The 106,213-nt window shown below is 45.2% G+C and overlaps 4 protein-coding genes and 1 non-coding gene across 10 annotated transcripts in view; 4 read left to right on the top strand and 1 right to left on the bottom strand.

Moving 5' to 3' along the window:
• The window catches only part of GARIN1B (golgi associated RAB2 interactor 1B), a 16,818-nt gene extending 9,086 nt beyond the window's left edge, over positions 1–7,732 (top strand). The window contains exons 5-7 of one of the 2 annotated variants that reach the window (XM_011729343.3): positions 2,826–2,863; positions 5,900–6,067; positions 7,079–7,732. In XM_011729343.3, the coding sequence (XP_011727645.1) occupies positions 2,826–2,863; positions 5,900–6,067; positions 7,079–7,092 (220 nt within the window). In that variant the 3' untranslated portion in view covers positions 7,093–7,732. Of the gene's footprint in view, positions 1–2,807; positions 2,864–5,899; positions 6,068–7,078 lie in introns of both variants that reach the window. The other variant, XM_071094533.1, reaches the window with a different exon arrangement.
• A 7,639-nt stretch (positions 7,733–15,371) lies between these two features.
• On the top strand, positions 15,372–48,932 carry LOC105474532 (calumenin). 2 transcript variants are annotated; one of them, XM_011729303.3, is made up of 7 exons: positions 15,372–15,467; positions 24,524–24,755; positions 30,880–31,073; positions 35,521–35,687; positions 36,411–36,471; positions 44,933–45,132; positions 46,534–48,932. In XM_011729303.3, the coding sequence occupies exons 2-7, from the start codon at positions 24,535–24,537 to the stop codon at positions 46,636–46,638; spliced, it is 948 nt and encodes a 315-aa protein (XP_011727605.1). In that variant the 5' UTR covers positions 15,372–15,467; positions 24,524–24,534; the 3' UTR covers positions 46,639–48,932. The 2 variants fall into 2 exon arrangements, with proteins under 2 accessions (XP_011727605.1, XP_011727596.1); XM_011729294.3 differs by lacking the exon at positions 30,880–31,073 and adding an exon at positions 30,613–30,806.
• A 783-nt stretch (positions 48,933–49,715) lies between these two features.
• On the bottom strand, positions 49,716–53,830 carry LOC105474539 (opsin 1, short wave sensitive). Of its 2 annotated transcripts, XM_071094532.1 has the most exons (6): positions 53,693–53,830; positions 52,937–53,146; positions 52,485–52,653; positions 51,995–52,160; positions 51,128–51,367; positions 49,716–50,149 (listed from the first exon to the last, which is right to left on the bottom strand). In XM_071094532.1, exons 2-6 carry the CDS (start codon positions 53,127–53,129, stop codon positions 50,030–50,032), a joined length of 888 nt encoding a protein of 295 aa, XP_070950633.1. In that variant the 5' UTR covers positions 53,130–53,146; positions 53,693–53,830; the 3' UTR covers positions 49,716–50,029. The 2 variants fall into 2 exon arrangements, with proteins under 2 accessions (XP_070950633.1, XP_011727617.1); XM_011729315.3 differs by lacking the exon at positions 53,693–53,830 and having other exon boundaries at positions 52,937–53,291.
• A 9,726-nt stretch (positions 53,831–63,556) lies between these two features.
• On the top strand, positions 63,557–63,628 carry TRNAP-AGG (transfer RNA proline (anticodon AGG)). Its single transcript has one exon. It is a non-coding gene; the product is annotated as a tRNA-Pro (tRNA).
• A 7,967-nt stretch (positions 63,629–71,595) lies between these two features.
• Positions 71,596–102,868, top strand: LOC105474517 (coiled-coil domain containing 136). Of its 3 annotated transcripts, XM_011729263.3 has the most exons (19): positions 71,603–71,734; positions 72,514–72,621; positions 74,556–74,810; positions 74,902–74,976; positions 82,141–82,464; positions 85,518–85,629; positions 86,228–86,393; positions 86,630–86,770; positions 87,106–87,264; positions 87,557–87,727; positions 88,217–88,402; positions 90,155–90,349; positions 90,849–91,076; positions 92,523–93,035; positions 93,432–93,653; positions 95,350–95,631; positions 96,354–96,674; positions 98,516–98,622; positions 102,539–102,868. In XM_011729263.3, the coding sequence occupies exons 1-18, from the start codon at positions 71,677–71,679 to the stop codon at positions 98,615–98,617; spliced, it is 3,618 nt and encodes a 1,205-aa protein (XP_011727565.1). In that variant the 5' UTR covers positions 71,603–71,676; the 3' UTR covers positions 98,618–98,622; positions 102,539–102,868. The 3 variants fall into 3 exon arrangements, with proteins under 3 accessions (XP_011727581.1, XP_011727565.1, XP_024646449.1); XM_024790681.2 differs by lacking the exon at positions 98,516–98,622 and having other exon boundaries at positions 71,605–71,734; XM_011729279.3 differs by lacking the exons at positions 87,106–87,264; positions 87,557–87,727; positions 88,217–88,402; ... (4 more) ...; positions 95,350–95,631; positions 96,354–96,674 and having other exon boundaries at positions 71,596–71,734.
• The last annotated feature ends 3,345 nt before the right edge of the window (positions 102,869–106,213 follow it).

Below are 106,213 nucleotides of genomic sequence, written 5' to 3'. Positions count from 1 at the left end.
TCTCACTCTGTCACCCAGGCTGGAGTGCAGTGGCACAGTCTCAGCTCACTGCAACCTCTGCCTCCTGGGTTGATGCGATTCTCCTGCCTCAGCCTCCCAAGTAGCTGGGATTACAGACGCATATCACCACACCTGGCTAATTATTGTATTTTTAGTAGAGACAGGGTTTCACCGTGCTGGCCAGGCTGATCTCGAATTCCTGACCTCAAGTGATCCACCTGCCTCGGCCTCCCAAAGTGTCGGGACTACAGGTGTGAGCCACCATGCCCAGTCACGTAAAACCTTATTTCTAATCCAGTTTCTAGTCCTACAGGGAAATAACCAAAACCATAGTTCAAAACATTGTCAACTTATTGGATTTACTTACCTACTCACCCAAGGTCTCTGGTTGGACTTTATGGCGCTTCTGTGGTCGTTTTCTTAATATAGAGTCTGTTCTGGAAAGCTCCATGCTACAGATCTGTCTTCTTCATGGCTGAGGCAATGCTGCTGTATGTACGGATGACTTAGCATTAAGTCTTGGTATAAAACCGGTTGGTTTAAAAGAAACATGAGTTGAGCGTACTTAGACCAGAGGGTACCACAGAATATTCAGTCCCAGATAAAGTGGGATCCAGGGTCCTAGTGCCTGTTACTTATGGTTTAATAGAAAGGGGAGGACAGAAATAAATTAGTAAATGTTACCAGGAGAGAAAAATGAGGTATTAGAGAGGAGAATTTTGTCACAACAGGAACCAGTTGGACCAGCAGTTCAGAGGCAGAACAAATTCCCTTTCTTTCTGAGCACTGGTAATAAACTGAAAACCAGTACAGCTCAGAGGAGGCAAGCACTTATAGCAGCAAAGAGCTCACATAGACGTGGGCCCAAGTCACTGCTCTGACTGCACCCTTGAGCATATCGAAACTTGGGGGCTCAGTTTTCAGATCTGTAATATGGAAATGAAAATAGTGCCAACCTCATCCAGATGTCAGGATCAAATGAGCTCATATGCATCAAGCACTTAGAATGCTCCTCAGCATATTTAGAGGCAAATTGTAAGAAAGTTCTCAATAAGTATTAACTTGTATTATTAATTCTAACTTGGCTGGAGGTAGAAAACTATTAACACAAGAGAAAGACTGATCTGTTTCCCAGTATAAAGAATATATCCTAGAGATTGTCACTCCATATATCATACAGAGCTCTGTAATGAAGGAACTGCTCGATGAGATGTTATATTGCTGAGCTAGAGGGCACTGGACTCTAATAGAGCAAGGTAGTTTGAAACTACTTTTTGGCTGTCTCAAAATATCAAATCGCTGACTCTTTCTTCCTTCCTTCCTTCCTTCCTTCCTTCCTTTCTTTCTTTCTCTCCTTCCTTTTTCCTTCCTTCCTTCCTTCCTTCTTTTTTGAGACAGTCTCACTCTGTCTCCCAGGCTGGAGTGCAATGGCACAATCTCAGCTCACTGCAACCTCTGCCTCTTGGGTTCAAGTGATTCTTATGCCTTAACCTCCAGTGTAGCTGGAGTTATAGGCACTCACTATCATGCCTGGCTAATTTTTGTATTTTTATTAGAGATGGGGTTTCTTCATGTTGGCCAGGCTGGTCTTGAACTCCTGGCCTCATGTGTCCACTCACCTCCCAAAGTGCTGGTATTATGGGATTGAGCCACTGTGCCTGGCCAAATCACTGATTTTTAAATTACTATTTAAAGAACAGCTTCTGTTTATACCTCATTGGTCACACTCAGTCACATGACCTCACTCAGCTGCAAGGGAGGCTGGGAAATGCATTCCTCATTTTGCGTAGCCACGTACACAACACAAAATTAGGTACTGTGCCCCCCAGGGAGAAGGCAAAAAGGGTCACTGGGGGCCTACTGGCACTCTCTGGCACAGACAGCTTTTAATATTTCTAGAAGTTGAGAGGAGGCTAAGATCTGAAGTAGAAAATAGGCAATAGACAGCTAAAGAAAGGGTGAAGAAGGGCCAGGCAGATTAAGGGAATGGGCAGGTGCAAGGCTGAGGCTTCCGCAAAGAAAGAAGCTTGGTGGAAGGCCAGTGTGGAAGAGCAGGTAGTGGTGGAAGAGAATAAGTAGAAGAGGGCAGGGACTGAGCCAGGCAGGGCCTGGGAAGCCATGCGAAGAAATTTAGAATTCCAGTGTCATGGAAGCCTTAGCAGCATTTTAAACAGGGAAGTGACGTGATCCAATTTACATTTTGAAAAGGTCATGCTAGCTGTTGCCTGACAGTTAATTTGAAGGGAAGGAGAGATGTGGAAAAACGAGTTAGGGAGCTATGGCAACCTAGTCTGGGCAGATCAGAAGGGTGTAAGAAACGAGGGGAGGAAGGGATTCGTTTTTGCTTCACTGCTATCTTGATAATTGCTTTGTACAGACATTTAGCGCCTTCTCTTCAGTTTCCCAGAATGGAGTCCCTGAGTGATGATTTTTCTCTCATTTGGGCTGGTTCTAGTCTGGTTGCAATTATTACCAGTTTTTGCATACTGGCAACAACATGCAACTTAACAGCAAATAAAATAAATGGCTGAGATGCAGAACTGAACAGATGGCGTCACCCCCTCCTCCTCAGCAAAATCAGCATCATGGGCTCTGCTCCCCACCTCCCACCCCATTCCACCTCCCCCTTCCTGATTTTTTTTTCTGGAACTTTAATATGCGTCACACCCATCCAATATAGCCACAGCTGGCCTTTTTCATATTTATATCTGTCTCTAAAGCTTTGCATCAGGAACTTTTGAACAAGATCTGAAATACAAATTTAATGTTCTTTTCCTTTACTTTCAACTTTCATTTCCTTGATCCTGAAATGGCTCGAGTTTCAGGAGCAGCAAAAAGGTGGAGACCAACAAGAACAGCTCAGGTAAGGGAGGGCACAGGGTACCATACCTCAAAGAGCTTTCTACTCTGGATATAAGAATAAGATCCCCTCCAGCCCCCATCCTGGTTGTCCTGGTGCTGTCAGTATTGACATTGTATTTCCATGCCTTAGTTTGAATTCCTTTAGGCTCTCTGGCCACCACAATCAAGTTGGCACCAAGTCCTAACCAACTTCTTTCTTTGCAATTTGTCTTCTATTCTTTACTTCATTTCTACACCCACAGACCCTACACTAGCCCAGCCCTTCTCATCTCAAGCCTGCAGCACTCTTCCACAAGTTCATTTATCCATTTATTCATTCAAAACCATGCACTGAATACTGTGTAAGTCCCAATTACTGTGATGGGCTTTAGGGTCACCATGTAGAAAGACCCCATGGTCCCTCAAGAAGTTTATAATTTGGTAGTGTCAGATGGGGAAATCCCCGAATTACAAAACATCTCCTTCCAGGCAACATTCAAAGCTTATGCCTAGGGTGCCAAAGGAGCACAAAGACGGGGGTCCCTCATTCCTGCCAGGAAGTTGGCCTGGGAGGCATGGTTTCTGAACTGAGTCATAGACAATGAGTGCAAGTGAGCTGGCTGAAACAGATAAGGCAGGGCATTCCAGGAAGAAGAAACAGAGTCTGCATGAGGCAGCATGACACATTCTGGAAAAAGCAGCCAGTTCCCTATTTCCAGCTTCTATTCACCCCAAATCCACTCAGTTTGCCATGCATGGCCCTGCACAATCTTCCCCCATCTCACCCATCTCACCTGCTCACTCACTGTTCCTCTAATAGCAGCCCTCTGCCTAATCATCTTCTCCAGCCCAAATCTTTTGCTCCAGCAAACCTTAGCTATCCCATGCCTCCTTCATCCCCCATCCACTTCCTTTCCCCAATGCTTCACTCTAAATCCTGCCTATCCTACTAAATCCTACCCTTCACACAACACCTTCCTGCCAGGCTAATCCTTCCTTGGTCATAACATCTCTTTCGTTATTCCCTAGTTGTTTTATAGGTTTGAGGGATATTTCTTTAGTGAATACTAAATTGTTTTCATGCTTCTCAGTTGTCCACAGCATGAAGCAGAGGGCTGAGAACACAATGGGAGGCAATAAATACCCATATACCATGCCACTAATAAATTATTCCTTCACGTTGGTTCAGTGGGCAACCAGAATATCATAACATATTTATAAATTTAGAGAAGACTGTAGGTCCCAGGGGAACTCTGCTAACTTTCATCTAAATCAGGGATTACAAATGTATAGGTCTGCAGGTGATATAAATGGGTAAAAGGGGCCAGGTACAGTAGCTCATGCCTGTAATCCCAGCACTTTGGGAGGCCAAGGCGGGCAGATCATGACGTCAGGAGTTCGCGACCAGCCTAGCCAACATGGTGAAACCCCATCTCTACTAAAAATACAAAAATTAGCTGGGTATGGTGGTGTGTACCTGTAGTCCCAGCTACTCGGGGGGCTGAGGCGGGAGAATCGCTTGAACCTGGGGAAGTGGAGGTTGAGGTAAGCCAAGATCGCGCCACTGCACTCCAGCCTGGTGACAGAGTGAGACTCAGACTTAAAAAAAAAAGTGGATAAAGGGCTGGGTGACATGGATGTAAGAAAAGGTTAACTTTTCTCTAAATTCTATTATAAGTAAAACAACTGCTGGCAGCTGACACTTGGTGTCAAAACTGAGAAGACAGCAGAGAGCGGTGGGGATAGTGGCAATGAGAAAGTGAAAGCTTCAATTAAGACTTCCATTAATTGTTGCCATGCTGGAATCCAGGCCAAATATTCTAGTTTTTCAAGAGAAGCCAAAAGATCTGGACATACGTGGCATACTACCTTCCTATAAAATATTAAAGCATAGTATTGGCTAATACTTAGTGGGCAAACAAAACATATCTGCAGACCACATTCAGCCTGGAGGCTGCCAGCTCACAGCCCCTGTTCTAAATGGTGAGCACAGCTGTGGCTGCCTCACATTTTGTCCAAGTCTAAGAATGTTTTCTCATGTTATGCGACTAATGACATGATGGTGATTAATTTCTCTGCATTTAAACATACATTCAAACACACATATGTATAAACATACACACTCAAAACATACCCCATGGCATTAGGCTTGAAAAAAACAGACGTGAGGATTATTCCAAACATTTCTGGGACTTGAGAAAACAGAATTTTAGGGTCACAGGGTATCTGGCATCATGGGGCCTACCATGCCCAAGATGTTCCTAGGCTGAAATTGAATTGAAATTAACCATCCCATGTGGCCTCCAGGCCATCTTTTCTCATTGGGCGAGGTAGCATACTCTCTCAGTTTAAAGACTGTTATACCCCAGCCTCTTGGAACTTTTGGATAAATAAGAGAGACTTACAATTGGAAAAACCAGAGGCCCAACAGCACCTGTGTGGCTGACTCTTTGCACTCCCCACCAGCAGGTGGTGTGGCCTATTATGGCAGTGCTTCTCAAAGTTTAATGTCCAAACAGTCCCCCATAGATCTTGTTAAAAGGCAGATTTGAATTTCTTGGGTCTAGCGGGCTTGAGACTGCGATTCTAACATGCTTCCAGGTAATGCCCAAGGTGCTGGGCTGCGGGCCATCCTTTGAAAAGCCGGGCCCAAGTGGATCAAGAAAAGGCTCTGGCTTAAGGTCTGCTGAGGTTCGAGGCCATTGCTAGTTCAGCTAGATGAATCTCCTGGGGGAAATTCACTCAGTTAACCCATCTGAATCATATTAGGTCTCTCCTTTTACTGGTGCTTCTTGTTCGTGTGATATAGTGGTAAGAACGTGGACTCTGGAGCCAGGCTGCCCAGCTTGGAATTCTGACTCTGCCTCTCCTTGTGTGACCATTGGTAAATTACTCATCCTCTCTGTCCTTACAGAGGTGAGGATTAAAGGACCATGAAGGCATGTAATTGTTTGGAATGGTGCCTGGCACATCATAAGCACCCCCCAAATGTCGACTGTTACCTGTGAGTGCTCTGTGAACCAGCATACAAACAAATGCATTTCTTTACTTGATCTAGGGAGAGATTCTTCCCGTGAAGACAGCATCCCTTGCACCCGTGACCTACGTTGGAGAGCTTCATTCACGTATGGAGAGTGGGAAAGAGAGAACCCCTCCGGCCTGCAGCCCCTGTCACTCCTCAGCACTCTGGCAGCCTCCACTGGGCCACAGCTGGCCCCACCAATAGGTACAGCAATGGGAGGAATCCCCTGCCATTGTGGGGCAGCCCTGGTATTCAGCCTCAGGGCTGGGTCAGGTCCTGGGGTCCTGAGAGTGATTCCAGAAAGCTGTGTGGTATGGTCGAGGGATGCTAGCCACAGAGACCTCAGCCCTCTTTTCCCAACTGGGCTGAGCAAAACCCTGATGTGTGGCACCTCCAGGGCCCCCAGAGTTCCCCCAGATGCTGTTGATGCTACAGCTGCTTTCTCTTGCTGTGTGGGAGGCGTAAGGGGTCTCCTCTGCAGAGTCCCCATGTGGTCTTTCCTCTCTTTTCCTTTCCTGGAGCTCTTGAAGAGCCTTCTTACTGCTTGGGTTGGGGTGCAGAGAGTGAAAAGGAAGTAGGCTAAGGGGTCTGGGATGGGGTCAGACCTCCCTAACGTCCCAGTCCTTCTCTCTCCATGCTCAAGGCCCATTTGTCTATCCACACATTCATTTAATAAACATTTGTGAAGTACTTCCTACGTGCCTCTGTCTGACCAGAGATAGATTTCCTTAAAAGGGAGGGGTGATTTCTGTTTTCTAAAGTAAAATATCATTAATAAACCACCAACTTTTTTTTTCTGAGACAGAGTCTCACTCTGTCACCCAGGCTGGAGTGCAAAGGCATGATCTCAGCTCACTGCAACCTCTGCCTCCCAGGTTCAAGTGATCCTCCTGCCTCAGTCTCCTGAGTAGCTGGAATTAAAGGCATGCACCACCACACCCAGCTAATTTTTGTACTTTTAGTAGAGACAGAGTTTCACCATGTTGGCCAGCCTTGTCTTGAATTCCCGACCTCAGGTGATCTGCTCGCCTTGGCCTCCCAAAGTGCTAGGATTACAGGTGTGAGCCACTGGGCCCAGCCACCACCAACTCTTACAAGATACTATTATAGATAGTTGACCATTTTTTAAAATTAGCATAAGTATCTATGTGCTCACAAAAGAGCTTTTTAGGTAATTTATATCCTATCAAACACTTTTCTCTCCTACGCTCACAGGAAATTCTATTTGAGCCATCCTTCCACAATGGGGAGAATCTATGCAAGCCTCATCAATACCACTTTGCAGCATTCAGCTTCTGAGGGATTATCAGGATGGAGAGGAGGAGAAAACTGCAACTAAGGAAAAATAGTCACCTCACAGTGACAGCAGAGCCTTTCCAGCTGTACATAACCACGTCCTCACCACTGCACCTCGGCATACGCTACCTCCATGCCACTGCCAGAGCTGGCCTAGCAAGATGTGCTCTCAGAATGGCCGGGTCCAAGAGATGGAGGAAAGGAGTGAAAGCGAAGTAGGACCAGAGAAGTGGAAGAAAGCAAAATGGAGGTGACGAGAAAGGTGGCGGGAGAAAGTCAAAGCAGATGACAGACACAAAGAGAAGCAGTAACAAGAAACAGAAGAGACTTGGCAGACGAGATAAGGAGGACAAGAGAAGGGACACACCCCTGAGAGATGCTCACCAAGCTTCTATTTATCTAATTTAAAACTTGAAAGTAAAGCCATAAACAAACAAACAAAAAAAGAAATATGTTTTCTTCCCTGCTCAGACCATTCTGGACAAATATGAACTGCCAGACACCTTCCATCTCCCTTTCTGTCTGTTTTTCTTGCTAGTTCCTCTCTTCTGATTAAAGCTTTATTCCTTCATCGTTGGTCTGTTCCCTAACTTGGACTTGCTAGCCCTATTGTTCTGAATAGAGGTTTGGGTTTGAGGTGCAGAAAGGTTCTTACGGGAGGTAGTAAGACAAGGTGTGTAAGGAAGGGTGAATTTCTCTTTTGTGTTCAAATTCCCTAAGTTTGCTATTATCTCCGTGCCGCAAACACTGGCTCAACTTCTTTTTTGTATAACACTCCCTTGAAATGTCGACATAGCTTGTTAGTACTTTTTAAATTAGAGATTCCAGAGATAGGAGATATAGGCTCAACATATAGGTTAATCAGAGGTTTACCAATTATAGATGAAGGGAGTCATGAAGGAGTGTTTGTCAGATGGTCTATGGACTGGCCTCTTTGTTTAAAATGTGCAATACTGTCAGAAGCAGTAGCTCATGCCTGTCATCTCAACACTTTGGGAGGCTGAGGCAGGTGAACCTACTTGAGCCCAGAAGTTTGAGACCAGCCTGCAAAACATGGCAAAAACCCATCTCTGCCAAAAATACAAAAAAAATTAGCTGGGAGTGGTGGTGTGTGCCTGTGGTCCCAGCTACTAGGGAGGCTAAGATGGGAGTATTGCTTGAGCCCAGGAGGTCGAGGCTGCAGTGAGCAGTGAGGGTGCCACTGCCTTCAGCCTGGGTGACAGAGTGAGATCCTGTCTTAAAAAAAGAAAAATTTCACATTTAATGAGAAACAGACTTTGAGTACTTCAGGAAAGCTGTCCATCCCCCAACTGGGGTGGGTATTTTGATTTGACTTAAGATATGCTAGCAGTGTCTTTTTCCTCACTGAAGTAGTTTTCAGGCTGAAATGGTTGGAGGGCTAAAAACATAAGCTCCTGGATCACCATTACTCAAAGACTGAGTTATGTCCTAATTCTTAGTAATTTCAACATCCACATAGATGATCCTTCCCATACTTTGATCTCTGTTCCCTGAACTCCTGCCTTCCAATAATACTTTTTCCACCCTCCTCAACCACTGTCTCCCTTGATTTTACCCTAGTGCTTGTCATTAATAACTGCACCTAACCCCATTATTTCCACTCCCTAGCTATACCATCTCCTGTGTTTTCCTGAGTCCAATAATCCATTGACCCACCAATCCTACAATCTATTGCTTCTACCATGTTTTCACTGTCCCTCCCTCTCTTCATGTTCTCATTTCCTTGCCCTGTAACCTAGATTACCTGTGATCAGTCATTATTATTATCACTTCCTGGCATGCATTCTCAACATCTTTGTGTCTCTCTCACTTCCTTCCTTGGCTAAATCCAGTTCTCTACCAGCTCCATGCCTGTGTGATGCTGCTAAGCTTGCCACTGCACCCCTCTGGAGAAGATCACATGACATACCAACCAGTCTCACTGCAAAGTCATCATCATGGGCTCAAGGAGGTCCTTGATGTTGCCTGGAAATCATCATACATTCCCCTAAATCTGTTCACTCTGCTGAATGACTATTTCACACCTTCTCTCTCCTCTAACTGCCGATGCCTCCTGATGACCCCGCTTCCTATTTCACTGAGAACGTAGTAACAATTGAAAGAGAATTTCAGGCTCTCACCACCGAATCTACCAATTACCTAGATCCAGACCCACTGACTCTAGCTTCTCTCCTTGTTACTATGGAGGAACTGTGTCTCCAAGCAAAGTCCAGCTCTTTCCCTTTTGTAGTAGATCCTATCCCATCTCACCCAAAGATGTCACACCAGCAACTTTTCCTTTTTCCTACATCATCAGTTTGATCTCTACTTCTAGATCCTTCCCATCAGCAAGGAATATACTAGTATGCCTCCTAAACATACTTATTTCTTACATTAAAAAAAGAACAAAATAAAACAAAACCTCTCTTGGCCCCTCTGCCACCTTGCTCCAGTTTTCTCCACCCCTTTAAGCAAACTCCGTGAAAGGGATCCAACTTTTAAAAATCTCCATTGTCTCTTGAAGCCCTTCAATCAGGTTTTTGCATCCACTACCTCAACAAACCTGTCAAAGATCCCCACATTGCTAAAGCCCATGGCCAACCAGGCCCCACCTCACTGTCAGCAGAATGCTTTCTCCCTGAACCTTTTCTCCACTTGGCTTCCAGGACACTCTCTTGGCTTTCCTCCTCCCTCATTGGCCTTTTTCTCAGTTCCTTTGCTGATTCATTCTCATCAACACCCCCCAATCATGTCTGAATATCAGAAATTCCCAGGATTCAGTCCTTAAATCTCTTGTAATCAAAACACATGGATTTCATGCTACAAATATACTCTTAAACTTATATCTTTAGTCCAGACCACTATGTACTCCAGAGATACATATCCAACTGCCTAGTCGATATCTCTACTTGAATGTCTAATATGCCCAAAACAAATCTCTCAATATTATCCCTCAAATTAGCTGGGTGTGGTGGTGCATGCCTGTAATCCCAGCTACTCAGGAGGCTGAGGCAGGAGAATCACTTGAACCCAGGAGGTGGAAGTTGCAGTGAGCTGAGATCACACTACTGCACTCCAGCCTGGGTGACAGAGCGAGACTCTGTCTCGGAAAAAAAAAAAATTATCCCTCAAAACTTTGATCTCTCTAAAGTCTTCTCCAACCTAATAAGTGGAAGCCTCATTTTTCTACTTGCTTAAAACCTTGGAGTCATCCTTAACTCCTCTCTTTCTCTCCACCCTATTTCCAACCCATTAGGAAATCCTTTCAAACTACTTTCAAAATATATTCAGAATTTGATATTCTCACTACTTCCACTGCTACCAATCTGGATGAAACCATCATTATCATCACTCACCTGGATTGTTGCAAACACTTCCTAAATGCACTTGGTTCCTAATCTTACTCCCTTTCAGTCTAATGTGATCCTTTTAAAATACTAGATCATGTTACTTCTCTGCTCAAAACCTTCCAGTAGCTTCCCTTCTGTATTAGTTAAGGCAATGCTAGCTCTGAAAGAGATAAATCCTAATATATCAATGGCATAAAATAGCTAATAGAAGTTCTACTTCTCATTCACAAAGAGTCCAAAAATGGTGTTCCTGGTTCAAAAACTGAGTGGCAGTTTCACAGGATCCTTCCATCTTGTGGCTCTGCCATCTGCAACACACAGCTTCTAGCCACAGAAAGAGAATGAGCTCGGAGAATTACACATGGCAGGTCTGTATGGCCAGTACTGGAAGTAGTGTACAACATCTCCACCCTCCTTCCTTCCATCAAAGCTCAGTCATATGGCCACACTGCAAGGGAGGCTGGGAAATGTAGTCTAGCTGGGTTCACAGAAAGAAGAAGAAACAATTTAGCAAATAGTCAGTCTTCCATATCCTCTCACTCATCATAGCGAAAGCTAAAGTCCTTGCAATAGCCTAAAGGCCCTGCATGATGTCCCTCTCTCCCTCCCCCATTCCTGTTGCTCCCTCTCTGACCTCATGTCCTCTACTCTCCTTGCTACTGTACTCCAGTCCCACTGGCTTCCAGTTGCTCCTCAAACATTTCAAACATACTCCCAACTCAGGGCCTTGCCTTGGTGTTCCCTTTTCCTGGAATGTTCACCACCATCAGATGTTCACTCATATGTCACCGTCTCATGAGCTTCCCTGGCCACCTTTTCTGAGATGGCAACACCACTCCTGCTAGTCCCAACACTCACTGTTCTCCTTTCCTGCCTTATTTTTCTCCTTATGTAAGCAAACAGAGAGGGTCTGTATTAGTCCATTCTTGTATTGCTATAAAGAAATACCTGAGACTGGGTAATTTATAAAGAAAAGAGATTTAATTGGCTCACAGTTCTGCAGCTGTACAGGAAGCATAGCCGCTTCTGCTTCTTGGGAGGCCTCAGGGAAATTATGGTGGAAGGCAAAGGGGAAGCAGATATGTCTTGCATGGCTGGAGCAGGAGGAAGGGGCAGGGCAGGTGCCACAGACTTTAAATGAACACATGTCATGAGAAATCATTCACTATACAGTACCAAGCGAGGATGGCGCTAAACCATTCATGAGAACTCCACCCCATGATCCAATCACCCCCCACCAGGCCCTTCCTCCAATACTGGGGTTTACAATTTGACATGAAATTAGGGCAGGGACACAGATCCAACCCATATCAGGGTCTCCAGGGATAAAAGGAATTCAGTCAACTTGAGCAATCAGCCTGTTTCACAGCCTTCTGCCCTGTGGCCTGTTCTTCCCCAAACCCTGCATGGAATGTGGTCACCCTGTTGGTTTGAACCAGCTCCTTGCAGGCCCTGGCAATTTATAGATGAACTGTGTCAACTTTTCTCTTGACCATGTCAAAGTCTCCACCTTAGGAGGAGCTATAGCTTCATTGCCATAACATGCCACCTATGTGCTGGCATAATGGCTCAGTCGTCTGTGCCACTGGGACCCCTCCTCTACGTGTGATTTTACACCTTCTCCCCTCTCCATCACCCCGTAAAACCCTCCTGTCACTTTCCCTTGGGGAGACATTGCTTTAGAGAACATTCCCAGTATCCTTCTTACATATGCCAAGTAATAAAACTCCTATTCATCAAAAACTGAGTTTTGCATTGTTTGTTACTAAGAGAACAAACCCTGGTTTTTCAGGTAACAGCACCTGTCACCACCTCTCATTCTATGTATGTTGCTTTTTTCTTGTTTTTGGGCTGTCTCACTTACCTCTACACACCAGAATATAAGCACCACGACAGACTTAATTTTGCTCACTGCTGTATCCCCAGTCCTAGAACAGTGTCTGCACACAGGAAACACTGAAGGTTCAGTAGCACCCATGAGCAGAGATGGGATGCTTGGAGACGAATGTCAGCCTTTTGTGGTGACACCATCATGTGGCCACAAGCAGTCCTTCAGTGCTGCTCTCACTCGATGGCCTTGGGTGCAGCTATTGGTGGCATTTCTAATATGTGTTGTCCCTCAGGTCCTTTTCTTCCTTCCTCCACCCACTTTCTAACTCTGGGGCTCCCATGAAGTCTAATCTGCTTTCATCTCTTCAAAAAGTTTATCTGTTCTCATGGCTCCACCAGCCATCTCCTGGCCAACAACCCCTCCCCAGTATCTCCTCCAGGCTCTTGGGTCTTTCTCTTTAGATGTTCTGCCATCACATAGACTTCCTATGTCTTGAATTCAATTGACTTCCCTCATTCCATGCATCTAGCTCATTCTCCCAGTCTCCCATGATTAAAACCTTTTAATTTTTGAGTGCTCCTTCTTCATTTCATTCATTCAAGTGGTCACTAAGCTCAGGACTTATTTCCACTTTTAAAATCTGTCTTGTGGCTGGGCACGGTGGCTCATGCCTATAATCCCAGCACTTTGGGAGGCCGAGGCAGGCGGATCACTAGAGGTCAGGAGTTCGACACTGGCCTGATCAACATGGTGAAACCTTATCTCTACTAAAAATACAAAAATTAGCCGGGCATGGTGGCACATGCCTGTAATCCCAGCTACTTGGGAGGCTGAGGCAGGAGAATCGCTTGAACCTAGGAGGTGGAGGTTGCAGTGAGCCAAGTTCGCACCATTGCACTCCAGTCTGGGTAACAAAAGCAAAGCTCCATCTCAGAAACAAACAAACAAACAAGCAAACAAAAAACCTCTTGTATATAAGGGTTCGTTTCTATTTCCCTTGCCCTTGCTAGGCCAGGCCCTTCTCCATTAGGGAACCTCAGGGTTGGAGGGCCCCATCTCTGGCACTCTCACTATCTGTTTAGCCTTTACTAGGACAATTCCAGGATGGATGGCTCACCACTAGGCTGAGTTTGTTTAGGACAGGGACAATGTCCTATTTATTTTTGGTTCACCAGCACCTAACACAGTGCCTGACTTTAAGGAGTTGTTATTTTTATTTTTTAAAAGAAAGGGTCTTGCTCTGTTGCCCAGGCTGGAGTGAAATGGCACAATCACAGCTCATTGTAGCCTCAACTTCCCAGGCTCAAGCAACTAGCTTGAACTACATGTGTGTGCCACCATGCCCAGCTAATTTTTAATTTTTTTTTTTTTTTTGTAGAGAGGAGGGGAGGAAGGGTCTCATTATGTTGCCCATGCTGGTCTCGAACTCCTGGCCTCAAGTGATCCTTAAGGAGGTATTTTTAAAACTGTTTTTGAAATAATGCCTCCTGAGGCAGCCTGTTTTATTGTTAATGCCCATTAGATGTGTTTCCCTGTAGGCACAAGCTCAGAAACCTTCCCAAGAAGACCCACGATTCCCACTGCCTTCAGTTCAGGCTCCTCAAATTGGCAAGATCTTCCATTACCTCTCCAAACTTACCATCCATGCTTTCCTTTCATTGCTTCCCCCTCACTCCTTTTTTTTTTTTACCTTCCTCATTTGCTACCTGGTCTGAGAATTTACCCTCCACTCTGCCCTCCACTTGTCCTTATTCCTATTACTCTTCTTGCTGAATAGTCCATTTGGGACTTCCTTAGTTCAGCCTTAGTCATATCTTCCTCTGAAGCCTTCTCTGACTACCACCAAGGGTCAGTGACACTCCTTTGTCTGAACGCCATAAGCATTAGTTGTAAAACTTTCACATTGACAGTAACTAGCTTGCTTTCATGAGCTTAACTGTTTCATGAGCTTACTACTTGTCTCAATTTGATTTTAAACTATAGAGGCTTTATGTGCTAAGAACGCCACAGGTTTACATTCCATTTGTGTTGAAGCTATAGAATCCTTTATTTGATACTTGTTTTAATTTTATGACATGAAATGGATGATTTACTAAGTTCCTCTTAAACCAGGGACATGCAACGGGTTCGTCCCATTCCCTTCACTTAACATTACTGAGCTGGGCAGTAAGCTCAGAGCTGCAGATATAAAGATGAATAGACAGATACCTACCCAGGAGCTTACTCTAGAAGAGGACAGATGGATAAGCTACATTTTATAGCAGAATTTGGCAAAGTGTACTGAAGCTATAAACAGCTATGATGGTAAATAAGGTAAGAATTATGCTTAGTGGGGTCAGGGAAAGCTTCTAGAGCTAACATCTGAACTGGGACTTCTATCGGCAAGGCAGAAAATCAGGAAAACGCACTTAATCCTGGCAGAGGAAGCCTCTTGATCAAAAATCTTAAAGATGAAAAAGGACCGGCTGTTAGGAAACACAGATGATGGTGCCCAGAACGCAAGATGAGGGAGAGTGTTGGGAGATGGAGCTGAAAGATACGCTGGTGCCAAAGACTGAAGAGCCTCCTGTAGATAGCACAGGGCGCAGCGCTGAAGGGAAAGAAAAAGTTGGGATTGTTCAATAAAGTTGGTGACTGATTCAGTCGGATTAATTCCGCCCTGGTGGCCTTGTGGGAATAAAGATAACCAGCAGGATAGTCTAAGAAGCCCTGTGGAAGCAGAGTCAAGAGCTGTGAATGGGGACGTGGCAGCCAAACGGCCGCGCCCACGCCACCCACAGTACGGGGCTGAGGCTGGGGCTGGGGCTGGGGCTGGGGCTGGGGCCCGCGGTCCCAACAAGCCCAGGGACTTGAGTTGGGCGGGAATCCGGTCCACGCAACTCGGCGCGGTCCCGGGGACGTGGCGCTTTCCAGCCAATCCCGGCTATGCGATTGTTAGACCAATGGCTGCTCGGGGAAGCTATGCGTCAGCGGCGAATTTGCTGATGATTGGTCGGGAGGCCGCCGGCGAGGCGGATGAGGGCGGGTCGGGGAGCCGCTTCCGGTTGGGCGGTGCTTGCGCGCGTGAGCTGAGCCAGTGGGTGAGCGGCGGCCTCGGCGTCCTGTGTTGTGGGGGCTACGAGGAAAGGTAAGTACGGTGATGCCCAGCCTCTTCACCACTGCCTCATCTTTATTCGCTTTCTTTCTGTCCCCGGTCTTGTTCTTGGCGAGGCAGGGGACTGCTTCACTCGGGGCCCCTGTGTCTGCTGGCGCCGGGGTCCCAGGCCTGAGCCTGCTGGATATCCCAGGGCCCTCGGTGTGCAGCCTGGGATGGAGGCCGCCGCCCGTCTTCCCGCGCGCTCTGGGAAGGGGGCTGGTCCGGTCGAACTCCGTCCCATTGGGTACTGTTCTGTGCCTGGTTTGCTGCGTCCTGGTCCTCCGTCTCTGGGTCACGCCACTCACTGAGTCCCTGGCACCGGAGGGTCACTTTTTGCCTCCGGAAGGTCGGAGGGCATTTGGATAGTGTTATTGTAACAGCTCCTTGCTGCCTCCCACTCACCAGCCTGCTTGTATGTGCCAGCCCCGCCCCAAGGCCACATCCTGAGAGTAGGGTGCATCTGCCAAGGTCGTGTTCACTCACCTAAAGGGTGCAGAAACGGGGGAAAGAACGAGTGAAGACTATAGGTGGTATCTGTAATTTTAAAGAAAAGCCGAATGTTTAGAGCTTCCATGTTTGGCTACGTATTTCAGTTAGCGACAGAAAATAGTTTTTAAAGCTTTGTTGGGGAATTAATCTTCCTTTTTACGTTTTTTGTTGCTTCTAGCCCCATATCCTACTGATCTTTAGCATGCTGCGGTCAGAAATAAACTTAATTCCCTATAGCTGCCGTGATTAAGCGTATAGTAGAGTGGCTTGCAGTTTCGAAAGCTGCTTTTGCATCAAGGTAAAAGCTCCCTGGGTCTCCTGCTAAAACTTTTGAGCCTGTGATCTGAATTCCTAAGTGTATAAAATTCTACAATAGTGTCTTTGAGAATTGAATTGCGTTCATTTTCTGGCATGGACCATGAAGTCAACGTAAGTGAATTGGGAATAAGGTGGCTTCTAGTTGTTTTTTGTTCTAGTAGCTTATTCAGCTTGGAGGCAGAGAACCTTGGAATCTCTATAAAATTAGTCTTTGCCATAAAATGGAACTTGACACAAGACAAATGCAAGTTTGGCCTCACTCAGTAGATTTAATTAACCAAATACCAAACGACAGTCATCACTGAAGAATTTATATGTATAATCCAAACGAGGAACCAGATATAACCTCTAAATTTAAGATCCTAGAAGACCTACCTACTAACACTTGTCAGGGGTTGACAAGTATTTGTCAAGAAAATGAGTTTGCCAAGGCCTAATCTGAGGTTTTACGGTGATTGGGGGTTGGGGACGGAGGTTCCAATAGGATTCTTTTGAGAATCACAAGCTCACAAAAATATATTGAGTATGCCTGAGTGAATAGTACTCAATATAGCTTTGAAACCAACTCATTGTCACTCTCAATATAATCATTGTTTGCTTTCATTCATCCAGTGATGTGTCAAGAAATACTTATTGATAGCACTTTATATCCATTAGAGCAGTATTGGGATCTATATATTGGTGTTATTTTTTAAAATTTATTTATTTTAGAGTTGAGGGTCTCACTATGTTTCCCAGGTGGAGCCCTGAACTCGCATGCTCAAGCTGTCCTCCTGCCTCAGCCTCCCACGTGGCTGAGACTGCAACACCACACCCTAGTACATTGGTGTTAACACAGATTTTCTGTAATGTAGTTGTACCGGCGATATTGGAAGGACAGAGGTGTAGCCAGGGATAGCCATGGGAAATGCTAGCTAGACCATAAGGCCCTAGATTGTCACTGTCTGAACTCTTAAGTATGGATGTTGCTGATGCTGTAATTTATGTATTAGAGTTAAGACAGCTGAAATAACACTTGCCTGTTCCTGGCTGATTGCCAGATCCAGTAAACGGAATTGGAGCTTGGAAAACACAGGCAGGCAGGAACCACATTGCTGCCAAGTACCGCCCAATTAATTCAGTAAGATGTATTAATCCAGTAAAATGTGCAAGACACTGTATTAGGGACAATATAGGGATAATAATTTGTACTAGCTGATATGTAGACATTCTTCCAGAAGTGCAGATTCTAAAGGGGAGCTAAGGAGACAACTTAAAGTAGCCTGTGGTCATTGTTATTGAGTGGTTCAAATGAGTTTTATAGAAGTTTATATTGGATCATACCCTTTTTGTCCAAAAAGAAAAAAATAACAGATCACTTCCAGCTAGAGTGATCATAGTAGGTAGGTCTTCTAGGATCTTAAATTTATTTGTAGACATCTGGCACTGAAGGAAGGTTGAGTTAAATTAACTACCAAATTCTCAGCAATGTCACGCTTGTTACACATGCACAGCAAAATTACAGCTAGAAACTAAGGCTCCTGTCCTTCTTTAAAAAGTGTTTTATTCTCTAGCCAGAAAAATTTAGTTTGTGCTGGTTGCTTTGGTTATAGAACTAATGAAGCTTGAGTAATAGTTTGAGACATTCTCAGGGTTTTTCTTCTGCAGCCAGATTTTATACTTTTATTATCTCAGCTGTCTTGTAAATGTATTCCCTCCATTACACAATATAATTAGAATATATTGATGAACCGATGTAACTTCATCACTAGAGAGACGTTAAATAAATTATGTTTTGGTGTCATGACTTTTATCAAATCATAAAGTATGCCATCACTTTTATGTGATGGTCCATTGGTATAGTACTAAAGTTTTTAAGTAAAGAATGTCAGATAGATAACAAGATAACTTCATTTTCTAGATCTCATAACCTGGGCCTTAGTATAGTTAAATTGCTATCAGGCTGTTCCCTGTAATCTCCAATTGAAGTAGACAGTTAAACAATGAGCTCCTGCTTTTGCTACGTTATGGAGAAGTAAATGCCTTTTCTGGTGAATATCCATCCAGCTCAGAGAACTGGAATTTTGCTACCACACCCATTTCTCCCAATTGTTAACATTGAGCAATGGGTCTTTGGTCAACCAGAATAACTGTTGGATCACTCAGTGTTAACATTCTTGTGAAGTTGAATTTAAACGTCTAAATGTCCCTGAAACAATTTAAGTATTCTGTGACCAATGGCACTTTACCAAAATTGAAAGCTTGGGCCATATATCGATTGCAGTACTGGTCCAATGGATACCCACTATGGACACTAAGGACAAAAATTTCCTTGAAAGCTCTTAAGTTCTTACCTGAAGGGTGGGGCAGGGAGGAGTGGTAAGAATTTAGAGCTTTTAAGGACATTTTTGGATGGATCGAAGAAACCAATTCTTAAGACTCGTTATTATTAAAATCACACTTAACCCTGTTAATCTTTTCTTTTTAAAAATTACTGGAACGATTCATGAAAACTTTATAGAAGATCATTATTAGTGACATTAATACTACAAAAGGATGATAGCTACTGGATATCTTTTCTAATCTTTTGGTTTGTGCCTAACATGCTGTCCAATAAAAATATAATACTAGTCATATATGTAATTTTAAATTTTCAGGTGAAAATCTAAAACAGGGAAAGTAATTTTAATAATATTTAATCTAATACATATAAAATACCATTCTTTTGATATGAAATGTAACACTTATACCAATCTCAGTTCACACTAGCCACATTTCAAGTGCTTAGTAATCATATGTGGCTAGTGGCTACTGTACTGGGCAGTACAGGTCTAGATTTTTTTTTTCCCCAAGAAAAAAATATTAGATGTTGCCTTTCGTGGAAGAGACACAAAATTTTAGAAGGAGAGACTCATTTGAGAAATGGGGGGTGGGGAGATTCAGTTTTCACAAGCATTGGTTTACTTTCTAGATCGCATGATAAAAGCTCATACAGCTAAGTCTTTCATTTATGTGTATCATATTTTTCCTAATATTATGTTGTCCATTATGTCCGTAGTATATCCATTGGACCAGTATTGTGATCAATATATATGGCCCAATGGATGCACAAAGATCTTTCCAGCTGGAAGTGATCTGTGATCTGTACCTATTCCTCTAAACTTTTTTCACTTTTTAGATGAAAGTATCCAACTTAAACTTTTTTCTTTTTTTTTTTTTTTTTTTTTTTTGAGACAGGGTCTTGTTTCCTCACCAAGGCTGGAGTGTGGTGGCATGATCATGGCTCACTGCAACCTCGTGTCTCCGGGGCTCAGGGGATCCTCCCACCTCAGCTTCCCGAGTAGCTGGGACTATAGCTGCACCACCACACCCAGCTAGTTTTTTGTATTTTTGGTGGAGATGGGGTTGCCTAGGCTGGTCTTGAACTCCAGCATTCCATCCACCTCGGCCCCCCAAAGTGCTGGGATTACAGGTGTGAGCCACTGCCAGATAGCTGGCCCAATCTAAACTTTTATAAAGTGTTGAAGTGGGTGAGGAAAATGGTGAGAAGGGCCATTAACTTTGTATCATTTGGTTTCAATTTGGTTGAAAAGACAAAGATGCTTCAGAAATGAAGTACGCTGTCTGGTAGTGGTCCCAACACTTTGGGAGGCCGAGACCAAGACGGGAGGATCACTTGAGGTTAGGAGTTCGAGATCTACCTGGACAACATGGTGAAACCCTGTATCTACTAAAAATACAAAAATTATTCGGGCATGGTGGAGCATGCCTGTAATCCCAGCTATTCAGGAGGCTGAGGCAGGAGAATCACTTGAACCCAGGAGGTGGAGGTTGCAGTGAGCCAGGATCACACTGCTGCACTCCATCCTGGGCAACAGAGACAGACTCAGTCTCAACAAAAGAAAATGAAGTGCACTAATGTAGTTTTTCAAATGCTGTATATGAAGTTATTTTTTTACTGTTCCTTTTCACATCTTCCCACATAATATATCCTTTGTCTTAGATGTCCTTTGTTTCTGCTTGAACATACACACACGCTCCATACCAAAAACCATATGGTTTTAGATAAATCTAGTACAGTTTTTGGTATGGATGGTGTTTTTTGTTTTTAGTGTCTGTATTCATAAAACAAGAGGCCTTTTGTTAAAGTTTCTAATAGCCAGGAGTTGGTATATGTGGGCACAAAGGACGTTTTGTTTTTTTTAAGTAGAACTTACTTAAAGTGCAGATTTTTCATTCCTCCCTGCAGAAAGATGAAGTTAAAGATGGACCATTGACTTTGTCCATCTGGTGGTCCTTGATGACGTTTGTAGGCTGTTTCATCAATAAATAGTAAGGAAGCCAGATTTCAGGGTAGCATTGGATGGTGAGGAAGCAGAGGCAGCAGGGTAGAAACTGTGTGGGTGAGGGAAAGGGAATCGCAGGCTTGAAGGAATAGCACAGTCTGGGAAAGACTGTGGGTAGTGGAGACCTGAGAAGCATTGATTGACAGAATGGAGGAGCCTGTTTAAGGGTGCGATTGGAAGTTTAATCGAGAGAGGGGAAGAAAGGAGAAATGGGTGAGTGATAAAGCGAAATCGCTTGGCTTTTCCTCTTTGGAATTCTGGTATCCTGGTATCAAGATATTAAGCCTGAAACATAAATGTAGTTTTCCCTCTAAATCACAAAGTGAATCAGTATATTACATTTCTGTATGCTGCATGTCTTAAAATTTGGTATAGTATCCTTTCCAGGCCCTGATAATGTTAGAGTGCATAAGCATTTATTCATATTGTAATATTTGGGGTTGGCAAGAATTGTTAGGGTATTGTGCTATATTTTATTTTGAGAATGTAATCATTTGTAAAATTTTCCTAAAGTCCCCTTAGGCATAAGGAAAATCCTTTGTTGCAGTGACTCTTGATTTTACTTGATTCTGCAAGCCTCTGTCATACATATTGTTGGGATATATCCCAAAACATCAACAACATATAATTCTGTTTTTTGTTTCCAAAGTTTTGTTTATCTGCAGCATTATTTGTTTATAGGCTGGGTATGGTAGCTCACGACTGTAATCCCAGCACTTTGGGAGGCCAGGGCGGGAGGATCACTTGAGACCAGCCTGGGCAACATAGTGAGACTCTACAACATTTTTTTTTTTTTAATTAGCTGGGCATGGTGGTGCACACTTGTATTCCCAGCTACTTGAGAGGCTGAAGTGGGAGGATGGTCTGAGCCCCGGAGGTCCAGACTGCAGTGAACTATCATCACACCACTCCAAGTAGCCTGGGTGACAGAGTAAGACCCTCTCTCAAAATAAGATTTGTTTATAGTTTGAGATAGAAGTTTCATTTTGCCCTGAAGTAAAGGCATGCTCACTTTAATGTTGTATTTATAGAGCCACTAAATCTCGAATTTTCTGTTTACTCTGATTTGATTGATCAGTTGAATTATTGGAGGGTCAGCCAGAGTGGTGTTATTCACCCAGAGCAATATTTTACAAGTAATACACACAGAAAGCTAATAAACCTGAGAGTGTGCTGTTCATACAAATTAGACAATACAGCGGATACAGTCTTAAAGTTCACCTTCACACCAGTCTTACCAACCCACCCCATTCGTGTCTCTTCCATGAACCTTGAGGTTACCACTGTTTGCACATGGGTGTTTATCTTTCCACACCATTTATGTGCGTGTTGTATTTTATACAAATAAAAACGAGCTGGGGAGATTGTTTAATTTTGTTTTGCTTTTTATGTAAATGAGATCTTCACATTGTTTTGCACCTTGCTTTTTTTTATTCACTTGACATATCGTGGTGAGTTCTCCATATCACTGTGGATAGATGCGTCTCGTTCTTTTTTTTTTTTTTTTTGCACTCTTTTTTTTTTGAGAAAGAGTCTCGCTCTGTCACCCAGGCTGAAGTGCAGTGGTGCGATCTCAGCTCACTGCAGCCTCCGCCTCCTGGGTTCCAGCACTTCTCATGCCTCAGCCTTCTGAGTAGCTGGGACTACAGGCGTGTGCCACCACACCCAGCTAAGTTTTGTATTTTTAGTAGAGACAGGGTTTCACCGTATTTCCCAGGCTGGTCTCGAACTCCTAACCTCAAGTGATCTTCCCGTATCGGCCTCCCAAAGTGCTGGGATTACAGGCATGAGCCACCACGCCTGGCTTCTTTTTTTTTTTTTTTTTTTTTTCCAGACACAGACAGGATCTCTGTCACCCAGGCTGGAGTTCTGTGGCACAATCTCAGCTCACTGCAACCTCCACCTGGTGGTTTCAAGCTATCCTCCCACCTCAGCCTCCTGAGTAGCTGGGACTACAGGTGCGTGCCACCATGCCCGGCTAATTTTTGTATTTCTAGTAGAGACAGGGTTTCGCTATGTCGCCCAGGCTTGTCTTAAACTCCTGGATGCAAGTGATCCACCTGCATCAGCCTCCCAAAGTGTTGGGATTACAGGCATGAGCCATCATGCCCAGCCTCATGTCGTTCTTTTTTTTGAGACTGAGTCTCGCTCTGTAGCCCAGGCTGGAGTGCAGTGGCACGATCTCGGCTCACTGCAAGCTCCGCCTCGCGGCTTCACACCATTCTCCTGCCTCAGCCTCCAAGTAGCTGGGACTACAGGCACCCGCCACCATGCCTGGCTAATATTTTGTATTTTTAGTAGACGGGGTTTCAGCATCCCATTAGCCAGGATGGTCTCTATCTCCTGACCTTGTGATCCGCCCACCTTGGCCTCCCAATGTGCTGGGATTACAAGCGTGAGCCACTGCGCCCGGCCCATTCTTTTTAACCTTTGTGTATTTTTCCATAATAAAGATTTAATATATTTTGCCAATTCTCTCTTTGTATTTGTTTTCCGATTTTTTAATCGTTATGAACTGTCATCATTGAACATCTTACTTAATACAAGTATCTTTGTCTGTAAATGTGGGTATTTTGATGGGATTGAATGAAACAATGTTGAGAAACATAGCCAAGTTCTAACATTGATAGGAATAGAATAAGATAAGTACCATCTTCGACCCCTTTTTCTGTGGGTTTCATGGTCTTGCTTTCACATTGCTTCTTCTGATGGATTTTCATAAGTCTTAACCTTCACATCATCAGTAACAGTACCTTTTTTGAGACTGGGGCACTTGGGAATGACTGCCCGCCTGCCCCCCGCCACTCCCATTATCTCCTTAGGTACATTTCTATTTGTCTTACTGCGTTGTATTTATTCTAGAACACTTTCCACTCTCCACTGATACGTCCTCTGCCATTTCAGGACCTCCCACCCACTCCCACTGAGCTGCTTTCCCAGTGATGAAAGAAAATGTAAAATCCTGAAAACCCTTCTTCTTGATTTTTAATTTTATTTTTTCCTCTAAGACTTTAACCACTCTGGATAGTACTGTGGGGAATCAGTAGAGTGTACTAAACAGATTTCTACTCTGCAGCTTCTTTGCAGGTTTTTTGTCACATTTTTTCAGTGAAGTGTTCCAGCTTTGTGCTTGTTCATTAGAGTCTCCTGTGACTACAGAGATTCTGAAAGTTTGAATCAGGGCCTGGAAATCTGTACTTTGAACAGTACTACAGGTGGTATTTATGCCTAGGCAAGTATCGGAAACAACTGTGCAGAAGGATAAAGAAGTTCTTATCTGTGGCCAGACCATTTTAATGATTTGGCCTTTGAAGGTGACTCAAGGTTGAGCCTGGATGTTGGAGACTTGGTGCTATAGACCAAGGAAGCTGCCAAGTGTTTCACTGGTTCCTAATCTCATGAACATCAGAATCACCTAAAAAACATTTAAAGCTGCAAATGTCTGAATTCAGCTTCAGAGAATCTAAATCAATAGGGGAAACTTAAAGCTTCCTAAATGATTCTAATAATCAGCCATATTTGAAGACCAGACCATTGATGCGTACAAAAAGTAAAGGATTTAGAATCAGCATTTAAATCTTGGTTCTTTTACTTTTAATTCTTACGAACTTAGGCAAAAGGATTAAAGTTCTACTTTCGTATCTTTTGAAAGAAAACAGAAAGTGGACATTTTAACTATAAGTTTCTTATCAGCCTACAATCAGATGAAGGAAACTGGTAAAAATTTCTCACCATAATAATTGAAGAGTCCGATATTCCACCATACTTATTTTATGGATTAAGTAATTGGGATAATATAAAAGACTTGCATAGATGTGTGTATCACATTAATAATTTGGGATGTGAGCTTTTAATTTCTTATTTAATTATTAAGCATACTGCCTCCTGAATTAACTGCTTTTCATTTTCTTTAAGATCTAATTATCATGGACCTGCGACAGTTTCTTATGTGCCTGTCCCTGTGCACAGCCTTTGCCTTGAGCAAGCCTACAGAAAAGAAGGACCGTGTACATCATGAGCCTCAGCTCAGTGACAAGGTTCACAATGATGCTCAGAGTTTTGATTATGACCATGATGCCTTCTTGGGTGCTGAAGAAGCAAAGACCTTTGATCAGCTGACACCAGAAGAGAGCAAGGAAAGGCTTGGGTAAGGTGCCAGCTGTCAGGGGTCTAGTGTGGGTAATGACATTCTTTATAAAGGCTAATTCTTTTCTTCTTTTCTGGCTCAGTTATGAGTAAAGTTGTATTGAACTATTAATATATCTTCTGAAAGCTAATCATGGAATTACTACCTCTAAAATTTCATTAAGTGCCTGATTTCATACATTTTTAATTGAATAACAGTTTGTACCTTGTTCTGCAAAGCATTGTTTTTGCATAAAAGTACCAAGTACTGCAGGACCCAACTTGAACTGCATTATCTTGCTCCCAGAAGAATATAGCATGGGGGGATTTCTCATCTCTTCTCATCTCTGCTGCTTTTAATTTTTAAAAACTGTGCCCTATTGACCTGGCACACACCAAGTCTTTGATGGGCTAATAAACTGCACATTGGATCCCTATGAAGTTTATGGTTTCCCGGGGTGTCCTTCACCCTCTTTATTTTCATTCTCAGATATTTGCTTCAGTAGAAAACAAAAATCAAACCAACTTTGTCTTTTAGAAAATTGTAACTTAATGTCTGAGTATGAGTTACTGTTTCAGTAACAGCGGGGCCATAGTCAGGTTCTTTGGCTCTCTTGGTAGACAGCTTTTGACCTGAAAAATTGATTTTGTAGAATCCCAGTTGAGTATTTCTAATTGGGGATCTGACAGTGTGTTTTTTGGTCCTTCCAAAGCCTTCCTTTTGAAGAAAATGCAGGTCAACTTTGTAAAAATATTATTCTCAGTGAGCACTATTGGTGCAACTTTCTGAACTGTATTCGAGAGATTTGTGTGGAAAGTTGTGCCACACATAGCAATTTCTAAAAATATTTTGCCTTGATGGGTAGCATTTTGATCATAAGACATTGTTACAGGATTTGCTTTGGAAGATGCTGCAGAATGAATGTATTTTTTCATTGGGTTATCTACTGACTGAAGGATACAGTGTTTTATTCTTCAACGTTGACAGAAATAATAAAAATATTTTGCTATGTAGAATGAGTACTATCACATAACATTTGAAAGTAGATATAGATAGAAATGCATCACAGAGTTAGTGTTCTATTAGGTTGCTTTCCTTTGAGAGACCATCCTCACTTTCAGTTTTAATCTAATAACCGTACTAACATTCCAGGTTGAAAATAGAAATGCAGGTCGGGCATGGTGGCTCACGCCTGTAATCCCAGCACTTTGGGAGGCCAAGGCGGGTGGATCACAAGGTCAGGAGATCGAGACCATCCTGGGTGACACGGTGAAACCCCATCACTACTATTAATACAAAAAAATTTAGCCCGGGGGGGCTGGGCGCGGTTGCTCAAGCCTGTAATCCCAGCACTTTGGGAGGCCAAGACGGGCGGATCATGAGGTCAGGAGATCAAGACCATCCTGTCTAACACGGTGAAACGCCGTCTCTACTAAAAAATATTTTAAAAAAAACTAGCCAGGCGAGGTGGCGGGCACCTGTAGAACCAGCTACTTGGGAGGCTGAGGTAGAAGAATGGCGTAAACCCGAGAGGCAGAGCTTGCAGTGAACTGAGATCCCACCACTGCACTCCAGCCTGGGCAACAGAGTGAGACTCCGTCTCAAAAAAAAAAATTTAGCCGGGCGTGGTGGCGGTTGCCTGTAGTCCCAGCTACTCGGGAGGCTGAGGCAGGAGAATGGCATGAACCCGGGAGGTGGAGCTTGCGGTGAGCTGAGATCGTGCCACTGCACTCCAGCCTGGGCAACAGAGCGAGACTCCATCTCAAAAAAAAGAAAAGAAAATAGAAATGCAGAGGGTATTCTAATTCTTTATGTTACGCCCATTAATTTTGTGCATGTCCAACCCACATTTTGTTCTGCACATATTTTTTCACAGAATTACTCTTAAATAATGAAAGGCCCTTAGGTTTGGTGTCATTTAGTGTAGATGGTACTTTAATGAGGATATTCTGATCCCTTGCAGGTAGGGATAAAGCTCTGCTGGCAGTTTTCAGTAGAAAGTACTCGTTTTTGTGATCATTGAATATTAAAAGTTCGTCACATATGCAGATTCTGTATTTGATTAGAACAAGATGATAAAGTCATGTTTTTTATGGAATGTGCGAATAGACTGTTTGCTTCTCCCAAATTTTGTTGGTAGTGACAAATATCCCTACTTTATATAGTAACATGCTGTTGGGAGCAAGAATCCCACATGAACCTTTTAAAAAACTTGTTTACTATGGCATTTCCAGACATTGTTTTGGTAGGGTAATGTATACCAGAACTGGGAACAACAGGTTCCCCCTTTTTTCCATCTGTCTATAAGACACATAATTATTAAGAGGTAAGTCATTGTTTATGCCTTATTTGCAATAATAGCTAAAAGAACACAGGAAGCATTTTAAAACAATTCAATATACAAGTTTCAGGTATTTTTTCTTATTAAGAATGTTGACAGGCCATTTTATGTATCCTTAAAATGAAGATTTGTTTTGAGGTAGTGGTTCTTAATATTTAGAAAGTTTTCTGGCTGGGCACAATGGCTCACGCCTGTAATCCCAACACTTTGGGAGGCTGAGGCAGGCAGGTCATGAGGTCAAGAGATTGAGACCATCCTGGCCCATATGGTGAAATCCCGTCTCTACTAAAAATACAAACGTTAGCTGGGCGTGGTGGCGCGTGCCTGTAGTACCAGCTTCTCAGTAGACTGAGGCAGGAGAATTGCTTGAACCCAGGAGGCAGAGGTTACAGTGAGCCGAGATCACGCCACTGCACTCCAGCCTGGCAACTAAGAGAGACTGTCTCAAAAAAAAAAAAAAAAAATCCTTGATATATTTATTATAGGAGTGAACTAGAGCAGTTCATTATCCTTTTGGGGATCACAGGCCCAGGCCCTTTGGGAGTCTAATGAAAGCTAAGGACTTTTCCTCAGAAAAGTGCGTGCTTATATATACAATTTTGGGCCAGGCACAATGGCTCATGGCTGTAATCCCAGTACTTTGAGAGGCTGAAGCAGGAGGACTGCTTGAGCTCAGGAGTTTGAGACCATGTAGTCCCAGCCACTGAGGAGGTTAAGATGAGAGGATCCTTTCAGCCTGGGAGGTCAAGGCTACAGTGAGCTGTGATTGTACCACTGCCCTCCAGCCTGGGTGACAGAGCAAGACCCTATCTCAAAAAATAATAATAACAATAAAAATAAGAAAATTTTGTGTACTGAAAATTTCAGGAATATTGGTCACCCTTCTGGAGCCCATTTATTGATCCAAATTCTTAAACAACTGAAGGGTTTGCTTTATGCTCCTTGAAATGTAGAGGTATGTGCTACCTCCTAAAATAAATAACATGAGGTGCACTAATGCATTGTGTCTGTCCTAGAATAAAGGTTTATTTAGTGGCATCCATAGGGTTCTCCGCTGTCACAGGACTATGACACCATTAGCTTTATAAATTTACACAGGCATTTAAAGATGATGGTTTAGAGCCTTATGCCTAAAATAGGATGTGCCCACTTCCTGCGTACTTACACAACTGCCTGCGGGCTTGATGATCAGCAAGAATGGCTTTTACATTTTTAGAGGCTTGTTTAAAAAGAAAAAAATACACACACACACACCATACCATATGTTGCCCACAAAGTCAAAAATATTTACTATCTGTCCCTTTTTTAAAAAAGAAGTTTGCCTTGTAAACTGTTTTTCTGTTTAAGTAAAAAAATATATATATTATTTTTTTCTTAAGTTTGCCAACCCCTAGGTTAAACCATTTGAGATGTTTGTATTGAATAGAATGCTCTTTAGCCAGCTTCATTAAGAAAAGCCCGTCTTGAACAGTCATGTCTTTTTTAATCTGGGCGATCCTTCTCTTAGGCTATTTATAATAGTTTAAAAATACCTTTTGGGGATAGGAGGGGTTCTGGTTGCCCTTTTTCCTTGCCCTTTATTTATGAACTGTACAGTGGCACTATTAGTAACCAGTATGATTTGAGCACAAACTGCATCCCATTATAAATAATGTTGAACTGTTCAATGTTGGTATAGCTTCATCTGTGAACAGTGTTAAAATTCTACAGGACTAAAGTTACAACAACAAAAATTGTCCTTATGTCTATGTAGATAGAAGAGGATATTTATAAGAGATAACTTTTTTTTTTTTTAATTGAGACGGGGTCTCGCTCTGTCTCCCAGGCTGGAATGCAGTGGTGCAATCTCAGCTTATTGCAACGACGGCCTCCCAGGTTCAAGAGATTCTCCTGCCTCAGTCTCCTGAATAGCTGAGATTATAGGCATGCGCCACCATGCCCAGCTAATTTTTGTGTTTTTAGTAGAGACTGGGTTTCACCATGTTGGCCAGGCTGGTCTCAAATTCCTCACCTCCCGCCAGGTGATCTGCCCATCTTGGCCTCCCAAAGTGCTGAGATTACAGGCGTGAGTACCAGGCCAGAGATAACTTCTTACTGGTTTACCTTTCCTGTTAACATTTTGGAGCAAGATTACACATTCTCTGAAGGAAAATGCTAGTTACTTATAGGATTTAAGTAATAGTTGTATCTAACCCCCTATCTGTATCAAGATGAGTCTTTTTTCATAGTGTCACTAGTGCTCTTCAGTTCTGATCACTCTCCTATGTTTTTTCATGAAATGAACACAAACTGGGGAAAGACATTATTTGCTACCAAGTGACAATCTTTTCAATCCTTATAGGTGGTTACTTATAGGATTTAAGTAATAGTTGTATCTAACACCCTATCTGCATCAAGATGAGTCTCTTTTCATAGTGTCACTAGTGCTCTTCAATTCTGATCACTTTCCTATGTTGTATTCATGAAATGAACACAAACTGGGGAAAGACATTATTTGCTACCAACTGACGATCTTTTCAGTCCTGCAAATAATAGAGCATAGGAGTGTACCAAGATTTCGCTTCTGTTGGAAGTTTTGACTTCAACTTCATATTCCAAACTGAGCTGCTTACTTGGGTAACATTACATAGGATGATTTTGCCTCTGTAGTTAAGTGATTGCACCTTTAAACAGAAGTTTTCATATCATGCCCATATTTTTAAATCCATAGAGATGACAGATCTGGAAGAAGGACACTTACAGAGCTTCATAAAGCTACTGATCCTTTAGCTTTGTGGTTTTGCTTTATGATCTACATACTAACCCTCTCAGCTTATTAACATTCTCATAATCAGATATACATTCTTACCACATCATTTCATCAGAGTTCTCTGTTTTCATGTAAAAATCCAGTTCAACATAGTATTTAAAAGCTGCTAGCCATTTTTTAGATACGCATCTTCCTGTCTTTTTATGTTTTTTAAAAATAATCTTGCCTTGAGATATAAATGATCCCAGAACTTTTTTGATATCTTCTTATTTTTATCAAAAATGTTACTTTTTCTAAAAGCAGCTAAATTTTTAAAGTCTGATGTAAATATTATGAATTTTTAGAAAACCATGATTATTTACCAAGAATTGGAGTTTCTCTTCTGTAAGCAATAAAGAAAAATAAAGTTCAGCCACATCTTCACTAGAAAAAATACAAGTGAAAAAAAGGAAAAACATAGTTTTACATGTTGTTTGATACAAAGAGTGGAGAACTTGGATAGGAGTGGATATTCACTCCTGAATTCTAACCATAGGCTGAAATCTACCTCTAAACAGATAGGCTGAGTTTGCTTTTGGATCCAAGTGCACCAGCCTTGACTGTGTTGACCTTATTCACATGGCTTGTTACAGACCAGTAATGGACCATTTTTTTCAGTTGCTGGCCTGGCAGTTTTGTTTTGGAGACAATTTTTTATTTCTGTGCATTAGCCCTGGGCACACACCTGGCTAAGTCCAGAGTTCTGTGTCTTTTTAACCTTTTGCTGGATTTCTCTGCATTTTCTACAGAAAGATTGTAAGTAAAATAGATGGCGACAAGGACGGGTTTGTCACTGTGGATGAGCTCAAAGACTGGATTAAATTTGCACAAAAGCGCTGGATTTACGAGGATGTAGAGCGACAGTGGAAGGGGCATGACCTCAATGAGGACGGCCTCGTTTCCTGGGAGGAGTATAAAAATGCCACCTACGGCTACGTTTTAGGTAGGTCCCTACTATCTGGGGGAAAAAGCCTTGTGGAGCTGGCACCTTGAAACGTAACTGTTTTGTCTTGTAGAATGATTGTAGATAAAATAGACGCGGATAAAGATGGGTTTGTGACGGAGGGGGAGCTGAAATCCTGGATTAAGCACGCCCAGAAGAAATACATATATGACAATGTTGAAAACCAGTGGCAGGAGTTTGATATGAACCAAGACGGCTTAATCTCCTGGGATGAGTACAGAAACGTGACTTATGGCACTTACCTGGGTAAGGGGCAAGATGTCAGCCTGGCAGAGACCATGGTCTTGAGTCAAAGAAACAAATGGGTCACACAGTAAAGGAAGCTTATCTTAAATACTTTAATTCAGTGCTAAGCTGATTCCCTTTATTAATTTTAAATTTGTATATTATGTATTTTTACATATGTTTAATTGTCGTTTTCTGAAGTCTGGTATCTTCTACATTTTTAGCATTTTACATATATTTTACCATTTTTTCTTTATGTCATCCCTCATAGAGACAATTTTTGGAGTAGATTCATTTAAAAGAATACGTTGGGCCGGGTGCCGATAGCTCACGCCTATAAGCACTTTGGGATGCTGAGGCGAGACAATTGCCTGGGCCCAGGAGTTTGAGATCAGTCTGGGCAACATAGGGAGACCCTGTGTCTACCAAAAAAAAAAAAATTAAATTTAAGTTAGCCAAGCATGGTGGCACATGCCTGTCCTAGATACTCAGGAGGCTGAGGTGGGAGGATCACTTAAGCCCAGGAGGTTGAGGCAGCTGCAAGCCATGATTGCACTGCTGCGCTCCAGCCTTGGGGACAGAGCAAGACCTGTCAAAAAAAGAAAAAAGACACTATAAGGCTACATAGTTCCAACAGTGCAAAGCAAGGGGCTTTGAGATGTCTCTTGACATGGTCCCAATAAAGTGTTGTACCTAAAATTCAAACCAAATTAGATTTCTTTATGACTGGTGAGAAGTCTTTCCTTAATAAAATAGCTTTCCTTGATAAAATTCAACTATTTCAGTATGTCTGCTTACTGAAGTTTGGAAATGAAAATTTCCCATTTGTTTTCTCTGGCACATGAGTTTATCAGCCTGCTTTGCAAATGCTTTAAGGCAAATAAATGTTAATTTGATTGCTTTTTGTTGATTTGATAGCTTGTATGCTTGGGCCACCTGTTAGTAATTTTCTTTTACTTGTAACACTTGCCTGCTGCTGAATACTAGGCAGTGAGTCTTACTGAGTTGATGACCCAGGGTGTTTTTATTCGTGAAATTCCTCTGTTGTACATGGTTACAGTTTAAGACCAGAACGTATTAATATAAATGGTACTTTCTCCATTTTAATCCTGGAAATTAGGCAACCTTCTGGGTTAAAGCAAGCGTTCTCTGCCACTGACTAACAGTGAGTGTATAATGGATCTGTTTCCCCACAGATAGCCAGCTGTCTGCATTAATTACAGGACTGCATGCATTTCTGGTGAAGAGACTTTTATTTCTGTGTCATGCTTGTTCTCTTTCCTAAGACTAAAGTGGCACTCTCTCTCAATGCTTGACACTTAGCCAAGAACCAAACATATCCTTCACCCAATTAAGAACACATGTATTAAACAGTACAGATGGAGAGGCATCCTGCTTCTTGCTCTGGCTGAGACCCAACACCTTCCTGATTTATTTGGAATTAATGATAAATATAAAGCAAAGAGTAGGCTATTGGTGATCTAAACAAAATGTTGTGTAAATAAATCTCAGCTCTGACCTAGACACTCACTCGCTGCCCAGAATGATTCTTCAGGCTGTGTATGATTATGTGCATAAAAATCTGTTGAGAGCTCTGTTGCCTCACAGGGCAGATGATTCAACGTAATGGGTATTTCTGCTGCCTGAGACTGCATAAGCTGAAGCACTGTCTGGAGAAGCAATGTCTTTATAAGGCATCTTTCCCCAGAGGCATGAGGGTGGACAGCACTGAGGGGGTCATGAGTTGGCTTAGAGAAGTGAGGAGGAGTATTTGTTACTGGGTGTTCTTGATTCAATTTGGAGTTCAGGTATAAATCATCGTAGCTCTTAGTTAAAATCTGTCTCAATGAATCCAATATCCATGAGAGAAAGGTTAACACTGTCCCTGCCACAAGTAAAATATGAAATACTGAGATCTACCCTGCCTATAGCAAAACTAGATCAAGAGCCTACCTAAAGCTGTATACAGGCCAGCTAGGGCCAGAACTGGTGCTTAGGATAAATATGGCATTCCAAGCAGAGCTATAGGAATATAGGTTTTGTCATTAAAAATAAAGTTTTGGCCAGGCACAGCAGCTTCTGCCTATAATCCTAGCACTTTGGGAGGCCAAGGCAGAAAGGTTGCTTGAGTCCAGGAATTCAAGACCAGCCAGGGCAACAAAGCTAGGCCCCATCTTTACAAAAAATATATATATATCAAAAAGTAGCCAGGAGTAGTAGTACTTGTCAGTAGTCCTAGCTACTTAGGAGGCCGAAGCAGGAGGATTGCTTGAGCCCAGGAGTCCAAGACTGCATTGAGCTATGACTGCACTGCACTCCAGCCTGGGCCACAGAACAAGGTCCTGACTATAAATTTAAAAAAAAAAATGTATCTTCCTATTTCCATCCTTATGTATGTATGTGCATGTTGCTATTAGGCTATTTAAGTCCAGTCAACATGTTTTACCCCAAGGGAAGAGAGCACTTATGTAAGAATTTAGTCTTAAAGTATGTTGTCTTGTTATGTTTCTTATTTATGTTACATCGTACTGAAACTGTTTAGAAGAGACACCTTAGTATCTGAGAAAGGCTTGTTTGCCTTATGTTCTCCATCTCAACCTATTATGGCTTTGAGAGAGAGAGAGAGAGAGAGTGTGTGTGTGTGTGTGTGTGTGTACGTACGTACAGGATCCCAAAGCCTTATGATTCATTAAGCTGTCTTACTGAATTTTTGATACTCAGTAAAGAATGAAGCTTCAAAATGCTCAACTCTCAAAATAGTACAGTAGTTTTGTCTTTGTTGCTTTAAACTGTGCTTACAGTGTGGAAAGATTGAACAGTCTCAAAGGTCAGCAGTAATGATGTTATTCTTAAAGGGGCCCTGTGGGTCTTTTTTATAAAACCAGTGTCATATCCTTGTTATGTAATCAATGTTGCAGGAACAACAATTTCTTAACATTAATGTGGTGTCTTTTACTTTTTAAAATATCTTCACCAAAAAATTTTCATGTCTGTTATCTTAATTCGGTTTATACAGGAACTCAGATTGGAAAAAAATTTTATTTTCTGCAGTTAACTCCACATCTTTTCAGCTTAAAAAGCTTAATTTCGGCCAGGCGCAGTGGCTCACGCCTGTAATCCCAGCACTTTGGGAGGTTGAGGCGGGTGGATCACGAGGCCAGGAGATTGAGACCATCCTGGCTAGCACAGTGAAACCCCGTCTCTACTAAAAATACAAAAGAATTGCCAGGCGTGGTGGTGGGCGCCTGTAATCCCAGCTACTCAGGAGGCTCAGGCAGGAGAATGGCGTGAACCCTGAAGGCGGGGCTTACAGTGAGCCGAGTTTGCACCACTGCTCTCCAGCCTGGGCGACAGAGTAAGACTCCATCTCAAAAAACAAAACAAAACAAAACAAAAAACTAAATTTCACTTTTCTATATTCTTATATAGAGACTAGGTAACTGCTGCTTGTGTAGCTCGATGTCATAACAGATGGGTAATTCCAAGTTCAGTTTGGTTGTAATCTAAGGGTTTTTTTTTTTTTTGTATGCCTTTGTCAAGTCATTATTGGCATAAAGTGAACTGTATGTATTTAAGTGCACAATTGATGGGTGTTGACGTATGTATTTACCAGTGAAACCACCACTGCAATCACGATAATGAGCATATCCATTATCCCCCCAACATTTCCTCATGTCCTTTGGTAATCCTCATCCTCCCCATTCCCCTGTCCATAGGCAATCACTCATCTATTTTCTGTGACTTTAAATTCGTTTGCATTTTCTGGAATTTCACTTAAATGGGGGTGAACAATACCTGTAACTCTTGGTAGATTTCTACGTTGACTGAAAAAAAAAGAACATGACCTTCAAAGCGGTGGCATTCTATTGCTTGAATCCAAGTGTCCATTATATGAAGTAGAAGGCCTTTGGTTTCTATCTTCTTAATGGGATCCTAATGTTTAATAAAAATAGCAATAACTGACATTTATTGAAAGCCAACTATGTGCCAGGCATTGTTTCTAAGCACTTAGATATATTTTCTCATTTAAACCTTATAACAATCCTGTGAAGCTGGCACCATTGCTATCTCCATTTTACAGATAAAAGAGACAAAGGCACAGGCCAAACAGCTAGAAAATGGTAGAGTTAAAACTCAGACAGTGTGGGACTTGAGAGCCACCACTGCCTTCCAGATGTAACTAGAAAATTCAAGCCTTCTAGCAGCCTTAATACCAATAGTGAAGCATAACAGTGAGTTACATAGTTCAGGAGCCAGAGTTCCATGTGAACTTGGAGCTGACTCTGACATCCCAATACTGGAGCTGTAGCCCAAGACTAAGTGTCTTTGTACTGCTGCAGTTTTACCTGTGTAATCAGTTATTTCTTCATTGCATGGTTTATCTTTATTGGAAGTTGATTTCCCACCTCACACATTTTCATGTTTTCTGAAAGCCTTTTAAGATTTGACCTAAATTTTTGTTTTCTAGATGATCCAGACCCTGATGATGGATTTAACTATAAACAGATGATGGTTAGAGATGAGCGGAGGTTTAAAATGGCAGACAAGGATGGAGACCTCATTGCCACAAAGGAGGAGTTCACAGCTTTCCTGCACCCTGAGGAGTATGACTACATGAAAGATATAGTAGTGCAGGTGGGTGAGAACAAGGATTCTGAACAGGGACTCAGTTCCTCTTTTTGTGGCTTATTCTACCTTTCCCCTTTAGCCTTTCCTGTGTATTTGGCAGAGTGATATGCTATATAAGTACTGGCCAAATTCAGAATCCAAGGTCTGTCACTGTTTTTCTGTGACCTTGATCAAGGTGCCTTGGGCATTCTGTTAAGTATGCTAATACCTCTATCATATAATATATTTTGCCATTTCATTGGCAGCTCCATATTGTAAGAATGGGGGAAATCCTATTATTTAAAATATCCCATGACCAATAGTCAGACATCGAGTAATAACAGTGATACTAAAGAACTCTCACAGAAGGCAGTTACTAATAACATAGACTATCTATAGCTGTACACATAATCACTGGTCACATCTCCTGTTAGTGTGACTTTCGCATGACTAAGGCTACCAGGTAGATCATCATGGGCGGGATGGGATAGTTTGTCATTAAGCAGTGTCAATGTTCTGCCAGGAAGACTCAGTTGTTCTAGATTGAAGCATAAGAAATTGCTCATGTTTTACCATTTCCTGGCTAGAAATGGTTTTAACCATACAGACATACATACGTACCTACATACATACATATATGTATGTGTATGTTTAATGAATAATAAATGTTTGCCTAAACTAGATACTTTACTTTCTTCTGGCAAATTCAGAGACTAACTTAATAGTCTCTTCTTCTTCTTTCCTGTTTAGGAAACAATGGAAGATATAGATAAGAATGCTGATGGTTTCATTGATCTAGAAGAGTATATTGGTAAGTCTCTGCTTCTAATGTTTTTCTTAGAAAAACTGAGAAGCTTTGGAAGATGTATTTGCTGGCCAGGCGCAGTCGCTCACGCCTGTAATCCCAACACTTTGGGAGGCTGAGGCGAGTGGATCACCTGAGGTCTGGAGTTCAAGTCCAGCCTGGTCAACATGGTGAAACCCTGTCTCTACTAAAAATACAAAAAAATTAGCTGGGTGTGGTGGCGGGCGCCTGTAATTCCAGCTACTCAGGAGGCTGAGGCAGAAGAATTGCTTGAACCCAAGAGGCAGAGGTTGTAGTGAGCCGAGAACACACCATTGCACTCAACCTGGGCGACAAGAGTGAAACTCTGTCTCAAAAAAAAAGAAAGATGTATTTGCCCATAGAAACAATTTACCCCAAGGGTCAATTCTCACTAGCTCATTAGCTGTCACCAGATCATTAACCAGACCAGTGTGATAGTGGGTTGTGATAAAGTGTCCATAGCCATACTGCCTAATCAACATATAAATGTGAGCCCCATATGTAATTTTAACTTTTCTAATAGCCACATCAAAAAGTAAAAAGAAACAGATGAAATTTCAACAGTGTGTTGAAATTCTAATACTGTAATTTCCACTTAATATAAATTATTGAGGGTTTTTTAAATACTTATAGCACATCCCAGCCACATTTCAAGTGCTCAGTAAGCACCTGTGGCTACCATCCTCAACAGCACAGATATAGCATATCCTGCATGCTCAATGGAACTGATGGTAAAGAGTTGCAGGGAGCCCAGACTGACATAGGGAAACCCAGGGAAAGGAGATAGAGAATGGATTAAGAGATGGATAAATAAATGACGGGGAGGTGCTAATCCCTCTCGTAGCCATTCCTTTTTACTGTGTTCTGTTCATATTTTCTGTCTGATTCTCTGACTACTTTACTTTTGTTTTTTAAGTTTCTCCCTTTTGACATTTCCCTTTTTAGTGTCTAATTTTTCTTAAAAAAATTGTTTTGGATGTCACACCTTCAAGGCTAATTTCTCCCAAGTAAAGCTCTGTTTTATTATCATCAGACTAATTTTAAGATATTCTCATTGCTTAAAAAGAAAAAAAAAAGCTGTCTTTCTTACCAAGTAGTTGAGCAAATTGTTTCCCAATTACTGTGACAGAAATTAAAATGAGTAAAGGAGCTGAGTGTGGTGGCATACCCAGTTACTTGGGAGGCTGAGGCAGGAGGATCACTTGAGTCCAACAGTTCTGGACTGTAGTCACAAGTTCATCATCAATATGGTGACCTCCTGGGAGCAGGGGATCACCAGGTTGCCTAAGGACGGGTGAACCAGCCTAGGACAGAATCAGAGCAGGTCAGAACTGTGCTAATTAGTAATGAGGTTGTGCCTGTGGATAGCAACTGTACTCCAGCCTGAGCAACATAGCGAGACTCCATCTCTTTAAAAAAGTGAGTAAAGATGGAAAGTATAAGACTGTTACTACAAATGTCATTGTTACAAATACTTTGTTTAGAAAGATATTAGATATTTTAATATTTCACATACTTATCGGGAATAACTTATTCTAGCACACCATGGGTTTTGTGTTTCAGATAAACCCGTTTGTTTTTAGACCTCTGAGAGTTATCTGAAATGTTTATTTTAAGCCTGAAAGGAAGACTTAATCCTTACCTCTGTCACCTGTCATTAAACTGTGTGGAGCAAGTCAGTTACTCCAATTGAATTACTCCTTGACTGTTCACCTTTCTTTTCTTAGGTTCAGTGACGTACTTTGAACTTTTCTTAAAGAAGGATGAGCAACAGAAGATAGGATAGGGTGTTTCCCTAAACGTTTTTTTTGTTTTGTTGTTTTTTTTGGAGAAGTTTATCAGGACAGTGGATAAATGCCTAGGTGCATTTACTGAGCCCAGGTTGATGTTTATAGGGTTTTCTGCTTTTAAATGATTTATCTTTTTATTCTTGGCTTTTGCCATTTCATTGCCATTGCTAAAACTGAGGAACTCTTTTGAACCTCCCAAGGAGAGGAATTTGTATAACTGTTAACTACGTCACTTATCAAGCATTGAGGCCAAATAAGGAGATATTTCTGTCTCCCTGTGTGTCATATAGATTCATGGACAGAGGAGTTATATTTTGAAGCTACCAAAGCTACCTTGTGCATGTATGCTTTTTTTTTTTGTACAAGTCAGTAACTAATGCAAATACTTTTAGATCTGGGGTGCTGGGCTTTGTAAACCTAAAATTCTCCCAAACAGTTATCTTTCAACTTCTAGTGCCCTGTTGAAGGAGATCATGAAGAAACAAAGTTCTTCGCCTCATAAATTTAGCATTGAAAAGAGGCCCCCATCAGTGCCTGTGGAAACATAGGGAAAGAAGAAAAGAAAAAAAAACACCCAAAGTTATGCTGATAATTATTTTTATTTTTATTTATTTATTTTATTTATTTTATTATTTTTTTTTGAGACGGAGTCTCGCTCTGCCGCCCAGGCTGGAGTGCAGTGGCCGGATCTCAGCTCACTGCAAGCTCCGCCTCCCGGGTTCACGCCATTCTCCTGCCTCAGCCTCCCGAGTAGCTGGGACTACAGGCGCCGCCACCTCGCCCGGCTAGTTTTTTGTATTTTTTAAAGTAGAGACGGGGTTTCACCGTGTCAGCCAGGATGGTCTCGATCTCCTGACCTCGTGATCCGCCCGTCTCGGCCTCCCAAAGTGCTGGGATTACAGGCTTGAGCCACCGCGCCCGGCCTATTTTTATTTTTAAAATCTATTATAGAGCATTGCAGACATACACGATTTTTTTTTTTTTTTTTTGAGACAGTCTTGCTGTGTCGCCCAGGCTGGAGTGCAGTGGTGTGGCGTGATCTCCACTCACTACAACCTCTGCCTCCCAGGTTCAGGTGATTCTTGTGCCTCAGCCTCCTGAGTAGTTGGGATTACAGGCATGCACCAGCATACCTGGCTAATTTTTGTATTTTTAATAGAGGTGGGGTTTCACCACGTTGGCCAGGGTGATCTTGAACTCCTGACTTCAAGTAATCTGACCGCCTCAGCCTCCCAAAGTGCTGGGATTACAAATGTGAGCCACCGCACCTGCCCCAAAATTAGAATAGTATAATGAATCCCCATGTACCCATGCCTAACCTCAACAACAATCAACTTACAGCCAGTTTTTTTCTCAGCCACATCCACTTCCTTGCTTCCTTCTTACTTTGAAGTAAATCCCAATCATTATCTCATTTCATCTGTAAACATTTAGGTATATATGTCTAAAATGTATATGTGTTTCTAAAAACATTTTTTTAAAGGTAATATCAACCCAAGAAAATTAATAATCCCTTCAAATCATCAAATAGACTGAATCTTTTAAAAATAGAAATTCGGCCAAGCATGGTGGCTCATGCCTGTAATCCTAACACTTTGAGAAGCTGAGGTGGGCAGATCACAAGGTCAGGAGTTAGAGACCAGCCTGACCAACATGGTGAAACCCTGTCTCTACTAATAATATAAAAATTAGCCAGGTGTGGTGGCATGTGCCTGTAATCCCAGCTACTCAGGAGGCTGAGGTAGGAGAATGGCTTGAACCCGGGAGGCGGAGGTTGCGGTGAGCCAAGATCGCGCCAGTGCACTCCAGCCTAGGCCACAGAGCAAGACTCTGTCTCAAAATATAAAATAAAATAAATAAAAATAGAAATTAAAATAGTTTGTCATCTTTAGTCACCTAGCTTTAAAATGCACTTACATTGTAGTGTATTGTGTATTCTAACTTCCTTTAAAACCATATCTTTTAAGCATGTATCTATTTCCTAATTCAGAACTTTCTAATCCGTATCCTGTGAGTAAGTCTTCTTGGCCTTCAGGACAGCTCGGGCAGGGACCTGGTCCAGTAGACCATACAAATACTACATTTTCTGAATGTGCTGTAGCATGGGAAAAAATTGGCAAGTCCCGCTTTGAGGAACTTCTCTTGTGAGGTTAAGACAGAGGAGTACTTCTACCCTTAACACTCAAGGTCAGGAAAGTGGCAGCACTGACTAAATACCTTTGCTTAGAACTTGCAGGAACTATTTAGACTTCTCTTTAGGTGTTTTCCCATACCTTACATGCAATGCAGTTACACTTAACTTAGATGTCATATAACTCAAGCATTTTCAGACTTGTTCACTTACATAACTCCTGAAAGAATTTGACCAACAGCTTTCCCTTTGTGTTTTAAAGCTGGCATCTGGAATATTTAATTAAGAAATTTAAACAGTTATAAAGAATAGCCTCTGTTGGGCCGGATGCTGTAGCTCATTCCTGTAATCCGAGAACTTTGGGAAGCTAAGGCAGGTGAATCACCTGAGCCCAGGAGTTTGAGACCAGCCTGGACAACATGGCGCAACCCTGTCTCTACAAAAAATACAAAAAAAAAAAAAAAATAGCCGGACGTGGTGGCGTGTGCCTGTAGTCCCAGCAACTCAGGAGGATCACTTGAGCCTGAGGGTTTGAGGTTGCAGTGCACCGTTATTGCACCAGTGCACTCCAACCTGGGCAACAGAGCAAGACCCTGTCTCAAAAGAGAAAAAGAATAATCTCTGTTGGTGATAAGCGTTGATATTTTGAAAGTAATTCTGAAAGAAATCTATAAAATTTAAATACAAAATACCGTAGCAACTTCTATAATTTGAACATGCCAACTTTAAAAAGATAATCAGGAAATTTAAATTCAGTCTGGGTATTAGATGATACCAAGGAATTGATTTTGTAAAATATGAAAGTGGCATTGTGGGTATATAAGAAAATATCCATAATTTTTTACATTTCTTTTCTTTTTTTTTTTTTTTTTTTTTTTTTTTGAGATGGAGTCTCGCTCTGTCGCCCAGGCTGGAGTGGTGCAGTCGCCGGATCTCAGCTCACTGCAAGCTCCACCTCCCGAGTTTACGCCATTCTCCTGCCTCAGCCTCCCGAGTAGCTGGGACTATAGGCACACGCCACCACGCCCAGCTAGTTTTTTGTATTTTTTAGTAGAGACAGGGTTTCACCGTGTTAGCCAGGATGGTCTTGATCTCCTGACCTCGTGGTCTGCCCGTCTCGACCTCCTAAAGTGCTAATTTTTTACATTTCTTAATAGTTAAAAAGGAAATGTTTCTTTGGTACTGTATTTTTTTTTTAAAGTTATGGTGTTTGGTAAGCAGCAATGTGACCATCACTTAATTGCCCTTTTTTTTTTTTTTTTTTTTGAGACGGAGTCTCACTCTGTGGCCCAGGCTGGAGTGCAGTGGCCAGATCTCCGCTCACTGCAAGCTCTGCCTCCCGGGTTTACGCCATTCTCCTGCCTCAGCCTCCCGAGTAGCTGGGACTACAGGCGCCACCTCGCCCGGCTAGTTTTTTGTATTTTTTTTAGTAGAGACGGGGTTTCACTGTGTTAACCAGGATGGTCTCGATCTCCTGACCTCGTGTTCCGCCCGTCTTGGCCTCCCAAAGTGCTGGGATTACAGGCTTGAGCCACCGCGCCTGGCCAATTGCCCTTTTTTTTTGTTTAAATTTATAGGGATTTGGGGATATTTATACTACTTATCAGTCACCACATGGTATTGTCTTGAAAAAATAAATGAATAAACTGTTCACCAACTTGGACATTTTACACTCTTCCTATTTCTTCTTCTTTTTTAAAGACAAGAGTCTCATTCTTTTGCCCATGTTGGTGTGCAGTGGCCCAATCACAGCAGCCTTGATTTCCAAGGTGGGGAGATCGAGTGATCCTCTCACCTCAGTTGGGACCACAGAAGAGCATCACCACACCCAGCTAATTTTTGTTATTATTATTATTGTAGACATGGGTCTCCCTACGTTGCCCAGCCTGGTCTGGAAATCCTGGGCTCAAGAGCTCTACCTGCCTTGGCCTCCCAAAGTGCAGGGATTATACATGTCAGCCACCTGGCCTCCTACTTCTTTTTTTTCTTTTTCTTTTTGAGACAGGGTCTTGCTCTGTCGCCTAGGCTGGAATGCAGTGGCGTGATCATGGTTCACTGCAGCCTCGACCTCCCAGGCTCAAGCCATCCTCCTGCCTCAGCCTCCCAAGTAGCTGGGACTGTAGGTGTGCGCTACCATGCCTGGCTAATTTTTGTATTTCTTTTTTTTTTTTGAGACGGAGTCTCGCTCTGTCACCCAGGCTGGAGTGCAGTGGCCGGATCTCAGCTCACTGCAAGCTCCGCCTCCCGGGTTCACGCCATTCTCCTGCCTCAGCCTCCCGAGTAGCTGGGACTACAGGCGCCTGCCACCTCGCCCGGCTATTTTTTTGTATTTTTAGTAGAGACGGGGTTTCACTGTGTTACCCAGGATGGTCTCGATCTCCTGACCTCGTGATCCACCCGTCTCGGCCTCCCAAAGTGCTGGGATTACAGGCTTGAGCCACCGCGCCCGGCCATTTTTGTATTTCTTGTAGGTGTTTTGCCATGTTGCCCAGGCTGATCTCAGGCTCACGAGTCAGCCTTCTATTAGATACATTTGCAGTTTACTTCCTCAACAGAATTATATTCTGACATATTTTGTCTTGAAAGCCTTAGTCATTTTGACATTCTTATTTGCAAGAATATTGTGTATGTAAGTTGAAATATGGAAAATGGTTTTCTGAGATTTGGCTCTTAAGTGTTTTTAGAGTCTTCTGGGTTAAGTTACTATTACAATTATTAATACACAATTGAACAAAATAACATGTATTGCAAATGTTTTATGTTTACATATTTTTTAAATGCATTTCTTTGACACTTTTTTTTTCCAAATAGTTTCATATCCACGGGTGACAATTACTTATCGCTAGAGTGAAACGGGATTCAGCATCAATTCCTAATTTTTATTTTTAGAGGAAGTACTAACAGACCTTGTTTACATTAGTAAATAAGTTGATGGAAATGGAAGTTTTGTCATAGCAATGTCGCTTAGTTCTTGGAACTCCTTTTGAGTTACATGCCAGAAATCATGTAATCTATCATCAAAAATTATGGGGTTTTTTTGTTTGTTTTAAGGTGGAGTCTCGCTCCGTCACCCAGGCTGGAGTGCAGAGGCATGATCTTGGCTCACTGCAACCTCTGCCTCCCAGGTTCAAACTATTCTCCTGCCTCAGCCTCCCCAGTAGCTGGGGATTACAGGCATGGGCCACCACACCCAGCTAATTTTATTTTTTATTTTTAGTATGGATGGGGTTTCACCATGTTGGCCATGCTGGTCTCAAACTCCTGATCTCAAGTGATCCACCTGCCTCAGCCTCCCGAAGTGCTGGGATTACAGGCGTGAGCCACTGCATCCGGCCCAAAAATTATGTTTAATGATCCCTTAGCTAAAACTCAGGCCATTTTTCAAGGGTTTTTTTTGTTTGTTTTTTTTGTGTTTTTTTTAAGCAAATAATTTAAAACCTTTTGACATGCAGAAGAATTTATTCATTTTTTTCAGACATTTGCATTCTGAAGACTGACACTAGTATTTCTTTTTCTTTTTCTTTTCTTTTTTCTTTTTTTTTGAGACAGAGTCATGCTGTGTCGCCCAGGCTAGAATGCAGTGATATGATCTTGACTCTCTGTAACCTCTGCCTCTTGGGTTCAAGTGATTCTCCTGCCTCAGCTTCTCGAGTAGCTGGGACTACAGGCATGCACCATCATGCTCAGCTAATTTTTGTGTTTTTAGTAGAGATGGGGTTTTTGCCGTTTTGGCCAGGCTGGTCTCAAACTCCTGACCTCAGGTGATCTGCCTGCCTCGGCCTCCCAAAATGCTGGGATTACAGGTGTGAGCCACCATGCCCGGCAAGACACTGGTATTTCTAATTGTTTCTTTTTCATTATCTTGGAGCTTTTTACGCTGTAGTTTCAAAATGGATGAAAATATGCCTTTCTTTTATAAAGTGGGACAAGGGCAGTTGTGAAAGGGGGGAGATGGGGAAAAAACCATGATGGCCAGAGGTACATTCTTATGAAGATCAATTTTTGGAAAAAACTATATGTGGAACTGAGTATCTGGAATTTGATTCTCTCTTGACTGACCTTTCTCAATGTACTCCTTGACAGTGTTCCTGTTTCCCCAGGGGCATGCTTGTCCCAACTGAAGGCCACTGGTATAATGGACTCTTTGTAGTAATTGGGCTACACCTTTCTAAAACAAGTGGTCTAGTTTAATTAGCTACCTTAGGGTGAAATGAAATGTAGGGAACGAGTCTAAATCTTTCTTGATGGTAGTTCTCTCCTCTTATTTCTGCATTTATTAAGGTATAAGGACTCCTTGCTCTCATGTGACTTAAAATCAGCAGCTGGAAATATTCTTGTTGCAAGATAAGTAATTAAGCCTCAGGAAAATACCTTGCTTTCTAAAGTCTCTCTGGCCTAAAATACCCTCGCAGCTGCCGTTGGGTTCCAAACAAATGGATGAGGAAAAAGGGTTAGGCCAGATTAGCATGAGGCAGTTTTTGGGAAAAGACAAACCCTTCTTTTGTATGTATGTCTGTGTGCCCAGGTGACATGTACAGCCATGATGGGAATACTGATGAGCCAGAATGGGTAAAGACAGAGCGAGAGCAGTTTGTTGAGTTTCGGGATAAGAACCGTGATGGAAAGATGGACAAGGAAGAGACCAAAGACTGGATCCTTCCCTCAGACTATGATCATGCAGAGGCAGAAGCCAGGCACCTGGTCTATGAATCAGACCAAAACAAGGTAAGTCTGGCCAGGCCCACACAATCTATCCTTGATTGAAGTATGCTTCTAGGGGATCACCTAAACAGTTTATGTTAAGGTGCAAAGAGCATTTAGGGTCTTAATTAGTCTTAAGTCAGCCAACTATCTGAATCTGGTGATTAAAACCTTTCAGGGTAGCACTAGCTATCTGATCTCATTTTAGAAATCCCTTTGCCCAGTGCTGATAGCATTGTAGGAAATCTGACTTCAGAAAAGAGCCTTTGTGTGTAGCCTGTGCCCAGCATGCATCATCACGTATTTTTAGATCCCCAGGAATTTTTTTTTTTTTTTTTTTTTTTTTTTTTGCTTTGTTACTTCATTTGTTCCTTTACCTGTCACAGGCCCATTCTTTCTACTCAAAGCTGGTTGTTTCCTTCTTAAATCAAATATGCTTTTTTTTTTTTAATTGGGTCCTTTGTGTAGGCTATAAATCAGCTTTTCTTTGGAGCCTGTTCAAATTGTCCTTGATCAATTAGTTATCTGAGGTATTTTGTTCAAAGTAGTGTCCCTAAGCCCAGTCACCTGTGTCGGAGATTTGAATGCCCTGCTTGGAGTAAGCTGAAAATCAGTCTAAAAATGGAGATTTTTAGTGTTCTGAGTATACTTTTGTCTAGGCTAGTCTTCAATTTCAAATTCAGTTTTTTATCTTAGAGCCTTTTTAAGTGTTGATCTGCTTTAAGTTCTTGCTCAAAGTCACTTTAGTAGCCAGGTGTTGTGTCCTGAGATGTATGAGAAAAGGAAATGCATGTAGTCATCCCCGTCTAGGAGATGTTCCATATTTTTCTCTAAAGGGAGAGTTTTCTCCTCATGAAGGCTTTATTTCTAGCATTGAGTTGTTGTGTTATATTCTTTCCACCCTTTCACTTTTAACTTTCTTGATAAAAGAAATGTTTAATGGGCCTGGCACGATGGCTCACGCCTGTAATCCCAGCACTTTGGGAGGCTGAAGCAGGCAGATCACCTGAGGTTGGGAGTTCGAGACCAGTCTGACAAACATGGAGAAACCCCATCTCTACTAAAAATACAAAATTAGCTGGGCATGGTGGTGCATGCCTGTAATCCCAGCTACTCGGGAGGCTGAGGCAGGAAAATCACTTGAACGCGGGAGGTGGAGGTTCCGGTGAGCTGAGATTGCGCCATTGCACTCCAGCCTGGGCAACAAGAGTGAGACTCAGTCTCAAAAAAAGAAAAAGGGGATGTGTAATTGCTCTTTTCTTCCCTCTTTGTATGTATGTGGGGGGAATGAGGGCTGAGTTCACACTTAATTTAGTAGAAGTGAGAATCTTAACTCCTGATTAACCCCGATTCTTCTATAACAGTGTTTCTGAATTTTTAATGGGAAATATGTCTGCTTCAATTCATTGCTATCTCTAATTTCAGGATGGCAAGCTTACCAAGGAGGAGATCGTTGACAAGTATGACTTATTTGTTGGCAGCCAGGCCACAGATTTTGGGGAGGCCTTAGTACGGCATGATGAGTTCTGAGCTGCGGAGGAACCCTCATTTCCTCAAAAGTAATTTATTTTTACAGCTTCTGGTTTCACATGAAATTGTTTGCGCTACTGAGACTGTTATTACAAACTTTTTAAGACATGAAAAGGCGTAATGAAAACCATCCCGTCCCCATTCCTCCTCCTCTCTGAGGGACTGGAGGGAAGCCGTGCTTCTGAGGAACAACTCTTACTAGTACACTTGTGTTTGTAGATTTACACTTTGTATTATGTATAACATGGCGTGTTTATTTTTGTATTTGTTCTCTGGTTGGGAGTATGATATGAAGGATCAAGATCCTCAACTCACACATGTAGACAAACATTAGCTCTTTACTCTTTCTCAACCCCTTATATGATTTTAATAATTCTCACTTAACTAATTTTGTAAGCCTGAGATCAATCAGAAATGTGCAGAAGAGAGGAAAGGAAAAAAATATATACTCCACAATTTATATTTAGAGAGAGAACACTTAGTTTTGCCTATCAAAAAGTCCAACATTTCATAGGTAGTAGGGGCCACATACTACATTCAGTTGCTACACGTCCAGCAACTGAACCTGCCATTACCTGGGCAAGGAAAGATCCCTTTGCTCTAAGAAAGCTTGGCCCAAATTGATTTTCTTTTTCCCCTTGTAGTACTGACTGTTGGCTAATTTTGTCAAGCACAGCTGTAGTGGGAAGAGTTAGGGCCAGTGTCTTGAAAATCAATCAAGTAGTGAATGTGATCTCTTTACAGAGCTATAGATAGAAACAGCTGTAAAACTAAAGGAAAAATACAAGTGTTTTCAGGGCAAACATTTTTTTCTCGGTATGCATCTGTTGAAATGCTCACGACTTAATTATTTGCCTGTTGAAATCACTGTAAATGCCCCAATCCAGTTCCTCTTCTTCCCGGGTGTGCCAAGGAATTAATCTTGGTTTCACCACAATTAAAATTCACTCCGTTCCAATCATGTCATTGAAAGTGCCTTTAACGAAAGAAATGGTCACTGAATGGGAATTCTCTTAAGAAACCCTAAGATTAAAAAAAGACTATTTGGATAACTTATAGGAAAGCCTAGAACCTCCCAATATAGTGGGGATTTTTTTCTTCTTTCCTTTCTCTTTTGGACAATAGTTAAATTAGCAGTATTAGTTATGAATTTGGTTGCAGTGTTCTTATCTTGTGGGCTGATTTCCAAAAACCACATGCTGCTGAATTTACCAGGGATCCTCATACCTCACAATGCAAACCACTTACTACCAGGCCTCTTCCTGTGTCCGCTGGAGAGCTTGAGCTCACACTCAAAGATGAGAGGACCTACAGAGAGGGCTCTTTGGTTTGAGGACCATGGCTCACCCTTCCTGCCTTTGACCCATCATACCCCATTTCTTCCTCTGTCCTTCTCCCCACTGCCAAAAAAAAAAAAAAAAGGAAAAGTTTATCATGAATCAACAGGTTTTCAGTCCTTATCAGAGAGAGAGATGCGGAAAGAGCTAAAGAAACCACCCTCTGTTCCCGACTCTACTTCACCCATATTTTATGCAACACACACACTGTCCTTTTGGGTCCCTTTCTTACAGATGGACCTCTTGAGAAGAATTATCGTATTCCACGTTTTTAGCCCTCAGGTTACCAAGATAAATATATGTATATATAACCTTTATTATTGCTATATCTTTGTGGATAATACATTCAGGTGGTGCTGGGTGATTTATTATAATCTGAACCTAGGTATATCCTTTGGTCTTCCACAGTCATGTTGAGGTGGGCTCCCTGGTATGGTTAAAAAGCCAGGTATCATGCAACTTCACCCCAGCCTTTGTACTGAGCTCTTGATAATGGATATACTCTTTTCAGTTTAGCCCCAATATAGGGTAATGGAAATTTCCTGCCCTCTGGATTCCCCATTTTTACTGTTAAGAAGACCAGTGATAATTTAATAACCTACCAACTCTGGCTTAGTTAAGTGAGTGTGAACTGTGTGGCAAGAGAGCCTCACACCTCACTAGGTGCAGAGAGCCCAGACTTTATGTTAAAATCACGCACTTGAAAAGCAAACCTTAATCTGCTAAGACAGCAGGAGGCATTGTACGGTAATCTTGAATGATCCCTTTGGATTTTTTTTTTGGTTTAAATCAAGCCTGAGGCTGGTGAACAGTAGCTACACACCCATATTGTGTGTTCTGTGAATGCTAGCTCTCTTGAATTTGGATATTGGTTATTTTTTATAGTGTAAACCAAGTTTTATATTCTGCAATGCAAACAGGTACCTATCTGTTTCTAAATAAAACTGTTTACATTCATTATGGGGTATGTATGACCTTCATTTTCTAAGAAATAGAACTCTAGCTTAGGAGTATGGATGCTGTAAAATGTCATAAAGGGAACTCTCCTTGAAGTTCTCCCAAACTCAGAGACAGCACTGCCTTCTCCTAAATGGTTATTCTTTTCTCCCTGTTTTCTGGTATTTTCTAGCATCCTTCTCACCAGAGCCATGACCTTTCTTTACTTCCAGTAGGCTGTATAACTGGAGAGACCTGCTGCTCGTTATATAATTATCTCATACCAAACACAAGCGATTCTGAATGTACACACACGTTTATCTTGATTTTTATTTCAAAAAGGCTCTTTTTGGGGGGCCTGGAGGGAGAGTATAGAGCATAAGGTAAAACAATTTTATTTAACATTATGGTATTGTTTACAAATGGTACTAAGACATGCAAATTCATTTTGAGAACCTCAAGAGAATTAAACTATTAACTTTAGTAAACACACAGTTTAAGACAAATACAAAGGTTTAGCCAAATGCAATGGGGAGGAAGCACCTGGAATAATTTGTGCTTGCTCAGGGGCTTGTGGACATGGCTGTTCCTGCCAAAGCTGTAGCAGTTATCCAGAAGTTCTTTCAAACATATTTGGGACCACTAAGGTTTTTTGTTTTTGGGGGGTTTTTTTCTTTATGTCTTTCCCATTTCTAAGGTGTTTTCTTAAGTTTGTTCTAATTCAGTATATATCATCTCAGAATGGGTCCCCAGCAGGAAAAAAAAAAAAAAGTTACTAAAAAGGAAAGTATCCATACACTGAAAACTTAAAGCCATATTCCTTTTTAGTTGCCTTGTATGTAAAAATCAGTTCTCCAAGTGCTGTGAATGGTGCCACTTAGGAGTAGAAACTGATGGTTGTTGAAATGGCCTTTTTGTGGTCTGAAATAGACCCAGTGGAAACAGTAGCTTTGTAGGCAAGAAGGCAATAGTAAGAAAATGAAAAATTGACTCCCCAAACTGCCATCACTCCTCTTACCATCTTTTTTGTGTTTTTAGTAGTTTGGTTTCTGACAGAGACAATAGAAACTTACTTAAAATTTAATTCTAGTTGTTGCAAACAGGCCAATATTGGGTCCTCAGTTGGGGCCAACTTGGCTAGACGAGACAGTAGAAACTTCTGTTTTCTGGGAGCTGCTTATGTCGGATTCGTCTGTCATGGCCTTCCCACACACCATCTTCATGATGTGAGCTTGGAACTGGAGAGAAAGGCACAATTGGAGATAGCCTTGGCAGACAAGGAAGTATGGGAAAAAAGACCTCATTCTGTGTATCACCAAAGCGTTGCACAATGCTTTGTACCAGAATGCCCTTACATGGTTCTGAATCTATCTTCCCCGTCGTCAAAACTATCTAGATTCCAGTCTAGAACAACTCCAGGGTCTATGGTAATCCTAAATACTCTGGTCAAGTCTGAGACCTCACTGTTCGTAAATTCACAAACCATCCTGCTTCATAAAAGCACTGCCAACAGAGGCCCCTCCATTACTAGCAGGTGCTCCCAGCTGGAAAGGACTGCCAATTCTGTTCTATCCAGGGAGGTTTCAAATTATTTTTGAGTCTACCTCTGGGATTGAGGAAACAATACCGTCTCAAAGTAGGGTTTTTGCCACTTAGGGTTTGGTGTTTGGTGTTTATTACCTCAGATTTCAGGATAGGGGATAGGCAATCCCCCAGTACCTTCAGATGATAAGATATTTTAGAGATTTATGCATGTGGTACGATTTCTGTGCTTCACACATGCTCATGCAGGCTAAAAGTTGGAAGGGAAATGATTAAGAACTTATTAAATGACAGGACTGGAAATTCAGAGGAATCTTTTTTTTTTTTTAAGTTCCAGGATATATGTGCAGGATGTGCAGGTTTGTTACATAGGTAAACATGTGCCATAGTGGTTTGCTGCACGAGTTTTTCAATAAAGTGCTTTCGCTCATCCTGTTCTTTGGAGCAGCTTCGTTTTCCTGACTCAAGTTCTTTTCCTCTGGGGTTCTATTTTCTCATCTTAATAACCATGCCTTCCTCCCTGTGCTTACCAAGGGCTTCCCAACCTCCTCAGGGGTTTTGTGGCTTCCCTCGTCTACTCCTAGAAACCTGAGTAGAGTCCAGGGTGCTCCGAGTTAAAAGTCAAGAAGAACCAGGGTCTTCTGGACCACAGGAATGTGAATAGAGAGCTTTACCTGCTTATTCATGAAGCAGTAGATGATGGGATTGTAGATGCAAGCACTCTTGGAGAAGAATGCAGGAATGGTGACAAGCCGTAAGTCCAGCCCATGGTTACGGTTGTTGACCATGTACATGGCAAAGGCTGCATAGGGCACGTAGCAGACACAGAAGGATCCTACCATCACAACCACCATGCGGCTCACCTCCCGTTCAGCCTTCTGGGTCGTAGCTGACTCCTGCTGCTGAGCTGCAACCTGGGGTGAAGACAGAGAGCATCACATCCCTCTTTTTCCTGGCCCTCTGGATGCTTTTTTTAAAAAATTTTTTTTAATTTTTTATTTTATTATTTTATTTATTTTTTTTTTTTTGAGACTGGAGTCTCGCTCTGTTGCCCAGGCTGGAGTTGCAGTGGTACGATCTCAGCTCACTGAACCTCCACCTCCCGGGTTCAAGTGATTCTTTTGTCTGAGCCTCCTGAGTAGCTGGGGTTAAAAGCGCATGCCACTGCACCCAGCTAATTTTTGCATTTTAGCGTTTTACGATGTAGGCCAGGCTGGTCTGGAACTACTGACCTCAGGTGACCCGCCTGCCTCGGCCTCCCAAAGTGCTGGGATGATAGGTGTTAAGTCACTGTGCCCGGCCTCTGGATACTTTTCTATGGGATGGGGGAGGGGACGTCCACTCTGAATGCCTCTTTTCTGCCCCATCTCCTGGCCTAGTTCCTTTGGATCTCCATCATTCTCCCTCCTCCCACTTCCTTTGCTGCTTTTAGATACCCTCTCTGGCTATGGACATTTCTAGGCATCTTATGTTCCAGAGCACTCTTCCTTCTCATGTGGAGCCCCAAACCCATTCCTCCCTGACTATCAAATGCCACTCACAGCTTTCAGGGCCCTCAGCAGCTGAGTGTAGGAGAAGCAGATGAGGGAGAGAGGCACAATGAAGCAGAAGATGAAGAGGAACCACGTATAGGACTCGCTGCGGTATTTGGTGCCCACGGTGTACCAGTCAGGGCCACAGGAACACTGCAAGCCCTCAGGGATGAACCTGCAAAGGACCAAACACTTGCTCACTGGACTCTCCACAAGAGTTAGTGCAGTGGGAGCTGAGATGCCTGGATTGTGTTCTCCACTTAGAACCCAGAGACTGCCCAAAGGTTTCAAGCAGTGGGGTTTTCTGTCCTGACTGGGAGAAGCTACAGCAATTCCAACTGCAGAGTAAACGCTAGCACTCGTCTCCCACTGCCCTTTCACCTCATACTACAACTCTTTAAAAAGTAGAGGTCAAAGATTAAATAGTTATACCCAAGCTCTCTTTCCACCCACATCAACCTGAGCTAATTAAGTCAGCATCGCTGCCCTGCACTCTCACCGGCTCCAGCCAAAGAAGGGTGGGATGGAGACGCCAATACCAATGGTCCAGGTAGCCAGGACCACCGTCAGTGCATGCTTGGAGCTGAAGCGGAAGTTGCCGAAGGGCTTACAGATGACAATGTAGCGCTCAAAGGCCAGGAAGGCCAGTGACCAGCCTGTCACCAGACCTGTGGTGAAATGTGAGGATAATGGGGTAGACAGGGCCCCACCCAGCCTGGCTGGCAGAGTGGCAGACAGATTGGGTGGAGCAAGCACAGAGAGACAGGACTGGACTGACATTTGGAGTGAAGACACAAACATCCTATTTTGGCCAAACTTGTAGTCTGGGTTGCTTTGTACCCCAGTATTTTAAAAAGCACCAGACTCATTTCCCCCAGACTCCTCTTTAAGGACCCCCTCCAGTGGAGTAGCAACCTTTGCCTTCCCGTAACCCCTTTTCCCCTGCAGTACCTGCTACAGTGCCCAGGAAGGCCTCGAAAGCACAAACATGGCGACCAAAGACGAAGTATCCTTTACAGCTGTTGACAAAGACAGGGAAGACAGAGAAGATGCAGAGGAGGAAGCCTCCAAAGGACACGTTGACCAGAATGTAATTGAGGGGCTGCCGCAACTTTTTGTAGCGCACTGTGGCCACCAGCACCATGGCATTGAGTGGAAACCCTGCAAGGAAGACAGTGCCCATGAAAGCTGCCTGGAGGTAGAAGGCCCAGACAGGGGCAATGTGGTACTGAGGCCCATCCCACGGCTTCACTGAAGAGATATTTTTGAACAGAAAAAACTCCTCTTCCTCTGACATCTTTCTCATGGATGCCCCACACCCCCCTCTGAGTCCTCTTATAGGTGATCCTCCTACCCCAGAAAACCCCTCCTCTGAAAACACTTGGGCTCTGTGAATGATCAATACTAATCCTAAACCTCCCAAGGACAAAGTTTGGGATTAGAAATCGCTAAACCACTACCTAAACCTTTTGTGGCCCCAAAGCTGATTGTGTTCTTCAGAGGATAAAAGATTGGGCTCAAATAATCTGGATATGCAATGCTGGGTGCTGGAATGAATAGAAGTGAACTCCCTGAGGTCTGGGAGGTGCTGACCCATATTCACTGAAGATGCTTCCACCTTTTTGCTGTTCTTTTAATGGGGCTATAGAAAGGGCACGCCTTTTGTTTTGGCTTCTGGCACAACTGTATCGGTTAAGTTTTCCTCACCTCATCTGCCCCTTTGTGGAAGGTGCCCATTTTAATTCTCCTGAGAGGCTGGGAACCAGCCTCGGGCTGGAGGAAAGGGCTGGGAGTGGGGAGTGCCCTGGAAGCACATCAGTAAACAGCCTTGATGGAACAGGACTTAGGCAACTTGACAATGCCTAGAGGTCTAGGGCATCCCTGAGCCAGGCTGCCTCCATTTCTTTGTGTTGAATCTACTCAAAGAGTGTGCCTTTCCTACTCAGACCTCCAGCCAGGGAGGCGGGTCTGTTCACTGTCCTCACGCCATGTTCATGCCCACCCCTACCTTCAGCTCAACAAGTCACCACAGTCTTCCTCCTGTCTGTTCACTGAAGTCTTACCTAGCCCTCACAGCCTACCTCACAAAGACCTCTTCTGTGCAGCCCACCCCAGTGACAGGTTCCGCCTGCACTTGTACTCAGTACTACACTTTAGGCTTTATGAATGAATCTTTTCCACCTCAGCAGATCATAAATATATAGATGAGTTAAATGTGACACGCTTTAGGTATAAATAAGTTAAAAAGTGAAAGGACGGTCCAGTAATGGCAGAAAGGTTTATTAGATGAATGCACCCTTAGGCATTGTAAACTGGACACAATATGAAAACAACTTTTTGAAAACACCTAAAGTATCCAAAGCAGGCAGAAACTGAAAGGAACTCAACTCTTCAATGAAAAGAAACGTCTACTGTAATCCCAGCACTTTGGGAGGCCGAGACGGGCGGATCACGAGGTCAGGAGATCGAGACCATCCTGGCGAACACGGTGAAACCCCGTCTCTACTAAAAAATACAAAAAACTAGCCGGGCGAGGCGGCGGGTGCCTGTAGTCCTAGCTACTCGGGAGGCTGAGGCAGGAGAATGGAGTAAACCCGGGGGGCGGAGCTTGCAGTGAGCTGAGATCCGGCCACTGCACTCTAGCCCGGGCGACAGAGCCAGACTCCGTCTCAAAAAAAAAAGAAAAAAAAAAAAAAAAAAAAAGAAACGTCTACATTGTTTTTTGGGTTTTTTTGTTTTTGTTGTTTTTTCCCTGAGTGTACTCCTGAGTAAAAATGGCACAGGATAGCTAGAACTTGAGCAGAAAGCCCCAGCCTTTTTTGGCTTGAAGAGTCAGAGGACAGAAGACAGTTTGGGGCTCCAGAACACCTGAAGGTAGATTTCCTGGAATGAAGGAAGCCACAGAAGGCGAAGTCTTTAAATCTGCATATAAACTCCCCTCAAATCACAGGCTGACTGCTAAACTGGATGGAGGAATTTCCAAGAGCCCAGTAAAAGACAACCACTGGAGGTCTGAAAGAGCTACACAGATTTTGACTGTAGAGTTTGAATTTGAATCCCAAGTCAGAGGGTCTGGGTAAACACTTAGGGCTTTCCACTTAAAACTCCCAAAAGGCACACCATAGAGCTAAAATCTACATCCCAGGACTAAATATTTGTTCTGAGAGTAAGGGCAAAGCCAAAGCTAACTCACACTAGCAAAAGATAAAACCAAGCCTCAGCAGGTTCAAGGTGATCAACTAGTAAGTTAACTGCTTATTAGAACAAAAATCAACACTCCTCAATGGAAGATAATCCAGTCTCTAAAGTTCACTATCTACAATGTCTAATATACAATGAAAAATTATAAGGCATATGAAAGAAAAAAAAACCCAGAGGAAAATATGACTCATAGCCAAAAGAAAAAGCAGTCAGTAGAAGCAGAACCTGAGATGACCCAAGAAGTTGGCACCAGCCGAAAAAATCTTTAAACAGTGATATAAATATATTCAAGAACTGAAAGGAAAAAGATGATCATCGTGAGTTAATGGATCTCAACAGAAGAATGGGAAAAATAAAAATAACCAAATGGAAATTCCAGAACTGAAAACTACAACATGTCCAATGAAGAATTCACTGGATGGCTGAACAGCAGATTGGACAGCAGAAGAAGGGATCAGTGAATTTACAGATAGATCAATAACACAAAGATATCTGGAAAATTCCCAAACGCTTATGAATAAGCAATATACATCTAAATACCTTGTGAGTCAAAAGAGAAATCATAAGGAAAATTTGAAAGAATTTGAGCTGAATAACAATTTAAAAAAGTATTGGAAATTGAAGGAGGCAGCTAAAGCAGTACTTAGAGAAAAATTTATAGCTTTAAGTATTTATACTGGAAAATAAATGTTTAAAATTTAAACTTTCGCCTTGAGAAGCTGAAAGAGTGAATCAAATCTAAAATAAATAGGGGGAGATACTAAAAAGCAGAGCATAAAAAAATTAAATTTAAAATGAATAAAGAATGGAGAAAAATCAATGAAACCTGACACAAAACAACATAGTTCTCTCCTGTCTCCAGCATCTCCTCAGTAGGATCTGAGCCAATAGTTATGGATTTTCCAACCCCCTCATGATAGGAACTTGCTCAGTATCATCATTTTGAAGATTCCCAGATAGCACAAGAGAGGTAAACTGAGTTAGGAAAATACCCAGACTGATTTTCCTCTGCTGTCACACCACAGCAATCAGCAACACAGAAGACTTCTGTGACCACATGTGTGGGGATTTCTCACCAACAAGCAAACAATCAGTTCTGCAGCAGACACCAGCTGGGTGTCCTCTAATTTAGTTCTATTCTGGCACTACCTGGAGATAGCATCAGATCTTGTAGGTTGAGGGCTCAGTCCCCAAGATTGCCATTGCTCGGCCACCCACCCCTCCCCGCAACTCCACCTCCCACCTCTCACCTTCAGCTTCCAATCACAAGCTCCTGGGTTTTGTTACCTGTGCTTCCAACCGAATGACTACAAATAGGGGATCTCACAACGCCCTCCGTGGGTTCAATTAATTTGCTAAAGCAGCTCACAGAACTCAGGGAAACACTTAACACCAGTTTATTCTAACAGGTATTATAAAGGATACAGATGAAGAGATGCATAAGGAGAGGCATGCATGTGGGAAGGAGCATGAAGATTCCATGCCCTCTCCAGGTGCCACCCTCCAGGAACTTCTGTGTGTTCAGCTATCCAGAAGCTCCTTGAACCTTGTTCTTTTTGGGGGTTTTATGGAGGCTTCATTTCTTTCTTTTTTTTTTTTTTTTGAGACGGAGTTATTGGGGGAACAGGGTGGGAGGGCACTGTCTGGGAAGATGTGAGGACAGTATTAGGAGGGGCCAAAGATGTGGCCACCTAGCCTTGTACACTGGGTGTAAAAGGGTCCAGGGTATCTTGCACCCTTGCCATTTAGCCTCCCATCAGAAATGTTTGCAGAGGTGGGCACCTCAGCAGAGCCAGGATGAGCAGAGCTGCTCATCCCTTACCCTGGGCAGGACTTCAGGACCAGGGGCCAGAGGTCACCCTAAGGTGCCTATCCCTGAGCAGGGCACATGGATTGTGTGTGAGCCTGGCCTGAGTGGAACAAGCCAGCCTCCACTGTCTGCTGGGCTCTGCTGAGGTACCCACCTCTGCAAACGTTTCTGATGGGAGGCTAAATGGCGAGGGTCCAAGACACCCCGGGCCCTTTTACATCCAGTGTACAAGGCTAGGTGGCCACGTCTTTGGCCCCGCCTAGTACTGTCCTCACACCTTCCTAGACAGTGCCTCCCACCCTGTTCCCCCAACAGCAGAGGGAGACAATGGGCCCAAGCTGGAGGCAACCCAATCCCCAAGGAGCTCAGACCAAAAAGAGCCTCACCCAAGCACAAAGTCTTACCGGTACTCAAGCCACGGACAAAAATTCTCCCAAGTCATGGAAGCTATGGAGTAGAAGGAGGCAAGCTTCTGAGGAAGGGGCATGGGGTAAAGGAGGAAGAGAAAATATAAAAACTGGAGGCAGGCTGGGCACGGTGGCTCACGCCTGTAATCCCAGCACTTTGGGACGCCAAGGTGGGCGGATCACTTGAGGTCAGGAGTTCACCAACCTGGCTAACATGGTGAAACCCCGTCTTTACCAAAAAATACAAAAATTTGCTGCGCAAGGTGGCACGCTGCTGCATAGTCCCAGCTACTTGGGAGGCTGAGGTAGGAGAATTGCTCGAACCCAGGAGGCAGAGGTTGCAGTGAGCTGAGATCGCGCCACTGCCCTCCAGCCTGGGCAACAGAGCGAGACCGTGTTTCAAAACAAAACACCAAAATAAAATAAAAAATAAAAACGAGGTGTTTTAGGTGCATTTAGTATATACAATGCTCTTCCCAGGCTGAAAATCACCTTATCAATTTAGAACATGTTAATACACTAAGGCTTCACAGAAGATCACGTGAAACACACTTAGACCAGGATTTCTCAACGTCGGCACTACTGACATCGAAGATAATTCTTTGTCGTGGGGGCTGTCCTGTGCGTTGTAGGATGTTGAACAGCATCCCTCTCTTCTAGATGCCAAAATTAACACTGCCAACCCAGTCATGATAACCAAAAATGTCTCCCAACATTGCCAAATGACTCCTGAGAGACAAAACCCTTCCTTCCTCACTCCCTTCCCCTCCAGCTGAGATTCAACCATTGATTTAGATTTAGACTTACAAATGTTCAGAACCCAATATAATACAATCAAGTGAAAATTTGTTTTTCCATTTGTTCCGATTGTCCAGAAAAAAGGAGAGTCCTACCAAAGTGGATATTTTCTGAATAGTTTCAGGAGGTCTTTCTTTTCTTTTTCTTTCTTTTGTTCTTTCTTTCCCTCCCTCCCTCCCTCTCTCTCTCCCCGTGTCCCTCCCTCCCTCCCTCTCTTTCTCTTTCTTTCCTCCTTCCTTCCTTCCTTCCTCTCTCTCTCTCTCCTTCTTCCTTTCTTTCTCTCCCTTTCCTTTCTTTTTTTTCTTTTTTTTTTTTTTTCTGAGACAGAGTTTCGCTCTGTCACCCGGGCTGGAGTGCAGTGGCGCTATCTCAGCTCACTGCAAGCTCCATCTCCCGGATTCGCCCCATTCTCCTGCCTCAGCCTCCCAAGTAGGGACTACAGGCGTGTGCCACCACACCCGGCTAATTTTTTGTATGTTTAGTAGAGATGGGGTTTCACTGTGTTAGCCAGGATGGTCTCGATCTCCTGACCTCGTGATCTGCCCACCTTGGCCTCCCAAAGTGCTGGGATTACAGGCGTCAGCCACCGTGCCCGGCCCCCCCTCCCTTCCTCCCTCCCTTCCTTTCCTTCCTTCCTTCCTTCCTTCCTTCCTTCCTTCCTTCCTTCCTTCCTTCCTTCCTTCCTTCCTTCCTTCCTTCCTTCCTTCCTCTTTCTTTCTTTCTCTCTTTCTCTCTTTCTCTTTCTTTTTCTCTTTTCTTTTTCTTTCTTTCTCTCTTTCTCTTTCTCTCTCTTTCTCTTTCTCTCTTTTCCTTCCTTCCTTTTCTTCCTTCCTTCCTTCCTTCCCTTCTCCTTCCTTCCTTCCCTTCTTTTCTTCCTTCTGACAAGATCTCACTACATTGCGCAGGCTGGTCTTCAACTCCCAGCCTCCAGCAATCCTCCCTCCTCAGCCTCCTGTGCTGGGATTACAGGTGTGAGCCATTGTACCCAGCTAGGGGTTTTAAAATTTTTATTCTTATTAGAAGTGTATTTATTTATACGCCTTCCTTTTCCTAAAGTAGTTTAAGGGAGACTTGCAAGAATATATAGGACAAAACAAGAAACAATGAATCAAATGTAGAAGCAGAAGAAAGAGAAACAACAGTGGGGAGTTAAAGAGTCAGGAATTATACTGACATTTGATGACCCTGTGAACTTGCTACTGACAGGCGACACACTCAGCCTCATGCTTTCTAGCAGCTACTCATTTACATAATTGTCCAGAGAAAAAATGCAAACCAACTGTTCTTGGAGTTATGACAGACAAGAATGCCTCCCTGGGGACTTCACAAAGGAAACATTGTCCTCAACAACATCTTTGAGTAGACAGGACAACCAGTTGCACAGGATTGGGTCTAGTACTGACCCCTCAGTATGGATTCAACACAGCACAAAGCACAATTCGAAACCATTAGGGCAAGCTCCAAGTACTGCTGGGCTGCTCTGATCTAGAGGAAATTTTGGCTCTCTGGAGGCTCAAAATGCATTTCTCCCTATCCTTCTTATTGCTTCTCTCTGTTCAGTTTTTAATAATTTAATTTCTGGTTTGAATGGAGTATGTGTACATATATATGCATATGCATTGAGCTCAAAATTCAAAAAGTACAAAAGAATATACAGGCCAGGCATGGTAGCTCACACCTGTAATCCCAGCACTTCAGAAGGCTGATGCAGGCAGATCACTTGAGGTCAGGAGTTCGAGACCAGCCTGGCCAACACGGCCAAACCCCGTCTCCCCTAAAAATACAAAAATTAGCTGGGTGTGGTGGCATGCGCCTATAATCCCAGCTATTGGGGAGGCTGAGGCATGAGAATCACTTGAACCCAGCAGAGGTGGCAGTGAGCTGAGATTGTGCCACTGTACCCCAGCTTGGGAAACAGCAAAACACTCTTCAAAAAAAAAAAAAAAAAAAATTATATACATATGGCCAGGCGTGGTGGCTCGCGCCTGTAATCCCAGCACTTTGGGAGGCTGAGGCAGGTGGATTGCCTGAAGTCAGGAGTTCAAGACCAGCCTGGTCAACGTAGTAAAACCCTGTCTCTACTAAAAATACAAAAATTAGCCAGGTGTGGTGACACATGCCTGTAATCCCAGCTACTGAGAGGCTGAGGCAGGAGAATTGCTTGAGCCTGGGAGACGGAGTTTGCAGTGAGCTGAGATCTTGCCACTGCACTCCAGCCTGGCAGACAGAGTGAGACTCTATCTAAAAAAAAAAACAGAAGAAGAAGAAGAAGAGGGGCCGGGCGCTCAAGCCTGTAATCCCAGCACTTTGGGAGGCTGAGACGGGCGGATCATGAGGTCAGGAGATCGAGACCATCCTGGCTAACACGGTGAGACCCCGTCTCTACTAAAAAATACAAAAAACTAGCCGGGCGAGGTGGCGGGTGCCTGTAGTCCCAGCTACTCGGGAGGCTGAGGCAGGAGAATGGCGTGAACCCGGGAGGCGGAGCTTGCAGTGAGCCGAGATCTGGCCACTGCACTCCAGCCTGGGTGACAGAGCAAGACTCCGTCTCAAAAAAAAAAAAAAAAAAAAAAGAAGAAGAAGAAGAAGAAGAGGAATTCAGAGAAAAAGAAGTTTCTTTCCCACCCAGCCTCCCAACTACTCAGTTACCCTTCTCAGAGGCAACCAGTGGTAGCTTCTTGCTGTTCTTTATATATATAGGAAGTGACGGTGATTGAGATGATGTGTGTGACAATGTTGTCTGTTAAATACTGACCCATAAGGCTCTCCAGAGAAGTGATAAGGGAAGAACTGACATGCTCTTGTGAAAATGGGGACGCAGGATCTGCCTAAAAGTCATCCTCACACCTAGGAGGAGAGTGAGGAAGCTCCTGGAGGGAGGGCCAGGATTCTCCCTAAGAGACAAAGGAGCAACTGACGGCCTGAAGTCCCGCTGCATGGATGAAGGCCACAGTGATTTTAGCCTGGAAGCAAATTCAAGGTATGTGCCAGTGGATTTCCACCAGGGCCATGCTCCTCTCCGCCGACTCCACCATCTAGGAGGCTTTTGGAAGCATGCAGGGTGTTTCAGGGCTATCACAACAGTGGAGAAGGGATTACTGGTATTCAGTGGACAGGATGCAGCTCCAGATCAGCCACACAAAGAAGAATGATCCTGCCCCAAATTCCAACAGCACCTCTGAGAGAAGCACTGGCTAGGACCCAACCCTGGTCTCAGCTCTGAAACATCTTCAGCAAAGTCCCCCTAGGAGCCCTAGCTTTGAGCAACATCACTCTCTGGCACACTCACCAAGAGGAACAATTTAGGGAATGTGTGCTGAGGTAATGGAAGGACATGTTGCGTGCGCTTTTATTTATAAGTCAGTTTAAAGCTGGGGAACAGCGACCCAAAAAAGTCTCTTTGGTTTGAGAATAGATGAGCTGTTGCCTTCCTCTCTGGCTGGATTAGTTAGCTGAGCCAGTTGTCTGGCTCAGACACTTCGATGGAAATCGTGCAACTTTATCCCCTGAGTACAAAAGAATGCAGGCCAATGTATCCTCTAAAGTGAGGGCCATTCTTCCCACCTATCCAAGGGAGGGATTGGTTCAGTAGGAATCCTGCTTGAAAGGATGGAGTGTGGGATGGGCACAGTGGCTCACACCCGTAATCCTAGCTACTTGGGAGGCTGAGGTGGGAGAATCGCTTGAGCCCAGGAGGCAGAGGTTTCAGTGAGCTGAGATCGTGCCACTGCACTCCAGCCTGGGTGACAGAGTGAGACTCTTGTCTTAAAAAAAAAAAAAAAAAAGGATGGAGTGTGAAAGATTTCTCCAGGGTTACCATTTCTACTTCAAGCCAAGTGGTGAGGACTCATCTGCATATCTGTTGCCACTAGTGATTTTTTTGTGCACACTCCTAGAATTTTCTTTTTTCACTCATTCGTTCATTCCACGGACATGTGCTAAGTGATGACTGTGACAACAGTTGTGCTATGAGGATTAAGTGGGATTAATCTGGTAAAGTGCTTACACAAGGCTGGGCACACAGAAATGCCTGGGAATAGCCTGTATTGTCAGCAGTACTGCCAAGGATCAGACGTTGGGGGAGACCCAAAAGACCAATAAAACAGTATCTGCCCCCGTGGAGCTCTGAGCTCACAAAAGACCTCCCCTCCGGAAGTGAGCAAGAATCCAGGATGCGATGGATGTGTACAGGGATGGTGGAAGCACAAAAGACAGAGAGCCCAACCAAGCCCATCAGGGTCTCCTACGAGTCCCCAGTTTCTGAGGTGTGATCACCCCCCCTCACTCTCTTTGGGAACGTCCCAACCTAGACCACCCTTAGGCTGCCAGCAGCTCCTTCCTGGGCAGCTTCCCTGGGTAGGATGTTCAGGGCAGGCTACCGTGGGGGAGGGAGTGTGGGTATTGACAGGATATAGTCCCCATTTCTGGTTTTTTAGAAAGTCTGGGTAGCAGTGTGTACTGCATTTAAAACAGTCTTAGGATTCAGATAAATGTGAATAAGCTGAATTTAGGCAAGTTAAAGCATTCTGATAAACATGAAGTATACGCTGAATTCAGGCAGTTGTTTATCTTACACTGAGGTGATACTGCTCTCACAAGGTTGCTGGAAGGTTAAATAAGATCTGTAAAGCAGGGAGCACCCTGCCTGGCCCACAACAAGCATTAAATGACAGCTTTCCTACTATGTATTTCTCTCCCCCTCGTGTTGCCATCATAACCCGTTTCCTTTGACAGCGCTTTACAGTTCGCAAGGTGCTTTCATATACATTGTCTCATGCGATCCTCACCCTGTAAGGTAGACAGGGTAGGTGTTACCTTCCCCAACCAGCAGATGAAGACACTGAAGATTTTAGCAAACATCACCTAGTCAAGAGCAAGCTGGGACAATCTTCTGGGTCCTCACCTGGGAGTCTAATGGGTTTGGAGAATGCTTTTCTGGTGGTCTGATCATGAGGTAAGAAAGAAGAGTAGCTCTCAACTGAGTGCAAGAGACCCCAGATGGGCTCACCAGCCCTAAGGGTCCTCAGGGAAATAGTGGTTCCTGGAGCCTGGCTTCTTCCCCAGCAGGACCTCCATGAACTCTGCTTGGGAGTCCTGGCGGGGTAACTGGCAGGTCAGGGGGAAGAATGGACCCTGCCTGTAGGCCCAGGCAGAGGAGCATCTGTGTGGCTCCGCAACGAGCTAGGGAGGAGCAGGAGAGAACTCAGGAGCAACGCCTGCTGGAGCGCAGCCGCCTGGGCCTGGAGCCAGCCTGGAAGTGGGAGGAGAGAGGCTCGTTCTAAGAACTACAGACTGCTTCTGTGGCTGCTGCTGATGTGGCAGGGGGAGCACATCTGGTAAGAGCTAATTGCCTGTGGCTCGTTGGTCTAGGGGTATGATTCTCGCTTAGGGTGCGAGAGGTCCCGGGTTCAAATCCCGGACGAGCCCTGCTTTTTCTGTCCGTTCTCTGCTGCCACATACATATACACCGCCTACCCCTTCTAGGGTGGAAGCAAAGAGATAGCCTCCTGGTGTGTGGCTAAAGGACCCTGAGGACAAGCTGGCAGTCAGTCGCCCCATTGCCCTGACCTATACTTACCCCATTATTTCCACTGGGGCCAAACTGAGCAGGAGGGGACTGGCAGAGCATCTGGCTGGCCTGCATTTTATTTGGCAGAAAGACAGCCTGTCAGAGACATCAGGACAAGGAGCGGGCTGGGCCAGAGCTGGAGGTCAGGATCAGGCAAGCTCTCAACATAAAACCCAAGCTATGAAATGCACTGGACTCAAAGTCCAAAAGCTAGGATGACAGTTACAGTTCTGAGTCTCGAAACTTACTTCTCAGAGTTGTTGGGAGGATGAAATCAGAAACTGTAATGCACCCTAGAGATGTAGGGATTGCTAGGAATCATGTTACACACAAAGAGAATCTAAATGGGAACTTCTGGCAACATGAAAGACTGGACTAAGGTAGCTATCCCTTCATCCAGTGCCCCCAAACACACACAGGGATGTTGGATAAAATGGAATTCAAAAATTAAAATGGTACAATCCCAACTTTTTTTTAATAAAGGAAATTATCAGCTATCAGGATTAAAGAAGGAACATAAAAAACAAACAAAAAAAGCCAGGCCAGTGGCTCATGCCTATAATTCCAGCACTTTGGGAGGCCAAGGCAGGTGGATCACCTGAGGTCAGGAGTTCGAGACCAGCATGACCAACAAGGCGAAACCCAATCTCTACTAAAAATACAAAAATTAGCTGGGCATGGTGGTATGCACCTGTAATCCCAGCTACTTGGGAAGCTGAGGCAGGAGAATCGCTTGAACCCAGGAGGCGGAGGTTGCAGTGAGCCAAGATGGCACCACTGCACTCCAGCCTGGGCAACAGAGCAGGACTCCATCGAAAGGAAGAAAGAAAGAGAGAGAGAGAGGGAGGGAGGGAGGGAGGAAGGAAGGAAGGAAGGAAGGAAGGAAGGAAGGAAGGAAGGAAGGAAGGAACAAAGGAAGGAAGGAAGGAAGGAAGGGCGGGCAGGCCAAAAAAAAATGGGGGCCGGGGAGAAGGATGTCACAATGGCCTATTGTTGATGTCACACACAGATAAGATAGACACCCAAGATCTGGAGCTGTGTCTCAATGCTTCCAGCTGTAGGATACATGGCCTCACCTGCCAGAGGCAGGGAGCCAAAGCTGAAACCCCTTCATAAAGCTCAGAATATAAAAGATCCATCTTGTTCGTCAAAAGAAGATTAAAGGCTGAGCACAGTGGCTCACACCTGCTATCCCAACATTTTGGGAGGCTGAGGCGGGGTGCTCACTTGAGCCTACGAGTTTGATACCAGCCTGGGCAACACAGCAAAACCCCTTCTCTACAAAAAAATAAATTTAAAAAATTAGCCAGGTGTGGTGGTGTGCACTGCAGTCCCAGCTACTTCAGAGGCTGAGGTGGGAGCATCACTTGAACCTGGGAGGTTGAGGCCACAATAAGCCATGATCACATCACTGCACTCCAGCCTGGGCAACACAGCCAGACCCTGTCTCTGAAAAGAAAGAAAAAGAAAAGAAAAGTGGACTAAAACCCAGCAAGGAAGCAGAGAAAAGGGGTGGAAATACAAGTCAACCCTGAGAAATTGATGTTCTAAGTCTGACCAAGTATTGTATCTGGATTTCTGTTTTCATGGTGCTGAATCCAAGCGAGAAATTAAATATAAACTTGGTTTATGACGCTTGAAATCCTTAGGAATACCACACAGCCACACAGAAGCAAAAAGAGTTCTATAAGACTATTTTCATATAACAAGGGCATATAGGACTCCCACCAAAACCAGCCAACCAACCAACCCATCAAAATTACAAAAACCCAAAATGTGCTGAAGAAGAGCTCACAATAAAAATTATGGACTTGTATAATATTAAATATTACAAACTTTCCCTGCTTTTCCCTCTGTCCAGAGAGATACAGAATGCTTTAAGTGCTCTGTGACCCAGCCAGCTGAAATGTTTTTCGCTATAGGCTTGAACCCAAGCTAGGGCCTTGAACATTCACAGGCACTGATAAAGGTGTTTAGGTTGTTGCTGAAAACACTGAAGGACAAACCATGTTGCTAAACATATAGAAGCTAGCCCTGTCCCCAGTCAAATTCCTGAAACCCTCATTTAAACTTCATAACCCAGCTCCCTCATTGTGGACACACCTAGGTAGAACATCCCTTATCTTGCTCTCTGCCTTGAGGATCCACGGCAGCTCACTTTGTATGTACATTCCCCTAATAAATGCTTTGGACCAATCCCCTGATGTTTACCACTTGGTGTTTTTGGAATCTCAACCAGCCCCGTTTCAGAACAGTTTGGGGCACTCCCTTGTGGAATTACTGCTTTTGGGGTGATTCTAGCCACAGGTTCAGCTGAGAAGAAACAAAACTAGACAAGGAAGCAATTCATCATAAGGAAGGGTTGGTGGACACTGCAAACAGGAGAGCACTCCAAGAACTATACATGATAGAACAACATGAAAAACATTATATAATAAATATATGTAGAAGAATTCAAGACAAGAAAATAAACCATAGGAAAAAAAATCAAATACCACATGAAGAAATGAAAGACATAACCACTGAAACTAACGACTCTTAGCACCGGAAAATTATACTTAATAACAAAGAAGACATTAAAGACTCAGTGATGCATTAAACAGGAGATTATTAGACTCAGGCAAAGAGAGAATAAGTGAACTGGAAAAGAGAGCTGATGAAATCATTCAAAATCTGAAAAAGTCGGAAAGTGATAAGATAGAAAATATGAAAGAATAGCTAAAAAAACATGAGTGAAAGAATGAGACAGACTAACATATATCTAATAGGAAGGAGTTCCTGAATGTGACTGAGAGAATGGGGAAAATATAATATTCCAATAGATAATGGTTGAGAATTTTAATGGAAGAAAGACACAGTCCTCAGGTTGAAGAGTCCTGAGCTCTGAAACACACTGTGGAGAAACTGCAGGATATTGAAGAAAGAGAAAAGTCTTTTTTTTTTTTTTTTTGAGACAGGGTCTCACTCTATTGCCCAGGCTAGATTGTGGTAGTGTGATCATAGCTCACTGAAGCCTCAAACTCCCAGGCCCAAGCAATTCTTCCACCTCAGCCTCCTAAGCAGGTAGAACTACAAATGTGTGCCGTCACGTCTAGCTAATTATTTGTTTATTTATTTTGAGATGGAGTCTTGCTTTGTTGCCCAGGCTGGAGTTATTTTTTTATTTTTATAGAGACAGAGTCTTGCCATGTTGCCCAGGCTGATCTCAAACTCCTGGGCTCCAGCCATCTTCCCAAGGCACTAGGATTATAGGCATGAGCCACCATACCTGAGAAAAACCTTAAAACAACCGGAAAGAAAAATGCCTGTCTGCCTACAAAGATAACAATTATATTTGCAGCTCACTTCTAGCAACAGGATATTGATTATAGGGGGAAAAAAAATGGAAAACAAAATATTATAGAAAAGACTTATTTTTTCAACCAGGTATGGTGGCTCATGCCTGTAATCCCAGCACTTTGGGAGGCCAAGGTGGGTGGATCACCTGAGGTCATGAGTTCAAGACCAGACTGGCCAACATGGTGAAACCCTGTCTCTACTAAAAATACAAAAATTAGCCAGGTGTGGTGGCACCCACCTGTAATCCCAGCTGCTTGGGAGGCTGAGACTGAAGAATCGCTTGAACCCAGGAGGCAGAGGTTGCAGTGAGCTGAGATCACGCCACTGCACTCCAATCTGGGTGACAGAGCGAGACACCTCAAAAAAAAAAAAAAAAAAAAAAGAAAGAAAGAAAGAAAGAAAAGAAAAGACGTATTGTTTTTAATTATAGAGAAAAATTTTGTCACTTACTAGCAGCAAAAGATTATAGGGAAAAACATCTTCAAAAGGCTAAGAGAAAATAACTGTCACCTAGAATTTGATGCCTACCAAATTTCCATTAAAAGGGCATGAAATAAAGACATTTTAAGATATTAACTGGGAATGCTGACCCCTCAAAGACTACACTGAAATGTCACAAAGGGTAGATTTTATAAGAGGGAAATGGAAATAAGAAGGAACGGTGAGCAGAGAAATTTATAAATATGTTAGTAGATCTAATCAAGCCTTGAGACAGATGATGATGATAAAGATGGTGGTGGTGGTGATAATGGTGAGGAGGATGATTCCTGGGGTTAGAAAGAAGGGGAAACTAAAATACTAGATAGAAATATGGGAGATGGTGGGGAAAGAAGAACAGAGTTAACATGTTCTAAGATCTTTCTATTACTCAGAAAAGTATAGTGATATTGATTCACCGTAGACCTAAGTAAGAATGTTTAGAAATATATAAAGAGGTAATCACTAAAAGAGTAGAAATAGAATGTGTAACTTCCAAATAAGTGGGGGCCAGAGGATAAATAAAATAAAGCCACTGTTAGTGGTGTTTAAATTGGTCTAACTATATTATACAGCAATTTGGCAATGGCTAGTGAAATTTAAGATGCACCTACCTATGACCCAGAAATTCCACTTCTAGGTATCCATCCTAGGAGAACTCATGAAATTGTCAAGTGCAGCATTGTTTTTAATATGGAAAACTGGAAACAGTCAAAATGTCAATTAGCAGAAAAATGGATAAATTGCAGGGTATTCAAACAATGAAACAGTATTCAGTAGTTAAAATTCATAAACTGGAGCTATATGAAACAACATGGATAAATTTACAAAAAAAAAAAGAGTTTGCAGAAGAATGCGTACAATATAACACTATTTAGATAAATTCCTAAAACACACAAGTCACAATTATGTATTGTTGGTAGATACATTCGTAAAAGGTAAAACATACATACAGGTAAAACTGGAAAACCATAAATAGAGGGCTACCTCGAATCAAACATGGCAAGATCTGACTGGTTGTAGGATTTCAGCTCTGTGTGCATGGGTTATTTGTTACGTTATTCTGTTTACCATACTTTTTGCATGTTTCAAATACTCATATTTTTTTTCTTTTTAATGAAAGGATCTAGGCATTTAGAAATAAGGGTAAAGGGGGATAAATGGCTACATCAGTCCTCAAAGAGGATGATCCCCTGGGATGAGATTAGGAGGGAGGCTGAGCCCTGAGTCCAGGGATTACAGGGATTAATTCAGATCATCCCCCTAGGTTGATCACCTTGCTGACATGCCCACCACTCCTGGCCCCTCAGAGATGCATTTCTGGACCACAGCCCACCTCCCTCATAGCTCTTAAGCTCTTTTCTCCCGCCTTTTAACTGCCCCCCTCCCTCAACCCGGTACTGGTCTGGCCAGGGTTTGACCAAGTTTGGCTCCTGAAAATAGACTGGTTCAGGTCTCCCTTGAATGTTCTCCCAAATCAAGGGTGAAAGGTGACCTGCATGCCAGAAGCCAGGGAGAGATTAGTCTTAATACTCAGGATCAGAGCTCCCTGAGGAGAGCTTGAACCTTGGATGTCACCGTCGACAATTTCCCTGCTGTGCCTCCCTCCATTCACCAAGAGGTCAGCAGTCAAGGCCAACTGCTAACGTGACCCTGCTGGCGGAGGCAGAACCATGAGGAGCTGCGCTGGGCAGAAAGGACAGCCAGTAAGCTTCCAGAACTAGTCTTTGCCAGTTCCCGGAGCACTGCATCCCTCAAGCCCCCAGTGCAGCTCCTTTCTACCACCCCTGACAAATGCTCTGCTCCCCAAATCTGGACAGCCTTGGTGTCTGCATGCAGTAAACCCTCTGCAGAAGGGGTCTGGGTGGGCTTATTCAACTTTCCCCACAGCTGTGTCACCTTGGCCACAGGATCTGGAGTAGAATCCTGTCATCTGGGAAGCAAAGGAAACATCCTTGATCTCTGCTCATTGTCTCTCTGCTGAGACAATGAGAGAGGCAGAGGAAGAAAAAAGGAGCAAGGAGTGGGGGGAGGGAGAGAGACTTATAGACAACATCATCATGAATAGGCAACATTTAACACCACAAATATGAAATCATGTTAGATGATAAGATAGGGCATTAACTGGGTCTCTGGGAGATCGACCTTTAACTCATTTATCCTGTGTCAGAAACTCGGTCAGATGCTGGAGATACAAAGATAACTGAGATCCCCATAACATTCAAGAAACTGGGCAGAGCCTGGACAACCCAGAGGTCCTGGTGCTGTTACAGACAGACAGACAGGGACGAGCACCACAGAAGCGCCTAGTAGGGCAGGGATGGGGTACCAGTCAGAGAAGGCCACCTGGAGGTGACCCCCAGCTGAAAAGTAGGGGAAGTCCAAGCAAAAAAGGGCTTCCTTCCCGTGGAACAGGAATGGCTTGTGGACGTGGAAGCCTGTGGGATGTCAGAGGCATTTGAGCCAGAGCAACTCCATCTTGAATAGGAGCTGGGTAAAATGAGGCTGAGACCTACTGGGCTGCATTCCCAGACGTTTAAGGAATTCTAAGTCACAGGATGAGATAGGAGGTTGGCACAAGACACAGGCCATAAAGACCTTGATGATAAAACAGCTTGAAATAAAGAAGCCAGCCAAAATCCACCAAAACCAAGATGGCAGTGAGAGTGACCTCTGGTCATCCTCACTGCTACACTCCTACCAGTGCCATGACAGTTTACAAATGCCATGGCAACGGCAGGAAGTTACCCTACATTGTCTAAAAGGGGGCGGCATGAATAATCCACCCCTTGTTTAGCATATCATCAAGAAATAACCATAAAAATGGGCAAACAGCCGCCCTTGGGGCTGCTCTGTCTATGGAGTAGCCATTCTTTATTCCTTTGCTTTCCTAATAAACTTGCTTTTACCTTATTCTACGGACTTGCCCTGAATTCTTTCTTGCGTGAGATTCAAGAACCCTCTCCTGAGGTCTGGATCCGGACCCCTTTCCTGCAGCGGGGGGAACGCAGATAATGTGAGTGAATGTGCTAGAGAAGGGATCTGCGTGTGTCCCTGGCTTAGGAATCTCCCAGCCATTTCCTGGATGTGCTGGGGAGCCCCTGTTGCGAACTGTACCCACTTCTATCCTTGCTGAGACCTGCCGAGATGTGAGAACTGCCTCTTCAAAAGCCGGCACCCAGTGGACATAGCTTGAATAAAAGAATGGTGGAAGACGTGAAATAAGCCCCCCGGGCTTCCAAATCTCCCTTCCACGAGAGTGAACATCAGTCGTGCCCACTCTCGCGGGCTACAGTGGGGGCGTGGCTCACAGCCCACCTGGTGTGGGACCGGAAGGGAAGCCAGGGCGGAGGAGAGGGGGTCTTCGGGCCCTGAGGCTTGGTGGGGCCACCGGAGGGCCCCCCTAAGAGGGTCCCTGGCCCTGGTTCGGTAGGGGGTCGCGGAAAGCGGAAAGCTCAGGGCCCTGCCGTTCGCCCATCCGGGCCTCGACTTCCCTCCTCCAGCCCCCAGGCTGCCGAGGGGCCACCGGGCAGGGCTGAGCAGGGCCTGAGGCCGGAGTCCGCGCCGACTGCTTGGTGGGGGCGCCGGCTGGGCGGGGGAGGGAAGGAGGGAGGGGCGCGCGTGTCTGCGCGCTTGGAGGAAACAGTCCCACCTCGTCCTTTGCTGTCCCCATTGCTGAGCATGACTGGGCCCTGACACCTGGTGCAGAAGGGTCCCTGCGCACAGCAGACCCCGGGGGGATCCGCTGCCAGAACCAGGGGATCTCGCTCCTCCCTCTTGGGACAGCCTTAAGCCTAGGAGCTCCTGACACTGTCCGGGCCCCGCAGCTCCCCGCGCTCCCTCGGGGAGAGACTTGGGGCGTATCCGGGGTCGCGCTCACCCTCCCAAGCCGCCCCCTGCACCGGCTCGGAGTTCCCGAGTGCTGGGAGGGCTTCCGGGCGGCGGCGAGCGGCGGGGGGCGGTGTCAGGAGGCCCGGCCAGGCCCCGCCCCCTCTCCCGCCCCCCCCCTTCCTGCGCACCCGGCTCGGGTCCCCGGGCTCGCGGCTGCGGCTTCTGCTCGGGGAGGCGTAAGGCGGCGGCGGGAGCGGTCATGGAGGCGGGCGCCGGAGCCGGCGCGGGAGCCGCGGGCTGGAGCTGCCCGGGACCAGGTCAGAGCCGCCCCTCCCTCACCTCTCCACCGCCCCTCCTTTCTCTCCTCCATCCCTCCTCCCTCCAGACCCCCAGGTGCTCCTGGCCTCCGCGGCTCCCCCTTCTCCGCCCAGAGTCTTCCTCCCTCCATCCTGGCCTCCACCGGGGCCCGGTCTCCATCTTTCCGGCCTGGGGCTGGGGCTTCAGCGCACCGGCCGCATCCTGTCTGGTGGTCCCTCCCCAGCGCGTCTCTCCACTCCAGTCCGACGGTGCTTCCAGCCTTCGGGGCTCCAGACCCCGCACCTCCTGCAGCCCCGGAGATTCCTGAGCGCGGGGCGAGGGTGGGGTGGGCAAGGTCCAGCGAGAGAATGAGAGGGGAGGGGAGGGGAGCGGTCGCTGCCCTTCCCCTTCCCACACGCCCCCCACTCCTCCCTCCCTCCGTAGGCCACCTCACCCTTTCAGCCTCTTCTTCACTGGCTCCCGCCCTCTTTCTGTCTTGCCCCTCTCCTCCCTGTCTCCCTGGACTAAATACGCACACCCCCTCTTTCTGTGCAAGCAAGAGGGGCCTGGAACAGGGGATTCTGAGGAGGCTGGGCGTCAGGACTGGGGTCTCCGCAGGCAGAGCATGAGAGGTGGTGGAGAGAGAGAGGAGTCGCAGAGACGGGAGAGTGAGTCAGGCACCTCCACTGGGATTACAGATCCCAGAGCCCCGAGGAGCTGGAAGGCATGTCCCCTTCTTTGCACCCCAGCCCGCAGCCAGTCCCCCATCCCCCAGCCCTTCCTTTCTCCGTGCTCTCAGGACCCACAGTGACCACTCTAGGCTCCTATGAGGCCTCTGAGGGCTGTGAGAGGAAGAAGGGCCAACGCTGGGGCTCCCTGGAACGACGAGGGATGCAAGCTATGGAGGGTGAGTTTTCCCAAAAGGCTTCTTTCTTTCCCTTCCCCTCCTCCCTTAATTCCCTTTCTTCCTCCCTTTGACCCCCAGGCCTCTAAGCCGGGACACAGCCCTTCCCTCAGTTCATCTTAGCCCCTCTTCCTGCAGCTCAGAGCGCCAGCCCTTCCCAGGGCTCAGGCTTTGACGGAAGTTTAGGGTGCATCCCTTCGGGACCCCAGTCAACCCCCAGCTAACCAGGTTGTGTGTCCCAAGGGAGCTGCCAGACAGAGAAAGAGGCCTGGTTGGACAGAGCTTTGAAGCAGCCTTTCAGCAGGGGGTTTGTCCTCACTGCCTGCCGACCCAGATCCCAAGCTGTCTCTTATTATAAAAAGCCAGGAACTGGGCATGTGAATTGTCTTTCTGGGGCCACCACCATTAACTTCGAATGGAAGCCTGTGGCTTTGGTTCTCTAGGATACCTTACTGCCTGAAAGAGATTGCCTAGGAGGGGGCGCGTGAGGCCATCCTCCCAACACACGTGTATCCCCACCACACCCATGTGACTTGGCAGTTGCTGCCAACACCAGGCCCCTGGAAGGACGCTGGTCCATTTTCCAGGACTTCCTGTGAAGTATTGCACGTTGCACATTCAGTATGGGCAAACCTGCTCCCCCTAAGAGGGACAGATGGCACAAGGGGTCCCAGACGAACCTAGGGCTGCTGATGTTAGATAAAGTAAGACCAGAGATTCAGAATTTTAAAACAAAGCAAACAATCATCATCCAGACAACATTTTGCTATTTATAGGGACTGCATTGCAGTAAAGGAGCGGGTGCTCACAACCAGAGGCTGGGGGCCAGCACCAAACCCCAGTTTTTTTAATGCATTAAAATAGCAGGCTTTCTTTTACACACAAGTACAGCCTAAAACTTCCCCTGAAAGCTGCTTTGTGGTCAGCAGAGTAGGAGGGGCTTCATATGGCTCAGCTAGGGGAGAGGAGACTTTGTGACATGCAGCAGGGAAAAACAAGGTGGACCTTGTAGAAAATTTCAAACAGGTATTTAATAATATACATTTGAAAGGGCACCAGCGTTTATCCAATGAAACCTCTACAATCAGATATTTTCTTTCTCTACCTGCTGACGGGCAATGCTTTCTTATTACGGAAAGGCTGATTTTTCACAAGCCACCTGGATAGTGTTTTGTTTGGTTGTTTTTGTTTGTTTGTTTGTTTGAGATGGAGTCTCACTTTGTCGCCCAGGCTGGAGTGCAGTGGCTCGAACTCGCCTCCCTGCAACCTCCACTTGCCATTTTCAAATGATTCTCCTGCCTCAGCCTCCCAAGTAGCTGGGATTATAGGCATGTACTACCATGCCCAGGTAATTTTTTTGTATTTTTAGTAGAGATGGGGTTTCACCATGTTGACCAGGCTGGTTTGGAAGTCCTGGCCTCAAGTGATCCACCCACCTCAGCCTCCCAAAGTGCTAGGATTACAGGCATGAGCCAGCATTCCCGGCCAGTTTTGTTTTGTTTTGTTTTGTTTTTGTTTTTAACTTTTGAGAAATCTCCAAACTGTAACTGTTACCCCATTTGACCGAAAGATCCACTCACTGTCTCCTTTCTTGACTACTTGTCCTGCTACTCAGAGGCCAGCCTAGAAGAAGCAGGTAATCCTGTGCAAGTGTCTCATGCTGAGCGGGCACCAGCCTGCCTACAGGCAATGGTGGGAGGCTACCATGTGCAACATTGGTCCAGGAAGGGCCTGGGAGGTGGAGGGGCTGCCTCTCAACTTGACCCTCACACCTGAGGATTCATCTTGAGTATAGGTCTTGCCCAGAGGCACCTTGGGAGATACCAGGTGGCACTAGTATATTATCTCTGCCCTGGGATAGTGAGTTTGAGGGCCCTGGAAGGACTGCGGAAAGGAAGTTGGTGCTGACTCCCTGGTGGGATGGCTGTCTCTCCTAGGGGAGGTGTTACTCCCAGCTCTCTATGAAGAGGAAGAAGAAGAAGAAGAGGAGGAAGAAGAGGTGGAAGAAGAAGAAGAGCAAGTGCAGAAAGGTGGCAGTGTTGGCTCTCTGTCAGTCAACAAGCACCGGGGACTGAGCCTCACGGAGACAGAGCTGGAGGAGCTGCGGGCTCAGGTGCTGCAGCTGGTGGCAGAACTGGAGGAGACCCGGGAACTGGCAGGGCAGCATGAGGACGACTCCCTGGAGCTACAGGGTAAGTGCCTGGGCCAGGGCCCAGTGCCCGGGCCCAGAGGCTCTGCACTCCCCTGGATCCGAGCTTGACACTGGTGCCCCTCTCCCTGCAGGGCTCCTGGAGGATGAACGGCTAGCCAGCGCCCAGCAGGCAGAGGTGTTCACCAAGCAGATTCAGCAGCTCCAAGGTAATTCCCAGGGCTTGGACTGGAGGGAGGTGGCCATCCAAGTGGTCACCTAAGTACTTTTTTCCTGAGGGTTTGACTGAAGCATAGCAGATAAAAATAACCAAATTCAGTAATTTCACCTCATTTTCCTCTACTAGTCTCACGCTTTTCCGCTCCTTGTCTCTCCATCCTCCTCTGTCCCCAGTTTTCTTTCTTTAAACCTCCACCTGGCTCTTCTGTCCTCTCCTTCCATTTCTTGACCTCCTTGTCACCTCCTGTCTCTGGTGGGCTCTTTCCTCTTGCCCCTTCAGCCTCCTCCTTCATACTGCATCCCTGTGCCTTTGTTCTCCTGGTCAGTGCCAGGGGTGGGTGATCCAAGTTGAATTCCAAGCCAGATTCCTTTTTTGGTTCCTCCAAGGACAGCATGGGAAAGCATGAAGCCAATGAGACGTGACTGGTGGGGCCTCTCTGCACCTGTTAAGGGAGGCAGATGAGAGCACTTCTCTTGCTGCCTGGGACCTGAGCTTGTGGCCCCTAAATCCCTTTTTGCCAACACCCACGTCCCTTTGTCTCTGGAAAGCAGCAAGGCAGGTGTCCCACATTCCACCGCACCACCAAATAAAGAGGCAGCTTTTGTTACTTCTGTGGGCTTCCGGAAGGTTTAGGGGAGCTGCCCTAGAAAACGGCAGGGACTCTGGGGAGAACTGAGATCAAGCCAAAAGAAAAGTATAAATGGAGAAAAAAAAAGGAAGGCCGGGAAGCAGGCCTGGACAGTAGCAAGCAGAGGTGTGAGAGGGGGAGGAAAGGAGACGGGGACAGAAAATGTAAGCAAAGGTAGATACAGGAAGGGTGGTCAATGAAGGGGCTTGCAGAGGAGGAAAGTGGCAGGAAACGTGTCACACAGGGAAGAGTGTGGGCACTGGTCTGGGATGACCTAGATTCCTGGGCCCAGCTCTACCACTTACAAATTGTGTGATCTTGGGCAAGTCACTTATGTTTCTTTTTTTTTTTTTTGAGACGGAGTCTTGCTCTGTCACCCAGGCTGGAGTGCAGTGGCCGGATCTCAGCTCACTGCAAGCTCCGCCTCCCGGGTTTACGCCATTCTCCTGCCTCAGCCTCCCGAGTAGCTGGGACTACAGGCGCCCACCACCTCGCCCGGCTATTTTTTTGTATTTTTTAGTAGAGACGGGGTTTCACCGTGTTAGCCGGGATCGTCTCTCGATCTCCTGACCTCGTGATCCGCCCATCTCGGCCTCCCAAAGTGCTGGGATTACAGGCTTGAGCCACCGCGCCCGGCCGCAAGTCACTTATCTTTCTGAGATGTCATTTCTTATCTGTAAAATGGGACTAATTTATTTATCACCTACTTATGAGGTGCCTTTATACTTGGAGGACCAGCTATAAATGAGACAGACCACATCCCTGCCCTAATGAAGAGTACATTCTAATGGAGAGAGGCAGAAAATAAACAACACAAGTTCAGGTGGCAATAAATGCTATGAACACGACATAATAATATGATATAGAGAGAAGATGGGATGGGAGTTTATTTTATTTTATTTTGAGACATAGTCTCACTCCGTTGCCCAGGCTGGAGTACAATGGCACAATCTCGGCTCACTTCAACCTCCGCCTCCCGGGTTCAAGCGATTCTCGTGCCTCAGCCTCCCGAGTAGCTGAGATTACAGGCATGTGCCACCACACCTGGCTAATTATTGTATTTTCAGTAGAGATGGAGTTTCACCATGTTGGCCAGGCTGGTCTTGAAGGGAGTTTATTTTAGATATGGCAGTTAGGAAAGTCATCTTTGAGAAGTTGACATTTGAGCTAAGACCTGAATAATGAAAAGGATCCAGCCATCCAAGATCTGAGGGAGGAGCGTACCAGGCAGAAGCAACAGCAACTGCAGAGGCCCAGAGGTGAGAATGAGCTTCATTTGTTTGAGCGATAGAATAGAGGCCACTGTGTTTGCAGCAAAGTGCATGTGGAGGACCCTGGTAAGAGAATGTTCTGAGGCAGGCAGAGGCCAGATTACAATGGATCTTATAGGCCAGCCAAGAGGCTTGGCTTTCATGTAAGTGTGGTGGAAAGCCAGGAGAGGGTCTTAGCCAGGACTGGGATGATATGATCTGCTTTACATTTTTAAAAGAGAACTTGGCCACTAAGTGGAAACACTTAGGATGGAGGGAAGGGACTCAGAACAGTGAGTCCTGTTCTGAGCAAGTTACTCAGCAAGTTACTGCAATAGTCCAGTCAAGAGATGATGGTTGCTTGAGTTAGGGCTGTAGAAATGGAGATGATTCAGAATATATTTTGAAGGTGAAGCCCTCGGGATATGCTAATGAATTGGATCAGGGGACAACAGAGACATCAAAGATGACTTTGCCTTGAGAAAATTGATGGAAGGTGGTGATGTTTATTGAATTGGGAAAGACTTGGCAAGGGGTAAGTTTTGGGGGTAGGGGAGCCATTTAAGACATGTTTTCTACTGTTGAGTTTGAAGTAACTGTGGACATCCAAGTGAATATATTGAGGCAGTTGGATATATAAAGGCGGAACCAGGGAGAAAACAGGGCCGGAGATGTAAATTTGGAGTCATTAGCATATAATTGGCATTCGAATCCATGGGAAGTAATGGTGCAGTCACATGGAGAGACACCAGAAGAGGAGAAAGGGTCCAGTCCCAGAGACACTCCAGTATTTAGAGGTCCAATATAGGAAGACAAATGAACAAAAGAGTAAAGTGAGAGGAACTCCTGGAGCATGTCATGCCCTGGAAGCCAGAGCAGAAAGTGCTTCAAGGAGACAATGATCCACTGTGTCAGGTTGCTAAGTCAAGTGAGATGGTCTTGGATTTGGCAAGAGGGAGGACCCAGAGACATCTCAGTGCATGGAGGCACCGATTGGATTAGGTTTAGAGAGGACATGGGAGATGAAATGGAAAAGGTGAGTACCGGTAACTCCAGTAGTCATTTTGAAGAGAAGCAGAGAAGTAAGGGAAATAGGGTCGAAAGATTACTTCTTTTCTTTTTTCAAAGGTAGGAAATGCTAGATCATGTATAATGAAAGAAAAGATCCAGTACAAAAAAAGGCCTTTGCCTGGAGAAGGGACATTCCTCCATTCGAACGGGCGAAAAGTCAGGATTGAAGCACAGATGTAGCAGGAACTACCTGGGAAAATAGGGTTCTACAGCGCTTCCCTCCTCCGTAGGATGTTTCGTTTCTTTTGAGATGGAGTCTTGCTCTGTCACCCAGGCTGGGGTGCAGTGGTGAGATCTTGGCTCACTGCAACTTCCGCCTCCTGGGTTCAGGAGGCCTGGCTAATTTTTCGTATTTTTAGTAGAAATGGGGTTTCACCATCTTGGCCAGGCTGGTCTTGAACTTCTGACCTCGTGATCCGCCCCGCCTAGGCTTCCCAAAGTACTGGGATTACAGGCGTGAGCCACCACGCCCAGTCCTCAGTAGAGTGCTTTCTAGGGTGAGATCCCTCACGGCCCTGCGGGAGAGACCGAGGCTGCCCTCGCGCACGCGCGTCACCCGTTTCCGCCTGGCCGGGGCGCGCGCGGCCTTAGAGGCAGCTGCTGTTCGGAGGCGGTTCCGGCCGCCACAGCCCCTCCGGGGCCGGGACCGGCCAGCGGCTGGGTGGCCCCCCAGGGACACTGCTCTGGGGGGGCGGCGAGATGGAGGCTATAACCAGTGAGTGAGAATCCACTTTTCTGCCCGCAGCCCGACTCCTCGGCCCTTGACCTCTCCCCGACGGTCCCAGCCCCATACTCAACGGGCGCCAGCGCCTCGGAACCCGGGGAACCCTGGCTGGCCTCTTCAACTCCCGGGCGCTCCCGGAGTAGCTCTGCCCCCAGGCCTTGAGTCCTGCCCCGGGCGACTCTAGGTGACTCTGCACCTTCTGTTCCCAGTGGATCTGAGAATTTTTATTTTTATTTTTATTTTTATTTTGAGGCTGAGTTCCGCTCTGTGGCCCAGGCTGCACTGCAATGGTGTGATCTCGGCGCACTGCAACCTCCGCCTCCTGAGATGAAGTGATTCTGCTGCCTCAGCCTCGCCAGCAGCTGGGACTACAGATGCCCACCACCACACCCGGCTAATTTTTGTATATTTAGTAGAGACAGGGTGCCGCCATTTTGGCCAGGCTGGTCTCGACCTCCTGACCTCAAGTGATCCACCCACTTCAGCCTCCCAAAGTGCTGGGATTAAAGGTGTGAGCCACCGTGTTTGACCGAGAATGCCATTTTTTTTAGGGCCAGAAGCACCTAAGGGAGAGTTGAACCCTAACATCAAAAGCATATTAGGGAAGTGGAGGTTGGTCTGTTTCTCCAGAAGGCCCACCCCAGATTCTAGGGCCTTTATCCTAATGGCCAGTTTCCTTGTGTGTCTCCCTAGCTAGACCGACTTCACTGTGCTGCTCAGTAGTGGGGGTAGAGCTGACTGTTCTTCCAATAGGAAGTCAGAGAATCTAACAGGAGATTCTTGGCCTTGGCACGCAGTTAAGGATCAGTTAATAGTTGTTGAATAGATCAAGGAGATGTAACAGCTAGGATCATTCTAGAACTGGAAAGATTGGCAAAAGACATGCGCATAGTTCCACATGTGAGCTCAGGGGAGCAGGGTAGATCTTCCCCTGAGAAGCCCTCACCACTCAGCATCTATCTATGAAGCATGTCCAAATTTGTCTTCTTTGAAAGTCTAGACTCTATTCTAATTTTTAAAAAATACCCAAACAGGGTCAGGTGTGGTGGCTCATGCCTGTAATCTCAGCACTTTGGGAAGCCAGGATGGGAGGATCACCTGAGTCCAAGAGTTTGAGACCAGCCTGGGCAGCAGAAAGAGACCCCCATCTCTACATTAAAAAAAAAAAAAAAATTACCAGGGCAGGGTAGCCCATGCCTGTAGTCTCAGATATTAGAGGTGCTGAGGAGGGAGGGTTGCTTAAGCCCAGGAGATCAAGGCTGTAGTGAGCCATGATCATGCCACTCCACTCCAGCCTGGGCAACAGAACAAGATTGTGTCTCAAAAACAAAAAGGAAAACCCCCCAAATATTTAGTTCTGTACGCATAGGAGATACTTAGTAAAAGTTTGTTGAATAGATGAACTGTTGCCTTATTTATGCATGAATACATCAAATATCTATTGAGCTTCGTTTTCAGGCACAATACTAGATCCTAGAGCTGTAATGGTGAGCAAACCCGATATGCTCTCTGCCTTGATAAAGCTTATAACCAGGTGAAGGGGAGACTAAGTACACACACACACACACACACACACACACACACACACAGAGCAAAGTACAAGGTTTTATGAGACCATTTAATAGATGACTTCTCTTAGTTTTTTTGGAGGTACAAACTAGAAAAGTTGACATCTGAATGGTGAGTAGAATGAGCAGAAGTTGGGGGAAGGGGGTGAGAGAATGTGCCTTGCAAAGGATTTATGGGAAGATCCTGACCTTTCCAACCCAATCCTCATTAATTCTCTCATCCTGGCCCTCAAATCCTAAATTCACTGTTGTTATCAGTGGCTTTTACTCTCTCCACTTTTTGGTTCTGATCCCAGATGGGTGCATGTGTCTAGAAACTCTGAGATGCTCCATAGATACAGAGAACTCTTGACCCATTATTTTGTAAATTAAAAAATAGAAAATATAGGCTTCTTCTGAAAATCCAAACAGCACAGATGTATATGATATGTAAAGTAAAAACCTCATCACATGTTACCCCATACCTCAGAAACAACTGCTCATTATGGTTTGGGCATAGATCTTTCCAGGCCTTTTTCTATATGTTTGTCCATTTGTGTGTTATATACTATACATAAAATATTTTTTACAAAAATTAGATCATAGCATATATTTTACAGCTCTTTTCTTCAGTTAATATGGAAACTTCTTTGTTTTCACCATAGATCTGATACTTTCTTTTAAATGACTGCATGATATTCTATTTAACTATCATCAGTTTATTTTATTATTATTTTTTTTTTTTTTTGAGACCGAGTCTCACTCTGTTGCCCAGGCTGGAGTGCAGTGGTGCGATCTCGGCTCACAGCAACCTCTATCTCCCGGGCTCAAATAATTCTCCTGTCTCAGCCTCCCAAGTGGCTAGGATTACAGGGGCATGGCACCATGCCTGACTTTTTAATTTAATTTAATTTAATTTAATTTTTATTTTTAGTAAAGATTGGGTTTCACCATGTTGGCCAGGCTGGTCTTGAACTCCTGACCTCAAGTGATCCACCTGCCTTGGCCTCCCAAAGTGCTGGGATTATAGGCATAAGCTACTGCGCCCAGCCTAACTATCATCAGTTTAAACAATCCCTTATCGACTGACACTTAGATTATTATCCCGTGTTTGGTTATTATGCAGTGAACTTATATGTGAATTTGAGTTGTGCACATTGTTTTAGGTCCAGTACTTACCACAGGTAGGTCATGGGAACTTTGAGGCTCTGTAAAGCTCTCAGGATGAATAGGTGAAAATAGTCTGTATACATTTTTTGAGTCAGGGAATTTCTAGAAAGATTCAGGGCATCAAGAAAATACTATAAATGAAGTTAGGTCTTTAACAATCAGGTGATTCCTTAGAAGCATGTAATACTTCTTGTTTACAGTAGACTGATTGCTTTCGGTGCCAGGCCTCAAAATCTACTTTTCTTTTTTTTTTTTTTTTTTTTTTGAGACGGAGTCTCGCTCTGTCGCCCAGGCTGGAGTGCAGTGGCGCAATCTCGGCTCACTGCAAGCTCCGCCTCCCGGGTTCACGCCATTCTCCTGCCTCAGCCTCCCGAGTAGCTGGGACTACAGGCGCCCGCCCCTGCGCCCGGCTAATTTTTTCTATTTTTAGTAGAGACGGGGTTTCACCCTGGTCTCGATCTCCTGACCTTGTGATCCGCCCACCTCGGCCTCCCAAAGTGCTGGGATTACAGGCATGAGCCACCACGCCCGGCCCAAAATCTACTTTTCTATTGGACCTTACTACATAGAGTCACTCTCTTTTCCCTTCTTAGGTACTCCTTTTCGTCCATCCAGCATGATGCTATACTTCTCTGATGGGGTAGAGACGAGGTTTTCAGGACTTTGCAGACAAGAAATAAGTCTCCCTTTAATTTTGTGCCTCTAGAACATGGTAGATTAGTTCACCCGCCCTCTTGATCATCTCAACCTTTGGACTTTGCAGGTGAGCTGCGTTCTCTGCGTGAGGAGATTTCCCTGTTAGAGCATGAGAAAGAAAGCGAACTTAAGGAAATAGAACGGGAATTGCATTTGGCCCAGGCTGAGATCCAGAGTCTGCGGCAAGCAGCAGAGGATTCTGCAACTGAACATGAGAGTGACATAGCGTCCCTGCAGGAGGATCTCTGCAGGATGCAGAATGAACTTGAAGACATGGAACGCATTCGGGGAGATTACGAGATGGAGATTGCCTCCCTCCGTGCAGAAATGGAAATGAAGAGCTCTGAACCATCCAGTAGTTTAGGTCTCTCAGATTACTCTGGGTTGCAAGGTATGAGAGCCGTCAAGTGGGTCAGTAAAGTCAAGCAGAGGAAAGGAGATAATACATAGGAAAATGGTAGAAGATGGTGTTAGATCATGAATTAGGAATCTCTAGAAAAAACCTCCAGGTCGAATTCAAGACTGTAGGGGGCCAGGCATGATGGCTGATGCCTGTAATCCCAGAACTTTGGGAGGCCAAGATGGGAGGATCATTTGAGCCCAGGCGTTCATGACCAGCCTGGGCAACCAAGTGAGACCCTATCTCTTTCTAAAAGAAAATTTTAAATAAAAATTTTTAAAAAGACAGTAAGGGGGAAAAACCTACCCAGATATTACATAACCAGTCCATGGTGGTGTAAGAAATAGCACCATGGAGAGGTACCCTGGGAATTCTTCTTCAGAGAGTCATTGGGTCTTTGTTGATTTCACTATGGGAAAACCCTTTCTGGGAAAATTCCCAGCTCTAAGATGGGCAAAGAGGGACCTGTCACCTTGGGAAACTCTTCCTGCTGCCCAGGCATCATGGTGCTTTGCCTAAACTGCTTTATGGGGGACCTCTGGCCCTGCTTCCAGGTGCAGGGATGCTAATTCTTAGGTTCCATTAGCTCTCCCCAAAATAGAAGCTTTAGGGGGCAACAAATGAGAGCACAAGACAGCTAGAGAAGAAAAGTTATTCCAAGTAATACATGAGTTACCCAAAAGCCTAGAGCCCTGCTTTCAGACAGTGAGTCTCCCAGCTAGTTGCTAGGATTCATGACATCAGAGAGTTTGCCTTTATTCTGCGGCTAGATTTATGATCTGAGTATAATGGAAGTCCTATATTTGGCCAGGTCGAGCAGAGGCAATCAACAAGGAATCAAAGAACTGCAAGTTTTTCCAGCTGTATCAAGCGTCTCAGAAGAGCCTTTAGATTAAATGGTGCTGGGAGAGGAAGGTTGGCACAGTGGGAAGGCTTGGGCTGGAGTCAAACAGACCTGAGTTCAGTATCTCAGCTCCACTAATTAGCAGGAGGAACATAGGAGGTCTGGTTACGGTCTTTCTCTGAGCCTGTTTCTATATCCGGGATATTAAATCAAAATTGGTTAATAAAACCTAATAGCTAGATGGGATCCTGAAACAGGAAAAGGACGTTAGGGAAAATATAGAGAAATCCAAGTAAACTATGGAGTTTAGTTAATAGTAATGTATCAATATTCGATTCCTTAGTCATGACAGGTATACCATGGTAATGTAAGGTGTTAACAATTAGGGAAATTGGGTGAGAACCCTCCCAGGAAACTCCGTACTATCTTTGCAACTTTTTTGTAAATCTAAAACTAATCTAAAATTCAAAGTTTATTAAAAAAAAAAAAAACTTACAGAACTATTTTGGGAATTAAATGAAATGTGAAGCATGTCAAAATCACTTGCACACTTACCAAATCTGAGGCTGAAACTATCAAGTCTAATGCTTAGTGCATGATTAGTTTTCATTAAAGATTAGTTTCCGCCCTCCCTTTTATGGTAATCTGCAGTATTCTAAGGAATTCTGATTGGAATTAAGAGGAAGCATTCGAAGTTACTTTTAGGGTGTTGAATCTTCCAGCAGGTAAGATAGGTCTTGGGTTTAATTAGAGCAAGTTAGTGTTCTTTAAATATCAGTATAATTAGTGTTCTAAGAGACATAATTCTTTTTAAATTTTTTGCAAGTGGACACAGAGTCTTGCTCAAGACCCAGGCTGGTCTTGGACTCCTGAGCTCTAATGATCCTCCTACCTTGGCCATCCAAAATGTTGGGATCACAGGTGTAAACCACTGCACCCGGCCAACATAATTCTTAATCACGAAGAAACAAAACAGATACAGGTGTTTGTATCATCACAGCCTTAAAAGCGGGCATGGTGACTCAGGTGGATCACTTGAGCCCAGGAATTTGAAACCAGCCTGGGCAATATAGTGAAACCCCATCTTAACAAAAAAATTCAAAAATTAGCCGGGCTTGGTGGTGTGTGCCTATAGTCACAGGTACTCGGGAGGCTGAGGTGGGAGGATCACTTGAGTCCAGGGAGGTCAAGGATGCAGTGAGCCTTGACTGTGCCACTGCACTCTGGCCTGGATGACAGAGTAAGACTATCTCAAAACAAAACAAAACCAGAAAGGAAATAGTATAGGTATAGGTGACTGGTGCTTAGAGACATATACTGGGGTATTTCAGCTGGATCTCTTCTAATGCTTGAGGATGATATGTGAGTCTGGTTAGGATGGCTCTTTCTGTCAGCAGATAAAAGGCCATTAGAAATAATTCCTTTTTTTTTTTTTTTTTTTGAGACAGAGTCTCACAACCTTGGCTCACTGCAACCTCTGCCCCCCAGGTTTAAGCAATTCTTCTGCCTCAGTCTCCTGAGTAGCTGGGGCTACAGGCGTGTACCACCACACCTGGTTAACTTTTGTATTTTTAGTAGACACAGGGTTTTGCCATGTTGGCCAGGCTGGTCTCGAACTCCTGACTTCAAAGGATCTGCGCACCTCGGCCTCCCAAAGTGTTGGGATTACAGTCTTGAGCCACTATGCCTGGCAAGAATTCTTTACCACATCCAGACCGATGTATTTGGTGTGGGAATAAAGGACATACAAGGAAACTCAGAATGCCTGAAAGGCAGGTACTGGCAGTCACATCTGACAGTTCACATCTCTCAGCTTTTTGTACTAAGAGCATAATTGGAAGGTAATCATAAACAGTTGAATGGAAACTTTACATACAGTAAACCCCAAACTTAATTAAACCTTCAAAAATTCCTAAAAGTTCAAGAGTCTGCTTCGGTTGAGGCTTTGAAGATGAGCACACAGGGCAGATCTTCAGGGCAGATGAGAAGAAGGACAGCTATCGGGAAGAGGAGCAAGACTCACTGCACTGTGGAATTTCCTGGGCCCTGTCTTCTAAGCCTCTATCTCTCTTTTCTGTCTTTAGAAAAAGAGAAGCTCTTTAGCCTTCTGCTCTCATGTTTCAAAACAGGAAAACTGGGGGCTGGTCATCAGTGCTTTCCTTTCCTCCTGGTCTCATCTCTCTCTGCTTGTCCTCTGCAGAAGAACTGCAGGAGCTGCGGGAACGCTACCATTTCCTGAATGAGGAATACCGGGCCCTGCAGGAGAGCAACAGCAGCCTCACTGGGCAGCTTGCAGATCTGGAGAGTGAGAGGTACAGCTGTCTCTGGAGAGTGAGAGGTCATGGGGTTCCACAGGACTCTGTCTTGCCTTGGGCTTTCCCCTGAAGGCAGATGCCAGGGCAGTGAGCGTTCCTCTGCTCCTGGAGACCCAGTCCTTTCCATGGTTTCCAAAGAATACAGATACCATCTACAAGCAGACATGGGGATCCGACCCAGTTATCTCAAGACTAGAGGGAGTGAGTTCTGAAGTTTACTTTTGCTCTAGGCACTGGGTTCTGGTTTGCTCTGCCCTGAAGTAGATCAGAAGAGATTCGTTTATTGTCCGCATAGACTTGTTTCAGTCTAATGGCAGGCACAATGCTTCCAGATTGGAGTGGGCTTGACTAGGCCTAGCCTGAAAACTAACTGGACTGGCATTCTAAGGGTCTCCCAGAGTCAAACACACCTTTGCAGATTGAGGTGCTGGAGACTTTCCATAGTCTTCTAAGCATGTTTATCTGAGCGGTGAGTCACAATAGAAGGCCCCTTACTATCTTTGGCCTAAAATGAAGGCATCAGGACCAAGCATGCATGGCTGGTGTTGCCAGGCAGAACTCCCTTCAAGCACAGCTCTGGGGTTCTGGATTGCAGGACACAGAGAGCAACAGAGAGATGGCTGGAGTCCCAAACACTAAGTATGACGTCGGCAGAGTCTCAGACTTCGGAAATGGATTTCTTAGAGCCTGATCCTGAAATGCAGCTGTTACGGCAGCAGCTACGGGATGCTGAAGAGCAGATGCATGGCATGAAGAACAAGGTAGGGCACAGAGGGTGGGGAGGGCAGGCACGTTTCTTGTCTTTCTTTCACCTTCTCCCAGCCTGTGGTAGAAACATCTCCACAGGCATGCACTGTGACGGGAGACAGTATTCTGGGGTCTTGCTTGCCTGATGTAAATCTTCCAGTCAAAGAATGCCATACTTTCCCCAAGCTTGTTCTTGGAGCACATGTGGTATCTGTAGTAAACAAGCCTCCCTGTTCCATTTCCTGCATAGTGTCAGGAATTGTGTTGTGAGTTGGAAGAGCTACAGCATCATCGCCAGGTCAGTGAGGAGGAGCAGAGGCGGCTGCAGAGGGAGCTCAAGTGTGCTCAGAATGAGGTGCTTCGGTTTCAGACCTCCCACAGTGTCACTCAGGTAAAGACTGCCCAGGGAGTCATCTGGGGTGGGGGCAGAAGGGCCTCATGGAGGGGCTGCTTCAACCAGGGTGGGCACAGTGAGTATGGCTGTGCTCTGCTGACTCTTGCCCTGCAACTGGGCACAGTCTGCTGGAAACCAACTGTAGAAGTCATATAGCACTGCATTCTAGAAATGGTGGTCATTACTGAGTGTCTGTCTCACAGAAGAAACCAAACCCTAGACCTGTGGGAGCTCCTCAAGATGTCTGCATCTGAAAAGGAACCCAACTGATCCGTAAAAAGATCTGCTGTTTCTCCAGAGTAACTGTTCTACTCACATCCTCCCTACCACAGAATGAGGAGCTGAAGTCCAGACTCTGTACCCTGCAGAAAAAATATGATACTAGCCAGGATGAGCAGAACGAGCTCTTAAAGATGCAGCTGCAACTTCAGGCTGAGCTCCGGCAGCTCAAAGTCATGAAATCCACACTTGTAGAAAAGCAGAGTGAGAAGGTAACAGCAACCAGAGGTGAGGGGACAACTTAGGTGCTAAGGGCATCCTTCTGAGGTTTTGGGAAAGGTGGATCAGAGTAGTGAGTTAAAAATAATTCCAGCAACCACATAGACAGCACCACAGGTAAAGAACTCCAGCCCTGCTCGAGTACTACATTAGATATGAGGACATTAGGAAGTGAAGGGCAGGGAGAAGCACATCTTAGACTGTCGGTGTCTTCAAGTGACTCACACGGAAGAGTGAGTGGGTTAAGGAGCCCAGAGGCACTGCCCAAAGCCCCCTCTACCATAGGAGTTACTGTGCCGGCTGCAGAAGCTGCAGCTCCAGCACCAGAACGTCACATGTGAGAAGGAAAAGCTGCTGGAACGGCAGCAGCAGCTGCAGGAGGAGCTGCAGTGCCATGAGGCGGAGCTGCAGCACCTCAGGGATACGGTGGCCTCCTTCAAAGAGAGCAATGAGAAGGTAAAAGAAGCTCCTGGTGAGGGAGGATGTAGCCTCATCTTGTGTGGGGGTGAGAGTGCAGAGGAGGAGAGGGAATGGTAGGAGTGTGGAGGAGCTGGCAGTGAGGGGGCCAAAGAGGTGCTTAGGAGAAAGGTAACAGGGAGTCACAAGGCTCTCATCTTCCTTTGATTTTAAATCAGAAAAGCAGCATATAAAAAGGAAGTCCCTTTCCCTCCCTACCTCCCAAAAAAGGAAGCCCCAGAAGGTCTGTGTTTCTTTTTAAATTATTTTTATATTTATTTATTTATTTAACTGGAGAGGCTACACTGGGAAGGTCTGTGTTTCAAGCCTGTCAGGGACGGGTCCATCTTGGGTATATATCCCAGGCTGGGATGAAATTGGGGCTGAGAAGGACAAAGGAAGATGGGTCCCCTTAGTCCCTGCCTGGGAGGAGAGAGTTCAGCAGCAGGAGTGCCTGGGGTGATGGCCAGGCCTGCCTCCCCTGCCCAGAACACAGAGACGCACGCTCAGCTTCAGGAGATGAAGCAGCTGTACCAGGCCAGCAAGGACGAGCTGGAGCGGCAGAAGCACATGTATGACCAGCTGGAGCAGGACCTCCTGCTCTGCCAGCTGGAGCTGAAAGAGCTCAAGGCCTCCCAGCCCAGTCCGGAGGACAAAGGAAAGTGTGCTAACAAGGTAATTGTTGTTCAGAGAGGTGACAGCTCCTGGGCACTTGCTCCAGAGAGAGGAGGTACAGAGGCAAAAGATGAAGGCACCCAATCGAAGGGCTTGATGGGCTTCCTAGGCAGGAAGCAGAGGCAGGGCCACATGCTGCTAACTACAGAACAGTTTGCCCTGACCTTGACTTTGAGCCAGAGCCACAGCTCAGTAGGATCAATACCTTTGGATCCCAGTCTGAACCCCTGAAGGTTTTACACATGATTCCATGTATGTAGACAATGGAATATAGAGTGCTGACTAGGCAAGAGAAGGACCTAGGCTCTTTGAGGATTTATTCTGTGACTTTGAAGTAGTTAAATTCTTTGTTGTTGTTGTTGTTGTTGAAACAGAGTCTCACTCTGTCACCCAGGCTGGAGTGCAGTGACACGATCTCAGCTCACTGCAGCCTCTGCCTCCTGGTTTCAAGCGATTTTCCTGTCTCAGCCTCCCGAGTAACTGGGACTACAGGCACATGCCACCGCGCCTGGCTAATTTTTGTATTTTTAGTTGAGACGAGGTTTCACCATGTTGGTCAGGCTGGTCTCGAACTCCTGACCTCAGGTAATCCACCTGCCTCGGCCTCCCAAGCTTCGATGACAGGCATGAGCTGCCATGCCCTGCCAGTAATTAAATTGTTGAAGGTTGAATTGTGCCCTCTTTAAATGGAAGAGAATTCTACTCTTATCTCACTTCCTTTTAGTAGTAAATCCTGATAGTGATAAATAAGGGCTTATTCATTTTTTTTCTTTTCCATAGTGTATAAAATGCAAGCCGTTATCATTTATCCTGTTGAGCACTTTCAGCTCCTGATTACTGATGGGAAATGGAAAGGTGTTGAAGCATGTTGGAGAAAAGGCCCAAGAGTCTCTAAAGATGGTGGAGCTGGTCACATTCTGCCAGAAAACTCAGTAGTTCCTGTCCCTGGGGAAAGGCCTTCAGGAGACAGAGGACTGGGAAGGTTATTTGGGCTACCTCAACAGTCTCTTTGCCTTTCTATATCCAGGCTCACGTTTCCTCCTTTTTCCACTTCTACTCAATTTAGGAGCCCAGGGGATCCGTGACTTGCTCGTCACCTCTTCCCCTAATGGGAAAAACGATGGGAAAGGAGAAGCATGCTGGCAGACAGCACCTGTTTTTTTCTCTAGCCATAAAACAGCATTGAGATCTGTCTGATACTGGAAGATTTGGGTTTTTGGAAATGGGATGATTTAGACTTCTCAATCCAAATTCAGCAATAGCGCATTCTTTCTAAAGATATAAAGAGAGAATTAGGAAAGCAAAAATGGGAAAAATTAGGGTGAAATTAGGTCCTTATTGGTAAGGAGTGTAATTGCATTCAAAAACAACTGGGGTTAATGAGAATAACAGGAGCTAAGAGTTCCCAGCAGGGTGGGAATATGGTGTATACACCAAAGGAAAGGGCCAGAGAAGAGGAAAGGGGCATCGATAGCATTCGCCATCAAACTGCCCCCAGAAAGGAATGGTAGAAGTTTAGAGCAAGGCCAGCCACCAGTCTAGAGCAACCTGCTCTGAAAGAGCAGCCTGTGGGGGATCCCCAATCGGTATCTAAAACAGCCAGGGTGCATTGTGGCTTGGGGTGACCAGTCCAAAGTGACTGCACAGGGAGAGAATCACAAGAGGCAGGAGAGCGCAGAAGTGCTCTGTTAGCCACCCAGGAAGCTTACCTTACAGAGTAACCACCCCCTCCGCACCCGCCCCCACCCACAGTGTGACACACTGCTGTCCAGACTGACAGAATTGCAGGAAAAGTACAAGGCCAGCCAGAAGGAGATGGGGCAGCTGCAGATGGAGCAGTGTGAGCTCCTGGAGGACCAGAGGAGGATGCAGGAGGAGCAGGGCCAGCTGCAGGAAGAGCTGCACAGGCTCACACTGCCACTGCCCAAGAGTGGCCTCTTACTCAAGGTAACTCCGCCAGAGGCAGCTGCTAACTGTGGGGAAGCTGCTCTGAGAAGCTTCCCTGTGTGACTAGGGAAAAATAGAAGGGTGGAGGTTGAACTTTTTCTTCTTCTTACCAACGACTCCTTACTTTCTCACCACTCTCCCCAAACCAAAAAGCTCCATAGAGCCAATTAGAGTTTTTCTTATAAGGGCTTTAAATCTTAAAATACCTTTTATACTCTGGAATCTGTGCAGCAGTTTATATTTAGTTATTTAGTCCATCTGGAGAAAATGCACCTGAAACCACTTTGTAAACGACAAAATATATCCCAACGTAAGAAACCATTGCTACTTTTAGCTGGTCTCCATAGAAAGACTCCCCCTGTCCCCAGATGGGCTCTGTGAAGCCAGCCCTGAGATTCTTCAGGGAATTGTTCACAGCAGGGATGAGGCACCAAGGAGGCATCGGACTTTCTGTGTAACCACCACAATCCCTTGCCTCCTTCCTTCTACTCCGCCTCAGAGTCAGGAGCTACTCACCAAGTTAGAAGACCTGTGTGAGCTGCAGCTGCTCTACCAAGGCATGCAGGAGGAACAGAAGAAGCTGATACAGAACCAGGACTGTGTATTAAAAGAACAATTAGAGATCCACGAAGAGCTGCGACGTTTCAAAGAGTCTCATTTCCAGGAAGTGCTGGAGAATCCCGATGATTCCAAATTGGCTAAGTCCTCAAAATATAATCGAAACAAGGTAACCATAGCAAGAGGTAGGGAGACAGTTCTCCTGAGCACAGCAGCATGACAGGGAGAGTGGGCACTGCTGAAGGGTCAGAGTTGGGAAGGCCTGTTTGGCCAGGGGTGAGGATAAGGCTAAAGCCCTGCCCTTCACCACCTGTGACCTCTTTCAGGCTCCATTAAGAGGTGGCTTTTAGATACAGCCTGAGGACCTCACCTAGATGCCATTATCCTTTATCATATTGATATTCACAGTGCCCAGTTGAAGCACTGTGAGCACTCAGGGCAGAGCTGGGATGACCCAAAATCTGTCATCGGATCATTTGACTCATTCCTAGTAAGATGTATAGTATCAGTTTGGTGTGTGTTTGGATTCCTTTGGACTGACTCTAAACATGTCATCTTTTTCTTGAGTGGAAAAGTACGGTTCTCAGTTATCAAAATCGTTCACCTTTGGTGTTATCTGTGAGGCAAATTTGGGCCCTTTCATTTCTAAGAGAAGAATTCCTAGCACATGGGGTTCTTAGTACTGACCACACTATCTTCATTGGAACTTTGGTGGCAATAACAGAGAAAGGTCACAGGGGTTAGACCAGAAAATCAATGCCTCTCAAGTACCAGCAAGGGGTCATACCGATGAGGTGACACAGGTGGAGATCACCGTACAATTCTATTCAGGGTTGGGGGCTAAAGTTGTTCTGAGGTCTCAGCGTGGGTGAGGAAGGGCAGGTAGACAGTTTCGGTTTAGGCCGAATCTATTCATTCAGATCTTATTCTGAACAAGGAGAACCAGGGAGTAGCAGAAGTCAACACTGTGAGGCTGGATCATATTCCAGGGGCAGCAGATGTCCAGGCTGCAGGCCTGGGTAACACAGCTGGGAACCAGGTATAAAATATTTCCTTAACTGATCAGATCTCATCCTGGACATCAGCGCCAAGAAGCCAGGCCCAGAGAGCCTGGGAAACATGCCCAGAGGCCAGATTCAGAATTGGGGCAGGAGATACAGGAACTAATAGTGAGACTTTGATTCCAGTTCTTCATATTGCCGCGTTCAAGGCCGGGCTGATTTTACAACTAGGGGTGGGCAGGGAGACTGAGCCTGAAGGTCAGGATAACAGGTATACCTGACTGAGAAGAGGGTGTGATGGGGAGCCAAGGTGTTCTGGAAACCCACTCGGGACTGCTCCAAGGAGACAGGGATGTACCAAAGTGCAGAAACCAGCTGAAATGGGAGCCGGGAAATTATGGAGTATCTGCCCTGGGGATATTTTCCCAAATGAGCAAGAAACTGATACATGCCAGTTACCTGTAGTTTAAGTCAGAGACATAAGCCGGGGTGAGGTGGAAATGTAGGCATGCCATTCTCTAAGGTGTGCTTTCAGACATCTGTACCAGGAAAGGTGCAGCTGGAAGGACTGAAGTGTCACAATAATGATAATGTCTCCCCACCCCTGCCCCCAGCAATCCAAGCTGCTCATGGAGCAGATGCAGGCCCTGCAGGTGCTGTATGAGGCCAGTCAGGCGGAGCAGGAGCTCTTGCAGCAAGAGCAAGGGAGGCTCCTAGAGGAGCGGAAGAGACTGCAGGCAGACTTGCAGCTCTGCCTGGAAGAAATGCAGCTGCTTCAAGTCCAGTCCCCTTCTATAAAAATGAGCCTTGAGTCCTACGGGAAGAGCTATGGTAGCATGGCCCCCAGCAATGAGAACTGCCGTAAGACTTATGATACCACTGTGGATGACAATGAGAGCTATAACAAGAGTTACGCCAGCACCCAGACCAGCAGCGAGAGCTTTCTCAAGAGCTATGACAGCAGCACCAGTGCCAGTGAGGCCTATGGAAAGAGTTACTGCACTACTAGCGACAGCAGCATTACCTATAAGAAGAGTTATGGCAGCACCAGTAGCTCTGACACCTGCCAGAAGAGTTTTGTCAGCAGCTGCACTGACGAGGAACCTGCTGAGCCTGAAGACATGGAGGTAACGGTTGCCAGGTGACAGGTCAGGCAGGGGACGATGGACTCTTGTCTTTTTAAGAGATGCATCACCAGGGGAAGGGACAAGAAGTGTGGGAATGGGGTCAGAGCTGACCTGGGGAACTACTGAAAGTAAGTGAAGCCTTCTACCCATGGCAGCCTGGTCTCCCACTCAGCCCTCTTGTAGAGAGATGCCCCCGTCTGGACAGAGGCCCGTAAGATTCAGTCCATTTCCTCACCACAGCCATGGTGCTCTTTAATGGGGGTAAATATAGTATTCCCCCGCGGGCAGCTCTGGATCCTGGTGGCCATTGTTTGGTATCCAGGGAAGGGCCTAGCAGAGTGGGGCGGAGCTTAGGTGCTCCTCAGGGTGCTATTGTTGCTCCCCCACCCTCTGCAGCACTTTGAGGAAATGGTTGCGAAGGTGCTGATCAAGCTGCAGGCGGTGCAGGCCATGTACCAGATAAGCCAGGAGGAACACAGCCAGCTGCAAGAGCAGATGGAAAAGTTACTGGCCAAGCAGAAAGACCTGAAGGAAGAGCTGGATGCCTGTGAAAGGGAGTTCAAGGAGTGCATGGAATGCCTTGAAAAGCCCGTGGCCCCCCAGAACGACAAGAATGAGGTAACCACTGTCAGGGAGGCAGGGTTTCCTCTGGCAGCCCCTGGAGCCAGAGGGGTCATGGCCACTTCAGAGAGGCCAAAGAGAGAGGGACAAAGCAGGGACAGCATGCACCTCAGAGGCTGGGCAGTCTGCTGCATCCCTGATGACATTCCCAAGTGCCCGAGGAGCTGGGGTTTACTGGTCATCAGGATTCCACGCATCAAATGATTTCTTTTTCTCTCTTTGCCACTTCTGTTCTCTCTTTTGCTTTGTGTTCTAGACCACTTCTGTAGAACTGTATTTTTGCATTTGCCAATCTTCTTTCATCACTTTGTGTGCATTTGCCTTGTCTCCTGGTGTACCAACTGGGAGCAGCAACTAGATTGTAAGCAGCTCAAGGACAGGGACATGTCTCCTTTTGGATCTCTCACAATGCCAAGAAGAGTGCTCTGCACCCCCTAGGAATGGGACAGAAGTCTTGTGTCTGGCCAGGGGTTCACAGTCCAATGGGGGTCTCTTTGTATACACACGGGAGAGATTCAGAGAGCAGCGAACACATGGGTCCAGATTGGTTGGTATTGGTACCTACTGAGGGGATGGTCATGTTCTGCCATCAGCCAAGGAAGACAAAACCCGAGATCAGGGAGCAGAATGTGACTTGCCTCTGTTTCCAGGGTGAGGTGCAGGAGCCCAGTACACACTTCAGGAGTGTACAACACAGTTCTTTAAGTAATTGTTCCTGTTAGAGAGATGGGTTGGATGAAGTAGGAGTTCCCATAAAAAGAATTCTAGGCCAGGTGCGGTGGCTCGCCCCTGTAATCCCAGCACTTTGGGAGGCCAAGGTGGGTGGATCACCTGAGGTCAGGAGTTCGAGACCAGCTTGGCCAACATGGAGAAACCCCATCTCTACTAAAAATACACAAAATTAGCTGGACATGGTGGCGCATGCCTGTAATGCCAGGTACTCAGGAGGCTGAGGCAGGAGAACCGCTTGAACCCAGGAGGCGGAGTTTGCAGTGAGCCAAGACCACACCATTGCACTCCAGCCTGGGCAACAAGAGCAAAACTCCATCTCAAAAAAAAGAATTCTATCTAATAAATCCCCGAGGTTCAGAATTGATAGCAGCCCTGTTGTTATTCCCCAGTCACAGTAGAAAACACCATTTAAATCGTTTTGACCTTCTTTTTTTTTTTTTTTTTGAGACAGAGTCTCACTCTGTTGCCAGGCTGGAGTTCAGTGGCACGATCTCAGCTCACTGCAACCTCCACCTCCTGGGTTCAAGCGATTCTCCTGTCTCAGCCTCCCAAGTTTCTGGGACTACAGGTGCGCTCCACTAAGCCCAGCGAATGTTTGTATTTTTAGTAGACATGGGATTTCACCTTGTTGGCCAGGCTGGTCTCAAACTCCTGACCGCAAGTGATCCGCCCACCTCAGCCTCCCAAAGTGCTGGGATTACACTGGATGGCAAGTGAGCCACCACGCCCTGCCATTTTTTTCATCTTATTAGATGTACGTCATCAGGTGCCTCAAGTTAGGAGAAGCTATTTGTAAAACTATTTGAGAGGCTCATTTTTCACAGTTGAATATTTTCTCTTCCTGTGGGCTTTAGCAGGGAGATTTCTGAGACCCCCAAGCAGGGCTGAGGTTGGTTGCATGATCAGCCAGCTGGTTGCATAACCAGCCAACTCTGGGTAACTGGCCCTTCACTACCAACAGATCAAAGAACTGCAGACCAAGCTGCGAGAGCTGCAGCTGCAATACCAGGCTAGCATGGATGAGCAGGGGCGGCTTCTGGTAGTGCAAGAGCAGCTGGAGGGGCAGCTGCAGTGCTGCCAGGAGGAGCTCCGCCAGCTCAGGGAGAAGAGGCCCTCTGTTGTCAAAGAAGCCCGGGGGAAGAATGCTAATAAGAACATGAACAAGAACGCCAATGGGGTTAAAATGAAAAAGGTGATCAAGCCGCACTCGGATACTTCTGAGAGTGACTTTGAGACCAGAAAGGTGAGTAGTAACCTTGGTAGCCAGATAAGCAGAAAGGAGGAGGAGATCCTGGGAAGAAGCATTGTCTCCACCACCCTTTCAACCAGGCAAGGGATTTGTAGAGAAGCTTCTGGGATCTCTGAAGTGTCTACAGTGGTTCCCATCTTAATGGAAAGTGGGTGCTCCCTTTTCCTGTGAAGCTATGGGGAGAGTGGAACACAGACAACTCAGACAACTCACATTGAACACAGACAACTCACATTGGGAGGTACAGCCCTAAAGGACCACAGCCCCTAGGCTGGACAACTCCTTCAGTTCACCCAACCCCATTTGCTGGGGCCCCTGTTCTTCCTGGGTTGCATGCCCAAGAGAAGGACCAAATAGATGAAGAGGGAGGAATTTGTTCAAAGTAGTTGTGTACTAATAAGTGAAAGAGGATTGGGTAAAAGAAGAGTCACTGTAGGGGTGGGAAGCAACAATTTAGGTGCACACCCAAGACTCTTTAGTTCTGGCAGCTGTTTGAAATGGCTTATTGGCCAACAGACATAGTGGTCCTGAGAGGTGAGGTGTGATGCCCTCTACATATGCTCAGAGGATTGGCTCACAGTCCCGGAGCACCGGGCTGCACCCTTGCACTCTGACATGCTGGAAGTCATGTTTCCTGGAGCTAGTACAGCATTGTCATGAGAGTAGGAGCTTCACAGGTAACGCAGCCCTCATCCTGCCCTACTCCCACCCCACAGAGTCTGGAGGTGGTGCTCTACTACAAAGCCAGCCAGAGGAAATTAGATGGACTAGCAAAAGAGGAGGAAAAGAAAGAGGAGATGAAAGAGGAAAAAAAGGAGGAAGTGAAAGAGGAAGCAAAGGAGCAGTGTGGGGATGAGCTAGTTGCTGAGCCAGCAGATCCTGGGGAAGCTAAATCCACAGAAGATCAGGAGGAAAATGAAGAGGACAAAGAGCAAGAGGAGAAGGAAGAAGACAGTGAAGAGGAGGAAGATGACATTGACTCTTCCCTTGAAAGTCCCGAAGAAAACAACCCCCTCAGACTTTCCGAGAGTAAAAAGGTAACCAGAGCCAAAGGCTAGATCAAGTGGGAAGTGGGATCTTGGGCTCAGGTACCTCAGAGTTAATGGGTGGCCCTGCCAAGGATGGATATCTCTAGGAGTGGAGGCCTCTCACTGTAAGGCACGGCCCTTCTGGGAGGTGGAGATGCAGAAGGGGGAGGCGAGAGCAGTCTGTCTGCAGGAAATCACGGGCTCAGCCCCATTTGCTGTGGAACCACCTCACAATGACCACCTTTTCTGGGAACGAACGTGGGGTCCCTGGCGTCCTTTCATTTACATAGTAGCCTTTGTTACCTTCCTTATGTGGGGAGCGTTCCCTCATCCCTCTTTCGGCACTGCAGGAAGGACATTGACAGCGTGAAGTCTACTTCAGGCCATTTTTGTCAGCCTGGGCAAGTCACTCAGTCCGGTTTTCCTATGGTGCCCTGTTAGGTTTAACCTTTGTTGTCGCTGTTAGGGGTGTGTCAGGGGGATAATCTCTTCTTTGTAGGCTTGTGTCGCCCCCTGGATTCTGGGTATCACAGGACATGAAGGTGGGGCCTGGGAGTGATCAAGAGTGATAGTGAAAATATTTCACGTCTGTACAGTAGGAGCATAGACTAGTCCAAGGAGACCATCCCTAGCCCTACAGTTGCTAGATCACTGAGAGGTTGGGGTGGAGGTATCCTGGGATATATATGCTAGAATGCCAGGGGTAACTTACCAACAATATAGAAGTACTTCCATATTTTATTAACTGGTACATCTCTGCAGGTATGTAGCAACTGAATTCTTGCCCTGGGCTTAACTCAGGGCCAGAGTCTCTACAGAGTTAGAGTATTTCCTGTGTAAGTCCTCAGCTTACATTACAGGTTCTTTCTGTTCTAAAGAGAGGTAAAGAAAAAAGCCTCTTGTCCAGTCAACTCTGAGGATATCTGGAATTTCCGGCAATTGGGTCTTCAGCACTGGCTAAGGATCCAGTGTGCAGTGCTCTGCTTACCTTGTGCCAGGGGACCATTACCTAAGATGTGAAAAGTCGGAGCCACTGCAGCCCCTCCCACTATCATGTTTCCTTGAGCTCATCATATTCCACCATGTGCTGGTTCAGAGCCTTTACCTTCGGTGCCACATTTCTAAAGCTAGACCTGACTTTTCTACTTCAAATACATTCTATGTTTCTATATATGGAGAGATCCCTTTGCCCCGTGGGTCCTGCGTCTTTTGCAGGCAGCTCTAGGGCACGCGTATTACCACTTTGCAAAAGCAGTTTCTCTCCGGAAGACTGTTGCAGTGAAAGAACTAGCCCTTCTCCCTTGTCAGTTTGTTTTGGTGCATGTTGTTTTACAATGATATCATTAGATTCCTAGGCGATCAAAGGGACAAGAGCCCAAAATACTAAGAAACTTGATGGAAAGCAGGCTAGAACAAAGGGACAGGTGGCCTGGTAGAAGACTGGCTCTTCCTAGAGCAACCTAGGAAAAGTATCTGCACTACTCCACTAAGGAAGCTGTTTACTTTCTGCAGCATCACAAGAAAGGTCTAGGTGCAGATACGTCCTGCTTGACAAGATATGAGAGGTATATGATGAGACAGAAAGAAAACTGGACTCACCGCCTGACTTGGACCTAGCTGCTGCTTAACCCATTCAATTTTGCAATTCCTGCAGACTGCCGGTGGAAAGAACCAAGGCCCAGGCAGCAGAAAAGACATGCAACTGCTCTAGCTTACCTGTTTTTTAACCTCTTGATTCCTTTCTCTTTTCCCTTTGTTTTCTCATCTTCATTATCTGTTGGATCCATGTGTTTATGTCTCACATCTCCTGGTCTCTCCTCGTGCTTCTTTCTCATTTTGGTGTGTTGCAGTCATCCCCTACCCCCGATCCCCCCATCTTCTCCTTGCCTCTTGTAGGCCTGGTGGTCATCTCGGCTTTGCTCTGGTGCTGGTGGGCTGAGACGTCGTCCTAATGCAGGTACTGGTATTGCTTCCTCTCCTTCTGAGGGATAGAGGGAGGGTGCAGGTTGCCCTGGCCTCTCCTCTTTCCCTTTTCTCCCAGGTGCTTGCTTCTTGCTCGTACTATTTTACAACAGGTGATGCTCAGGTCTGAGTTTTAGTTCTGACTTTTCCTTGGGCTACTGCAAAGCCTGTGACATCTCTGAGCATGTCTTTGTAATGCATAGGAGGTTGGAATGCTTGCCAGAGACATGGTTTGAGTTTCAATCCTTGGCTGGGAAAAACTTGGCTAAGCCCAGCTCGGTTGCTACTGTCAAAGCTGCCTCACTACTTCTTTTTCCCCGCTCATCCTCTGTGTGATGGCTAGCCTGACCACTTCTGATGAGCTGATGTTTGTCTGCAAGGCTGGCCTGGACTCTCTTTGTCTTTAACTCCAGAGTCAAGTTCTCACTACTGTTGCTACCCAGGATGGCAAAATAAGGAATCCCTCTTCTGTTGGGGGAGAGAGGAGGTCTGAAGAGCTCTGATCCTCATGATCATCCCAGGGGCACTGGTAGGAGGGCAACCTAAGTTGGTCCGTCAAGCTTGGTGAAATGGAACTGAACCCTTACTGTATTCTGCTCTTTCTACTGAACAGTTCTCTGCTTCTGGACTTCCAGTCTCCAGAAAAGTCAGAACAGAATGCCGGGAAATTTTATTAGTTCTCTGTTTATCTCTTTTGTGGGTCAGATTCCATGTAATTGGCTTCCCAAGCTAGGTTTTCTGGAGGGAATGTGGTATTAGTGAAAAGTTTCTACTAGCCAGAGATCTGTGTTCTCAGGAAATTAAGACTGATTTATTCTGGCCACTTTCCAGTCAGCTCCCACACATGTAATCTAGGCTGTCAACAGGATACCAAATTCAGGAGGCAGAATGTGGTCTTATGGCCTAAGGTGGAAGACTGGGGTTCCACCTGCCTTCTGGAACCCATAAGGTATTCTCTCTAGTCCTGTGTTGCTTCTTTCTCATGCTCTCCCTGCCTCCCCCTCTACTCCCCTCTCTTCTCACATTCCTGTGAACAGAATGTAGCTTAATGCACAGGGTGGCAGCTGGAGCATTTGTTGGTGGCACTTCTCTCCATTTCCTTTTCTGTCCTTCCTCCTGCTCCCTCCCCAGCTTTCCTATTACTCATCTTCAAGCCTCCACCTTTCTTCTTAACTTTAGGTATTCCCTTTACTCCCTGGTCCACAATTGCTTTAGTGATGGAGCCCCTCTCTATGACTCTTTCTCCCCTGTGCCCCCCACCCCAGAAGTCTTAAGGCACTACAGGTGAGACCCAAAGCATTCAGCCACAGCCTTCCACCACCTCAGACTCAGCCTGGCCCAATCAAGGGGAGAGGAAGAACTGCTGGTGAAGGATTCTACTGGTGGGGCCTGTTATCCCCAAAGCTCTGGGAGGCCCCAACATGCAACTGTGCAGCCAGGACCTGAGGGAGCCCAGTGTGTAGAAAGCATGAGAACTCGGTTGAGTCTGCCTCTACTGACAGCTGTTGTCCCAGGGAGCAAAATGCACACTCTGAGCTCTAGCTTCTTCAAATGTAAACAAAGGATGATCAAACCTCTGCCCTCCTCACAGGTTTTTGTCAGGACCGGATGGATTAAAATAGATGAAAGTATTCTATAAATTATAAAATACCCCATCATTAATAAAAAGAGCACACACTTACAAAATGCAGTCTATGTGTTAGGCACTGTTCTAATCACTTAGGTATATTAACTGATTTAAGCCTTGCAACAACCCTGTGAAGAAGCTACTCCTATTATTACTTTATATATGATTAAACTAAGGCATAGAGAAGTTAAGTAAAACAGCCAGGAAGCTGCGAATCAGATTAAAAGGACTCAATATTAGCAACAGATAAGATTCCAATCTTGCTTCCCCTTATCATCTCTTCTCATTTTGAGCAGTTTCTCTTCATTGGTCCCAAGGAGGAAGACACCATACTTCTGTTTAGGCAACCTCAGATCACATTAGCTCTTTAGGTAACTAATATATTATTAATTTATTTCATGTGTTGTTTATAAGCCCCTCTGCAGATTGTGTATGCTAAGCGTCCTTTCCCCATTCTGTACCTGCATTTGATTTTGAGGCTTCAAAGGCAGAATTTTCCATTCTTCCCTATTATAGTTCATTGTTCTTACCTTATAAGGTTCTGTGTGTATGTGTTTTTAATCTTGACCCTGTGGTTTTAAAATACTTGCTTCCTCTGCCACCTTCACATCGTCTACAGGGGTGGCAAGCCCACCTTCCCTATCTTCATCTACAGAGGACAGAGTGAGGACAGAGCCTCTAGAGTGTCGTCTCGTGGGGTTCTTTTATTCAGCTCATTGGTCACTTACCTGTCATTCAACATACTGTACTGTCATCCTACCCTTATTTCTGCATATTATCTGCAAAGATCATAGAAAATCCTGTCAAACAACTCAACATCCAAAAACATGATTCCTGTGATTTGTCACTTAGCTCACCTAGTTTAAAAGGAGAGTTTGACACAACTTACCCCTTTGGGACACCCACACTGGCCCTTTCCCCATCCCATGCAGAAACTTGCCTTTGCCCAGTGTGAGGTGCACCAGTCACATTTAAGGATTTCAGCTCCTCCCTCCTTTAAGAACACCAGACTAACATTCTTAGCAATGCACTTTAGGATAGAAGCATCTGAGCATGTCAATTTTTTTTCTAGCTAGCTCCCTTCTTAGTTTTTGTTTTTGGTTTTAGAGACAGGGTCTCACTCTGTCACCAAGGCTACAGTGCAGTGGCATGATCATGGCTCACTGTAACTTTGAACTCCGGGTATCAAGCGATCCTCCTCCATCAGCCGATCTCTTGGTTTTCTTACATGAATTACTCTGTATATCCACCTCTAACGTTGCTTGGCTTTCCATTTCATATCTTCTGTTGTTCTTAGTAGCTATTTCTACAAGCTCGGGAGATTTTCTTTGCTCTTTAGCAGGCTTAAAATCCTCTTTTTAGATAAAGTATCATCTGAGAAAATGTGTTATTAGCATTAATGGGCTATATTCCATTTTTACTTGAAACCATCCTTCTCTTACCTATGCTATAGCTTATGACTCAAAATCCAAATTCTACCTTTCAGGTAGTAGAGCAAAAAAATAATAAAAATAAAACCTATTTCCCCAAGTATGTATTTTCTTGTCTAACATTTTCATATTCCCTAATGGATGCTTTTTGGATATCTTCTGATGGTGCCACTTGTCCCCTGAATCAGCAGGGTTCCCTAGTGGCCAGCAGTGTCTGGAAGCCTCAGCATACTCTAGCACATACGCCAGGAAGTCAGTCAACATACCTGGTGATTAGGAGTGTTTTAATGACTCAGGCCCAGTGACAGGTTTCCTTAAGTTTCCTTGAACCAGTGTCATTCTCTGTCAAAGTTTGTCTGCCTAAGAACCTCCTACTTACCTGCACTCCGTGGTGCACTTTCTTCATTTCCCCTCAGTCTTACTCCCCTTTCCCCATCCTCTTGACTCTGAGTTCACTTCACTGCAGTGAAACTAATGAGGTGCTGCTGCTTTTCCCAAAGCGCCAGGTTTAGCCTCCTCTTTATTTCCATGGCATTCAGTCCTTTCTCATTGCAACCACTTGGAAGTCTGGCCCCTGAGCCTGCGTCTTCACGTGGGAGCTAGTATTCTCAGCCCATGGGGAGAAACGGAGGCCTGAATACAGGCTGTCACCTAAGGTGGTGCGTACAGTGTTGGGCCACATGTCTAGTGGTGCCAGGACTGAGAGATCACTTGCCTCCACTGGTTACCCAGGAGGTAAGAGAGACCGATCCACAATGTTCCTGAGGTGTCTTGGGCACCCATAGGCAGGTGATTTCTGGCTTAGGGCAGGGTTCAGGAGGCTGGGCACTCACAGTTTCTCTTTGGTCCCACAGAACATGTTTGGGTTGTGGAAGCCTATGGTATTCTTGGCTATTGCAGCTGTGGCTCTATATGTGTTACCCAACATGCGACAGCAGGAGTCAGAGTTCTGCCTCATGGAGTGATGGCAGACCTTGGCCAGCGCGAGGGCAGATCCCCAGTGGCCACCACCCTCAGCTTTGGGCAGGACACACTGTGCCAGAACCCTCCCCATATGTTCCATGTGTCCCCGTCTCCTCAGCCTCAGTCACCCAGGCTGGAAAGGCTTGTGGGGAGCGGCTGACTCCCATCTCCTGCCTTGTGTAAGAACCTGAGTTCCTTGTAATTAAATATCAACTGAATTACATGAGACTGTGGATTTTTGTTTGCTAAATGCCTCACAACATAACCAGAACAGAGTGGTCCCCCTTTAAGCAAGTACCTCACATAAGAGTCTGACTCCTAAATATGGCTTCTCACCCTGCAGATGACCTCAGAAATGAGGCTGGCCCCTTCTGCTGACAACTGACTCACAGAGGGGTTGGTCTGTGCTTATTAACCCGTCCTGAGGTGCTCACCTGAGCATGGAGAAATGGAATGAACAGGGGCTGGGGAGACCTCCCCTTAGGTTCTGTGCGCACACCTACCTACATGAGAAGGCTGCCCTAAGAAGATCCACGTGTGTGCCTTTGTGACTTCTCAAGGGATTCACCCTCAGAGATGACTTTAATCAGCCAGAGTCCTGGCGGTAAACAGGTGGCACACTCAAAGCTTTACATGAAGAGAGTTTAATGAAGGGACTGTGTACAAAAGGCAGAGTTAGGAGAAGCAACAAAACATAGTGAAGTACCAGGCACTAGCAACAGTGTAAAGCATCCCAGGCTGAAGCAGGAAGGAAAGGAAGCAAGAGCTGGAGCTCTGAAAATGGGCCCCAGGCAGGAGTGGCAGCCACAGGGGGTGCAGCCTCCGCCAGAGCTGTGATGAAGTGGGATATGTATTCCCCTACCTTCTCCCACCTGCCAGTTTTCTACTGGTAGCTCATCAGCTGAACCCAATGGGAAGACAAAGCGCAGAGGTGCCCAGGTGATGTAATCTTTCAAGCTCAGCCTCTTGGAGCTTAGAGCAGGACAGAAGCCTGGGAATGGTTCTAATTGGGACAAGTAGAATGATGAGGGTAGTTTATGTGTGTTCCTGTTTACCTTCATTCCTGTGGAACCTTTGTGATTGGAGGTTATCATCATGAATGTTTCCATACGAAAGAAGACCCCAAGCGTATTCTTTTTCTTTCTTTTTCTTTTCTTTTTTTTTTTTTTTTTTGAGACAGGGTCTCACTCTGCCACCCAGGCTGGAGTGCAGTGGCACCATCTTGGCTCACTGCAACCTCCACCTCCTGAGCTCAAGCGCCTCCCACTTCAGTCTACCAAGTAGCTGGGACCACAGGCATGCACCACCATGCCCAGCTAAATTTTGTATTTTTTGTAGAGACAGGGTTTCACCATTTTGCCCAGGCTGGTCTCAAACTCCTGGGCTCAAGCAGTCCTCCTGCCTCAGCCTGCCAAAGTGCTGGGATTACAGGCATGAGGCATAGTGCCCAGCCCCAAGCATATTCTTAAGCCATAGTGGAAAGAATGACCCCATGACTCCTGGCTTTCTTTGGACCCCTCTTTTTTCCTCCCTCCCACCCGAAAGGACTTTGTTCCATTCAACCAAACGTCCAAAGAAACACATGTACAGAGTGTATACTGTAGTAGCACTGCCAAGCTAAATGAATTCATTCCTTCTCTAGCTCTTACCTACGGGGAGTAGCAAGGACATTTAGAATTAGGAGATTTTCAAGTTGTATTCAGCCCAGAGAAGTGACACGGCTGAATTGAAAGTCCATTTTAGCAGACATGGGGCCAGTGCTGAAATTGTGACTAGCCTCCTAGAAATGTGACTACAACTAGACAAATTGAAGACAGTGCCACATGCCTCTTTTGCCTTTGTCTAAATTAGCGGTCCCCAACCTTTTTGGCACCAGGGACCGTTTTCATGGAAGACAATTTTTCCACAGATGGAGGGGGGATGGGGATGGTTTCGGGATGAAACTGTCCCACCTCAGAGCATCAGGCATTAGCTAGATTCTCGTAAGGAGTGTGCGACCTAGATCCCTCACATGCGCGGTTCACAATAGGGTTCCTGCTCCTTATGAGAATCGAATGCTGCCACTGATCTGACAAGAGGCAGAGCTCAGGTGGTAATGCTTGCCTAGCCACCACTCACCTAATGCTGTGTGGCCCAGTTCCTGACAGTATTGGTCCATGGCCTGGGGGTTGGGCACCCCAGCTCTAAGTGACTCCTCTTTGAAGACAGTTCTGACCTAGGCTGGTCTAGCTCCTTGCTACTCCATGCGACCCATAGATCAGCAGCATCAGCATTGCCCAGGAGCTTATTTGAAAGGCAGATCTCAGGCCCCAACCCAGACCTGCTGATGCAGAATCTGCATTTCTAATGAGATGCCCAGTTAGTTTGTATGCACAGTAAGATTTGAGAGGCACCACCCTAGTCACTTACATTAGATTGTATGCTCTCAGTTGTAACCTAAAGAAACTATTTCACAACTGACCTGGTGCCACTGGCTGCTTGTTTTTGAGTGTAGTGAGACTGCTGTTTACCCACTTTACTGCCGCCACCAGTTGACTGAAGAACATGGGTATCAGTGGTGGAAAGGACTTACAGCCAAAAGCTATGGTCCGCATGTTTCTGCAAATTCATATGTTGAAATCTTAACCCCTAAGGTGATAATATTAGGAGGGAGGCTTTGGGAGGTGATTAGGTCATGAGACCAGAGCCCTCAGGAGTGGGATCAGAGCCCTTATTAAAGAGACTTCAGAGAGATCCCTCACCCTTTCTGCCATGTAAGTTTACACTAAGACTATAGCCAGGCCAGGCGCAGTGGCTCACGCCTGGAATCCTAGCACTTTGGGAGACCAAGGCAGGTGGATCACCTGAGGTCAGGAGTTCAAGACCAGCCTGACCAACATGGAGAAACCCCATCTCTACTAAAAATACAAAAAATTAGCCAGGCATGGTGGCACATGCCTGTAATCCCAGCTACTCGGGAGACTGAGGCAGGAGAATCGCTTGAACCCGGGAGGCAGAGGCTATGGTGAGCCGAGATCTTGCCATTGCACTCTAGCCTAGGCAACAAGAGTGAAACTCCGTCTCAAAAAAAAAAAAAAGACTACAGCCATCTATGAGGAAGCAGGTCCCTCGCCAGACATGGAATCTGCAGGCGTCTTGATCTCGAACTTCCCAGCCTCCAGAATTGTAAGAAATAAATTCTTGTTGTTTATAAACCACCCAGTCTATAGTATTTTGTTACAGCAGCCCAAATGGACTAAGATACTAAAGATCACTGATTTAACCTGGAATTACAAGCCAGGGTAGAGGTCAGGTTCTAGTAGGGTGGTCTCCAGCTAGGGGACCTGAACCTAGAGCCTGCCTAATGGCAGGAATGTGGGCCTGCTTTTCCCACCTTTTTGCTTAGAATACAAAACCCCTCCCTTTAGGACATATCCTTCTCTGTTCATTTCATTGATTGATTGATTGAGACAGGGTCTGACTCTGTTGCCCAGGCTGGAGTGCAGTGGTGCAATTTCAGCTCACTGCAACCTCCACCTTCCAGGCTCAAGCCATCCTCCCACCTCAGCTTCCAGAGTAGCTGGGAC

Source organism: Macaca nemestrina, chromosome 4 (assembly GCF_043159975.1).
Source record: "Macaca nemestrina isolate mMacNem1 chromosome 4, mMacNem.hap1, whole genome shotgun sequence".
Lineage (NCBI taxonomy): Eukaryota > Metazoa > Chordata > Mammalia > Primates > Cercopithecidae > Macaca > Macaca nemestrina.
Note: the sequence above shows the minus strand (reverse complement) of the source record. Positions and strands in the feature narration are given on the sequence as shown.

Bases quoted from the DNA above. Each gene is read 5' to 3' on its own strand.
- LOC105474532 (XM_011729303.3), top strand. From the start codon at position 24,535: ATGGACCTGCGACAGTTTCTTATGTGCCTGTCCCTGTGCACAGCCTTT. The intron at 24,756-30,879 runs GTAAGGTGCCAG...TTTGTCTTGTAG, and splicing joins GAGAGCAAGGAAAGGCTTGG to AATGATTGTAGATAAAATAG. The intron at 35,688-36,410 runs GTGGGTGAGAAC...TTTCCTGTTTAG, and splicing joins TGAAAGATATAGTAGTGCAG to GAAACAATGGAAGATATAGA.
- LOC105474539 (XM_011729315.3), bottom strand. From the start codon at position 53,291: ATGAGAAAGATGTCAGAGGAAGAGGAGTTTTTTCTGTTCAAAAATATC. The intron at 52,654-52,936 runs GTACTGCAGGGG...ATTTCACCACAG, and splicing joins CTTCCTGGGCACTGTAGCAG to GTCTGGTGACAGGCTGGTCA. The intron at 50,150-51,127 runs GTAAAGCTCTCT...CTTTCTCTCCAG, and splicing joins ACTGCTTCATGAATAAGCAG to TTCCAAGCTCACATCATGAA.
- LOC105474517 (XM_024790681.2), top strand. From the start codon at position 71,677: ATGGAGGCGGGCGCCGGAGCCGGCGCGGGAGCCGCGGGCTGGAGCTGC. The intron at 74,977-82,140 runs GTAATTCCCAGG...TGGACTTTGCAG, and splicing joins GCAGATTCAGCAGCTCCAAG to GTGAGCTGCGTTCTCTGCGT. The intron at 85,630-86,227 runs GTACAGCTGTCT...TCTGGATTGCAG, and splicing joins GCAGATCTGGAGAGTGAGAG to GACACAGAGAGCAACAGAGA.